This window comes from Heterodontus francisci, chromosome 9, assembly GCF_036365525.1.
Source record: "Heterodontus francisci isolate sHetFra1 chromosome 9, sHetFra1.hap1, whole genome shotgun sequence".
Classification (NCBI taxonomy): Eukaryota; Metazoa; Chordata; class Chondrichthyes; order Heterodontiformes; family Heterodontidae; genus Heterodontus; species Heterodontus francisci.
In genome coordinates this window covers 20,182,302-20,326,480 of record NC_090379.1, presented here as the reverse complement: position 1 = coordinate 20,326,480, position 144,179 = coordinate 20,182,302, and the positions used below count along the sequence as shown (strand labels likewise).

Sequence of the window (144,179 nt, the reverse complement as noted above, 5' to 3'; positions counted from 1 at the left end):
AAGGATGTTGATGCTTTGGAGAGGGTGCAGAGGAGGTTCACCAGGATGTTGCCTGGTATGGAGGGCGCTAGCTATGAAGAGAGGTTGAGTAGATTAGGATAATTTTCATTAGAAAGACGGAGGTTGAGGGGGCACCTGATTGAGGTGTCCAAAATCATGAGAGGTATAGACAGGGTGGATAGCAAGAAGCTTTTTCCCAGAGTGGGGGATTCAATTACTAGGGATCACGAGTTCAAAGTGAGAGGGGAAACGTTTAGGGGGATATGCGTGGAAAGTTCTTGACGCAGAGGGTGGTGGGTGCCTGGAACGCATTGCCAGCGGAGGTGGTAGAAGCGGGCATGATAGCGTCTTTTAAGATGTATCTAGACAGATACATGAATGGGCAGGAAGCAAAGAGATACAGACCCTTAGAAAATAGACGACATGTTTAGATACAGTATCTGGATTGGCGCAGGCTTGGAGGGCCGAAGGGCCTGTTCCTGTGCTGTAATTTTCTTTGTTCTTTGTTCTTTGTAATGCTGTCCTTCCTAGGGGCCTTTCCGCTGGCTAGAGAATCAATGGCATCACTGAGTACCGATTTTGTTGGCTGTACATCCAGCTCATCCATGACTGGCAGAGACTGGGTTGCATTGAGGGTGGTCTCGGTGACAACATTTTCTCTGGAGTACAGCTCAAGGTAGTGTTCCACCCAGTTGTCCATTTGCTTGCGTTGGTCAGTGATTGTGTCCCCTGATTTAGATTTGAGGGGAGCGATCTTCTTGATGGTTGGCCCAAAAGCTCTCTTAATGCCATCATACATTCCTCTGATGTTTCCGGTGTCGAAGGCCAGCTGAAAATGACTGCATAGGTGTTGTCAGTAGTCATTTGCGTAGCACCTGGCTGTTCTTTGTGTAACGCTTCTGGCTGTTTTAAGTGCTACGGATGTTAACTCGCTGGGGGCTTTCTTGTAGTTCAGCAGTGCAATGCGCTTCGCAGCTATGACAGGTTCCAGCTCTTCAAAGTGAGAATGAAACCAGTCTGCATTCTGCTTCACACGTTTGCCATAGGTGGTCATTGCTGAGTCATAGATGGCATCTCTGATGTGGGCCCACTTGGTCTCTTCATCCCCTGTAGGAGTGTTTTGAAGGGCTTTTTCAAGTGAATTTAGAAGCTTATGTAACAGCTGTGGATAAGAAATTCTGCTAGTGTTGATGCGCGTGCAGCCCTTCTGCTTGGAGTGATGCAACTTCTTTGGTTTGAGTCTAACCTTGCTGCACGCCAGGGAGTGGTCGGTGTTGCAGTCCGCACTGTGGAAGCTGCGTGTGATTTGAACACTGTTTAAAGAGGCTCACCTTGTGACGATGAGGTCCAGCTGGTGCCAATGATGTGATCTTGGGTGCCTCCAAGAAACCTGGTGACCGGGTTTAGTATGAAAGAATGAGTTGGTGATGCAGAGGTTATGATAGGTACACAACTCCAGCTGTCTCTGTCCATTCTCATTCATCCTTCCAATGCCATAGCGCCCAAGGCAGGGGGCCATGAGTCATGGTGGGCCCCAACCCTGGCATTGAAGTCCCCCAGCAGGAACAGATGCTCGGTATTGGGGATGCTACTAATGATATTATGGAGTTCCTCGTAAAACTGGTCTTTAACTTCAGGTGGGGAGCAGAGTGTTGGAGCATAGATGCTGAGTAGGTGTACTGGACCAGAGGCGGTGAGCAGTCCGATGGACAGTATGCGTTCCGAGCCATTTGAGGGTGGCTCTATCATGCTGAGCAAAGAATTTCTGATGGCGAAGCCCACTCCATGCTGTCTTGGTTCTTCAGGATCCCTACCCTGCCAGAAGAAGGTGTAGTCTTGCTCTCTTAGAGATCCGCTCGCAGGGAGGCGTGTTTCCTGAAGTGCTGCAATGTCCACATTGAGTCTACTGAGCTTGTTGTTAATGATGGCGGTCCTCCGAGAATCGTTGATTTGTGTAAGGTCTTCCGACAGGCCAGGACACATAGTTCTGACGTTCCAGCTTGCAAAACGGAGGGCTGGTACCTTTTTTCCTTTTTTTGTCGTGCTGTTTGGTGCGGTGTTGCAGTCCACTTTTCAGGCAATGACCCTGAGCTCCAAGCACCCATTGAAGCAGGTGGACTGTGGCGGGACAGAACCTTACTGACCGGGGGCTGCCCGGTTTGAGGCGGGCGGTAACTGTCCAGTGAGGTGCGATGACCTCTCCCACCAACTACGGCAACCCATGGCGCCCAATCTCTACGCCAATTGAGCTGGACTTATAACTCATAACTGCTGCCTTCCATGTTGTTTTGGTCGCTGTGAGGCGACTATGGGGTGACCTCTGCATGGCGCATGCCTGGATGTATGGAGGTTGTGAGTTGCTCAAGCGTCAAAACCCCCCTCGCGGCCTTCCTGGTGGGGTCCAAAGGAGTGCAGAGCACGACATTTGGCACTGGTATGGCTGCAGGAACTGCCGGAAACATGCCAAAGGTGACACATGACCGCCTTCGGGGTTCCGCTTCGGATTTTGTGTTAGGGTTTACTCCCTTAGCCTTGCTCTTTCCTGAGACGCCCTCAAGGCAGTGGGGTTGTTAGGGCCCCTGCTCAGAGATAGGTGGATGCCGGTGGGAGGAGCTGTGGGGAAGGGGGTGCGGGGGGGAGGGGGTGCGAGGGGGAGGGGTGCGGTGGGAAGGTTTGGAGGGAAGGGGATCCAAGGGGGAGCTGGGAATGGGGCTGCAGGGGGGTAGGGGAGGGGGTTCAAGGGAAGGGGTGCGAGGGGAATATGGTGCAAGGGGAGAGCTAGGAAGGGGGTGTGCGGGGTTGGGGGTAAGGGCATGCGAGGGGGGTGAGCTGGGAGGGGGGCACGAGGGGGTAGCTGGGAAGGGGGAGCGGGGGTGTGGGGAGGGGGTAGAGGAAGGGGGAGCAGGTAATAAAACATTTCATCAGCTCCCACCATTGTCCTCTAGTGATCTGAATGCTGGTGGGGTACCTTCATTAATTGGTTAGTAGTCATGCACTTAAGAAACGACCTCATCAGAGTAATCGGGCTCTCGGTGCTCCTATTCGCTTCCATCTGCATCGTCTTTGTCAACAAGTGGATCGCGACCCTGGCGATCAGGCCAGCCCACAGCCTCCATGGCCTCCTCGATATCAGTGTTCCCCGGGCTGACGCTGCGCTCGTGGTCGCATTGTACCTGACTTCGTTCAGGTACTCTGATGCGGCTCGAAGCGCATCTGCAGCGCAATGTCCAGGATTAGACTGGTATTTGACATTTGCACTAGCTCCGGTGTCAGTCTTAATCCTGTGTGTGTCTGCCAACTTTCTTTGGGCACATGTTATTAGTAGTCGCAAAAGCTTCCAGTTGTTTGACTTCTTCAACACAATATGTCAGATTCACAATGTGAAATGCCTGCTCGTCTTCTGGCTGAGTATTGCTCCACTCTGAGCCTTGTCTCAGGTCTATTTCATTGTGGACTTTATTGGTTTGCATTTACGCAGGCCTCTAGCGCTGTCCTTGCTGCTGTTGCCCTGTAACTGTGCCTGTCTTCTGTTTGTTTGTGTCCTATTGTGATTTTTGGCTGCGGCTTTGGAGCCAGATTTCTTGCATAGACGGGCCCAGTGACCTTTTGCACCATCGCCTTGCGCAGATCTTGAAATGCGGGACAACTTCATGGTGAGTGGGACTAACCACACTTACCACACTGCTTGCTTGCTTTTTGTGACCTGGTTATCATGCTGATACTGTCGGCTGCATCTGGTACTTGTAAATGCTGTTGTCCAGCTACATTGGCTTCATATTTACTGCCATCATCTATCAGCGCCTCAATGCTGTGGCCTTTCTTTTTCCCCAAGGGGTCTTTTTGAAATGCTTCAATAGGCGTTGAGATAATGCCCAACTCCATTATTCGCTCCAACAGCTCAGTTTCTGAAAAATTGCATTTTTTCCTTTAGTATGGCATCTACTGATGAACTGATCTATTGGTTCCTGTGACTGTTGCCTGTAGGACATCAACTCCAGGCGATGAATTCTAAAGTTCACTCTTACCCGGATCTGATCTTCTAGCACTTTCCACATCTTTGCAGGATCTTTCTGGTCCTCTTCAGATAAGCCATAGGTACTGGTTCTCCATAACCCCTCATTTCCAACTGCTATCAGTATTTTCACAGCCTACGTCTCTGGTTTTACAACCGCTTGGTCTATGAAGCATAATTGCATTCTTTGTTTAAAAAGTTTGAACTCAACTGGATATCAATGGCCTTCCAGTTCATGCTGGGAAATTTGATATCCATCTTTCTGCTGTTCTTTTGCTTTCTGCTGCATATTTAACTTTGTTCAGCTCTGTGTGTGCCTTTAGCACTGTACTTATGACTATTCTATTTGTGGTTTGAAACCGGTTTGAAAACATGTTCTATTATCTGCACTGTTCCTCATTAAGAAATTCTATTTTATTTAGACTAGCTGCTTTAATGGAGAGTAACAGGTGCTTGACAGTGTTCTGTGTTTTGCTTTCAGCACTTTAGCTTGCATGTTTACACAGTTGTTCGATAGACAGTTCAAGGGTTTTCCCCTTTGCTTTTTTTGCTCGAGTTTATTTATGTTCTTCACACTCGACTGGTTTAATGATTTTTTTTCAGCTTGACTGCCTTAATGGAGACTCTGCAGTGTTCAGGGTTTCCCATGCTTTTTTTTTACTATTGGACTTTGTTTTTTTTAGTTCATGCACTTTTCAGGGTCTTCCCCTTTTTATTCCTCTGGCTCACATGGGGCCTTTAGCAAATTAATTTTTTTTCAACTCTTCAAAGGCTTTTTTTTAACCGGTCGTCGGCACAATGACTCATCCGATAGCTTGCCCCTCAGCCACGCTTCCGTTCTATGATTCTCAGCCTTCTAAGCTTTGTAGCTTTCTTTTACTCTTTTCAGGACTTCGTTTTAAAGTTTCTTCACTTGTTGCTTCAAATTTTCTCTTCTGTTGTCTGTACTGCTTTTAAATTTTGTTTGTTGTTCTACCAGTGGTCTTCAAGCTTATATCTTATCTTTTCACCATAGCTTCCACCATATCATGTATTCTTTGTGTTATCTTAAGCAACACAATGAGGTACGTCGATTCTAGTCCCTTGAAGATCTATAAAAGATTTATTAACAGCTGGTATATACAATACAGAGCAAACTATATACAGAGCCTTTGTCTAGGGTGTTACAGTTGCAGAGTGACTATGACTTATAGTCATGTGACAACATCCTAGTACTTTGCTCATTAGCATACTGAGTTCTTAAATGGACATTACTCTTAAGGCGATCATACAACAACCCACTCCTCCTTCAAACCCCTCCTTAAAACCTCCCTCAAGTTTTGAGTTACTCTTCCAACCCATTTTCTTTCTCTCCCTTTCCTTGGCTTGGACTGCATCTTCTTCATGACTCTGTGAAGCATCTTTGGGATGTTTTCACACATTAAAAATGATATATAAATGCAAGTCATCATTGTTATTACATGTAATATATGCAGAGTCTGCTTTCTAGCTACATAATTTAAAGTTTTGCATCCAGAGCATGAGGAAGTGTCACACTCACAAAATATCTGCCGTGTAGGGTGACACATGTGCAACATTTCCAAATCTTCTGGTCATGAGAAAGCAACAAATTGCTGTGGACTGAACAATAGCAATAAACAAACAGAAAGACACAAATAAATACGAGCAATGTTATAGAGCCAGCAAGCAACAAAGACAATTCAAAATATTTTGGTGCTAAAAATCTTTAACCCTGCACCAAAAGAAACGAATCAGAGCAAGCATTGATGCCTGTCAGGGCAGGAGCGCCTAATTAATTCGGTGCCAAGCACCTGCACCACTATGGGCACACTTTGGGTACTGCCAGAGGATGGGAGATGGCCGAAATGCTACTGGTCAGCAATCATGTTTGCACCCAGCACCTCTTGCAGATATTATTAACATCTGTCCCAGCAACCCACTTTATGAGGCGGAACAGAAAAGCTGCTATTTTGGGGGTGTTGCAGGCCTGAACCCTTGGTGGCTTACATTTGTACTGCTCAGAAGTATTTGTACATGGGTTCATCCCAACATCTCGAGGTCAGAGTCAAGTGAGGGCCCCCACTGGGAACTTCCTCTCTGCCTTACCCTATCGACACCTGGTCAACATTCCATCAGGAAAATCAGACAGGAGGCCAAGAATTCCTTCTCCAACCTCATTTCAAATGCCCCTGACTGGCCTGCTCATACTGCAGACTAAGCTTTGTGTTCCCCATAAAAGTCCTGGAAATGCTGGGACGACATTAAAGGGTCAAATAAAACAGAAAAGGCTGGAAATACTCAGCAGGTATAGCAGCATCTGTGGAGAGAGGAACACTGTTAACATTTCAGGTCAATATATTATTTATATTAAAGGGTCAATGACAGGTAGGCCTCTGCCCTTATTCTTGATCTTTGTACCCACAGAACTGATCACGAAAACACACTTTACTGTTTTAAAAGCAATACTGTGCGTTAAACAAAATCCTGTAATCCAGCTAAAATCTGCTTTTCAATTCCAGCTTTCTTCTGTTAATCTTACTACTTAATAAACTTTACTTGTAATTTTAGACTGAGATGTATGATCAATGTTATTTGCCTGTCCAGTTTAGCAATCAGGAATGTATAGTGAAGAGGCACACTACTTTAAGTCTATACCTAACGGTAAGAAAGGTTAATTGTTTCTGCAGTGCCCCACTATGTCAGGTAACTGTGTGCATAAATTCAGTTTAAGGGGATAATGGCTTTCCCATACACACAGACTCCTGAGTATCTGGAATGAGCTTCAATTGTACAACACAGTATTTACTATAATACGAAGCATAAAGGCTGTTATTCCCTATTATGTCCTTAAGTGATGCATTTTTAATGCAGTACAAGTTAAATGATGATACAAGAGATAGGATTTTCACCATAGGCTTCAGGGCACCACTGTAAGGCTTAAATGGGGGTCAGAAGCCCTCTCTGTGTGGGGAACAGTCATTCATCTGTGATTTTCCCCACATTGGCCAATTAGTGGCCAGAGAGTGGGCTTCCCATCCAATGTGCTCTCAAGCCCTCCAGCTTGGAAGCAGCAGCAAGCTGATTTTTCAGGAGAGAGAGAGTCGCCCCAAAGATGGAGGTGCCCTCTCTCCAATATTTTAAACTTTAAAATAAAAAAAGCCTTTTGCAGTGTCCTGGGGGTTAACTCCTCCACAGGACAGCCTGTGGCTGCAACTGAAGCCAGCCAGGCAGGCAGGAAGGGCACTGCCCCTCCCACCCCTATCCCTCTGCTGCTGGGAGGCCAGCTCCAGGCAGCTTCCCTGTTCCCCGATACCTCCAGGGACGTGGAGGCTGACTAGGGAATTGTCAGCCACCGGCAATAGGCCTTAATAGACCAATAATTAAGTGAATTGGTTACCCAGGCCTCACCACACCCCCAACCAGCAACCTCCACCCCCCCACCCCCCCCCCCCCACCCCCAACCCCCTCCAACAACCTGCCTCTGGGAAAATGGCTTGGCATGGGATGAAGCTGGGGAACCAGCACGCCGGCCAGTGGCGGGAAATTCTGCGCCCGCTTGCCTCCGTGCCCGCCCTCATCAGGTCCTAAAAATTTCAGCCCCAGGTCTTGAACCATACAGTACTAAATACAGTTTCTCAGAACATGGCTGATACCAAGAAAATTGTTTTAATTGTCTGTGATAATGAACCGTGCAGTATGTATAAAATTGGTAATTAATGCAATAACCCAGCTCAGTTAATTTGCCTGATTATTGGTCCTTTTGAGGATTTAAATTTCATTTTCCTTGCGTTTGCTCATTGTTATTAATGTTATCATTGTCTGTATTTCATGACCAAGATGTTTAGCTAAGGAGTTGTCATGTATGAGAACCTAATTTTCACTTAATATTGTTGATTAGTGTCAGTAATAACTTCGCAGTGATGGGTGTACCTGATCGGAACTTCCATTCAGCCACAAAGTATGAGATGGGGGCGGTTGGGGGGAGATTGTCAGCTTTCAGTTTGTCAGCACTCTATCTGTGGTAGCACAGTTGCTTCAAAATCAGAAGGTTATAGCTTCAGGCCCCACTTGAGATTTGAGCATAAACTTTTAAAAAAGCAAAAGCAAGACTTGCATTTATATAGCAACTTTCATGATGTCCCAAACTGCTTTACAGCCAATGAATTACTACTTGCTGTGCTCAAGTCTTTGGAGTGGGAGTTGAACTGACAATATCTGATGTGGAGGCAAGAGTGCTATCCACTGAGCTACAGCTGACAATTAGGCTGGCACTTCAGTGTAGTACTGAGGGAATGCTGCACTGTCCAAAGTGATGTCTTTTAGATGAAGCATTAAACCAAGAGCTCATCTGCTATCTTGGCTGCATGTAAAACATCAATGACACTATTCAAAGAACAAAGAGGTTCTCCTGGTTTCCTGACCAAATGTTTATCCCTCAACCAATATCACTGAAAATGTGTTATCTGGTCATTTATCTCATTGCTGTTTGTGGGACCTTGCTGTCTGCCAATTGCCTGCTGCATTTCCTACATTACAACAGTGACTACACTTCAGAGATAACACACTGACTGTGATGTGCTTTGAGACATCTTGAGATCACGAAAGGCACTATAGAAATGCAAGTTCTTCCTTTTTGTCATGAGTACTGTACATAGAAAAGCGTTGCGGAGAGTTGTACACATTTTGTGGTACCAATGGGTGGGGTTCATCTGATACTTGTATTGTGTATTGCAGCTAGTATGCATTATGATCACAAAGTACTGGATGTGAATAAATTTGGTATCATATGCTGCAAACAGCACTAATATCTTCATAAACCTTAACAGTATTACCACAAATGTACTGAGACAGGAGCCATACAACAGCTGATGTGAGAACACCATACAAAAAGGAGCTGGCCCTTGCCATGCATGCGCCAAAGTGAAGTGACTTGTCAGCTGCTAGTGTGCAGAGTCTACAAGAACAGGCAGTAATCCTGAGCTGTACACAAGCCATACAGAACCTGAAGCTGCCAGACATCAAACTCTCTCCAAGATAATAAACAGTGAGAAACAACAAATGGAATTGATTTCCCCCTAATTTGATACTGTAGCTCCAGCATTTACTTGCTAGTCAGCTACTCATCCATTAGGAACCTAAAGCAAGATCCGCTAAAAACTGCCCTTGCATAAGTAACTTTACACTTAGTCGAAAGGATTAGGCAGTTCTATTCAAGAATCATAAACTCTTATATCATAGAAGGAGACCATTTGGCCCATCCTCACCATGCTGTCTCTTTAAAGAACTATCCAATTAGACCCACTCCTCAGGAATTGCTGAAGATGCAAATGGAAACGTCCGCCTTGTGCAGCTGGAATGCATTTCTGGGGTTTAAGGGGAATCTCTGTGATCCTGGTCTCCCTACGGGGAGCTGCACAGTGGGAGCATGAGTCTGAGAACCGGGGCTACAGTGTTTTTTTTGATTCATTCACGGGATGTGGGCACTTCCGTGAGTATGACTATATCAGGCTGTTGCTGGACTAGTCTGTGGGACAGCTCTCCCAACTTTGGCACAAGCCCCCAGATGTTAGTAAGGAGGACTTTGCAGGGTCGACAGGGCTGGTTTTGCCGTTGTCGTTTCTGGTGCCTAGGTCGATGCCGGGTGGTCCGTCCGGTTTCATTCCTTTTTCTAGACTTTGTAGCGGTTAGGTACAACTGAGTGGCTTGCTAGGCCATTTCAGAGGGCATGTAAGAGTTAACCACATTGCTGTGGGTCTGGAGTCACATGTAGGCCAGACCAGGTAAGGACAGCGGATTTCCTTCCCTAAAGGACATTCGTGAACCAGATGGGTTTTTACAATAATCGACAATGGTTTCATGGCCATCATTAGACTAGTTCTTAATTCCAGATTTTTATTAAGTTCAAATTCCACCTTCTGCTGTGGTGGGATTCGAACCCATGTCCCCAGAGAAATACCCTGGGTCTCTGGGTTACTAGTCCAGTGATAATACCACTACGCCACCTCCTACCCTCTACGCCATCGCCTACCCTGTTAGCTGCACCTCCGAGTAAGATTGCCAACTGTGGTTGGACGTATTCCTGGAGGTTTCATCGTGTGACAACCTCATGCAGTCAAACAGGCTTTTTTATACCAACTCCAATATTTTTACGATTAATAAATAAAACAAAACCACATTATTTTAATGTCCCTATGGTGTTCCTCCCAGTTTGCTTGCAGTAGTATCGAGGAGAATAATCTTCAATTTCTGGAGACTGCATGGCACAACCCTATCTCTGAGCACATCTCTCCACAGGAATCATAGCCCCTTTACTCTAAGTGTGTTAAATGTGAATTAAATGAATTGCTTTGCCGGTTGGGTTCTTTAAGCATACTTTCAATAATCAGCAGCCTCACTGTGTGCTTTCTTTTTAATGGGTGCCTATAACTAATGCACAGCTGACAGCCAGTCACCCTTGCCTTAACATTGTTGGGCTGCTTTACCATGCACTAATTGAGCTCAAGCCTGCAGGCATTAACTACTGGTGCATTACGCCCTGGTGCTTCTTGTCTTGATTGGCACAAGTACATATCTGGCAACAACTTGGACAATGGGAGAAACTCCCCTCTCTCTGTACGAAACAGCATCTTGTGTTTTACTGATTTGTGCTGCATTCTTGACTAGCATTGGAACTCTGCAGCTTCACTGGGCAAGCGTGACTGGTTTTTGCTGGGCCGTTGGCTGACATCAATGAACATAACTGGCTGATTGCTAGCTGAGCCGTGGCAGACCCTGCATATATGTGCATCAGTCACTTTTGGCTGGTGCTGGATCGTTGAATTTACTGGTTCTTGTCGAGCTGTAGGATTCTTTCAGTGGGTGTGCTTCACTAATCCTTGGCTAAGCCATGTCCCAGCCTATTCTACTGTACCAGCAGGGAGGAATGGGATGAGGCTGTGGCTCTAAGCTGGCTTTGTGAAGATAACATTAATTTGCAGTATGTTTATCATAGCTTTGTCCCCCTATTTAAACAACTTTCTTACTGGACTGAGTGGTAATAACAGGCAGTTAAAGCTTTCAAACTAGTACCAAGCCGTACAACAAGGCGCACAGATTCACTTGAGATCATTACTGCTTGGCTTCACTCGAGATTTTAATTTCTAAATCTCCAGGTTTGCCAACATTTGTGATTTTGTTTCTGAAATAATATGTGGATTGACGCAATTGCGTCAGCTTGGCTTAGTAACACGCTTGCCTCTGGTTCAGGCAATTGGAGAATTTGAGCTCATGATGTATGCTGACACTCGCGTATAGGGTGAGGAGGGTACTATATTACTGTCTGTTTGAATGAGGATCGTATATGCCTGTTTCAGGTAGATGTTAAAGATCGCATGAAGATTCAGAGAAAAGCAAAAGATTGCCCTGACCAACATTCCTCCCTCAACTAAAAAATAACAGATTAACTGGTCATTTATCGTATTGTTACTGGGAGGTTGCTGTTGTAGAGTGGTCACCATGTCCACACTGCACCTGTCAAACATGTGAAATGCTTTCAGATGATATGATGAGCCATTGGAATCTTTCTATTGTTTTAATGTGCACAATTTACAGGGATAGAAGGAACAGAGGGAGGATAATTTTTCCCCTACTCCTCTCTACCCCCCGAATTATGTACAATAAAGTGTAAATTACTTTATTACCAGAAATGCTAAGGTTCGTTCCAGTAAAGAGAATGCTCCAGTTTCTATGCTTTATGAAAAAAAAACCCAGTGCAGAACATCATCAGTTAAGTTCCTAACTATTTTTTCCTCTCTTATTTCCCTTATTAAAGTTTGATTTTCCTAGGCATTGTGTGTAGATTGTATCTATGGTGGGTGGCTACTGCCATCTTATTTGCCACGCTCAAGTTATCACGCTCAAAATAGCTTTCTATGACTCTTCAAGCCTTTGTAATGGTTTATCATGTCTCCAGAAGGAAACCAATTTTATCTGCAGCACCTGCGGAAGAGTCTGTCACTCTTGAATTGGCCTTTATAGCCACTCCAGGAGCTACTTCACAAACCACTGACCACCTCCAGGCGCTTACCCATAGTCTCTCGAGACAACGAGGCCAAAGGAGAAGAAGAAATGGAAAGTAAGGCCATTAGGTAGGAATTTGAGCACAATATACTGTCAAAATAGATTAAAATGAGCTAAACACTAACATTCCTTAAAATCTAATTTGTAATTAAGTATTTGGAGAATTTTGTAGATCCATTTTAATTAATGAACTGTTTAATTTCTTTAATCTACTGCATACATGTCAACTGCCAGCATTTCATGCTGACATCAGTATTTTGGGTAGCTAGACGAGCGTCAGTAAGGACTAGGCCCCTCGGTACCACGGCGACCCACATCCTTTAATTGGCCCCGCTTACCATAGGTGAGAATTCTCATGAGAACAGGAATTCCCAGCGGTACAATGCAGCAGCCAGGATCACACCCATTAGCAGCAGCATCAAGGAAGGAGCAGAGCTGAGGGGAAAGAGAAGGGTTGGGTGAGGGAGAGGTTAAATAGGAACAAAAAGGAGAGAGAAGTGATGGAATGGTTCATAATAAAAAACAGAGAACAGGAAAGGATGCCAATAAAGGATACTCGTATGGGAACAAAGTGATGACTATGAAGAAGAGAAGGAAGGGATAGAATGGACCTAGCACATTGGGAGTGTCCAATCCAGTGCAGGAATTTCAGGCTCACAGTAACCAAGGGAATCTTCTCCTTTGTCTTTATAATCTTGCTGATGAACAACAATCTGACAGAATCATCTGACATTTTGTTTATAACACATACAGGAATCACCTAGTAGAAGTACCTCATCACTGCACCACGTACTACTCTGGATGCAATATGAACATTTGACATCACTGAACTGTCACAACAAAAATTCTAGATCCAATCATGGGTTCTGTGGAAATGCACTCACATGTAATGTTGCTCATCAGGATAACCATAAAGGTTATAGACAAAGCTTTCAAAAACCACATGCATTTCTACAATAAGAATTAATCTTTGGTTCTGTACATTTCTCTAAATGTAGAATTGTCTGCTGACCCTCACTGTCATAGTGCAGAAATGGCCACTTGCATGAAGGCTGTGGGTTCTCCTGGAACTTGGGAGAAGAGGAGGAAATGTGAAAGAAAATAAAACAAAAATAATCAACACTCAAATCTTTGTACTACGGACCATTTAATCTATTCATTCAGAATTCAATCTAAGCACAAATAACTAGAAAGCACTGAGCAAAAGCTCAGTTACATAAACTAATTAGATTTCTGAAATGTGTTGCTGACTCTAGGTCAGGTCTAGGGGTAGATTTATAGTATAAACTGTGCTGTTTATTAAAAAAAAACACTGGGTAATTGGAGAGCAGATTGCGTTTGGATGAGGATTCTGAGTTTAACTTGTTATCTAGGGATTGGAAATTCTATTTTATGGAAATGACTGGGTCTTGGGCTGCTCTCCTGGAGCATGAATAAATGGAATGGGATTTGGTTCATTGGGAATCTGCATGGGAATGGAATTCGATACTATGATGGCAAATAGGAATTGATACTCTAATGAATGGGACTGATAGGAAAAGATGATGGTCTGCTAACATTCTGAAAAATCAATTAGTAATTGATTCATTGGAATTCTGAATAGTGCTGCTTAATGAAGTTGATTTTTCCCCATTGGAAGTCAATAGAGCATTAGTGAAACAATAAGTTCAGTCCATTGGATTTCTGCACAGCGCTAGAGAATGGAATTGATTTGACTTGTTGGAAATCTGCATCGTGTTAGTGAATGGAATTGGTTTGATCTGCTGGAAATTTTTACAATGCTAGTGAATTACCTGGGGATGGTAGCTGGAAATAAATGGGAAGTGGCTTTAGTTGATTAACATTATGCATACTTCTGATGTACAACATCATCTTTCCAAATGTCACGCAAGTCTTATTTTATTCTTTCCATGGCATTAATCGGTGTGAAAGTGAAAGTAAGTCAATGCGCAGTGTTATACTGCAGTAAAAGTATATTGACATGAGAAAGATATTGGCACATTCTGTATTGGTCACATGCCCCATGTTCAAATGTTTACATTAACAGCAGGCCTATAAAAACCCTTGCACCACTTTCAATTATTTGAACATTTGAAAGGCTTTTCATTCTCGGCGGGCTGCATATAATCAAACAGAATCTAATTGACAACCGTTTCACTTTGCAGAAAATGGAACTATTTGCATATGTACGCAGACAAGCTGAGCACTAAAATTGGCTCATTAATGAACACTTTGGAGCTTCAGCCCTTGCCCTGTAGCACAGTGTCTCTGTCTCTCCCACCATCTCATAAAATAAGGCCACAATTCTTCCTTTTTCTTCCTGATGCCCTCTTAGTCTATCCTGGTTTCCAATAATATTCTGAGGTTTTTTCTTAACGCATCTGAAATGTAAAAGATGAGTCTGGCCATCCATGTGCCTTGTCATTGTGAAGAAATGTGTAACAACCCTCACATAGTCTAATGGGAGAGTAAAGCCAGAAGATTCGTGCACTATGTTTGTCACAATGAGATCTGAGCACTAGATCACAATAATGTTGAAGAATACAGTTTGCACCATCATCTCATGTGTTTGGAAACAAATGAAATAGGTCTGCCATTTTTGTTTTAGTAAATACGATCACCCTTTAAAATTCAAATCATTATATAGAATTATTACAAGTCTTAAGTTCAACTTTATGATAAAGATGTAAATAAGGAAGAGGTAAACTCTAGGAAAAACAGTGAAACGATGGCAGGAACTTGGCTTTAAATTTTTGAGCATGTTTATCTTCTGAATCAGAAGTGAAGGGACACTGCATGCTGTCTACCAGCTTGAAGGTAAAATTGGTCCTAGGCATTGGCGCAAAATGAGTGATGACAAATCTTTTTTTATTCAATCACGGGATGTGGGCGTCATTGGCAAGGCCAGCGTTTATTGCCCATCCTTGGTTGCCCTTGAGAAAGTGGTGGTGAGCTGCCTTCTTAAACCTCTGTAATCCGTGTGCTGAAGGTACACCACAGTGCTGTTAGGTCGAGAGTTCCAAAATTTTGACCCAGCAACGATGAAGGAACAACGATATATGTCTAAGTCAGGATGGTAAACATAGTGAGTTTGGGAGGTGCTGTCGAAGAAGCCTGGGTGAGTTGCCGCAGTGCATCTTGTAGATGGTACATGCTGCTGCCACTGTGTGCTAGTGATGGAATGAGTGACTGTTTAAGGTAGTGGATGGGGTGCCAATTAAGCAAGTTACTTTGTATTAGATGCTTTTGAGCTTTTTCAGTATTAATGGAGCTGCATCCATCCAGACAAGTGGAGAGTATTTCATCTTGCTCCTGACAGGTACCTTATAGGTGTGGACAGGCTTTGGGGAGTCAGGTGAGTTACACACCACAGAATTCCCAGATTCTGTCTTGTTCTTGTAGTCACAGTATTTATGTGGCTAGTCCAATTAAATTAGTCAGTGGTAACCCACAGGATGTTGATTGTGGGGATTTGACGATGGTAATGCCATTGAATATCAAGGGAAGATGGTTAGAATATCTGTTGTTGGAGATGGTCATTGCCTGGCACTTGTGTGGCGTAAATATTACTTGTTTTACATGATTTTATTACCACTCGACTTTTCTTTTACATTACTTCAATGTTGTAGGGCAGAACAATCTGTTCCCAGCTCTTGCCTATTTTTGCTTACTGGTTCTTGTATCTTCCATAGCAGTACTTACAGTAAGTCACATGACATGTTGTTTTATAATGGAAGGCATGTTGCTCCCCATGTCACAGAGTCATGGAGCTGAATTTTCAGGTCTTGCTGGGGACAGGAATGGAGGCGGGTGGGAGAGAAGAATACTGGTGCCAGCCAGTGTGCTGGTTTCCCGAAGCCATTCCCGGCACCGGCGAGTTTCTCCAGGGTGGGTTGAGGGTATCCCTGAATCCTGCCCCATCCATTAAGAAGGTCAATTAACTTTGTTAAAGAGCTGATTGAGAGCTTGTTAAGGGGCATGCTCTGATTGTGATGGGGGTGCACAGGTGCATTCAATTGCAGACAGACCTGACCTTGCAGGCACACAGGGCAGTGGGTCTTGCCTCCTTCTCTGGATTCCCCCAGGTGCAGGGCATCATCCAAAGAATATAAGAAATAGGACAGGAGTAGACCATATGGCACATCGAGCCTGCTCCGCCATTCAATATGATTATGGCTGATCTTGGGCTTCAACTGTACTTTCCTGCATGCTCTCCATATCCCTTGATTCCCTGAGAGACCAAAAATCAGGCTATCCCAGCCTGAAATATGTTCAACGATGGAGCATCCACAACCCACTGGGTATAGAATTCCAAAGATTCACAACCCTTTCAGTGAAGTAATTTTTTCTCATCTTGGTCCTAACTGATCGACCCCTTATCCTGAGACTGTGCCCCCATGTTATAGATTCCCCAGCCATGAGAAACAACCTTTCAGTGTCTACCTTGTCCAGCCCCTTCAGAATCCTGTATGTTTCAATGCGATCACTCTCATTCTTCTGAACTCCAGAGAATATAGATCAAATTTACTCAGCCTCTCATCATAGAACAACCCTCTCATCCTGGGGATTAATCTAGTGAACCTTCGCTGTACTGCCTCCAATGCTTCATCAATGACCTTCCTTCAATCATAAGGTCAGAAGTAGGGATGTTCGCTGATGATTTCACAATGTTTAGCACCACTCGTGACTCCTCAGATACTGAAGCAGTCCGTTGAGAAATGCAGCAAGACCTGGACAATATCCAGGCTTGGGCTGATAAGTGGCAAGTCACATTCACACCACACAAGTGCCAGGCAATGACCATCTCCAACAAGAGAGAATCTAACCACCACCCCTTGACATTCAATGGCATTACCATAGCTGAATCCCCTATCAACATCCTGGGGGTTACCACTGACCAGAAACTGAACTTGACCAGCTATATAGGTACTGCGGCTACAAGAGCAGGTCAGAGGCTTGGGGATTCTGTGGTGAGTAACTCACCTTCTGACTCCCCAAAGCCTGTCCACATCTACAAGGCACAAGTCGGGAGTGTGATGGAATACTCTGGATGAGTGCAGTTCCAACAACACTCAAGAAGGTTGACACCATCCAGGACAAAGCAGCCCGCTTGATCAGCACCCCATTCACAACCTTAAACGTTCACTCCCTCCACCTCCGATGCACAGTGGCAGCATGTACCATATATAAGATGCACTGCAGCAACTCACCAAGGCTCATTCGACAGCAGCTTCCAAACCCACGACCTTTACCACCTAGAAGGACAAGGGCAGCAGATGCATGAGAACAACACTACTTGCAAGTGCCCTTCCAAGCCACACACCATCCTGACTTGGAACAATATCGCCGTTCCTTCACTGTCGCTGAGTCAAAATCCTGGAACTCCCTCCCTCACAGCACTGTGGGTGGACCTACACTACACGGTAGCAGTTCAAGAAGGCGGCTCACCACCACCTTCTCAAAGACAATTAGATTGGGCAATAAATGCTGGCTTAGCCAGCGATGCCCACATCCCATAAAAGATCAAAAAAAAGTGTATAGCCAACCTAATGTCATCATAACATAAAAGCAAAATACTGCAGATGCTGCAAATCTGAAATAAAAACAAGAAATGCTAAAAATACTCAGCAGGTCTGGCAGCATCTGTGGAGAGAGAAGCAGGGTTAATGTTTCAGGTCTGTGACCCTTCTTCAGAACTAGAATTTTGGAAGATCACAACTAATTAATCTACTATCTTTGCAGCACTTCCTTTAAGACCCTACGATGCAGGCCATCAGGTCCTGGGGACTTGTCAGCCTTTAGCTCTAATAGTTAGCCTAATACCTTTTCCCTGGTGATTGTGATTGTTTTAAGTTCCTCCCTCCCTTCTACCTCTTGTTTTTCAAGTATCTTTGGGATGCTTATTGTGTCTTCTACAGTGAAGACTGATACAAAATACTTGTTCAACGCTTTTGCCATTTCCTTGTTACCCAGTATTAATTCCCCAGACTCACTCTATCGAGGATCAATCCTCACTTGAGTTACTGTTTTGCTTTTTAAATACTTGTGGAAACTCTTAGTATCTATTTTTATATTTCTAGCTAGCTTTCTCTCATACTCTAATTTCTCCCCTTTTTTTGCTCAGGCTGGCTTTTAAAATCTGTCCAATCTTCTGATGATCTACCAATAACCTTTGCAGAATTCTACACTTTTTCTTTCAATTTGATACTATTTTTAACTTCCTTAGTTAGCCACTTGTGAAAATTCACTCTGCTGGCTGAGTTCTATAAACAAAGTAGCAGGAGATTACTGATAGAATATTTAGATATAAAGGGTTTTCATACTTTCTGTGAATACAAACACACATGGACACATCCAATCATACGCGCATAGTCTACTCTATTTCAGTGATTAACTGCACTGCCAATGTGAAATAGAATGGGAAGGTCCAAAACTTTAGCCTGTCAGTTAGCTGAACCCAAATTATGGATGGTGCATTTGTTCTCTGGGTCTGGGAATAAGTGTGTTCATCAGCCCAGGCTCCCGTTCCCCCTGGAAAATGCTCCTCTCTGAATCTCTCATATTGACAGCGACCAGTCAGTTTGTGGCTACTTGGAATAGTCTACGGATACTCAGTGACCCGTGAGAAAGGCCCGAGGAACTGCAACCGCAAGTGCAGAGAATGAACATTAGAAGAAAAACATAAATAAAATTTATAAACAAACCAACTATCACATCACATGAAATACCTACTTGGTAGAACAGTTAAGAGGAAAAGAAAGACTTTGACGGGTGCTGTTTAAGTCTATAAGGCACACTGGGAATTAGAAGCCATACTTGTGTTTTAGTCTGTGTGCAAGTTTTATATTGTACGGAAGTTTATGCTCCACATACAAGAAGTTTATTATATCCAACTACTGTATTTGCTTTTACATGAGCATGAGTATGGGATTATGGGTGATATGCAAATAACAGTCCCTGGGTTATTTTAAAACACAAGTTTAAAGGCTTGGAGAAAGACATTTAAAATTACAATGGACCTCAAAGGTTTTGCTATGGACACATTGCTGACCCCTGCTTAGAGAGTAGAAGCCTCTGCAGTGCTGAGGCTTCCCAATGCAACTCTGTCTTTGGTGTGCTGTCGGATGGGGCGGAGTGCAATGTATCCCCTTACTGAATGCATTTCACTCTCTAATCACCATCACCACAGATGTCCATCTCACTTTGCCCAACTTGCTCTTCATCCGCAACCCTGGGATGTCCATGGCTCCCTCCTCCATGAGAGTGATAACATGTAGGTAGGAAACCCCTCCTCCCATCTGGGTCATCTACTGAGCCCATTTCACTTGCAAGCACAAAAGAGAAAGCGATAAGGCCATCTGCTCCAATTCTGCATATGTCAGTGTTGTCACATCCTCAGCAGCACTATGACTCTGAGCCATTGTGACGAGTCAGTAAGTGCGTGGTCACACATTCCTCCCATGTTCAGAAGCAGCGTGCGCCCTGAGGCTCTTCAGCTGGTGCATCTGCTGGATTGTGAATATTCAGAGGCCTGTGGTGAGGTTTGGGTTGCACTCACCTTGCCAGAGCATATCAGATCATTAACCTCTTCTCAGTAATAGCTGCCATAGTCTGTTAAAATTGGGACCATAATAAGCAGTCCCGTCTCTGTTCCCACCCCAGTCGCCACTAATTGGCCTTCAAATCTGTTGCCATGCCAGTTAAGGGAGCCGTGAAAATTGGGGTCAATGACTATTTCCCCCCGGGGCAGGTTCGTGAGCTGGAAATGATCCCGACTTCCATTTCCAACCCCCAGAAGGAAAATCCTGCACATAGAATCATTTACGGCACCGAAAGAGGCCATTCAGCCCATCATGTCCATGCCAGCTCTCTGTAGAGCAATCCAATCAGTTGCATTCCCCTGCTCAATCCCCGTAGCCCTGCAAGTTTATTTCCCTCGGGCCTCTCCAATTTCCTTTTAAAATCACTGATCATCTCCACTTCGACCAGCCTCGTAGGCAGCAAGATCCAGGTCATTACTGCTCGCTACGTAAAAAAGTTCTTCCTCACCCCGTCCCTGTAACTCTTACAAAAAATCTTTCCTTTAATCTGTGTCCCCTCGACCTTGTACCATCAGCTTTCCTTTGTCTGTTTATCTAAACCTGCATAATCTTCTACACTTGTATCAGATCTCTACTCAACCTCCTTTGCTCCAAGGAGACCAACCTAATCTTGTAGCTAAAATCCCTCATCCCTGGAACCATTCTGGAAAATCTCCTCTGCACCCTCTCAAGGACCCTCATATCTTCATAAAGTGTGATGACCAGAACTGGATGCAATACTCTAGTTGTGGCCTAACCAGAGCTTTATAAAGGTCAGCATAACTTCCTTGCTTTTGTACTCAATACCTCTATTTATGAAGCCCAAGATCTCATGTGCTTTGCTAACTACTCTTTCAATATGTCTTGCCACTTTCAAAGATCTATGTGCATGAATCCCCTCTGTCCTTGCAAACTCTTTAGAACTGTCTCATTTAGTATATATTGTTTCACCCTATCCCTTCTGCCAAAACGCATCACCTCATGTTTCTCTGTACTAAATTCCATCTGCTACTTGTTTCCCAATTCTACTGGGCTATGTCCTGCACTCGATTGGTACCATCCTCACTGTTTGTAACACCTCCAAGTTTGGTATCATCGGCAAATTTTGGAATGCTACCCTGTATTCCAATATCCAAGTCATTTATATATACCAAAAAAAAGTGGTCCTAGCACTGAACCTTGGGGAACACCACTGTCTACCATCCTCCAGTCTGAAAACCAACCATTTACCGCGACTCGCTGTTTTTCTGTCTTTGTGCCAATTTTTTATCCAATTGGACATTGACCCTCCTATTCCATGAGCCTCAATTTTGTTAACTCGCCTTTTATGTGATACTTTATCAAATGCTTTCTTAAAATCCATATAGGCAACATCCATTGCTTCCCCTTCATCAGCCTTCTCTTAGATTAGTCAAGTACCATCTGCTTTTTACAAATCTATGCTGGCTATCCTTAATTAACTCAAACTTCGCCAAGTGTCTGTTAGTTTTTTCCTTGATTATTGTTTTTAACACCTTACCTACCACTGATGTTAAACTGACCAGCCAGCAATTGCTAGGAATATCTCTATTCCCTTTCTTAAATAAGGGTGCCACATTTACCAGTCTCCAATCCTCTGGCACCTCCCCCATTTCTAGGGAAGAGTGGAATATTATGGCAAGTCCTTCCACTATTGCCCCACTTCTTTTAGCAACCTGGGATGCAAGCCATTCGGACCAGGTAACTTATCCACTCTAAGCATAGCCAGCCTTTCCAGTACATCCTGCATATCAATTTTCACCCCATCCATTACCTCTACCATCTCCACTGCCACTGATATTTTTCAGCATCCTGTTCCTTAGTAAACACCAAAGTACTCATTAAGTATTCTAACCTTGTCCTGCACCTCTAAGCATGTATTACCCTCTTTGTCCCTAATAGGCCTCACTCCACCTCTTACTACCAGCTTACTAATTACATGGCGGAAGAAGATTTTTGGGCTCCCTTTTATGTTGACTGCCATTCTATTGACAATTTTATTTTCCGCTTCACTTCCCCTCTCAACTTATTGCATTTGGCCTGGCTCTTACTTGAAGAATTCATCTGACATCATCCACCCTCTTTTTTTGTTTCAATATATTCACTATCACCCTCAGCATCTAAGGAACCCTAGGTTTGGTACCTCTTCCTTTCCCTCTTGTTGGAACGTACCTAGCCTGTACCTGAAATATCACTTCCTTAAAGATCACCCATTGTTCTGCTACAGTTTTCCAGTCAAACTTTAGTTCCATTTAACCCTGGTTAGACCCCTTCTGATCCCATTGAAGTTAGGCCTCTTCCAATTTAGAAGTTCTGCTTTCGATTGTTCCTTGCTCTTCTCGATTACCAATTTAAACATTATGATACGATGATCACTCTTGCCCAAGTTTTCTCCCAGAGACACTTGGTCTACCTCATTCCCCAGCAACAGATCCTAGTTGGACCAAGAACATAGTGGTCAAGGAAGTTCTCCTGAACACATTTCTGAAATTCCTCCCCCTCCTTACCATTTACTCTAACATTATCCTAATTGACATTTGGGTAATTAAAGTTCCCCAAGATCACTACTCTCTAGTTCTTGCACATCTCTATACTTTCCCTGCAGATTTGTTCGTCCATCTCTCTCTTATTATTTGGACACCTACAGAATATCCCCAGTAGCGTGATCATACGCTTTTTGCTTATCAACTCTAATCAAATGGATTCTGTCCTCGACAATTCTTCTGCTAAGATGAATCCGTGCTGAAGTGGCATTCCTTTAAGGCCATGAAGCCTAATTGTTATATGTAAACACAACGTGAAATAACATCTGCAGCCCATCCAACCAGTTCAAAAAACTAATACCCCTCCATCAGTCACTCCCTCAAATAAATAACCAATTCCCCATTAAATTTGCCACAGTTTGCCATCACGCACAATATCTGTCAGAAGTAGTTAAATAAGGTCAACACGCCTTCTGTCTTCTAAGCTTGAGCTTACGTTTCCAGGTTGCAGAGTTCACAGATTAGAAGCTGCCAGCAAATTTCTGACCAGCACAAAATGACAGCCTAGCTTTCACTTTTTTAGACATTTCCTCCAGCCCTATATTCCCCCCTCCCCGCAACCCACCCCCGCCCCCCCCGCCCCCCAACCAGCCACCTCTTAAACACTTCAGTCCTCTGACTCTTGCCTTCTGTGCATCAGTCCTCCAGTACCCCCCACCCCCACCATTAGTGGCAGACATGATCCATTCAGAGATACGAAAGACATTAAGCTCTGGCATGTACCGTTCAATCAAACACATTACAATATTAGACACTCTGATGTCCAAAGATCCTTTCTCTGTATCAGGAACTGAAGTCACAGCACAGTGAGCACTGCAAATTTAAACCAGTACCTGACTATTTCTAGATTAGCCTCCAAAGAAAACAAAACTAAATGAATGCAGTGGTGACATTTTCATGGTTTCGCAGGTGCACTCAAACACTTGGGAATATAAAAAGACTATTAAGCTCTTTGAAACTCAGCAATCTACACCTGCTGCTGTTGTTGCACCAGTCAGCAGTATAATGGCAAAAACAATGGTGTTTCAATGAGTGGAATAAATGTGAACGGAATGGGGATCCTAACTCTATATTCAGAATAGAAATGATACCCAGTATTTACCAGAGAGGAACCAGCAGGCCCTGTTTACATTGTGCTAAGGTGAATAGAAGGTGCCGGTCCCCCACCAGGGCTTGAGCACAAAAATCTAGGCTGACACTCCAGTGCAGTACTGTGGGAGTGCTGCAGTATCAGAGGTGCTGTCTTTCAGGTGAGACGTTAAACCAAGGACCCATCTGCCCTCTCAGGTGGATGTAAAAGATCCCGTGGCAATATTTTGAAGAAGAGAGTTCTCCTCTGTGTCCTGGCCAATATTTATCCCTCAATCAACATCTGTTCATTATCACATTGCTGTTTGTGAGAGCTTGCTGTGCCCAAATTTTCTACATTATAACACTACATTGGCTCGAAAGCACTTTGGGATGTCCTGTAGTCATAAAAGGAGCTATATAAATGCAAGCCAGTCTTTCTTCTTCCTTGCTATTACAATGAGTTGAAGAACCTGTATATATTATGATGTTATAGAAATTATAGTTTTGAAATTCAACAAGGAATTGGCCCAACTCCTTAAATAATGGTGACACCTGGTTCACTCTTTCTGAGAGTTTCTTGTTTTCCTTTTAAGAAGCAGAACCTCATCCATCTGTTATGAGGAAAATTAAGGCAAGATGATGAAGCCAGGGACCCCTGCATGTGATCACTCTGGACCCAGCATATCTTGGGAGGACATAGAACCAATGAGGTGAGGCAAAATGGCCTCTAGAAGGGGAGCTTATGGGCCCTTCAGTGGTGGTCCATGCCAGGCAATTTTTTAAATCATTTTTTTCATGGTTCATTCACAGGATATGGGCGTTGCTGGCAAGGCAAGCATTTATTGCCCACCTCTAATTGCCCTCGAGAAGGTGGTGAAGATACCCCACGGTGCTGTTAAGAAGGGAGTTCCAGAATTTCTGACCCAATAATGATTAAGGAACAGTGATATTTTAGGATGCTGTGTTACTTGGAGGGGAACTTGGAGGTTCCCATGTGTCTGCTGCCCTTTTCTTTCTAGGCAGTAGAGGTCATGTGTTTGGGAGATGCTGTCTAAGGAGCCTTGGCGAGTGGCTGCATTGCAGTTTATAGATGGTACACACTGGAGCCACATTGTGCCACTGGTGGAGGGAATGAATGCTTAAGGTGGTGGATGGGGTGCCAATCAAGCAGCCCTCATAGCAAGTGGCATGTGATATCGAAAGTGCATAAACTCTGGATTTAAAATACAAAATGCCTATCTAATCTTGTCGTGCTCTGCTTGAGTCTTTAGAACATAGAACAGTACAGCACAGTACAGGCCCTTCGGCCCACAATGTTGTGCCGAACCTTTAACCTACTCTAAGATCAAACTAACTACCTACCCTTCATTCTACTATCATCCATGTACCTATCCAAGAGTCGCTTAAATGCCCCTAATGTATCTGCTTCTACTACCACCGCTGGCAGCGCATTCCACGGACCCACCACTCTCTGTGTAAAGAACCTACCTCTGACATCTCCCCCCAAATTTCAGAGAAACCCCTCCTACGACCCAACCAGCTGTACTTTTCTGCTTCTTGAATTGCCCCTAAATGTTTATATTTTTATAATAAATTCAAATTAAAGTAATAAATAAAAATAGACACAACCTACGACTTTACAATTGGAACTGAATTATCTTTGTCTGCCCACGTCCAATTATTCCCCATCCTCTAAACCTGATTCACCTCGAAATTCCAGTTGCCAGTGTGCAATACCCATGGGAGATCAACAAGTTTTATCATAAAATATGCGCCATTCTGGGAGTAAATTTGTCCAAAATGGTAAAAGTTTGCCAACTGATTATATTCAGGACTCTTAGACTCCTGAGTGAGCTAATCCTGATTAATATTCTCCAGGTGTACCACTTCATTCAGTGCTCCTGAGTCTGATCAATAAAAATGAAATAATAAAGCAGTTAAAGTTACATCAATCATCTGAGTCACCTTTACGATTTCCTTTGCAAGGGAATATCCCCATGCATAGTATGGATTTACCCTTCACGTAATGAATTGATCTCCAGCTTTATCAAGCATAGATTTCTCTGTTTAAGATGACGCCTCAGACACAATTTCTCAGACTTTCCTCTTAATTCTGCACCTTCCCCGCCAGCAGGCCCCTGTCTGAGCCGCCCCCTCCCTTCCAACTGGCCTTGACCAAAGGATTGAGCTCACACAAAGGGTATTGGCCCTTTCTTCAAAGCGTGATGGAATGCTCCAGCATTTCCATTTTTTTTTTAAATTTCTCATGGATTCTCCTCTGGAACATTGGAGAGAGAGCCCTCAGGAAATAGTGGTTTAAAACAACCCTATTCTAGAAGATAATATATAAGCATCAGACTGAAAACTTTAAAGTGTAAGTGTGTTTGTAGAAATGCGTACAGTTTGGCTCGAAATTCCAATCGGATCTGCATTACATGGATCCATGCCAGCAAAGCCAACAGGCGGCACTGTTGTCAATGTCACCAATGATGTACCACGAACCAAGAAAAGGGGCAGAATTTTCACTACGTGGACGGGAAATGCAAGTCGGGACCTTTTCCAGGATCTAAACCCATCCTAGGGGGAAACAATAATTGGCCCCTAGTTTCACGCAGGGCGCCTTCTTCCTTATCAGGGAGATAAGTTTGGCGGTCAGTTAGCGACCACGGGGCATGAGTGGAGGTGGGATGTCTCAGGTTCGGGCCTCATTCTGCCCTTTGAGTGCTGTATTTTCATCTTAGAAAAAATTATTTTGTGAGGAATTTGGTATGTCTCAGGAGAGCCAGAGGCCTGGCTGTCTTCCTCATGCTTGGGTGGTTCACCCAATTGTGTTTGGCAGCTTCCCCCCCGCCATCCTCCCCAGAATGCCAGGACCGTGACGACCCCTTACATTGCCCACTCACCCAAACACCAGCTCTCAGCTTCCCACATGCTTCCCAAAGGCCGAGTCCCCCTTTGCGCTGTGCACCCTTTCATGGGGGCCTAGATACTTCCCTGGGGCAGTCATGACTCTCTCTCCACTCTGTGTCTGCCTCCATTCAGCTGGTCTACCTCAGACAGCCCATGCGCCCCCATCAAAATCACAAAATGCCCATTGAAGAGCTCTGAAAGGGAGAGGGATGGAGTCGGTAGCTAGGGAATGGAGTTTGGTGCGGGGACTGAAAACAATGGCTTCAGTCTTCCCAATATTTAATTGGAGGAAATTTCTGCTTATCCAATATTGTATGCTGGATAAGCAGTCTGATAATTTAGCAACAGTGGAGGAGTCGAGAGAGGTCATGGTGAGGTAGAGCTGGGTGTCGTCAGCATACATGTGGAAACTGATGGAAAGGGGATAAAAAGTAACTTGCGTTTATATAATGTCTTTAACAACTTTGGGATATTCAAAGCACTTTGCAGCCAATGAATTACTTTTAAGTATGGTAGCAGACATTTTGCACACAGCAAGCTCCCACAACCAGCAATGAAATAAATAACCAGATCATCTGTTTTGTATTAGGTGTTGGTTGGAGGATAAAATACGTGTCAAGGAGAACTCCCCTGCTCTTCAAATAGTGCCACCAAATCATTTACGTCCACCAGAGAGGGCAGACATGTCGTCAGATTAATATCTAATCCAAAAGACAACATTTCTGACAGTGCAGCACTTCAGTACAATACTAAGTCTCTGAAGTGAAGCTCAAACCCACAACCCTCAGAGTTGAGAGTGCTTCCACTGAGCCACAGCTAACACACAACCAAGGCAACATCTTTAGAAATTTAGAGCATGGAAGGAGGCCTTTCGGCCCATCATGTCCTCAGGCCGACAGGTAACCATCCAGCCTCATCCCACTTTCCGGTTCTCGGTCCATAACCATGTAGGTCACGGCACTTCAAGTGCATATCCAAGTGCTTTTTAAATGTTTAGGAGGGTTTCTGCCTCTACCCAACCTTTCATGTGGTGAGTTCCAGATCCTCACCACCCTTTGGGTGAAAACACTTCCCCTCAAATCCCCTCTCTAAACCTCCACCTCTTACCCTAAATTTATGGTCCCTGATTATGGACCCCCTCAACCAGGGCGGCACAGTGGCCCAGTGGTTAGCACCGCAGCCTCACAGCTCCAGGGACCCGGGTTTGGTTCTGGGTACTGCCTCTGCGGAGTTTGCAAGTTTTCCCTGTGACCGCGTGGGTTTCCTCTGGGTGCTGCGGTTTCCTCCCACTGCCGAAGACTTGCAGGTTGATAGGCGAATTGGCCATTGTAAATTGCCCTTCGTGTAGGTAGGTGGTAGGAGAATTGAGGGAAGGTGGGGATGTGACAGGGGATTAATGTAGGATTAGTATAAAATGGTTGATGGTCGGCACAGACTCAGTGGGCTGAAGGGCCTGTTTCAGTGCTGTATCTCTCTTTGGGGGAGGTGGTGGAAGCAGGTACGATAGCGATGTTTATGAGGCATCTTGACAAATACATGAATAGGATGGGAATAGAGGGATACTGTCCCCAGAAGTGCCGAAGGTTTTAGTTTAGACAGGACTCAAGATCGGCGCAGGCTTGGAGGGCCGAATGGCCTGTTCCTGTGCTGTACTGTTCTTTGTTCAATGGGGAATAGGGCCTTCCTATTCACTCTATCCAGACCCCTCATAATTTTAAACATTTCAATTAGGTCTCCCTCAGCCTCCTCTGTTCCAAAGAAAACAATCCTAGTCTAGCCAATCTTTCCTCATAACATCTATCCTCTAATGTGGTGACCAGAACTGCACACAGTACTCCAGCTGTTGCCTAACTAGTGTTTTATACAGTTCCAGCATAACCACCCAACTCTTATATTCTATTGCTTGTCTAATAAAGGCAAGTATCCCATTTGGCTTCTTGACCACCTTATTTACCTGCCCAGCCACCTTCAGGGATCTGTGGACATGCATTCCAAGGTCCCTCTGTTCCTCTACCCTTCTCAGTGTCCTACCATTTATTGCCTTGTTAGCCCTCCCCAACTGCATTACCTCACACTTCTCCCGATTGAACTCCATTTGCCACTGTTCCGCCCACCTGACTAGTCCATTGATATCTTCCTGCTGTCTACGGCTTTCTTCTTCGTTATCAACACACGGCCAATTTTTGTATCATTTGCAAACTTCTTAACCATTACCCCTTACATTCTCATGCAAATCATCGATATATACCACAGGGATCTAGTACTGAGCCCTGAGAATCCCACTGGAAACAGCCTTCCAGTCACAAAAACGCCCATCGATTTTGGATCCAACTTGCCACTTTGCCTTGGATCCAATGGGCTTTTACTTTTGTGACCAGTCTGCCATGTGTTTGGAGGAGTGGTGGCGTCCTAAATAGAGGAGGAGAGTGTGACTGCAAAGAGGCAAGAGGGTGACTGCAAAGAGGACGATGAATTGAAGGAATACTTGAGGCAGTACGGTCTGGTTGACTGCTGAAAACCAAAATTTCACTTATTCTTCCTTTTTATGGATTATGAAGAAAAGTGTTTAAAATTAATCAAATAAATGATATCATATAAGAATATTCAACACTGTTGGGGAGAGAATTCCCTTAAAATACACAGCCAGTAGGTGCAGGCAGTCAGGACAGCATTTGGGAGGTCGGATGGGGGTAAGAGTGACATTTGCTGTCAACAGCCCTAAACAGTATGGTAGCCAATGGAAATCAGCCAGTCTAAAAAATCCTGAACTGAAGAGACATTGAGATGTAATGACACGCTCCAAAACTCCTATCTGGTTTGTTTCAATGTTTCCTGAATCATACCGATGGTGCAGCCTATATCTGTCAACCTTGATCTATTACAGACATTATGTGATGTGGCTTTGCTTTGGAGGGTTTTGCTACTTGGATTTAAAAACTCTTGTGTGACAAAGAACAGAATATTGCAAGTACAGTAGTCTGGAGGTAGTGGCCCTGGATTAGCAACTCAGAATTCATGAATTCAAATCCTGCCATGGCCATGTTGGATTGTTATAAAAACCCAACAGATCTGTTAATGATCTGCAGTCACATGTTTTGTCCTGGTGTTGACTGTGAGTGTTGATGCTGAAGTATTAGATATGAACCCTCTCACACATAAGGAGTAACTACTGCGATGTTATCACTTTAGGTTTATCAATAATTAATCTGCAGTTAATTACAGGCACTGCTTATTCTAAATCAGATCGATTTCATTCTTGCATGGGTGTCTTCCCTCTCGTGAATTTAGCCAACCCAGGAGAATCGATGCAAATCAAGCAACAAAGTGTAAATGTTAAGAGACAAAAGCACTCCAAATTTAGCAATGCTGCCTTTGAGTCACAGGAACAACTGATTGTTTGCATTTTCTGAATGATACTGGATATAAAAGGGTTAAATTATGAGGACAGGTTGACTAGGCTAGGCTAGTATCCCTGGAGTGTGGAAAATGAAAGGAGTGATCTAATTGAGCTGTTTAAGATGATTACCGATACGGTAGATCGAGCTAAACTATTTCCTTTGCTGTAAGAGTCCACAACAAGGGGTATAACCTTATAATTAGAGCTAAGTCATTCAGGGGTGATGCCAGGAAGCACTTCTTCACACAAAGGTAATGGAAATCTGGAACTCTCTCCCCCAAAAGACTGTTGATGCTGGGGGTCAATTGGAAAATTTCAAAACTGAGATTGATCGATTTTTGTGTGATCAGGGTACTAAGGGTTATGGAAGCAAGATGGCTAAATTTAGTTAAGATGCAGATTAGCCATGATCTAATTGAATGTTGAAACAGACTCAAGGGTCTGAATGGCTTCTTCCTGTCCCTATGTTTAAACATTTTCTCCTTAGTGAGCCCAAGAGGGCCACCGACATGTAACATCAAATACTGAATGAGCTGGAGATTTCCAGCTCCAAAGTGGTCCCAGTGTTTTTCTTTCCATCACCGCAGTTTCCTGAGATGTGGTTGTTTTTATTTCAAACTGAGTCTGCAGAGCCAATCAGCAGCACTGTTGTCAATGATGTACCATGAACCAAGAAAAGGCCATTTGACTTATTAAGCTCATCCTTCCAAACAACCTGGTGTAAGTTCTTTTAGCAGATTAAATGGGAATGCTGGTGTCCTAGCCAGCAGAGGAGGAGCGTGTCTCCTGTCACTTTCTTTGGGTCTTCCTGGTCTGTCTGACTACACTGCAGCTTTAGAACATAAGCAGGCAACTTGCTCTCTTCGGCCTTTGCCTACGTTGCACTTAAATCGGCCTTTATGGAGTGCAAGAGACTCTGATTTACTTCCCCCGCCCTGTGATGAAGTGTGTGACCTCCTCTCACTGCATCGCCACAGTGGCATGACAGTGCAGGAAAGAGCGCAGGCTTAAACGCAAATCATGGTTTATTGTTGCCTAACCTTTTTTTATTCTTTAATGGGATGTGGCATCGCTAGCAAGGCCAGCATTTGTTGCCCATCCCTAATTGCCCAGCTCAGTGGCTTGCTAGGCAATTTCAGAAGGCTGGTAGGAGTCAACCACATTGCTGTGGGTCTAGCGTCACATGTAGGCCAGACCAGGTGAGGACAGCAGATTTCCTTCCCTAAAGGACATTAGTGAACCAGCTGCATTTTTACAAGAATCGATAATGGTTTCATGGTCACCATTAGACGAGCTTTTAATTCCAGATTTATTAATTGAATTCAAATTTCACCATCTGCCATGGTGGGATTCGAACACATGTCCCCAGAGCATTAGCCTGGTCCCCTAGATTACTAGTCCAGTGACATTACCACTACACCACTGCCTCCCCATTACCTAACAATGAAGGGACTTCATTGCCTGGTTTCTGTTGAAACAGCAGTGGTCAAAGATTTGTCTTGTTCAATCAAGCTCAGCAGCTGAAAATTCAATGTATTGACTGATGATGGAGACTGTGGTGGAAAAGCATCATTATTTCCTAAAACTGACATCCTGAGCTGCAAATGAAACACATTTGTTTATTGAATTCTAAGATGTTGGCACAAGGATAAGCAAATATAATTTTCTCTCTTTCTTCTCCGCAGGCCTTGGGCCAGTGACCATCCTCACAGTCTAACAGCTCTTAAGGTCAATCAATCATCCTCATTTCATCGCAAGTCAAGACTCCTACTTGCCCACCCCCCCCAAACCCCTCCCTCCACCCTCCATCACCCACCCTCCCCTAGTCTAAATAATGGAAAACCTGACTGAACTTCAGAATCCTCTGTTGGAGAAAAACATCAAGCATGTCAGAAATGATTACAGTTACCAGGACGATTACAGTGAGCAGCAACACTACAAGGAGAAGATTTTGAGCTACTTTGTGAACAATAATTCTTCAAAGAACAAACCCAAAGCCAACTTCACCCATCAGCTCCTGGATGCCAGCTCCCTGCACCTGGCAGTCGAGGCATTTTACCGCCCAAACTTTATTTTGTACCAGGACGAGGCAAAAGAGAGTGTAAAGGATTACAGGAATGACAGCTGTGAGACAACATTCACGGAGAGGAAGAACTTAACTATTGACTCCCCCGACCATTCAGAATCTAAACTTGCTGAGTACACGGAGAACGATGTTAAAATCCAAACCATCTCGTATGAAGTAGAGGAAGAAGAATTTCATGACTGTGAGGTAGAGTCACTCTCACTTTATTTAAAGTTTTTTTTTACTTCTTTACTATTGGAACTCTCAGCTGTATAGTTTTATATGCTTACAAATGTTTGGCTGTTTTTAGCTTGTACAATGATCTTTGTAATAGAGAGAGATAATAACAGTGGGAGATCGGGAGAACACCCATGGAATTTCAGTGTCCATCTATCCATCCAATAATCTTTTAGTGTCCGCAGTTCATGTCTTATCTTTCTGATTAATCAAGAGCATTTATCGCTGAAATTTCTTTGTGAACGATAGCTTGGTCAAAAGGGCAGTCTTTAAGGAACATATTAATACAATAACAAGATTTCTCATGCTCACTATTACCAACAGAAACATTCTAACAGGACAAAATCACCATGTTTCTCTTGTTGCTAACCCATGGCGACAGAATGAAATCTTTCCCCATGGTGCTAAATTTGTCTATTTAATTGACATTGCACCATTGTGTTTCTTACTTCAATGTGGTGGAGTCTCTGTGTACAGTGAATCAGCCATTTATATAACATATTACATAATCGAGTTGCATGCACACTGTAGCACGGAAACAGGCCATTCAACCGAACTGGTCTATTCTGGTATTTATGCTTCATACAAGCCTCCTCCCACCCCTTTTCATCTAACCCTAGCAGCATACCCTTCAATTCATTTCTTCTTTATCTAGCTTCCCCATAATTGAATATATTCTATTCACCTCAAAAACTCCTCACAGTAGTGTGTTCCACATTCTTATCACTTTCTGGGTAAAGAGATTTCTTCCGAATTCCCTATTGGAACTATTAGTGATTATCTTATATTTATGGCCCCTAGTTTTTGACTGCCTACAAGTGGAGACATCTTCTCTATGTCTACCCTGTCAAAGCCCTTCATCATTTTAAAGATGTCTCTCAAATTACCCCTCAGCCTTCTCTTTTGTAGAGAAAAGAATGCTAACCTGTTCAGCCCTTCATGATACTTTATAACCTCTCAGTTCTGGTATCATATTTGTAAATCTTTTTTGCACCTTCCCTAATGCCTCCAAGTCATTTTTATAATATGGAGAACAGAACAGTGCACAGGACTCCAAGTGTGGTCTAACCAAAGTTCTATACAAGGTTTACCGTGACTTTCTTGCTTTTCAAGTGTATCCCTCCAGAAATAAATCCGAGTGCTTTGTTTGCTTTTTTACAGCCTTATTAACCTGCCTCGCTACTCTTAGTGATTTCTGTGTCTGTATCGTAGATCCCATTTCTCCTCTACCCCATTTAGACACATATTATATATGTAGTATGTGACCTCATGATTCTGCCCACAAAAATGCACCACTTCATACTTATCTATATTGAAATTCATTTGCCAATTGCACACCCATTCTGCAAGTTTACTGATGTTGTTTTATATTTTGTCAAAATCCTCCATTATATTAACCACACACCCACAATTTGGTGTGGTCCGCCAATTTTGGAATTGTACTTCTGATTCCTAGTCTAAATCATGAATGTAAGACATGAACATCAGTGGTTCCAGCACCAATCCCTGTGGGAGACCACTGCTTACCAGTCATTACCTGTGAGTTTAGCTTGTACATCCCTTAGCAGTCCTATCCTTATCCTTGATTCGCTTTCGTTATTGATATGCTTATAGAATGCTTTATTATTTCTTTCATGTTCCTTGATAATTTAATTTCGTAGTTGCACTTTGCTTTCCTAATTGTTTTTTGACTTCTTAGCCTTTTCATGTTCTCATTTGTCATCATTTCCTTTATTTACTAGGCCTTTTTCTTTAGGTTTCAGTTTTACCTTTATCTCTTTACTCATCCATGTTGTTGCATTATTGACTTGTTTGTTCTTGTTTTGTAAAGGAATATATTTTTTCCTGAACTCTATTGATCGCTGTTTTAAACATTTCCCACTGCGGTCCTATCTCATCAATTTTTTTCCAGTTTATCTTTCCTAGTTCCATTCTCTTCCCCTCAAAACTAGCTTTTTCCAATCTATCACTTTGGTCCTTCTCTTACTTATGTCTTTTTCAATCGTTATTTTGAACCTTAATTTTTTATGATCGCTATTGCCTAAATGCACCCCTGTGCTTGCTTCTTTTATCTGCTTTCCCATTACTAGATCCAACAGTGATTCCTCTCTTGTTGGACTTGCCTATTGGGGAAGCAAGAAATCCTGAACACACTGTAAAAACTTCCTTTCCCCACTTCTTGTCAGTTTAGTTGATGGAAATTGAAATCTTCCACAATAGTTACTCAATATTGTTTACTCATTTCTAGGGCCCTACCAAATTCCCAGCCGTGAAAAATGCATCATGGATCATGAACTCTTGGATCCTCCATGAAATCGGCCATTTTGCAAACTTTGCGTGTTTTAGCGATTGACACAAGGCTCACATCTCTGATTGCTGGGCATGTTGCGAACGTCGTGCATTTTAGTGATTGACAGAAAGCTCAACTCACTGACTAGTAGATGAGGGAGGGCTTCCAGTGCAGTTTTGAGAGTAGCAGTCTCAAGTGTTAGCAGACAAGTGAGAAGGCCAGACTGAGCAAATCAAAAACAGCCACAACCATTACTGCAACACATCAAGTGAAAGAATTTGAAAGCCAAATTCTGCATGCCGATGGTGGAATACTGACTTCAGTGAGTAAAGAATGTGATCTGTTTATAGTCAGCTTCTTTCAATAGTTTTTGAGTTAACAATAAATTCCATTTGAAACCAGAAACCTCCCTTGTCATTTTTTTTGTTTTAAATAGATCATTTTCATGGTTTGTTGCGACACGTGAAATTTACGATTTAAATACATGAAATCGTGAAATTTGCGATTCTTAAAATGTCGAGACAGTGAAATTTGTAAAAGTTGACCATGAATTTGGTACTCCCCTACTCATTTGATAGATTTGCCTACAATACTCCTATTAACATAATCGATCCCTTCTTATCCTTTGTCTCAATCCATATGGATTCTGTCGCAATCCTAATGCGAATTATGTCCCTTTAATCTATTGCCATTCTGTTGATACTAATTAGTATGGCAAACACACCAACCTCCCCCCCCCCACCACCCCGACATCCATCATCCTTCCCTCTTCTTTATAATAATATTAGGTTCGTCACAATTCTTAATTGATGAATTATAATTGATATTTATAAAAATGTACTCTAGGAGACTGGATGGTGCAATAGATCAATAAACTGGCCTTTTATTTCTGGACATGTTAGTTCCAATCCAACCCAGGTTAGTGGATTGAAAGTCTCCCTGTTCATCGTGAAACCTAGTTTTGTGCTAGAATAATCAAATTCCGAATGGGTGCATGTCCTGCACACAGAACTGCCTATAAATTGGTACAAAATTTTCAGTCTCACTCCAAAGAAGTAAGAGATTGGTTATCCTTCCAGCTTCAAAAACTGCATCTACCACTCATCCAAACTCCCGTCGCTGGTGATATTGTGCAACATGAAACGTACTACGATAACTTTGCAAACTTTCAGAATGTTGAAGTGGCCTCTCTCTGACCATTCCAAGTATCTGACTGATTGACTGAGCAAATATTTGCTCAATAAGAAACTTTGGCCGAAATTTTTCGTTGTGCGGCAAGTCCCCGCTTCCGCCAGGCTGGGATTATTTTTCTCTCCAGGTCCTTAATTGGTCTTGGGCGGGACTGCCACCTCCTTGAGCCAGGAAGTCACGCCTAATGGAGCTGCCGGCAGCTCTTAGTCCCAGCAGCGTCACTGGGAGCAGTGGCCACTGCTGGGACTGCAGCCAGCCATCGGAAGCAAGGTGAAGGACGGTCCAAAAGAGAGGTACGTTTTTAGGACCCCTCCAGGGACAATTAGCCGGGCCCCAGCAAGGCAAGGGGGGTTAGTTACGGGGGGGCAGGGGGAGTGTTGTGCCTGATCAGGAGGGCCGCCCCTGCCCAAAAGAAGGCTGCCTGGTTTTACCAGATGGGGTTCTTGAGGCTTTTGCCATTCAGCTACTGAGGGTAAAATACTCAGCAGCGGGAGGAGGCCCTTCAGTGCCAATTAATTGGCCACTTAAGGGCCTTGATTGGCCAAGGGCAGGTGAGCCCTTTCTTGCTGCCGCTCCGTGTAAAATTGCAGTGGGGGCAGGAGGGGGTTAGGAACGGCCCGCTTCCCACTCAATTTTATGCGCCCCCGCCCCCCCCCCCCCCCACCCCCATCCCCCCACCACCAGCCCGCTTGTTTATGGGCTGTAAAAGTCCGGCCTTTATTTTCTTAAATGCTTGCTGGTACTTAATCTTTATTGGTGTAAGGGACATTGAGAGATGTTATCTGCCATGGCTCCACCACACAGTCCATATCTGTGATCATGTGACACCTGATCATGTGATATCTGCCTGCACTTTGCAAATGTTATTGTATTGACCTTATAAAAGTTTGGGTCCCTGCAGCTGAGTAACTTTGGTCATAGTTTCACACTGGCAGCTGTTGTGTGAGGTTTCAGGGAACCAACAGTTCATCCGTGAGCAGGTGAAGAAAACACATGGGTGCAGATCCTAAATGTGGTGAGGTGCGAACTCTCTGGCTGGAATTTTACAACAACCTCCCGCTGCCTTAGTGCCCATCGCCTAACCGTGACTGGGGAGATAATAGACAGCCCTAAGGCCAACTGAGGCCCTTAAGTGGCCAATTGATGACCACTTAAGGGCCTCTTCATCACCTGGGAAGTAATACCTGGCAGCATCCTTGTGGGCTGGGGGTGGTCTCTCCTGATTGGACACCCTGTGCCCCATGGAGGGCCCTCCCAGCAGTACCGGCCGCCTCTCTGCAACACCCCCTACCCTCTCAATCAATTCTCCCCAAACACCTTGCCGAGGCCTGGCCAATTGGCCCCGCCAAGCCCTCACCCCACTTATCTGCTTCCGAGGCCAACTTCTATGGTAGCTTTTCTCGCTGGGTGCAGTCCCAGCAGTGGCCACCACTCCCGCTGGCGCTGCTGGGGACTGAAGAGCTGACGGCCTTCTGTTGGCTCGCAGCTTTTGGAAGTGGAGCTTCCTGCCTCAGAGGGGCGGAAGCCAGGAATGCACGCAATTAACTGCCTGAGCCACGCAAAATACGGTCATGGCTTCCAGGGCCGGTGGAGGCGGGCTCGCCTCTGGCTTTCCTGCCGGTGGGCGAGGCCACCGCCTACTTGTGAAATTCCAGCCTACATTTCTCCTGGATTGTGAGCAACAGCGCCAGGCAGTCTTGTCTTCCAGGACAATCCAGGAGGGTTCACAAACCAAAATCCCGATTCCTGTAAATAAATTACTCTAACCGTACAACCTCCTCTTTTATAATGCTGTCGTGAAATGTAAGTATGCTGTGTGCATAAATGTTGCAGTTTTCAGAATGGAGAGGGTGACAGAGTTGAAGAGTGTGCTTGGCTCCCTAGACTGTTCTTTAAAAAGAAGAATGAGTAGTACACAATTATGAACGGTTGATCTTGTGCGGTGGAGAGGATAATGAGGACGTAGTGTCCTGGCCAATATTTAATCCCTCAAACAACATCATTAAAAAAGCAGATGATTTGGTCATTATCTCATTGCTATTTGTACTGTTTCCTACACTACAACAGTGACTACTCTTCAAAAGTACTAATTAACTGTAAAACACTTTGGGACATCCTGAGTTTGTGAAAGATTTTATAGAAATACAAGCTCTTTCTTTCATAGATTTTATTTGGTAATTTTGTTTACCAGGTGCCAAACGTGCTGGCTGTACTTGTGACCGGTTGAATAGGAATTTCCTCATGGCCATCTGGTTGCAGTAATGTTGCTGAGATAGAACTGGAGCACGTTTCTGACCAGGTTACAGTGGAGGGTGCGTTAGGTGGCACCAGATAGCTTTGAGAAGATTCCAGCCTCTTTCTTAAAATGGCAGGCAAGAGGTGGCTGGGAAGCTGACGCACAGCTGCACACAGAGCCTCAAGCCCCACTCCCAGACTCAGTATCTACTCTAGGATGATATTTCAGTGCCACACTGAGCAGACATTGTGTTGGCAAATATGCCACCTTGCAGAGGAGATGTTAAACCAAGGCCCCTTCTGCCTGCCCTGGTGGATGTAAAAAATCCTTAACCAAAACTGCTCATTTATCTTGTATGTTGTTTGTGGGATGTTGTGTATAAAATTGGATGGCACATTTTGCCTACTTAATTGACTACACTTCATTGGCTGTGAAGCAGTTTGAGTCACTCTGAGGATGACAATGCGAGATCTTTCTTTTCCTTCATGCCCAGATAGTTGACTACAGTAGGTTTGGGGTCCAAAGTGCCAATTAGGTCACATTGGGGAAACTGGGTGAGGGCAGAAGAATCATGTATTGTCCACTGGAATTGCCATCAGGCACATATTACACCCATCCAAACATGGGCAGGTGTAATATAACAAGAGACAAATGAGAAAATAATAATATCAAACATATTTTCCACAGCCCCAGCAAAGCTTTTGTCAAGGGTTTCCTGCATGCCCCTGGTGACCAGAATTGCTAAAGGCCGGGGTAGGGCACTGTGGGTGCAAGTTAACTTTAATAGGCTGGGTTTCAGCCCAAACTGGCAGAACAGTGAGCTGACTAATTCAAGCATTTTTTGGGTGTTCTCAAAGAATTGAAGTTCCCTCTATGCAGCTGCAAGATGACTCAATTAAATCTCTTCCTCTGTACCTGAGACACTGGTGCATAAATAATTGTCACATGTACAAGAGGTTCGATGATGAAAAAATACAGACTCAAACATGCAAGAACAACAGGGCAGTAATAGTAGGTGGTTTTAATTACCCCTGTATTAACTGGGATAGTTTTAGTGTGAAAGGAATTGAGGGAGCAGAATTCTTGAGGTGCATTCAGGAGAACCTTTTTACCTAGTGTGTAGCAAGTTCAACAAGTGAGGCTGCAGTTTTGGACTTAGTTTTAAGAAATAAAGATGGGTAGGTGGAAGGAGTGGCAGTGGGAGAGCATTTTGGTGGCAGTGATCATAATTCAGTCAGTTTTAACATAATTATGGAAATGGACAAAGATAGAACAGGAGTTAGAGTTTTCAATTGGGACAAGGCCAATTTTACTGAACTGAGGAGTGATTTAGCAAAAGCAGACTGGAAACAGCTACTTGAAGGTAAATCAGTGTCAGAGCAGTGGGAGGCATTCAAAGGGGAGATTCAAGGGGTTCAGGGTAAACATGTTCCCACAAAGAAAAAGGGTGAGGCGGCCAAATCTAGAACCCCACGGATGTCAAGGCAGAAAAGGAAAGCCTATGCCCAACACCAAGAACTCAATACTACAGAAAACCGAGAAGAGTCTAGAAAGTGGAGGGGTGAAATCAAAAAGGAAACTAGGAAAACAAAGAGAGGGCATGAAAAAATATTGGCAAGCAAAATCAAGGTGAACCCAAAGATGTTTTATCCATACATTAAGAGTAACAGGATAACTCAGGAAAGAGTAGGGCCCATAAAAGACATAAAAGGTAACCTATGTGTAGGGGTGGAAGATGTTGGTCTGGTTCTTATTGAATACTTTGCGTCTGTCTTCACAAAAGAGGGGGACGATGCAGATATTGTAGTTAAGGAGGAAGAGTGCGAAGTATTGGATGTGATAAACATAGGGAGAGAGGAAGTATTAATAGGATTAGCATCCTTGAAAATTGATAAATCACCAGGGCCAGATGAAATGTATCCTAGGCTGTTAAAAGAGGCAAGAGAAGAAATAGCAGAAGGTCTGACCATCATTTTCCGGTCCTCACTGGTTACAGGTGTGGGGCCGAAGGATTGCAGAAATGCTAACGTTGTATCTCTGTTTAAAAAGAGAGTGAAGGACATACTGAATAATTACAGGCCAATCAGTCTAACCTCAGTAGTGGGCAAATTATTGAAATCTATTCTGAGAGACAGGATAAACTGTCACTTAGAAAGGCACAGGTTAATCAAGGATAGTCAGCATGGATTTGTTAAGGGAAGATCTTGTTTGACCAACTTGATCGAATTTTTTGAAGAAATAACAAGGAAGATAGATAAGGGTAGTGCAGTTGAAGTGGTCTACATGGATTTTAGCAAGGCGTTTGACAAGGTCCCACATAGCAGACTGGTTAAAAAAAATAAAATTCCATGGGATCTAGGGAAATGCAGCAAGGTGGATACAAAATCGGCTCAGTGGCAAGAAACAAAGGTAATTGTTGATGGCTGTTTTAGCGATTGGAGGGCTGTTTTCAGTGGCGTTCCGCAGGGCTCAGTACTGGATCCCCTGCTTTTTGTGGTGTATATTAACAATTTGAATGTAAATGTAGGGCATGATCAAGAAGTTTGCAGATGACACAAAGATTGGCCGTGTGGTAGATAGTGAAGAGGATAGCTGTAGGCTGCAGGAAGATATTGATGGTCTGGTCAGATGGGCAGAAAAGCCGACAAATGGAATTCAACTTGGAGACGTGTGAGGTGACGCATTTAGGGAGGTCAAACAAGGTAAAGGAATACACGATTAATGGAAAATACTGAGAAGTGTAGAGGAAGGGATGGACCTTGGAGTGAATGGCCACAGATCCCTGAAGGTAGCAGGACAGATCAATAAGCTGGTTAAGAAGACATATGGAATCCTTTCCTTTATTAACCAAGGTATAGAATACAAGAGCAGGGAGGTTATGCTGGAACTGTATAACTCATTGGTTAGGCCACAACTTGAGTGCTGTATGTTTACAGAAAGGATGTAATTGGACTAGAGAGGGTACAGAGGAGATTCACGAGGATGATGCCAGGACTGGAAAAATGCAGCTGTGAGGAAAGATTGGATAGGCTGATGTTGTTCTCCTTGGAACAGAGAAGGCTGAGGGGAAATCTGATTGAAATGTGAAACTATTTGAGGGGCCTGGATAGCGTGGAGATGAAGGGTCTATTCACCTTAGCAGCGAGGTCAGTGATGAGGGGGCATAGATTTAAAGTGATTGGTAGAAAAATTAGAGGAGAGATGAGGAAATACATTTTCACCCAGAGGGTGGTGATGGTCTGGAAGTCACTGCCTGAAAGGGTAGTTGAGGCAGAGACCCTCAACTTATTCAAAAGGAGTCTGGATATGCACCTCAAGTGCTGTAAACTGCAGGGCTACAGACCAAATGCTGGAAGGTGGGATTAGAATAAGTGGATCATTTTTCGGTCAGCACAGACACGATGGGCCAAGTGGCCTCTTTCTGTGCCTTAAACTTTCTATGATTCGAAGAGTTATAAAAATTGACTTTTTTTTAAAAAGGACCTTTCTTTTAAAAAGTGAATCATGTGCTCCAAATTGGCCCCCGAAGATAAAAGACCAGGCCTTTGTATATTCAAAGTTTCTTACAGGGACATAGGAATACCCCCATCCTGAAACATTCCTGAATTGAATGGGTTCTTCTGAAACAAAGAAGGTGTGAAGTAGCCACATCCTGGGCCACTGTTGGTCACCACAGGGAGGGAGATCCACATCTCCCAATAGAGGCAAAGGTGTGAAACCATTTTTGATCTTAAAGGTAGATCCCTAAACAGAGAGAGAGAGGGAGACACCAAGAATCTTGTTTCCAGCTGGGGGAAATCCAGTAAGCCAGAAGGGACGCACCCTGCTCTAGAATTCTACATCTTTGCCTATACAGCAGTGAATTAGAAATGATCCACTGTCTTCAAATCTGTCGCTGTATGTTTATTTGACAAATAAAAAAGGGGTTAAACCCCAATAACAGAAAACACTTGCTGCTATCAGGTGGGAGTTGAACAGTGGGAACCACCCACACACCTCACCATGTGGCTGTAACATGATCCTGGGAAATGTGGTGGGGTCAGGGGCATTGGATAGAGGTTCTGCACTGTCTAAAGTGTGTCCCAACAAGGCTTTCCTGGTATTTCGAAGTTCTGCTGTCAGATCACCTTTTCCTCCTGCTGCCAAACCCATGCTGTCTGGCGGAAAGTGCCTTTCTTTCTCATTCAGTCAGTGCACTTGGGAGATGTAACATCTTGCCCTTTGTGTGTAGCTTTAGTAAGCAGGACTTTCCTTCCATCTCATAAAGTCATCGAGTCATAGAGTCATTTATGGCACAAAAAGAGTCTTTTCGGCCCATCAAGTCCATGCCAGCTCTCCGTAGAGCAATCCAGTCAGTCCCACTTCCCTGCTGTATCCCTGTAGCCCTGCAAGTTTATTTCCTTCAAGTGCCCATCCAATTTCCTTTCGAAATCATTGATGGTCTTCGCTTCCACCAGTGTCGCAGTCATTGGAATTTATCATGTGCTTCTACTGTACATAATACAAATCCTTTACCTTCTCTTCTCAGCCTTCAGCTAGGTCCTCAAACAGTGGGTTAGTATTGATGCTATCGGGCATCGCCATCTTTGCCACCTTCTTTGCACACTCATCAGAAAGCAGCTGCATTGTTCTCTCAATTCTGTATAGTGTATCCCAGCACGTGTGAGACCTCATTCATTTTTTTGTTTCCCCACCACTGGCATTAAGACATTCATTTCAGTGACCATGCACCTCACAGCTGGATTACTGAGCCTTTTGGACTAATTAAGTAACTCATCAGCTGTTTTGAGAAGAGTTAAAGTATCATCATTGCATGTGTACTGTGCCGGGCTGCTGCTCTCCCATTGCTGCTAATTAAAACACGATTTTTAGGAATGGCACATTTGAGAGCCTTGCATTCCTGCAATTTCATTTCGAGGTTCATTATTTTTTGAGGAAGTGTCTTTTCTCCTGATTTTAGCGAAAGGGTGAATGTCAGCCTCTCCCCTCCAAATTTGCAATGAAGAGGGGATTACCCAAATATGCTCAAAACCCTTACAGGCCTTTTTAATTCTCTTCCTTATACAAAATTACACTAAAGAAATAGTCTTTCAAATGGATTGAGCCAAATGTGAGGGTTACATCTGTGGAATAAAAAACAGATTTAACAAACCATCAAAAGCTCCATCATGTTTTTGTTATGATCTGGAAAGATAAAAAAAAATTACCATATAAATGCTCTTGTTTTCTAAAAAGGCTTCAAGGGCAAAGTAATCTCTTAATCTTGTCTGTCAGTGCATATCAGGAATGTTGACAGCATACAAAGCAGCATCTTTCAAATCTTACTGCTATAAACTTGTTATGAATACAGAACATGACAAGGGCAAATCTAGTACTTCCATGGCATTATCTCCTCTGAGTATGTTTCATTGCCTGTGTCAGATGCGGGACGTAAAAGTCAGCGAGTAAATTGCTCCTGTGGAAAGCTAGGTTGAAGTTCTAGCCTGTTTCAGACTGTAAACTCAGGGATGCAGGCTGCGTTTTGGTCGGAGAGACACAGTCTACAACGAGCCTTCAATTCTATGTTCTTATTTCTTGGCAGACTAAACCTGAATTGGATATCCCAGTCAGTTCCCAAATAGAATTGAACAGTACAGAAAGAGACCATTTGACCCATCGAGTCTGTGCCAGTTCTTTGGAGGAGCTACCGAATTAGTCCCACTCCCCCTGCTCTCCTCCCAGACAAGCAACACCTCAATTTTAAAATTCACATCCTTGTTTTCAAATCCCTCCATGGCTTCGCCCCTCCCTATCTCTGTAATCTCCTCCAGCCCCACAACCCTCCGAGATAGCTGCGCTCCTTTAATTCTAGCCTCTTGACCATTCCCTATTTTAATCACTCGACCAATGGAGGCCATGCCTCCAGGCACCGGTAAAATGCCAGCGGAGGTGGGAAAAGGCCCTTAAGTGGCCACATAAATATCTGAATTGGGCTCTGGGTGGGCGGGTCATTTGCCACCTTTCCTGCTGCTGGCAAGATGGCCCACCTACCTGGAGCCCAATTCTCAGTTCTTTAGGAGTGAGATAAGGAGAAATTACTTCGCTGAAAGGGTTGTGAATCTTTGGAATTCTCTACCCCAGAGGGTTGTGGATGCTCCATTGTTGAATACATTTAAGGTTGGGATTGACAGATTTTTGATCTCTCAGGGAATCAAGGGATATGGGGAGTGGGCAGGAAAATGGAGTTGAAGCCCAAGATCAGCCATGATTGTATTGAATGGTGGAGCAGGCTCGATGGACCATATGGTCTACTCCTGCTCTTATTTCTTGTGTTCTTTAAGATGACGGGCACGTCACCTGCTGCCAGACTTCATGCCTGCCAGCCTGTACCCAAATATCTGGTAGAATCCAGCCCAAGGTGTTAGACTTTGGTTTCTTGCCATCAAGTTAATTAGCAAGACACTGTTAACTATATGAAAAATTGCAAACTTTGGATAAATTTAAAGATGTGACACTATACAATTGGTAGCAGTGAAGAAGAAAGGACTTGTACTTATTTAGCTTCGTTCACATCCTTAGGACACACAAAAGTGCTTTATGACCAAAAAATTAAATTTTCAAGTGTAGTCCTTATTTTATGGGCAAACATGGCTGCCACATTCTCACACAGCAAGATCCCACAAGCAGCAAAAAATGAATGCCAGTCGACCAGTTTTGGTGGTGTTGGTTAAGGAATAAATGTTAGTGATGACACTTCCTTGCTGTTTTTCAAATAATGTCATGAGATCTTTTACATCCAGCTGAGAGCACAGCCAGGAGCCTGGTATAACATCTCCTCTGAAAGATGGTAATTCCCAATAGTGCAACGCTTCCTCAGGTCTTAGAATGGAATTTGAACCCCTGATTTTTCTAACTTAGGGACAAGGTGCCACGAGTGAGCCAAGCTGACACCAAGAGGATTATCTAGAACTGAGCAAATAGCATGCCTAACAGATCAGTGTATCTCTTCCCCTTAGACAAGGGTCACAATACATTTTCTTGCATTCAGGTTGGGTGTCTCATACATCCAACTGACTTGTTAATTAAATTGCTTAATGGTTTCAGGCTAGAGAAGGGAACAGAAGGACACTTGGGAAATATTTATTTTTTGTTTTTCAATATTATCAAGCATTTTCTAAGTGGTTCTAGTATTACATTGTGTATTAAATTCATAAGGTCATATCTTTATTTCCCTGTTCACTAGAAAGTAGCTGATGCAATCACAAAAGCTTAGAGCCAATTTCAAAGCTAAGATTCTGGCTTGTTTCAGTAAAATACAAAATTCTAATAAATTGAACACTGGTTTATGCTTGTATCAACTTTTCACTCTAGTTTTAGTGAATGGAGGAAAACACACCCAGGAGCGTCAACAATGTGACGATAATTTGTCAACAGGGGCTTGCTTCCTCCAAAATGGAGCAAGTGGATTTATTTTATAAAACTTCAAACTTTCCATTTATTGTATCAAATGAAGTACATCATGCCCTTCAACCCAGCCTCCTCTTCACCCAATAGAAGTCGTGTTCCGATTTTGTGTCGAGCTGTACAAGAAAGTGGGCTCGTCTCAAGTTTATTTTCAATTTTTTTCATTAGATCATAAGATCATAAGAACTAGGAGCAGGAGTAGGCCGTCCGGCCCCTCGAGCCTGCTCCACCATTCAATAAGATCATGGCTGATCTTTTCGTGGACTCAGATCCACTTAGCCGTGCTCTCACCGTATCCCTTAATTCCTTTTTTGTTCAAAATGATATCTACCTTAGCTTTAAAAACGTTTACTGAAGTAGCGTCAACTACTTCACTGGGCAAGGAATTCCATAGATTAACAACCCTCTGGGTGAAGAAGTTCCTTCTTAATTCAGTCCTAAATCTGCTCCCTCTAATCTTGAGGCTATGCCCTCTTGTCCTAGCTTCACCTGCCAGTGGAAACATCCTCTCTACTTGTATCTTATCTATTCCCTTCATAATTTTATATGTTTCTATAAGATCCCCCCTCATTCTTCTGAATTCCAATGAATATAATCCCAATCTACTCAGTCTCTCCTCATAAGCCAACCCCCTCAACTCCGGAATCAACCTAGTGAACCTCCTCTGCACCCTCTCCAGTGCCAGTATATCCTTTCTCAAGTAAGGAGACCAAAACTGCACACAGTACTCCAGGTGCGGCCTCACCAGTACCTTATACAGCTGCAACATAACCTCTCTGCTTTTAAACTCAATCCCTTTAGCAATGAAGGACAAAATTCCATTTGCCTTCCTAATTACTTGCTGTACCTGCAGACCAACCTTCTGCGATTCATGCACAAGGACACCCAGGTCCCTCTGCATAGCAGCATGCTGCAACTTTTTACCATTCATGTAATAATCCTTTTTACTGTTACTCCTACCGAAATGAATGACTTCACATTTATTAACATTGTATTCCATCTGCCAGACCTTTGCCCACTCACTCAATGTATCGATGTTCCTCTGCAAAGTTTCACAGTCATCTGCACACTTTGCTCTGCCACTCATCTTAGTGTCATCTGCAAACTTTGACAACATACACGTGGTCCCCAATTCCAAATCATCTATATAAATTGTAAATAATTGCGGTCCCAACACCGATCCCTGAGGCACACTGATTGCCAACCAGAATAGCACTCATTTATCCCCACTCTCTGCTTCCTGTTAGTCAACCAATCCTCTATCCATGCTAATACTTTTACCCCTAACGCCATGCATCCTTATCTTATGCAGCAGCCTCTTGTGCGGCACCTTGTCGAAGGCCTTTTGGAAATCTAGGTACACCACATCCACTGGGTCCCCGTTGTCCACCTTGCTCGTAATGTCATCATAGAATTCCAAATGATTTGTCAAGCATGACCTGCCCTTCATGAACCCATGCTGCGTCTGCCCAATGGGACAATTTCTATCGAGATGCCCTGCTATTTCTTCCTTGCTAATAGACTCAAGCATCTTCCCCACTACAGAGGTTAAGCTAAACGGTCTATAATTCCCCATCTTTTGTCTACCTCCCTTTTTAAACAGTGGCGTGACATCTGCTGTTTTCCAATCTGCTGGGACTACCCCAGAGTCCAGCGAATTTTGGAAAATTACCGCCAGTGCACCTGCTATTTCTCCCGCCATCTCTTTTAGTACCCTGGGATGCATTCCATCAGGGCCAGGAGACTTACCAATCCTTAACTCCATTAGCTTGCCCAACACTACCTCTTCCGTAATAATGATTGTTTCCAGGTCCTCACCTATGTTCGTCTCTTTGTCAATTACTGGCATGTTATTAATGTCCTCCACTGTGAAGACCAATACAAAATACCTGTTCAATGCCTCGGCCATTTCATCATATCCCATTACTAAATTCCCCTTCTCATCCTCTAAAGGACCAACGTTTACTTTAGCCACTCTTTTTTGTTTTATATATTTATAGAAACTTTTGCTATCTGTCTTTATATTCTGTGCTAGTTTTTTCTCATGTTCTATCTTACTTTTCTTTATAGCTCTTTTTGTGGCTTTCTGTTGACCTTTAAAGTTTTCCCAATCTTCTAGTTTCATGCTGTTTTTGGCCACTTTGTATGCCTTCTCTTTCAATTTGATAGCCTCCCTTATTTCCTTAGGCACCCATGGCAGATTACCCCTTTTCTTCCAGTCCTTCCTTTTCACTGGAATATACTTTTGCTGAGCACTTTGAAAAATTGCTTTGAAAGTCCTCCACTGCTCGTCAACTGTCCCACCATAAAATCTTTGTTTCCAGTCTACTTTAGCCAAGTCCTCCCTCATTCTATTGTAGTCCCCCTTGTTCAAGCGCAGGACCCTGGTATTGGATTTTATCTTCGCACTCTCCATCTGTATTCTAAATTCAACCATACACTGGGAGACGGTGATTTCTTTGCCTTGAAAGATGTAGAGGGGAAGGTGAACAGAATGGTACGTCGAGCAGCATAATTGCTGTGAAAATGGACTTTTGACAGTTGGGTGAGATTGAAGGAAGCGTGAAGATCATTGCATAAGGAGTTTTGATTTGACCATTATCTCTGATGCTTTAGGAAAAGCACATTGTGAGACATTTACTGGAATATTACTTGCTCTTTTGGTATGTGAACTATTGAATGATTCACAGGACTACAAGTAATATCCAAAGAATACATCGGTTTTTATTATAACTTAAAACTAGAACAGATATATAGACAGCTACTACACGAGTACATCACACACAGGCTACTCCCACAACTCTCTGGTTATTTGTGACATGACATCAATTCCTCCGGTGACCTTCACTTGCAGCCTCTTCAGGTGCTCCCACAACATTTGCTGTGCTTTTCTTTAAATGTAAACTCAATATATATTGTATACTCACTGTATACAAATCAAAGCTCTAATTATCGAGCAGTCCCACTTCAATTTATCCATTTCTGCTTCACATTTGATCATCTCAGTTGGATTTATTTCTGTTCACTTTGCAACATTAAAAATAGATATGGATGATACATAAAAATAATTAGAATCACTCAGGACTTCATTGAATGATAACACTGTTTTAATTACCCAGGTACTAGGAAGGGCACCAAAGTACCAGTGGTAACTTCCCTGATAAATTCCCCACCCTCCCTGTGAAGGGCCCAGCTTTCCTCTGCTTGGCAGCTCCTCCAATAGTTTATGTGCTGGGAATGGCAACCTATGTGCCGTGAATTGTCAGCACGTGCATTGTTATGGCGATCTGCTATGACAAGAGAAACCTAATCAAGTGAAGTCTCCTTGAACAGTCAAAACATTCAAAAGGGTTTTGGAGCAACAGTGTGCAGCAAGGAGGAAGACTTTGTAACTGCAAAGTGGACATTTTATAGGAGGGTTGATGAGACATGTTCTATAAAATATTGTATGCCAACCATATGAATAAAAGGAACTAAATTACTCTCTTTCTCTCTCCCTCTTCTCCTATGGCTTGTTTTGGAGTGGCAGAAAATTCAGTGTTGGCTTTGGAGCTAGTTTTGAGCAAGTGAGTCAGAAGGAAATAAGCAACAAAAAGTTGCTCAGCGCTGGTCTCGGTGGCGTGCAGACTGAAGACAAGATGGAGAAGCTGCTTGGCTTTCTCTGTGAGGGGAGATAGAGAGTGCATGGCATTCACTGAGGACATGATATCTCTAAGAGGGGGATAGAGGGCTACTCAGGTACTCAGCAAAAAAAGTGACAGTACCCTGGAAAACATCTGATCTTCATTCATGGATAGACTGGAGAAGCTGGAGTTGTTCTCCTTAGAGGAGAAGATTGAGAGATTTGATAGAGATATTCAAAATTATGAGGGGTCTGGACAGAGTAGATAGGGAGAAACTATTCCCATTGGTGGAAGGATCGAGAACCAGAGGGCACAGATTTAAGGTGATTGGTAAAAGAATCAACAATGACATGAGGAAAAATGCCTTTACCCAGTGAGTGGTTGGGATCTGGAATGCACTGCCTGAGAGTGTGCTGGAGGCAGATTCAATCATGGCTTTCAAAAGGAAATTGGATAAGCACCTGAAGGGAAGAAATTTGCAAGGCTACAGGGGAAGGGTGGAACTAGCTGAATTGTTCTTGCAGAGAGCTGGTGTGGACTTGACCGGTTAAATGGCCTCCTTCTGTGCTATAACCATTCTATGGATGGAATTTTACGCCCCCTCCACGGAACAGGGCTAGAGGCTGGGCGGTGGGGGTGGGGGTGCCGTTCCCATCACCTTTACCGCTGCAATTTTATGAGCGGGGGGGAGGTGACAAACAGCCTGCCAACCCCAGGCCTATTAAGGTTCTTAAGTAACCAATTAATTGCCAGTTAAGGGCCTCCTCCTGCCCCAGTGGCAATCGGGCACCTCGCCAGCTGAGGAGGCCGCCCAGTAAAACCTACCGCCTCCTTGTCGACTGGGTGGGGGTGGGGAGGAGGGCCCCCCCCCACCATGGCACAAGCTGCTCCCCTCTCTCCCACCACCACCACCACCCCACCTCGACCAACCTCTCCCCCCCACCCCACCACCTTGCCAGGGCCCAGCCAATTGTCCCCAGTGAGGCCCCGCACACTTACCTCTATTCCGGGACCTCCTCCATTGGTGCTCCTCTCACTGGGTGCAGTCCCAGCAATGGCCATCATTTCCAGGAGTGCTGCCGGCACTGAAGAGCTGCCAGCACTGTTGATTGGCTGGACGTTCTTGGAGGTGGGACTTGCTTCCTCAGAAGAGTGGAATCCTGCCTGAGGCCAATTAAGGGCCTGGACCACGTAAAATCAAGCATCGCTTCCCGCCCAGTAGAGGCGGGCTCGCCCTCGAAATTTTTGTTGGTGGGCTTGGCCTCCATTCTGGCATAAAATTCCGGCCTATGATTCTATGACTCGTCATATGGAAGTTGTTCTACACTGAGGGGAAAGTGGTAGCTGAGAACACTTGAATTGAGAAACCTAAAGCGTTACCATACAGGGAATGTTTGAAGATCTGTAAAAAGTAAAAAGCTTCAGACAATACCAACTTGAGAAGGTTATAGGGAGAAATGAGCAATTTCCTTCTGCTGTCTGATTCCAGAGGAGGCAATAAAGTTAGCAACTGAGCTCATAAAAGGTAAATCTTAACAAGTTCCTTCTTTAAAAACCTTGTTTAAATTTATCTTGGCTCTTTACTTACCGACATTAATGAGAAGCTTTTTATGTTGTCTGATTCAACATGAAGGAGATGCGTGGAGTTCAGTTGGTTGAAGACCTTGAAACAGCCCTTTATCAAACAGCTAACAAGTATATAAAGTACAGAGCCAGAATTCCTGCATAGACGGGCCCAGTATCCTTTTGCACTGCACACTTTGCACATGTCTTGAAATACAGGACAACTTCGCCGTGAGTGGGACCGACCACACTTACCACACAGCTACTTTCCCTTTTCGACCTGGTTATGGTGTCGATACTGTTGGCTGCACCTAGTGCTTATAGGTGCTGTTGTCTGGCTACAATGGCTTTGTATTTCCTGCCATCTTCCAGTTGTGCATCAATGTTGTGACCTTTCTGTTTCCCCAAGAGGTCCTTTTGAAATGCTTCAATGGGTGCTGATATAATCACCAGCTCCATTATTCGGTCCGACAGCTGAGTTTCTGAGAAGACGCTTTCGTTGCCCTTTCTACGCCATCTGCTGATGAACTGGTCTATTGATTCCTGTGGCTGTTGCCTAGAGGACATCAATTCCAGGTGAAATTCACTCTCAGTCGGAGCTGATCTTCCAGCACTTTCCATATTTTGCAGAATCTTTCTAGTCCTGTTCAGATCAGCCTGAGGTATTGATTCTGTGTAATCCCTCATTTCCAATTGCTATCATTATTTTTACAGCCTGTTTTTCCAGTTCTGTAATTACTTGATCTGTAAAGCATAATTGCATTCTCTGTTGAAACAGTTTGAACGGATAGGATATCCAAGGTTTACCAGTTCATATTAGGAAATTTGGTATACATTTTCCTGCTGTTCTTTTACTTTGATACTTGCTTTAAGAACTTGCTTCTGTGCCTCTGTACTGCTTTCCCTTTTTAAAAAAATTCTTCTTCAGACTGGCTGGTTTGATTGACAAGAGAAGCTTGTCTGTTTATCTCGCTTCCAGCACTCCAGTTTGTCTACTCATATAGCTGTTGAGCTGGCGGTTCAAGTGCTTTTTTTTTAACTAGGGTTTGTTTATACAACCATTCAAGAGACAACTCTTCATGCTTAAGTGGTTTTATGAGGTTTTTTAAAACTCTGGCTGAGTTAATGAAAGCTCTTCATGCTGGAGTGATTTAATGGATTCTTTTTATAGTTTAACTGTGAGCTGCGTGAATGGAGGATTCCTGCTCTTTTTGCTGTTGGGCTGCTCGTGTAATGGCGCGGACCTGATGAGCCTGGGGGAGGAATCATGTCTTCCCGGCTTTTTTTCTCCAATTGAGCCTTTGAAAAGAATCAATTTTTTTCAAGCACCTCAAGGCTTGTTTGTTTTTTTTAAAACTGGGATTCTTCTGCTGACAGCGCACTGATTCACCCGATCACAGTGATTGATTTTCAGCCTGTCATTCAGCTCTGTCTCCTACTGCTGGAGGGGAGTGTTTTTTTTTCTTCTTTGCACTGTTTGGGCCAGTGTTTCTTTTGATTTTCTCTCTTTTAGCTGTAGGTAATTTTTAAAGCTGTTTTCCTGTGGTCTTCAATCTTGGATTTTGTCTTCTCACCACAGCTGCCACCATGTAATGAGAAGCTTTTTATGTTATCTGATGCAACATAAATGAGATGCGTGGGGTTCAGTTGATTGAAGATCTCGAAACAGGTTTATTAACAGCTAACAAGTATATACAATGCAGAGCTAACTATTTACAGGACTTGCCTCTTGGTGTTACAGTTACAGAGTGCATCTGGCAAGTAGTCACAAGACTACTTCTTGGTGCTTAGCCCATTAGCATACTATGATCTAAGGGACATCACTCTTAAGGGCAATCACACAATACCGACTGGCAGGACATTATACATTGGCTGACAGCGGAATGCATTGTGCTGTATTTCTCTGCTGCTGATCATACACTACAGCATGTAGATACACAATGCACAGGTAAACAGTGAATCTTCATTATACCAGAGGGAGGACAGCAGGTAAACATAAAACTGTGGAGCATGAACACTGACTGAGAACAATGGGCTGAATAGCCTGTTTCTGTGCTGTAAATCAGGTGTCAGCTCCTGATGTTAAATTGGGGCCCCCTCTGCCCTCTCAGAGAGACATAAAAGATCCCATGACACTGTTTCGAATAAAAGCAGGGGAGTTATCTGCACTGTCCTTTGTCAATATTTTTTCCCTCGATCAATATCACATTGCTGTTTGTGAGAGATTGCAATGTACAATTTGACTGCTTTGTTTCCTATATTACAACAGTGACTCCTCTCCAAAAGAACTTCATTGATTGTAAAGCCTTTAGGACATCCTGTAATCGGGAAAGGCTCTATATAAATGTAAATCTTTCTTTTTAAATTCTATGTATTTCCATTGTTAACAGTTATCAAAAAGAACTATTGTACCTAAAAGAATGACAAAATTGCCCAGGTTTGCCCAGTCCACAAAAAGCAGAACAAATCCAATCCAGCCAATTATTGCCCCATCAGTCTACTCTCAATCATCACAAAAGTGATGGAAGGTGTCATCAACAATGCTATCAAGTGACACTTACTCAGCAACAACCTGATGCTCAGCTTGAGTTCAACAGGACTACACAGTTCCAGAACACATTACAGCCTTGGTCCAAATATGGACAAAATAGCTGAATTCCAGAGGTGTGATGAGATTGACTGCCTTTGACATCAAGGCAGCGTTTGACCTAATGTGACATTAAGAAACCCTAATAAAATTGAAATCAATGGAAATCACTGGCCGGAATCAAACCTAACACAAAGGATGGTGGCTTCTCAGCCCCCAGACATCGCTGCAGGAATTTCTCTGGACAACATCATAGGCCTAACCAACTTCAGCTGCTTCATGAATGACCTTCCCTCCAACATAAGGTCAGAAGTGGGAACAGTGTTCAGATAATGAAGCAGTCTATGCTTTCGTTCAGCAAGACCTGGACAACATTCAAGTGTGAGCTAATAAGTGACCAGCAAATAAGGTCAGAGTAAGGAAAAATGGTAAAAACACAGAATGAAAGGCTCTTTATGTGAATGCATGCAGCATTCATAACAAAACGGGTGAATTGATGGTACAAATATAAATAAATGAATATGATATGATAGCCATTACAGAGACATGGTTGCAAGGTGACCAAGGCTGGGAACTGAATATTCAAGGATATTTGACATTTTGGAAGGATAGGAAGAAAGGAAAAGGAGATGAGATAGTTCTGTTAATAAAGGATGAGATCAGTAGACTATTGAGAAATGATTTTGGCTTGGACGATCAGGATGTAGAACCAGTTTGTGGGGAGATAAGAAATAACAAGGGACATAAGTCACTGGTGGGAGAAGTTTTTAGGCCCACTAACAGTAGCTAAATTGTAGGACAGAATATAAAACAAGAAATAATGGGGGCTTGTAGGAAAGGTACTGCAATAATCGTAAGTGATTTTAATCTTTATATTGATTGGACTAATCAAATTGGCAAAGATAGCCAGGAGGATGAGTTCATAGAGTGTATTAGGGACAGTTTCTTACAACAATATATTCTGGAACCCAGGAGCAGCCTATTTTAGACCTGGTAATGTGTAATGAAACAGGATTAATTAATAACCTCATAGTAAAGGATCCTCTAGGCAACAGTGATCATATGATGAATTTCACACTCAGTTCAAGGGTAAGAAATTTGTGTCTGAAACTAGTGTCTTAAACTTAAATAAAGGCAATTACAAGGATATGAAGACAGAGTTGGCTAAAGTGGACTGGGAAAATAAGTTAAAAGGTAAGATGGTGGAGAAGCAGTGGCAGACATTTAAGGTGATATTTCATAACTCTCAACAAAGATATATTTCATTGAGAAAGAAAGACTCTATGAGAAGGATGCACCATCTGTGGCTAACTAAGGAAGTTAAGGATGGTATCAAATTGAAGGAAAAGGTGTACAATGCTGCAATGATTAGTGGTAGGCCAGAAGATTGGGGAAACCAGCAGAGAATTACTAAAAAAAAAAGGAAAAATTAGCGTATGACAGTAAACTAGCAAGAAATATAAAAACAGACAGTAAAAGCTTCTACAAATATATAAAAAGGAAGAGAGTAGCTAAAGTAAGAATGGTCCCTTAGAGGATGACACTAATGGGAAACAAAAAACTAGCAGAGACTTTGAACAAGTATTTAGTATCTGTCTTCATAGAAAAAGACACAAAAAGCATCCCAAAATCAAGAGGCAAAAGGGAAGGAGGAATTTAAAAAGATCACTATTGCTGAAGATAGAAGTTGTGAGGTTGGGAGATTCTTTCAATGTAAGCTTGGAGAGTAGTGCAGTGTTTTCTGTAGACCATACGTACTACAGCCACTGTATACCAGCAGAGGAAGGAGTGGATATTGAGTCCAGTCACAGAGGCACCGGTCATTTGAATGGCTCTGTTCTGGGTGGTATTGAATCTCTTGAGTGTTGGTGCTGTTGTGCCCAACAGGCGAGTGGCACCCATTCCATTATACTTCTGACTTGAGCCTTGTAGATGGTGGAGATGCTTTGACGGATCAGGAGGTGAGCCACTCACCGCAGAGTGTCCAGCCTCTGTCCTGCTGTTGTAGCCATGGTGTTGATTTGGTTGGTCCAGTTCAACATCTAGTGAATGGCGACCAACCAAAATGTTTGGATGGGACTAGGCAATGGTGAGTGCCATTAAAGTTGGGGGAGGTGCCTGGAATTTCTCTTCTTCAAGGTGGTTATTGCTTACCACTTGTAGAGCTGGATTTTATCAGCCCTCTAGGCACAGGCAGGGAGGTTGGGGGGTGGGAGGGGCGGTGCTGATAAAAAAGCAAGGGAAGGCAGGGGTGGAGTGCCTATCTCCTTCCTGACACCATTCAATTTAGTCAGGGGCAGGGAAATCTGAGGACAGCCTTTCTGTTCAGAGGCCAATTGAGGCCCTTAAGTGGCCAATTAATGGCACTTAAGGGCCTCATCCTGCCACCGCTGGTGTTTTACCAGAGGCTGGTGGGCATCCCATGTGGAGAGGCCGCCCAGTTAAACCAGGTGGCCTTCCTGTGGACTGGTGGAGAGGGTCCCTCCTGCGTGGGCAATCTGTGGCCCATGGAGTGCCTCCAGCAGCAAAGGCCACCCCTGTGCGAACACCTACCCCCTGCCCTGAACAACCCACCCACCCCCACCCCTCGCTGGGGCCTGCCTGACTGGTTCCAGCAAGCCCTCCCCCATTTACCTCTTCTCCAGGGCTCCAGTACTGCTCCTGGTCCCAGGCCTCCTGCAGTCCAAGCAGTGGCCACCACTCCTGGCCATCTGATTGGCCGGCAACACTTGGAGGCGAGATCCCTATCCTTAAAGGGATGGAGACCCCGGCGCTGGACAGTTAATTGACTGTGAGCTGTAAAATGCAGTCGGGGGATCCCCAGAACGGCTGAGGTGGGGTTCCTCTTGCTTTTCTGGCCTGGTGTTGGGGCCCACTCTGGCTGCATAAAATCCAGCCCGCATTGTTTGGATGTTACTTAGCACTTCTCAGCCCAAGACTGAACATTGTCCAAGTTCACGGGATTCTCCATTACTGGAGGAATTATGAATGGCAGTAAACACTGAAATCATCAACAAATAGCTGCACAGCTGACCTTATGACAGAGGGAAGATTATTGATGAAATAACTGAAGATGGCTAGGCCAAGGACATTTCTCTTGAGACACTTCTGTTGCAGCGATGTCCTGGGTCTGTGACGATTGGACTCTGTCAAACACATGCATCATTGGAGGGGTTTCCCTTTGACCCTTCACGTGATCGTATTATTAATCGGGCCCCTTGGTGCCATACTTGGTCAAAAGCTGCTTTAATGCTGAGGGCAGCTTCTTTCACCAATCATCTGGCATTCAGTGCTTCTGTCTATGTCTCGATCAAGGCTGGGATGAGGCCTGGAGATGAGTGGTTCTGGTCAGTGAGCTGGATATTTGTCTGATGATTGGGTGCAGGCTGATAGGGTGATAATTGGGCAGGTTAAATTCATCCTGCCTTTTGTGGGCAGGCCATACAATTTTCCAATGTTTTGCATAGTCGCCAGTCATGGCTAGGGAAGCGGCTATTTCTGGTCAGATTATTTTTGGGTGCTGTGATGGTGGGGTGGGGGAGGAGAATTGTAGATTCCTATGGAGGAAATAACCAAATGGGGCAAATGACTGCCGACATCCATACTTTTCCTTGTGATGTTTGCAAGATTACTGCCGGTGCTTTTTTGTTTCTTTTCAATTCATTTTCTGGATGTGGGTGTCACTGCTGTACATCAGGCTGCAGTAAACCCATGACTTGTCTGTTGGCACTTTCTACAATCTCTCCCAAGCCTATCGATCCTTTCAGCAGCCACGAGGGTCAAATCTTGACATTCTGTCTCCTCATTACAGTAGCTTCCAGTAGCAAGGTGTTGCTATGCCAACAATGCAAGAGTTGTCTAAAGCCTATGGACAGCGATATTTTAGATCATGCGATGCCAGGAGATATGGTGCAAGCTAAAACAGTGCCAGAGAAAACCAAATTAGAGCAAAATGATTTGTTTCACTTGAGAAGTTAGAACCTTAAATCACAGAGTCCAAACTTTTCATTCTAACACTATGTTGAAACTTAACTTGCAACAAGTCCCATTCACCCATCACCCCTGTGCTCTCTGACCTACATTGACTTCTGGTTTGGCAACATCTCAATTGTAAAATTCTCATTGGTGTTTTCAAATCCCTTCATGGCCTCATCCCTCCCTATAACCTCTTCTTGTGATCTCTGTAACCTCTTCCAGCCCTACAAACCTCCAAGATCTCTATGCCGCTCCAACTCTGGCCTCTTGCACATCTCCAATTTTAATTGCTTCACCATTGGCAGTTGTACCTTCAGCTCTATACTTTGGAATTCCCTCCCTAAACTTCTCTGCCTCTCTACCTCTCTCTCCTCCTTTAAGATGCTTCTAAAAACCTACCCCTTTGACCAAGCTTTTGGTCACCTGTACTAATTTTTTTTATTCTTTCATGGGATATGGCGAGGCCAGCATTTGATGCCCATCCCGAATTGCCCTGGAGAAGGTGGTGGTGAGCTGCCTTCTTGAACCACTGCAGTCCATGTGGTATAGGTACACCGAGAGCGCCGTTAGGAAGGGAGTTCCAGGATTTTGATCAAGTGACAGTGAGAAATGGCAATATAGTTCCAAGTAAGGATGGTGTGTGACTTGGGAGGGAAACTTGCAGATTGGATGTTCCTGAACATCTGGTGCCCTTGTCCTTCTAGATGGAAGAGGTTGCCGATTTGGAAGGTGCTGTCGAAGGAGGCATGGTGAGTTGCTGCAGTGCATCTTGTAGATCGTATACACTGCTGTCACTGTACGTCGGTGGTGGAGGGAGTGAACGTTTAGTATCTCTTCGTGTGGCTCAGTGTCAAATTTTATTTGATAACACTCCTCTGAAGCAGCATGAGATGTTGAAGGTTCTATATAAATGCAAGTTGTTATTTATTCTTTAACCTGGTTGCTGAGGTTACTGTGTCACATCTCAGAATATAACAAACTGAGGAGTCAGCTTCAGTAGGATAAAGGCTCTGGCAAGTACAAGCACCATCCCTGTATGTATATGCAGGGGGAGGGGACAGGCACTGATATCTGCACTGAGCCCCTGCACTGAGCACTGAATGAGTGAGTGCATCAGTGCTCAGGAATCAAGGAGTGGTAATGGGAAAAATCCTTTCAGTCTTGATGCTGATAACGTTGGCGTTTAATTGATTGCACTGTAGGTGGTCATGTTTTATTCCAACAAGAGTTTTACATTACATCCAATTTTAGAGAGGCAGCAAGATGAAAAGGTAATGGATGATTACCAAATTAAGATAAAAACAGCAATGATAGGTCTCCACTGTGCTATCATACTACTTACAGTTAAATTCAATCATTTCTGAAGCATGAATATTTAAATTCCATCCCACTTATCTGTGGCTGGAGTGCAGTGTCGGCTACCACCATCACAATCTCGCGATTACATCACACACTTCATTCGACAACTAGCCATTTTATTTCAGTCCTAGATCAATGGAGCTCTGGATTGGATATGACAGCAAATGTCAATGTTCAGCAACATAAACGGGAGAGGTGAAGAGAGATAGGACAGCGCTCAGAATGAGGTGAATTACACACCAGATAATGCCAAACTGGAGTCTTTTACACAGGAAATAATGCACAGAGAGAATAACACACATGCTGCACTGTATTGCATTAGGAACCATTGCATGTGTTAAGTGCAGGATAGCTTCCTGGGTGAAGAAAACAACCCCCAGCATACATTATAGAGAACTACTGATGCTGCATATAAGAACATAAGAAACAGGAAAACAAGTAGGCCATATAGCCCTTTGAACCTGCTCTGCCATTCAACAATATCAGCTCAGCTTCACTTCCCTGTACTATCCCCATATCCCTTAATTACCAAAAATCTACCAACCTCTGTCTTGAATATACTCAATGACTGAGCATCCACAGCTCTCTGTGGTAGAGAATTCCAAAGATCCACAACCCTTTGAATGAAGAAACTTCTCCTCATCTCAGTTCTAAATGGCTGACCCCATCTTCTAGATTCCCCAGCCAGGGAGACATTTTATCAGCATCCACCCTGTCAAGCCCTTTAAGGATTTTCTTACTGCTTCAATGAGATCATCTCTCATTCTTCTAAACGCCAGGAAATATAGGCCTAATCTACTCAATTTTCTTGTAGGACAATTCCCTCATTCCTGAAACCTGTCGAGTGAAGCTTTGTTGCTTGTCCTTCCTTAGATAAGGAGATCAAAACTGCGCACAATACTCCAGATGTGACCTCACTGATGCCCTGTACAATTGTAGTAAGACTTCTTTACTGTTATACTCCAATCCCTTTATAACAAAAGCTAGCATACATTTGTCCTCCTAATTGCTTGCTGTACCTGCATGTTAACTTTCTGTTATTTAGGCACAAAGATACCCAGGTCCCTTGGAATGCAAACATTTCCCAATTTCTCACCATTCAAAAATATTCTACTTTGTTTTTATTTTCCTTGCCAAAGTGGATAACTTTAGACTTCACCACATTGTATTCCATCTCCATGTTTTTGCCCAGTCACCCACCTATTTATATCCCTCCACAGGCTCTTTGCATCCTCTTCACCACTCATTTGCTCACCTAACTTTTTATCATCAGCAAACTTGGATACATGATACTCAGTCCCCTCATTAATATAGATTGTAAATAGCTGACGGCCAAGTACTGATCTTAGTAGTACCCCCACTAGTTACAGCCTGACAACCCAAAAATGTCCCATTTATCCCTACTCTCTGTTTTTAGTCCATTAACCAATCCTCAATCCATGCTAATCTCCCTCGCAGGGATATTTGCTCGTGCTGTTGGGGAGGGTTTAAACTAAATTGTCAGGGGGGTGGGAGCCTGAGAGGGAGCTCAGATTGGAGGGAAGCAAAACTGGTAACTTGTCAGGGGTGTAGAAACCAGGAGCAAGTATCAGAGATGAATACCAAGGAGCACAGAATACTGGGAGCGATAGATAACACGAGAGTAAGGAATAGTAAGTTATTAGTTGGGGTCAGAATATGGGAGAAAGTAATAAAGTCTGATTCAGGGTTAATGTGCATGTATGTGAATATACGGAGTGTGGTTAATAAGGCTGATGAGGTACAGACGCAGATTGCCATGTGGAAATATATTGTTGTGGCTATAACAGAGACCTGGCTCAAAGAAGGAAAGGACTGGGTGTTAAATATTCCTAGATACAAGGTGTTCAGGAAAGATAGGAATGGGAAAAAAGGGGGAGGGGTGGTAGTATTGATTAAGGAGAACATTGCAGTGTTGGAGAAAAAGGATGTCCCAGAGGGGTTGAGGACAGGATCAATTTGGCTAGAGCTAAAGAATAAAAAAGGTGCAGTTACATTGCTCGGTGTTGTCTATAGGCCACCACCTGGTGGGAAGGACATGGAGGAATAAATTTGCAAGGAAATTACAGAGAGGTGCAAAAATTAGGAGCATAGATTACAAGGCCAAGGATGTTATGTTGAACTTGTATAAGACACTAGTTCGGCCTCAGCTGGTGTATTGCGACAAGTTCTGGACACCATACTTTAGGAAATGCATGAGGGCATTGGAGAGTATACAGAAAAGATTCACAAGAATGGTTGAAGGGATGAGAAATTTCAATTATGAAAATAGATTGGAGAAGTTAGGACTGTTTTCCTTGGAGGAGAAAAGGCTGAGACGTGCTTTGATAGAGATATTCAAAATTATGAAGGGTCTGGTAGATAGAGTAGATAGTCAGAGTAGATAGGGAAAAACTGTTCCCACTCGTGAAAGGATCGAGAACAAGAGGGCACAGATTTAAAGTATTTGGTTAGAGAAACAAAAGTGGCATGAGGGATAACTTTTTCAGGCCGTGAGTGGTTAAGGTCTGGAATATGCTGCCTGAGAACGTGGTGGAGGCAGGTTCAATTGAAGCATTCAAAAGGGAATTAGATAGTTATATGAAAGGGAAGAATGTGCAGGGTTACGGGGAGAAAGCAGGGGAATGGCACTAAGTGAATTGCTCTTTCAGAGAGCCAGTACAGACACGATGGACTGAATGGCCTCCTTCTGCACTGTAACGATTCTGTGATTCTATTACCCACAATCGCATGAGTCCTAACTTTGTGTAATAATATCTTGTGTGGCACCTTACTGAATGATTTTTGTAAATCCAAATACACTACATCTACTTATCCATCTTACTAGTTACATCCTCAAAAAACTAACAGATTTGTCAAACATGATTTCCCATTCATGTTGACTCTGTTTAATCACATCGTAGTTTTTTAAGTGCCCTGTTTTCATGTCCCTAATAATAGATTCTAACATTTTGCTTACTACTGATTTTAGGCTAACTGGCCTATGGTTCCCCATTTTCTCTCTTCCTCCGTTCTTATATTTGCTACCTTCCAATCCTTGGGAACTGTACTAGAATCAAAAGAATTCTGGCAGATTGAAACCAATACATCCATTATCTCTGCAGCTACCTTTTTTAGAACACAAGGCTGCAGGTCATCAGGTCCAGGGGATTTGTCACCACTTAGACCTATTAATTTCTCCAGTACTATTTCTTTACTTATACTCATTTATTTAAGTTCCTCATTCTTGCTAGACGATGACTTTGGGAATGTTTTTTGTGTCTTCTACCATGAAAACAGATACAAAGTATTTGTTTAATGTCTCTGTCTTGTCCTTATTCCCCATGATAATTTCACCTGTGTCTGCCTATTTACTTTCTATTCCTATTTACATACCTATAGAAACATTTGCAATCTGTTTTATTTCTCTTGCTAGTCTACTCTCATTTTCTCTTTTCTTTTTGCTTATTAATTTCTTGGTTATCCTTTGATAATTCCTTGGAATTCTAAAATCCTCCCAATGCTCAGGCTTACTACTCCTTTTGGCAACATTATAAGCCTTGTCCTTTGATCGAATACTATCCTTAACTCGCTGTTGGTCAAGGTTGGACTACTTTTTCTAAGGGGGCTTTGTGCCTTAAAGGAATGTATATTTGTTGCAACTTATGTGTTAATTCTTTAAATGCTAACCATTGCTTGTCTACCATCATATTTTTTAATGTAGTTTGCCAATCTACCTTAGCCATATGTACACAGCTTTGTTTAGATTTAAGACCCTATTTTCAGACTTAACTAAATGACTTTCAAACTTGATATAAAATTCTAACATATTATGGACCCTCTTCCTCTGAGGCCCCTTTACTACATGGTGATTAATTAACCTTTTCTCATTGCACAATACTAGATACAAAATAGCCTGTTCCTTAGTTGGAGCCTCAACATACCAATCTAGAAAACTATCTTGTATACATTCTATGAACGTGTCCTCCACGCTATTGCTGCAAATTTGGTTTTCTCAGTCTATAAGAAGATTAAAGTCCCCAATTGTATTACCCTTATTACATGTGTTTCTAATTTCCTGATTTATACTCTACCTTACACTACATCAACTGTTAGGGGAGCCTATAAATAACTCCCGCCAATGTTTTTGAGCTAAGATCCTTTCTTTCTACTATCTTTATCCCATCTTTTATGATCAGGGCTGCACACCTCTTCTAAAAGTTAAGTATCCTGGAAGATTTAGTTCCCAACATTAGTCACTTTGCAACCACATCTCTGTAATGGCAACTAGACCAAACCTATTGATTTCTATCTATGCTATTAATTCATCCAATTTGTTATGAATTCAGCTTTGATTTCTTTCTAATTTTCCCTGATGTCACCTGAGTCACTAATGCCCTATTACCTTTGTTCCTCTCACTGTCCCTTCCTGAGTCTGTTTATTTTTACCCAAAATGTTACTCTGCTCTAGAGCCTTCACATTTCCCTTGCTGCTTTTTAATTTACCCTTTCCTGACTCCTCCCACCCCACCCTTTTATTAGTTTAAAGCTCTCTCTACTGCCCTAGTTATTCAATCCCCCAGGACACTGGTCTCAGTCCAGTTTAAGTGAAGCCCATCCTGATGGAACAGCTCCATCTTTCCCCAGTACTGCTGCCAGTCTCCCATGGAGCAAAACCCCAGCCTCCCACACCACTCCTTCAGCCACGCATTTAACCTTCTAATCCCTTTGCCAATTGACATGTGGCTCAGGTAACATTCCAGAAATTATCAGGTAGCAATTGTACCTGATAAGGCTCAAGGCTCCTCCATCACTACGCCCTGGCTCCCCATACCTGCCTGACTCGCAGTCACATCCTCCTGTCCCTGAGCTTTCACCAACTCTAAAGTTCTACTTAACCTAAGGGACATGACTGTCTTCTGGACAAAATGTTCACGTAACTTTCCCCACTCATTGATGTCCCGCAATGTCTGCAGCTCAGACTCTAATTCAACAATTCTGACCCGACGTTTCGTGAGCTGCGGACACTTAGCTTAGATATAGTTGTCCGGGATCACAATGCTCTCCACAAGCTCCCACATACTGTAGCTACAACACACCACCTGCCCTGCCATGTCTATCAAAACTTATTTATTTGATTAGTTAATTTTTTAATTGAATTGATTAGTTTAGTTTTATTAATTGGTTTATCGAGTTTAAGTTACTAATTTTGTAAAGTAATAGTAAGTTACAGTTTTCTAACTTAGAGACAAAAGAAAAACACCAGCTGCTGGAGATAACAAAAATAAAAAGCAGCACCTCCTTCCTCTTCGCACCAAATTCCTGACATTGGTACTATGTTAATGAAGCACACTCTCACGGCCACTCTGCTCCACACACTGCGCAGTAGCAATTACTGTTTACTTATTTGGAGCATCTGACTCACATCCAAGTTACAATGTTATCGTTGCTAATTCAGCTTCCTGCTACAGTAATTAACACCTATTCAGGCAGCCACTTTCAGCAGATTGACAGTTAACCAGTTTACTGTTTCTTTTCCCTTTTTGAACTCAAATTCTAAATGTTGAACTAAATTTCAGCTTGAGAAATACTTAACAGAAATTCCCAATTGCACCAAATTACCGACTTTAACAGTGTTAATGAAGCACTCTTTCACAACTACACAGTGCTCCACACAGAGGGTGTATAAAGCCATTATATAAATGAGAAGCTGGATATATTATTGGAACTCAGTAACTCAGATGGGGAGAAAAGCAAACCCTGGCTGTGTAATTGGATGAATAGAGTACCCTGGCTATGTGATTGGGGGGAATAATCCCCCACTAACAACATCCCAGGGGTTACCATTGACCAGACACTGAACTGGAGTTGCCATAAAAATACCATGGCTACAAGAGCAGGTCAGAGGCTAGGAATCCTGCAGTGTGTAACTCACCTCCTGACTCCCCAAAGTCGGTCCACCATCTACAAGGCACAAGTCAGGAGTGTGATTAAATACTCTCCACTTGCCTGGATGAGTGCAGCTCCAACAACACTCAAGAAGCTCGACATCCAGGACAAAGCAGCCCGCTTGATTGGCACCTCATCCACAATCATTCACTCCCTCTACCACTGATACACAGTGGCAGTAGTGTGTACCATCTACAAGATGCACTGCAGCAATGCACCAAGGCTCCTTAGACAGCACCTTCCAAACCTGCAACCTCCAACACCTAGAAAGACAAGGGCAGCAGTTGCATGGGAACACCACCCCCTCCAAGCCACACACCATCCTGACTTGGAACTATATTGCCATTCCTTCACTGTCGCTGGGTCAAAATCCTGGAACTCCCTTCCTAACCGCACTGTGGGTGTTCCTACCCCACATGGACTGCAGCGGTTCAAGAAGGCAGCTGACCACCACCTTCTCAAGGGCAATTAGGGATGGGCAATAAATGCTGGCCTAGCCAGTGAAGCCCACATCCCATGAACGAATAAAAAAATAGTGGACCCTGGCTATGTGATTGGATGGATAGTGGACCCTGGCTGTGTGATTGGATGGATAGTGGATCCTGGCTGTGTGATTGGGTGAATAGTGGACCCTGGCTGTGTGATTGGGTGAATAGTAGACCCTGGCTATGTGATTGGATGGATAGTGGATCCTGGCTGTGTGATTGGGTGAATAGTGGACCCTGGCTGTGTGATTGGATGGATAGTGGACCCTGGCTGTGTGATTGGATGGATAGTGGATCCTGGCTGTGTGATTGGGTGAATAGTGGACCCTGGCTGTGTGATTGGATGGATAGTGGACCCTGGCTGTGTGATTGGATGGATAGTGGATCCTGGCTGTGTGATTGGATGGATAGTGGATCCTGGCTGTGTGATTGGGTGAATAGTGGACCCTGGCTGTGTGATTGGGTGAATAGTGGACCCTGGCTGTGTGATTGGGTGAATAGTGGACCCTGGCGATGTGATTGGATGGATAGTGGATCCTGGCTGTGTGATTGGGTGAATAGTGGACCCTGGCTGTGTGATTGGGTGAATAGTGGACCCTGGCTATGTGATTGGGTGAATAGTGGATCCTGGCTGTGTGATTGGGTGAATAGTGGACCCTGGCTATGTGATTGGATGGATAGTGGATTCTGGCTATGTGATTGGGTGAATAGTGGATCCTGGCTGTGTGATTGGGTGAATAGTGGACCCTGGCTATGTGATTGGATGGATAGTGGATCCTGGCTGTGTGATCGGGTGAATAGTGGACCCTGGCTATGTGATTGGATGGATAGTGGATTCTGGCTATGTGATTGGGGGAATAGAGGATGCTGGCTATGTGACTGTGGGGAATAGCAGATGCTGGATATGTGATTGGGTGAATAGAGAACCCTGGATATAGGATAGGGATGAAGGAGGGGAGGTGAAATAAAGGACCCTGTATGCAAAAGCAGGTATCACTGATCCTCAGGATGAATTTCCTCCTCTTTGGTGTAATATCACAGTACTAATGGGGTCCGGGGTGGAAACTGGAACTGGACCTGATTACCTTGTGTCTCTACCTGTTGTTTTGCCTTTTAAAATTTCCATTCCATTTGTTGATGGGCACTCGGTATGTGTCACAACAACATGGGCACATGCAAATTGGGGAAATCCTACACCAAGCATTCCCTGATGTCCAGCATTGCTAAGGGCTTCAGAGACTTCTAAATTATAAAAGACCAGGCTGTCCCAGAACAGAAACTGGCCTATTCAGAAAAGACTAGAAATTTTCTTCTGTTTGAGAAGGGGCCAGGGTTGCATCATGAAATGAGCACACCATAGGTCTGCCCTCAAAGGCAGCCTGGACGATATTCAAACTGGCTGAATTTTAATTTTTGAGCAAATTCAGGATCACTATTTGTAATCTCTGAGGAAATTCAGAATTGCTATAATCCTCAAGGAAATTCAGGATCAATGTATACATAATTCTTGAGGAAATTCAGGATTGATGTATAGGTAATGGGGGGGGGGCACAAGAGAACCTTTCTAGAATGGTGGCAATCGTGGACTCTGTTCATATGATGGGGGAATAGCAGACCCTTTGTGTGGCATTAAGAATTGCAGAGCTAATCCAAAAGAGGCAGAGCATTTTGAAAACAGACATTATTCCACTGAACATGAGGAAGCTAAGTATCGTCTTGTTACACTATTGCTTCAATCATTTCTGCACTCCTGTACTTGAGCCACTTTGAAGAAACGTTTAAAATGAAACCTTTCCCATCGGCAATGTGCTGCTGGCGACGTGACAGTCAAAAGAAATTGACAGGCGTTGAGTTCCGAAATCCAACTGTTGGACAAGGTCCTTTGATTACAACTATCTGGTGCATAGGTTAATGTGAGGTGACCTTACTGTCATCTGCTTCAGTCAGTCATTCAGTTCAACCTCAACATAAAGCTTATATTTGCAGTGATCCATTAGCACTTAATTTGATGAATTTGCTAAATCCTGCACCCCTACAGTATGACGGGAGTTAACCTTATGAATAATCAGGATACTGGAGCTGGTTAATGTGACATTATTAATCTATTCACTGCTTCCAGCAGCAATAAATTTTAATTGAGATTGTTTTACTCATCAAGGTGAGGGATGCCAATGCTGGTGAATGAAACACTTTTCCACTATTCTTAGCATCAAACACTCCTAGGCCAGGCAGAATATACATGAGATCCAAAGAATAGCCCTTGTTCAATGTACCTAAACTCAACCTTACTGCACCAATATTCAGTTTTAATTTTCCTCATGCAGCCTTTCTCCTTGAAATTACTGATGCCACATTCTAGGGAATCCAATGATCTTTGAACTGAGAATATCTCACACCTTCCATCCAGCAGAAAGATGGAAGGCGTTTAATCAATTTGGCCTAGATTCAAAACTAGCTTGCTGAAAAGAGCAACAGGGATAATTCAGAGAATTAAAGCTCCAGATCATAGAAAGGGATACTCGTGCTGGCATTGTGATGTGCGTATAGGCCTCCCCTTACATAAAGGAGGCATCCCAAGCTTGACTATTGCCCAGGAAATAAATGATTAACTTGAATTTAGCCCGAACTTCCAACTTAACTGCTTCAGTTTGCTTTGAAAAAGTATGGTTAATATGTGAGCTCATGTGCAATTGAACAGACTTTCACTGGAGAAAATTAAATTGAAGGGGTAGGATGCATGTCCTTAAATTGTTGGAGGTGAAATAATGTAGATGAAATGGGGTTATATACAACATGAGCACAAAGTATATGAGCTGTAACCTGATACCAGACTAGCAATTGGAGACTTGAAATTATAACAGGAACAACAACATGCAAAAATATTGTTTTTTTGCATAATAAAATGTCCCACAGCACTTTACAGAAGTGTTACAGAACAAAATTTGATAGCGATCCACAAGAGAAGATATTAGACCAAGTGACCAAATGCTTCATCAAAGAGGTAGTTTTTAAGCAGAGTCTTATAGGAGGAAAGAAAGAGCAGCTGAAGGCATGGCAGTTAAAATTGGGAATGCTCAAGAGGCCAGAATTGTAGGTCTAGAGAAGGTTACAGAGATAGGGAGGGCTGAGGCCATGGAGGGATTTGAAAACAAGGATTAGAAATTTAAAATCGAGGGGTTTCTTCATTGGGAGCCAATGTAGATGAGTGAACACAGGAGAGATGGGTGGACGGAACTTTGTGTGAGTTAGGACTTGGGCAACATTGAATTATCTCAAATTTGCAGAGGGTAGTATGTGAGAGGTTGGTCAGTAGTGCATTAAAATAAGCAAACAGAGGGAACAAAAGCATGGATGAGGTTTTCTGCAGCAGATGAGCTGGGGCAGGGGCAGAGTCAGACAATGCCCCTCCCTATTTCTGTAACCTCCTCCAGCCCCACAACCCTCCAAGATATCTGCATTCCTCTAATTCTGGCCTCTTGAGCATTCCTGATTTTAATTGCTCCACCTTTGGTGACTGCGCCTTCAGTTGCCCAGATGCTAATCTCTGGAATTCCCTCCCTTCACCTCTCTGCCTGTCTTCATCACTTTCTTCCTTTAAGACACTCCTTAAAACTACCTCTTTGACAAAACTCTAAGCCAGCTGTCCTAATATTTCCTTATGTGACTCGGTGTCATATCATGTTTTATAGTGCTCCTGTGAAGCACCTTGGAATTTTTATTATGTTAAAGATGCTATATTTTGTTGTTATTGTCAAGTTGTTATTGCTGTTATGGAGGCGGAAAGAGTGGTCTTAGTGACGCTGCAGATGTGTAATAGGAAGCTCAGCTCAGAGTCAAATATAACACAAAGATTGGAAACAGTCTGGTTCAGCCTCAGACAATTACCAGGGAGAGGGATGGAGTTGGTGGAAGGGGAATGGAGTTTATGAAGCGTGCCTCAGTCAATGGCTTCTGACTTCCCAATGTTTAGTTGGAGGAGATTTCTGCTTATCCAGTACTCGGTTAAGCAGTCTGACAATTTAGAGACAGTGAAGGGGTCTAGAGAGCTGGAGGTGAGTGAGAACTGGGTATCATCAGCATACATGTAGAAACTGTGTTTTTGGATAGGTCACTGAGGGGCAGCATGTAGATGATAAATAGGAGGCAGCCAAGGATAGATACTTGAGTTACATCACAGGAAATGGTATAGGAGTGGGAAGAGAAGCCATTTCTGGTGATTCTTTGGCTATGACTGAATAGATAAGAACAAAACCAGGCAAGTGCAGGACCACCAGCCAGATGATAGTGGAAAGGCACTGGAGCAGAATTTCACGGTCAACTGTGTCAAAGGCTGAAGACAGGACGAGGAGAGATAGTTTACTTTTGTCACAGTCACATAGGATGTCATTTGTGTCTTTGGTAAAAAGTATTTCGATACTATGATGGGGGCAGAGACCTGACTGAGAGGATTCAAATATGGAGATGGGCGTGGATTTGGGAGGCAACAACACGTTAGAGGACTTTGGAGAGGAAAGGGAGATTGGAGATGAGGCAGTAGTTTTCAAGGAAAGAGGGCTGAAGGGTTGGCTTTTTGAGTAAGGGGCGATGATGGTAGATTTGAAGGAGGGGGATAGTACCTGATGAGAGAGAACAGTTAATAACATCAGCAAATATGGAAGCAGGAAGGGAAGTTGAAGGGTCAACGGTATAGTAGGAATCGGATCCGCTTATATATTTATTTATTATCTATATAGTTATTTATAGATATGTCTATGTTTATATTTATTTATAAAATATATTTAATTCTACAATATACATTGTATATTATATATAAAATACATAGGCCATTACATCAGTGATCATCTACAATAAGCAAGTGAATGTACATTCTGCAGGGAGATGCGGAGGGGAGCAATGATAGCTGATCCACTGGAGAGTTCACAGGATCAGAGCTGAGGGGGATGGGAAGGAGGTTGGCAAGATTAGCCCCCAGCAGGGATGCAGGGCAGGGAGTGAGGTTGAGGCAATTGGAGTTGCTGCTTGTTGAGAGGCAGCAACGAGTGCCTCGATGGGACTTGCTGAGGAGGCCAGAAGAGGCACAGAGGGAAGGGGTAGGATTATTTAAGGGAGAGTCAAGCCTGTGATGGTGGCAGAAGAGTAGAAAAGACGACGAATACTAAAGAATTAGAGTTTGGGGTGGTGGATTACCTGGGGGCAGAGAAAAGAAAGAAAGCATGATAGTGGGGAGGGGTAAAGAGAAAAAGGGGAGAAGAGAGGAAATGGAAGTGTTAGGCTCAGATCTGGAGCAGCAGCCAAAATACACGTGGATAGACTTGGGGAAACTAAGCTATGTAGGTGACAAGGTTACAAGTTAGATTAAGGTAGCTAAACTTCAAAATACACGGGGAGTAGAGAGGAGCTAACACATGGGTAAAAAAACTAGATCTAAACTCAAAGGTCTGTAAAGTTGATGTAGGGAAACGGTGACACATTGATGACCAGCTGCTGAGAGAGGTGAGTTAGAATTGGCAATTTGACGCGCAGAATCAAGAGGCATGAATTTTCAAAAAAAAATATTTTCTATGTGTATATTAAAAATAACAATTGCTGGAGCTAAAAATTCCGCTGTGCCTGTCGATGCATTATTGGGGAATCACTGTGGATAAACCTGACAGTTGAAATAACAAGGCATCATAATCTCCAACTGTGAAAACAATAGTTCAAAGCCATTGTTGGAAACACCAGTTTGAATAAATAATTACGGAATATATCAGGAATATATATTGGCAAATGCACAGTTAATGTATTGGTATGCCATTCCTCTGTCCATGCAACTGTTAACCTGTTGACCTAAGAGGAAGTAAATATGTGAAATAGATCCCCCAAAAAAAGCTAGCGACCTTTTTGTTAAATAGCTGTCTTAATGTCTATTGAAAGCAGCACTAAAGATTAATTGGATAACTGTGGGTATAAATATATTGGCATAAGTTAAATATTCCTAATTGGGAAGGTGGCCTTTTGAAAGAGCTGACCAATTTGGTCCCACATGCCAGCTTTTTCCTCATTAGCCTGCAAATTAGTTCCCTTCAAATACATGTGCAGTTGCCTCTTGATAGTTCCTGTGAAATCTGAATCTACCACCCTTTCAGGTTGTGCATTCCGGATCAGAATAACCCTCTGTGTGAAAAGCTTACTCCTCACTTCCCTCTAGTTCTTTTCTTGGTGGCAAGAATGATACCAGACTGCCACTGTGCAACATAAATAACCCGGGAAATAGGTTGTGTCGGAGCAGGTTCAGATGATTGAGTCATAGCCCCATCCCACCAGAAGCTCCATGCCAAAGAGAATATCTTGGCATTTGTGTCAACTACCCTTCATTTCTATGCCTGTCTCTTCTTAGTTCCCTTCATTCAGCCTTGATAAAAGCTGCTCATGGGCTCCGATGACCTTTTGAATTGTAGAGGCATAGAATCATTTACGGAACAGCAGGAGGCCATTTGGCCCATCGAGTCCATGCCGGCTCTCCATGGAGCTATGCAGTCAGTCCCAGTCCCTGGCTCAATTCCCGTGGCCCTGCATGTCTATTTGTCTCAGGTGGCTATCCAACTTCTTCTTGGAGTCATTGATCATCTCCGCTTCCACCACCCTTGTGGGCACTGAGTTCCAAGTCCTTACCACCTGCTGTGTAAAAAAGTGCATCCTCATATTCCCCTTGCATATCTGAATCCCCTAGTTCTTGTACCATTAGTTAATGGAAACAGTTTTTCCTTGTCTAACTCATCTAAGGCTATGATAATCTAGTACACTTGAATTAAATCTCCTCTCAATCTCCTTTGTTCTAAGGAGAACGAACCCAGTTTTTCCAACCTAACCTTGTAACTAAAATCCCCCATCCCTGGAACCATTCTGGTAAATCTCCACTGCACCCTCTGAAGGACCTTTCCATCTTTCCAAAGGCTTTCAGAATTTTAGTTCCCTTATTCAGATACTCCTTTAAATTCCCCCATCCCTTCAAGTTTGACGTTACCAACAATCTACTGCTCCAACCACTAGATTGCTGCCTGCATACCTTTAAATGTGCATCTTGAACTTTGATAAGGAGCTGATCTCAGAAAATGGTGGAGGTTTTATTTGCTTATTCTGTCTCTTTATTCACACATTCTCCACCTGCTTTTGCTGCCACATTTTTGGTATCTCACTCATAGAATCACAGAATCTTGTATCACAAAAGGAGGCCTTTCAGCCCATCATGCCTGTGCTGGCTCTTTGAAAGAGCTACTCAATTAGTCCCACACCCTCGCTCTTCCCCTACAGCCCTGCAATTTTTTTTCTTTTCAAGTATGTGTGCAATTCCCTTTTGAAAGTTATTATTGAATCTGCCTCTCCCGTCCTGTCAGCAGTGAATTCCAGATCATAACAATTTGCCATGAAAAAAAAACCTCTTTGTCTGATTTTCTGTACACGCACAACTCGCCACCCACAGGAGAGAGCAACATTGCTATACGTGATGAGTTTTATTTTATTTAGAGACACAGCACTGAAACAGGCCCTTTGGCCCACCGAGTCTGTGCCGACCATCAACCACCCATTTATACTAATCCTACACTAATCCCACATTCCTACCACATCTCCACCTTCCCCTACGCTAGGGGCAATTTACAATGGCCAATTTACCTACCAACCTGCAAGTTTTCGGCTGTGGGAGGAAACCGGACCACCTGGCGAAAACCCACGCAGACACAGGGAGAACTTGCAAACTCCGCACAGACAGTACCCAGAATTGAACCCGGGTCGCTGGAGCTGTGAGGCTGCGGTGCTAAACACTGCACCGCCCCTAAAAGACTTAAGAGATTCACAGAAATAATTGGGTAGTGAGAGATAAAATATGAGAAAGGAACTCTTTTTCTGTGATGTGCACACACACACAAACAAAGACAGACATGTAAACATACACATACACAGACACACAAATGCATAAGCAGGCACAGACAGACAGACAAGACACACACACACACAAATACAGACAGACACAAATGCACACAAACACACACAGTCACAGACCCGCACAAACACACACACAGCCACACTCTCTCTCCCTCTCTCTCTCACACACACATACATGCACACACAAACACACAGAGCTCTACAGACATTTCCCTAAGACCATGACCTATATTTTCTTCCCTGCTAGCATTTCTCTTCATTGTGTGATCTGATGAGATTACTGGGAATCTTTCCTAATGAATTTGGTAATTCAGTCTTTATCTACTTGTGTACCATTAATGAAAATCCTTGTTGAGCTGCCGCTGACAGACTCAATCATTCTCTTTCTGCTCCTCCCCAGAGTGACTGCTCAAGTGACAGTGATAGCGAGGACAACTTCATTATGATCCCTCCACGTGACCACCTTGGTCTGGCCATCTTCTCCATGCTGTGCTGTTTCTGGCCTCTGGGTATTGCTGCTTTCTACTTCTCCCAAGGGGTAAGACTTGTGTGTCTTCATTTTTTCTCATGAATCACGAGCACGATGCTGTGTGTGTGCACGCGTGCCTGTATGTGTGTGTGTGAGCGCACCTGTATATGTGCACGCATGCCTGTATGTGTGTGTGTGAGCGCACCTGGATATGTGCACACATGCCTGTATGTGTGTGTGGGTGTGCACCTGTATGTGTGTGTGCGTGTGTCTGTGTCTATGTGTCTGTATGCATATGTGTCTGTCTGTGTGTGATGGGTGTGTGTGCCTGTGTTGAAGTGAGCAAGTTGCGACAGATATCTTGTTTGAGTATATTGGTGGGGAGGGCTGGGAAAACGGAGGAGCTGGAAAAGGAGAAGCCGGGGAAAGGGAGGAGCCGGGGAAAGGGAGGAGCCTTGGAAAGGGACAGGTATCATTCCAATTCCTCACCTACATACTGATTCCACACGGTGTCAGCTGCTGCTCAATGGGTAGCACTATTGGCTGGGATTTACATTCCAGGGTCAGGACCCCGATGTCGCGGTCACTTCTGCATCCGGACCCTGCGCTGCATTGGCAATGCTTTTGTGTTGCGATTATGAGGTGCAAAGAAGGTAATTGGCCTAGAATCGTATTCTCCACCCAATTAGCAGTGGAGGACGTGGACAGGAGGTGCGATTTAGGCAGCGGCGGGCCCGATTTAAAGGGCAGGTGACAGCCATTGCTGGGTTGCTGTTCGCCCAAGATGGAGGAAGGTGAAGAGCAAATGGCATTGAGAAGGAGGCCCCCCCCCCACACCCCACCCCCACCCCATTCCAGGGCAGCCCCCGTTTTTCTGGTCTCACTGGAAGTGCTGCAGGCGGCAGTGACTGAGAGAAGAAACATCCTGTTCCCTGCCAGTGCAACAGCAAGCCTGCAAGGCTCACCAAGAGGGCCTGGCTGGAGGTAGTGCACGAGGTCAGCAGCAGAGGAGTGGTGAGGAGGAACTGGGTGCAGTGTCGGAAGTGTTTCACTGACCTTCTCAGGTCTGGAAAGGTGAGTCTAAAGACAGAGCCAGATGGCATGCCTCCTGGTCACCAGTCACCAGCGTGGAAAAGTCAGGGGCATCCTGAGAGCACATCGAGTTCTCCTGACCTTGGGATGTGTGTTCAGGTGTGCTCAGCAGCCTTGATGACCCATAAGCATAGGTCAGACTCCTGGTGCTGCTGGACAGGAGGCTGGAGCGCAGACTGCAGCAGCGTATGTGATTAAAAAGCAGTGAGTGGTCACGGCAAATGTGAAGAGGAATGCAGACTGGTTTCAATCTCATACTGAAGAGCTGGAACCTGTCATAACCGCTAAGCGCATTGCACTGCTGAACTACAAGAATGCCCCCAGCGAGTTAACATCTGTAGCACTTAAAGCAGCCAGAAGCACTGCACAAAGAACAGCCAGGCGCTGCGCAAATGACTACTGACAACACCTATGCAGTCATATTCAGCTGGCCTCAGACACCGGAAACATCAGAGGAATGTATGATGGCATTGAGAGAGCTTTTGGGCCAACCATCAAGAAGATCGCCCCCGTCAAATCTAAATCAGGGGACACAATCACTGACCAACGCAAACAAATGGACCGCTGGGTTGAGCACTACCTAGAACTGTACTCCAGGGAGAATGTTGTCACTGAGACTGCCCTCAATGCAGCCCAGCCTCTACCAGTCATGGATGAGCTGGACGTACAGCCAATAAAATCGGAACTGAGTGATGCCATTGATTCTCTAGCCAGCGGAAAAGCCCCTGGGAAGGACGGCATTACCCCTGAAATAATCAAGAGTGCCAAGCCTGCTATACTTTCAGCACTACATGAACTGCTTTGCCTGTGCTGGGACGAGGGAGCAGTACCTCAAGACATGCGTGATGCCAATATCATCACCCTCTATAAAAACAAAGGTGACCGCGGTGACTGCAACAACTACCGTGGAATCTCCCTGCTCAGCATAGTGGGGAAAGTCTTTGCTCGAGTCGCTTTAAACAGGCTCCAGAAGCTGGCTGAGCGTGTCTACCCTGAGGCACAATGTGGCTTTCGTGCAGAGAGATCGACCGTTGACATGCTGTTCTCCCTTCGTCAGATACAGGAGAAATGCCGCAAACAACAGATGCCCCTCTACATTGCTTTCATTGATCTCACCAAAGCCTTTGACCTTGTCAGCAGACGTGGTCTCTTCAGACTACTAGAAAAGATTGGATGTTCACCAAAGCTACTAAGTATCATCACCTCATTCCATGACAATATGAAAGGCACAATTCAACATAGCGGCATCTCATCAGACCCCTTTCCTATCCTGAGTGGTGTGAAACAGGGCTGTGTTCTCACACCCACACTTTTTGGGATTTTTTTCTCCCTGCTGCTCTCACATGCGTTCAAGTCTTCAGAAGAAGGAATTTTCCTCCACACAAGATCAGGGGGCAGGTTGTTCAACCTTGCCCGTCTAAGAGCGAAGACCAAAGTACGGAAAGTCCTCATCAGGGAACTCCTCTTTGCTGACGATGCTACTTTAACATCTCACACTGAAGAGTGTCTGCAGAGTCTCATCGACAGGTTTGCGGCTGCCTGCAATGAATTTGGCCTGACCATCAGTCTCAAGAAAACGTACATAAAGGGACAGGACGTCAGAAATGCTCCATCCATCAATATTGGCGACCATGCTCTGGAAGTGGTTCAAGAGTTCACCTACCTAGGCTCAACTATCACCAGTAACCTGGCCCTCGATGCAGAAATCAACAAGCGCATGGGAAAGACTTCCACTGCTATGTCCAGACTGGCCAAGAGAGTGTTGGAAAATGGCGCACTGACACGGAACACAAAAGTCTGAGTGTATCAAGCCTGTGTCCTCAGTACCTTGCTCTATGGCAGCGAGGCCTGGACAACATATGTCAGCCAAAGGCGACGTCTCAATTCATTCCATCGTCACTGCCTCCGGAGAATACTTGGCATCAGGTGGCAGGACCGTATCTCCAACACAGAAGTCCTCGAGATGGCCAACATCCCCAGCTTATACACACTACTGAGTCAGCGGCGCTTGAGATGGCTTGGCCATGTGAGCCGCATGGAAGATGGCAGGATCCTCAAAGACACATTGTACAGCGAGCTCGTCACTGGTATCAGACCCACCGGCTGTCCATGTCTCCGCTTTAAAGACGTCTGCAATTGCGACATGAAGTCCTGTGACATTGATCACAAGTCGTGGGAGTCAGTTGCCAGCGTTCGCCAGAGCTGGCGGGCAGCCATAAAGGCAGGTCTAAAGTGTGGCGAGTCGAAAAGACATAGCAGTTGGAAGGAAAAAAGACAGAAGCGCAAGGGGAGAGCCAACTGTGTAACAGCCCCGACAAACACATTTTTCTGCAGCACCTGTGGAAGAGCCTGTCACTCTAGAATTGGCCTTTATAGCCACTCCAGGCGCTGCTCCACAAACCACTGACTGCCTCCAGGCGCTTACCCATTGTCTCTCGAGATAAGGAGGCCAAAGAGAGTGGTGAGTGAGAGCGGCACTGTGCTAACAGCATCTTTCTTCACCTTGCAGGCCAAGTGGGAGTTGAACGCCCGGGAGAACGAGCGGGCACGCCTGGACAATAGGGTGTCACAGCTCACTTCACTGGCATACTTTGAGGAGCTGGCCCTTGATGTGGCGGGAATGTCGAGCCACAGGGATGCTTGGGACAGAGAAATAGGGGTCCACCATAGGCAGGGTGGAAACATCTCAACGTCTCCAGGTTCAGCGTCTGCATGACAATGCTCCCGTGCAACGAGCTGTCAAAGCATGAACTGTCATCGCACTACTTTAAACAGCTTGAGCATCTGTGGACTATCCCAATCTCTCATCACCATCTTCTCTTATGTCTCCCACAGTGCCAGCTGCAGAGGGCCAGGAGCCCACACAACGCCAACAAGATCCCGAGGAGTCAGAAGAGGAAGACACCTCAGAGCCTGCACCATCACATCTTTCTTGCTCACCCTCCATCAGCGCAGATACTTGCACCTTGGTGGCTCATCCCATGTTATTAGAGAGGGTGGCACAGGGTGAAGCGCACCACATCAGAGCAGGAGGATACAGGGGAGGCGGAGTCGGCCGTGGCAATTCCCCTCCGAGGATGGAGGTCAGGCACAGTCCTGCTCAGCAGGATGGAGATGCAGAGCCTCGGGAGTCACGAAACAGGCAGCTCTACCTGGAGAACCAGCGTGAGATGTGTGCTCACATGTGGGAGTTACCTGAGGCGCTGTGGAGTCATGGGATGAGAATGGAGGTGTCCATTCATCTCTTGTGCTCCACAATGGCTCACTGCTTTGAGTGCATGAGCTCCTCCTTTGAGAGAATGGCCAACCTCATGGAGAGCCATGTGCAGCATCACTCTGAGTGGATGCAGGAACAGCGCACTGACATGCACGGGGATGCATGCCACAGTCTGTAGAATTGATACAAATGGTGCAATGATGCCTGTTGCACCCCAGCTGGTGGTCACCTCAAGTGACCAAAGGTGCCATGAAAGGGCTAAGGAAGCAACAGATGCCTCTCAGGGGGCACCATCATCATCATCTGCCCCCATGGCCCCTCTGACGGGCGATGCATCTGTACAGTCATGCCCTGTGACAGAGGCTGCCCCCGCAGCACTACCGGTGCAGCAGCCTTTGAAGGTGCCCCCCTTCCAACCCAGCACCTCCATGACAAGGCCAACCGCCACAGGCATCTCAGACCCAGACAGGGACTGGCAAGTAGTCTGCCTTCACCTCGTCCTCAGTTACAGGGGGAACAACGTGTAGGAGTGGCCATCAGTGGAGACCACCACATAGATAATGAGGATTTCTGATGTAAATAATAATAAAATGTTATGAGATAAAGCACTGGGAAAGTTGTTGCACTAAGGCTGACATGTGTGTTTCCATTTCACGTTGGCGAGATGCAGCAGAATGGGAGTGAGGGCTGGCAGAGTGTTGGAGTGAGCTGGTGAAGGTTGTGTAAGGTGGAGAGTCTGGAGCCTTCCTGCCTCTCCTTCCTCAGCCCTTCGACTCCTGTTGCCGAGGTGTTTGCCTGTGGTTCAGCACACACTGCTTCTCATCGCTGATTGGAGAAAGCTCGGAGAAGCTTGATCCTGTTCCCACTAATATACTTCCTTCATTGGCAATGGAATGTGGAGTCTTGTTGAACACCCCTCCCCCACCCCATCATAAGCCCTTGTTCGCAGAAGGACCCGTCCTCTCAACCCTCCCTGCACTGCCCCCCCCCCCCACATCCTGACATCCCCCAAATGCCCTTGTCGAGAATGCAGAGATGTGAAAGATAATTCTTCGCATTGAGCATAACTGGTTGCCTGAGAAGGGCCTTCTCAGATCTTTCCCTTTTCAATGGTGCCTCTTGCCTCTGTCCCACCATTCCAGTTCGCTCTCCACTGTGTCACCGCCTCCTCCTCCTCCATGTTGCCGTTCTGACAGTTCGTCAAACCCACACCTTCGAAACCAAATACAAAACTGGCCCTTCAACGAGCTGGCAACAAGCTCGTTAATGGTTTAAGTGCATCGAGCAGGTGGGCTGCCTCTTCCCGCTCCCGACACTAACATTTGAATGTGCCCATTCCATGGCGGGAACCTGGCACACCGAACCCACTGACTGCCTGCCCCCTTTCCCACCCTCACAAACTAATAAAACTCCCGCCCATTGGCTCGGAGTAAGAAGGTTGTAGATTCAAGTCCCACTCCAGAGGTATGAATACATCATCTAGGCTGACACTTCAGTGCAATACTGAGGGAGTGCTGCAGTGTCAAAGGTGCCATTCTTTGCATTAAACTGAGGCAATACCCTCTTGGTGGATTTAGAAGATCCTATGACACTATTTGAAAGAAGACCCTGGTGTCCTGGCCAATATTTATCCCTCAAGCACCACATTGAAAAATAAAGATTGTCAGGTTATTAGCATTATTGCGGGAGCTTGCTGTGCAAACATTGTCAGCCACCTTTCCTAAATTACAACAATATTTACACTTGAAGAAATATTTCATTGGCTGTAAAATGCTTTGGAATGTCCTGAGGTCATGAAAGGTGCTATATAAATGCAAGTCCTTGTTCTTTGTCCTTATGTGAAGTAGGACTGTGAATATTGACATTGAGTCACATATATTGAGAGGCAGTGCACTGTGGTATATGTAGTGAGTATGGTAGTGTAGTGGTTTTGTTAATGGACTTGTAATGCAGACGCTGTGAGTTCAACTCTCACTGCAGCATCATGAGAATAATTAAAAAGTAATAATGAAGTGAACTAGGAAAGAGTGGAGTCCTGAGTTTACAGCCATTGTTTTTAATAAAGAATTGATTGCAGTGGAGCAGTCAGGGGAGGGAAAAAAACACAAGTAAAAGGAAATAGCCACAAGAGGGAAGAGGAGCAGATTTCCAAATAAGGCATGAAAATTACAGTGAACATTCAACAAAAACAGCTGACAGTGAAATTACTTCGACAGTTTCATAGTCTGTCAAATCAGAGGAGAAATATTAAAGTTACCTAGCAGAGGACAGCAGAAACAGTAGTGACTGACAGCAAGGAAAGCAGAAGGAACAAACAGAAATATTGGGAGTAGCAAGTAGGAAGGAGAAAGCGAGAGGCAGGTGCCTGGTGTATACAAATGTTCATCGTTGCTGCAGGAAACTGGCCCTTGAGGTGGTTCTTATTAACATGTGCCAGCCTCTCCCCACCCCCATTCCCAGCATTGGCAGCCAGGCTCTGGGATTCCCTGTCTAAACTCCTCTACCTCCCCTCCTCCTTACAACCCATCCTAATAGCTCCTCTTCTAGCCCCATACCCACTTTCGGCTCACACCTCTATGAAATTCTTAGGGTTTCCTCTTTACATTAAAGGCAGCATATAAATTCAAATTATTATGAAATGTAGTGATCGGGAGGCTAGGAATTGGAACGAGCTCTCCCAAGAGCTCATCATATTCCTTCGTGACTAACTTGAGTTATTGAGCACAGGCAGTCTCAAGTGTACCATGAGGCATTCGACAAATGGCACCAGTACTCCTGGGTTGGGGGGAAAGAATTCTGGAAGGGTTTCTGCTCTAGCTCAGTGAGATACAGAGGGATCTAGATTTCCTAGTGCATGAATCACAAAAGTTTGTTTGTAGGTACAACAAGTGTCATGCAGGCCCCCCACCTGCCAAGAATGAGGCACATATTTCACCACATGGACATTAAATTTTAAAATTGTTGCTGGAAGAAAAGAAGGCCTATTGCAAGGGGTTGCCAAGCCCCTGACTGGAAAGACATTTGCACAGTACCAGACAGTGCTTGGAAAGGACAAAGGGGGCCACTCCCTGCTCCATTTTAATCCACAATGGACTTTTGATTCCCAGACGTGGAGAAGCGAGCATTCCAGGTTAACTACTAAGACAGCCAAATACACAAACAGACATGCTCAAACCAATTTAGCCACATGACTAACTGTCGACTGGAGTTTTTTGAATTTGAACCGGTCACAGAGGATTTGGACTCAGAAAGCTGCTCCAGGACCGAAAAGACCTCTCTCCTGTCTGCTCCCATCTCTTTCTCATGAAACTGAAAACCTATTGAAGACACATGAACCCCCAAGTGAGAAATGTCTCCTACAGTGAACAAGGTTTAAGAAGAATACTGGGCCCCAATGAAAAGCAAGCCTACCTACAAAAGGACTACAGTGAGCTTGAAGCACAGTAACAAGAAACTCTTCTGGTATTGCCTGAAACCTCTCTACTTTATTTTTTCTTCTGCTGTTTTCTGTTTCTATTTGCATGTGCATATCGTATATGCATGCTAGCATGGGGCATTGACCGAATTAGAGTTTACGTTTCAATAAATTTCACTTTTCTTCTTGAAACCTAAGAAGGCCTGTTTGTGCTCATGTCTTTGCCCTATAATTGGAAAGCGGTGAACAGGGATTCACCAAGGGGGAGCTCAAAACACAGTGTGTTAAAAACAAAACCCTGTTACAACAAGACCAGGTGAAGGCTGAAGGAGACCCCTAGACACCCTTCTCCCCTGGTCGTAACAGAAATTTGGGTGCTAGCATCTGGAATTTTACCCACAGACAAACAAGAGAAATTGGAAGTGGGAAGCCAAGTTGTTCCCAATCAAAAAAAAGAGCAAGGTTTTAAGACAGGTTATCTTGTGGTTGTGTGTGCTTGAATACTAACATGTCTGCAACTGAAGCTAGTAACTATCCAAGCCAGGGTGAACTAACTTGGAATAAGTTAAAAGCACTGTCTATGGAGGAGCTGAGAAAAGTGGCTGAGCAGTGTGCGATCACTGTACGTGGCAAGGCTAGGAAGTCTGACTCCTAAGGCTAGTGGCCCACCATTTTTCCCTTGAATCCGAGGAATCAGAGGCAGGTTTAGAAATAGACTCCGATAGGGTATTGTTAGCAAAGATACATTTGGAACAGAGGAAACTTGAATTAGAGGAAAGAGAAAGAGAGAGCCTTCCAAATGGAACGTGAAGAGAAAGAAAGGTAGGAGAGAGAGAGAGAGAGAAAGAATATTCCAGAAAGAATTCGAAGAAAGAGAGTTGAAGTGGCTTGAGTTAGCTAGAGGGCAACAGAGTAACCCCAGTGAAAGCATGGCCAATATAGAGGAGCACAATTCAGGGCTGGGTACAAGATTGCTAAAACTTGCTCAATTAATTCCAAATTCAATGAGGAATGTGTGGAAGCATTTTTTGTGTCTATTGAGAAACTGGCAAGGCAGCTAAAATGGCCAGCTGAGACCTGGTCTCTTTTAATATAAAGCAAGCTAACTGGAAAAGCCCATGAGATTTATTCCTTGTTGCCAGATGAGAGTTCATCAAATTATGTACTGACCAAAAATGCTATCCTCGGAGCATATGAATTAGTACCCGAAGTTTACCAGCAAAAGTTTAGAATCCTCAAAAAGCAAGCCAATCAAACCTATCTGGAGTTTGAAAGAAGTAAGCAGCTGGCTTTTGGCCAGTGGCTGAGGGGTCTTAAAATATAGCTCAGCTGTGAGACTCCCAGAGAAGTAATCCTGTTAGAGGAATTTAAAAACACTCTTCCATTCTCAATAAAGACCCATGTAGAGGAACAGCGGGTTCAGGGAGCCCGGCAAGCAGCCATTCTGACTGATGAGTTGCTTTAATTTATGTCGGTTTCCCAGAGGAGAACCTTTCCTAATCACCCCCACAAATCCGAAAAGGACAAAGGGTGGGAAGGTGATCTCCGCCCAGGCAGCCCTGGGAAAAAAAGGAAAGCAGGAGACACAGGGGGCCCTCCTCCAACCAAAAAGGAAGGTGCTGTGAGCAAGAGTGAGACCCGGAGACCTGTGTGCTTCCATTGTAATAAAGCAGGGCATTTAAAAGCTGACTGCTGGAAACTAAAGCGGAAACGGGTAGGTTTAATCAAGGCACACCCACTCAGTGAAGACGGGAACCTGATGCAAAGCACAGCAGAACAAGCTGTGGCTTTAACTGCAGTAAGCATGCAACCCAGGAAGCTTACTATGGCCAGTGCAGGAAAAGTTAATCGGATTCCTGAAGATTATCAGGGTTTTGTGTTTGAAGGGGAAGTAACACCATACCCCTCAAGTGGGGCCAGCAAGCCCATAGTGATTCTCAGGGACACAGGGGCCACTACTGGGAAAAGGCCTCACCTTTCCCCCAGAGAGTGCAGCGAACACCAGAATGATGGTGAATGGTATTGGAGGGCAGTATATGCTTGTACATGTACACCGGGTGCACCTGAGGTGCGACCCTAGTTTTGGGACCGGTGACTGTAGGGATTGTCTCTAGTTTGCCTGTGGACGGGGTTGACCTGCTCCTAGGTAATGATCTGGTGGGGGTGAAGGGGAGCAAGAGGTCAGAGAGACAGAGCTTTGGCAGGAGACGGTCCCCTGCAGTTTCTCTGAATGTGCAGTGAATCAGGCCATGATCAAACCAGCTCCCCCCAGAGGAGACTGCATTGTAACTGCAGGCTGATGACCATGAGGACTGCCTGTCCAAGACTTTCTTTGGAAAGTTAGGACACCCAGGGAATGAATTCAATAGATTCTCCCTGGCTGAGACTCAGTGAGCCGACCCAGTATTGCACAGTTAGCACAGGCTGCTCAGTCTGAAAGTGAAGCAGAGGGAGTCCCTGATTGCTACTATTTAAAGAATGAGGTACTGATGAAGAAATGGTGTTCTGCTCACAGAGCTGAGGGCAAGGAGTGGACAGTAGTTCACCAGTTAGTGGTGCCACAGAGGTACTGGGGAGAAATATTAAGAAGGGCCCATAAGACTATAGCAGCTGTACATGCCGGTATACAAAAGATCAAAGCCCGCATAAGACAGCAGTTTGACTGACCAAAGCTCCACAAAGTTGTGGTGGAGTACTGCAGGAGTAGCCACATGCACCAGGTTGAGGAGAAACCCCAACCTACAATGAAACCTGCACCCCTAAGTGTTAGGAGATGAACTGTAAGGGACTCCCGCCGAGAACAATAGGGGACAGGCAGGCACATGGCTGGCAAAATTTTAGAAAGAGAAGGGGAAAAAGTGACCAAGAGGGCAGGTTAAAGGAAGTCCGGGAAGAATGCCAGATGAAAACCTCTACTTTCTGGTCAGCCAACCCCAAAAAATGTGAAAAGTTAGACTCTACATCCTCCTATATGAATGCAGACTCTAAAAGCACCCCAGCAGAGTTGCTAACAGCATTTACAGGAACCTGCAGAGACAAAGAGAGACCTCTAGGGGGCACAGAAACCGTGAGGGTGATGCCTCACTTAGTCGAAGTGCCACAGGAGAGGGCAGTCAGGTCTGCACACATACCTGCATAAAGTGTCCCATAGAAAAAAGGGGAGATTAACAAAGAATCCTCCCCCACATTCAGAGGAGAAGGGAGACACCCATCCCCTGAAGTAAAAAGCCTTTGCCTGACTCAGCAAAGCACTGAAAGAGAGTTCAGGATAGACCCGCCCACTACTAACTGTCCTGAAAAAAAATTAAGCTAGGATCAAGACCCTAGGTAGTCACGGCAATGGGAAAACTGAAGAAAAACTTCCCCAAAGAACCACATGTTTACTGAGATGCCAAAAAGGGGAAATTAAAGCTGCTCTAGCACCCAGAAAAGACAATTGTTATCAGCTTTAAGAGTTATGAATGAATGAAAATGAATGAGAGAAATGCATGGTTTTTCTTTCTGTATCTTACATTTCTCTCAAACCTTTTAATGAAAAGCGACATTTTTTAAAAAATTGCATTTCATCCCCCTGTGTGTGGTGGTGTCATGCAGGACCCCACCTGCCAAGAATGAGGCACATATTTCTCCACATGGATATTAAATGTTAAAATTGTTGCTGGGAAGTAAAGAAGGCCTATTACAAGGGTTGCCAAGCCTCTGACTGGAAAGGCATTTGCATAGTAACAGACAGTGCTTGGAAAGGACAAAGGGGGCCACTCCCTGCTCCAATTTAATCCACAATGGACTTCGATTACCAGACATTGAAGGTGGAGAGGCCAGCATTCCAGGTCATCTACTAAGACAGCTGAATACACAAACTGACATGGTCAAACCAGTTTAGTCATATGACTAACTGGCTGTTGGAGTTTTTTGAATTTGAACCTGCCATAGAGAATTTGAACTCAGAAAGCTGTTTGCTCCTGTACCGAAAAGACCTCTCTCCTGTCTGCTCCCATCTCTTTCTCATGGAACTGAAAACCCATTGAAGACACATGAACCCCAAAAGAGAAAAGTCTCCTACAGTGAATAAGGTTTAAGAAGAATACTGGGCCCCAAAGAAAAACAAGACTACCTACAAAAGGACTACGGTGAGCTTGAAGCACAGTAAAAAGAAACTCCTCTGATACTGCCTCAAACCACTTACCTTCAGGAGTGGAGAGCAGTCGGACCTGTGTGGGAAGGCCTAGAACCGGGAGCGGATAAATTCAGCATGAGACTGGGGGCCTTCACTTACCTTCAGGAGTGGAGAGCAGTTGGACCTCTTCAGGAGTTGCTGCGTGCTGACTGAGTTTGAGTTTGAAAAAAAATTCGAACAGTGACATCACAGGAAAGCTGCAAGGTGACTGGTTGGTGAGTAACTGCTGTTAGGGAGTATCTGTAAATAGCTGGGTTAGTAACTAAAGTAAAGAGAAAGGTAAGGTCTATAGTTTTTTATATAGTAAGTAGTTTTATTAGGGAATCACAGTCCCTAGTGTAAATAATCTCTAATGTTTGAGTACTTTAAGGGAGTAAATTAAGGGTAAGTCATGGCAGGGCAGCTCGGCAGCATGGAGTGCTCCTCCTGTGCAAGGTGGGGAGTCAGGGACACTTCCAGTGTCCAGGGAGAACAAGTGCGCAGGAAGTGTCTCCAGGTGCAGCTACTCGAAATCCGCATTTTGGATCTGGAGTGTCCGCTGGGGCTGAGATCATTGTGGATACATGTACAGGGAGGTAGTCACACCGCAGGTAAAGACTGCTCAGGCAGAAAGGGAATGGGTGACCGTCAGGCAGAGTAGAAGAACTAGGCAGGTAGTGCAGGAGTCCCCTGGGTCCATTGCCCTCTCTAACAGATTTTCTGTTTTGGAAACTGTTGGGGGAGATAGCTTCTCAGGGGAATGCAGTAAGAGCCAAGTCTGTGGCACCGTGGATGGCTCAGATGCACAGGAGGGAAGGAAAAAGAGTGGGAGAGCTATAGTGATAGGGGATTCTATCATCAGGGGTACAGATAGGCGTTTCTGTGGCCGCAAATGTGACTCCAGGATGGTATGTTGCCTCCCTGGTGCTTGGGTCAAGGATGTCACAGAGGGGCTGCAGGACATTCTGAAGGGGGAGGGTGAACAGTCAGAGGTCGTGGTTCACATTGGTACCAACGAGATAGGTAGAAAGAGGGATGAAGTCCTGCAACAAGAATTTAGGGAGCTAGGTAGCAGATTAAAAAGCAAGACCTCAAAGGCTGTAATCTCTGGATTACTTCCAGTGGCACGTGCGAGTGAGTATAGGAATAGGAGGATAGAGCACAGATAATGCGTGGCTGAAGAGATGGTGCAGGAGGGAGGGCTTTAGTTTCCTGGATCACTGGGTCTGTTTCTGGCAAAGGTGGGACCTGTACAAGTTGGACGGGTTGCACCTGAACTGGAACAGGACCAACACCATGCAGGGAGGTTTGCTAGTGCTATTGGAGGGGGGGGGGGGGGGGGGGTGGGGTGCGGGTTAAACTAATATGGCAGGCGGATGGGATACAGAGTGGAGGTACAGTAGGGGGTGATGCACAGTCAAATATAGAAGAGAAATTAAGTCAGTCTGGAAGGCCAAGCAAATATAGACCTGTTAAGACACAAGCGATTAGTGCAAGGCTGGATTGCATCTATTTTAATGCAAGGAGTCTTACGAGTAAATCAGATGAATTGAGGGTGTTGATTAGCACATGGGAATATGATATTATTGCTAACACAAAGATATGGTTGAGGGAAGGGCAGGACTAGCAGCTTAATATTCCAGGATATAGAATCCTCAAGCGTGGCAGAGAGGGGAGGAAAAGAGGAGGTGGCATTGCACTATTGATCAAGGAGTCAATGACTGCATTAACCATCTTAGAAGGTTCCTCAAATGAGGCCATATGGGTAGAACTTAAAAACAAAAAGGGGGCAATCACTTGGCTGGGTGTGTACTGCAGGCCTCCAAACAGTCAGGGAGGGATTGGGGGGCAGATAGGAAGGCAAATCTCAGAGAGGTGTAAAAATAATAGGGTAATAATAATTGGGGATTTCAACTTCCCCAATATTAACTGGGATAGTCTTAGTGCAAAGGGCTTAAAGGGGGCAGAATTCTTAAGGTGCATCCAGGAGAGCTTTTTGAGCCAGCATGTGGAGAGTCCTACAAGAGAGGGGGCGGTACTGGACCTAATCTTAGGGAATGAAGCCGGACAAGTGGTAGAAGTGTCAGTGGGAGAGCATTTCGGGGATAGTGACCATAGCTCTATGATTTAAGGTAGTTCTGGAAAAGGACAAAGATGGACCGGAAATAAAGGTACTGAATTGGGGGAAGGCTGATTTCAATATGATAAAACAGGATCTGGCCAAAGTGGACTGGGCGCAGCTACTTGTAGGAAAGTCTAGATCAGACCAGTGGGAGTCATTCAAAAATGAAATAGTGAGAGTTCAGGGCCAACATGTTCCCGTAAAGGTGGAGGGTAGGACCAGTAAGTCCAGGGAACCCTGGATGTCAAGGGATATAGAGGATTGGATAAGGAAAAAAAGGAGGCTTATGGCAGATCCTGAGCGCTGAAAACAGCGGAGGCCCTAGAGGAGTATTGCAGGTGCAGGGAGGTACTTAAAAAAAGTAATTAGGAGAGCGAAGAGGGGGCATGGAAAAACACTGGTGGGCAAGATAAAGGAAAATCCCAAGGCGTTTTATAAGTATACTAAGGGCAAGAGGATAACCAGGGAAAGAGAAAGGCCCATTAGGGACCAAAGTGGCAATCTGTGTGTGGAGCCAGAGGATGTAGGTGAGGTTTTAAATGATTACTTTTCATCTGTGTTCACTATGGAGAAGGATGATGTAGGTGTAGAGATCAGGGCGGGGGATTGTGATATACTTGAACATATTAGCATTGAAAGCAAGTATTAGCTGTTTTAGCGGGCTTAAAAGTGGATAAATCCCCAGGCCCAGATGAGATTAGTTTAGAGATACAGCACTGAAACAGGCCCTTCGGCCCACCGAGTCTGTGCCAACAATCAACCACCCATTTATACTAATCCTACACTAATCCCGTATTCCTATCACATCCCCACCTGTCCCTATATATTTCCCTACCACCTACCTATACTGGGGGCAATTTATAATGGCCAATTAACCTATCAACCTAGATGTATCCCACACTGCTATGTGAGTCAAGGGAGGAGATTGCAGGGCCTCTGACACAAATTTTCAAATTCTCGCTGGCCACAGGAGAGGTACCAGAGGACTGGAGAACAACGAATGTGATCTCGTTATTCAAGAAGGGTAGTAGGGATAAACCAGGTAATTACAGGCCAGTGAGTCTAACATCAGTAGTTGGGAAACTATTGGAAAAATTTTTGAGGGACAGGATTAATTTCCATTTGGAGAGGCAGGGATTAATCAAGTATAGTCAGCATGGTTTTGTCAGGGGGAGATCATGTCTAACCAATTTGATTGAATTTTTCAAGGAGGTGACTAGGTGTGTAGATGAGGGTAAAGCGGTTGATGTAGTCTACATGGACTTCAGTGAGGCTTTTGATAAGGTCCCACATGGGAGATTGGTCAAGAAGAGCCCACGGGATCCAAGGCAATTTGGCAAATTGGATAGGAAGAAACTTTTTCCCTTAGTGGAGGTGTCAATAACCAGGGGCCATAGATTTAAGGTAAGGGGCAGGAGGTTTCGATGGGATTTGAGGAAACGTTTATTCACCCAGAGGGTGGTTGGAATCTGGAACACACTGCCTGAAGGGGTGGTAGAGGCAGGAACCCTCACAACATTTAAGATGTATTTAGGTGAGCACTTGAAATGCCATAGCATAAAAGACTACGGGCCAAGTGCTAGGAAATACGATTAGAATAGATAGGCTTGATGGCTGGCACGGACACGAAGGGCCAAAGGGCCTGTTTCTGTGCTGTATAACTCTATGACTATGACTCTCTTTTTTCTTCTGCCCTTTTCTGTTTCTTATTGCATGTGCATATCGCTTATGCATGCTAGCGTTGGGCACGGCGTGTAACTGTAGGAATTAATTGAATTAGAGTTTAAGTTTATGTTTTAATAAATTTCACGTTCCTTTTTTAAACCTAAGAAGGCCTGTTTGTGCTCATTTCTTTGCCTTATAATTGGAAAGCAGTGAATAAGGATTCACCAAGGGGGAGCTCAAAACACAGTGTGTTAAAAACAAAACCCTGTTACAAGAAGACCAGGTGAAGGCTGAAAGAGACCCCTAGACATCTTTCTCACCTGGTCGTAACACAAGTAATTAGGAAAGCTAATAGAATGTTATCATTTATTGCGAGGGTAATTGAATACAAAAGTAGGGAGGTTATGCTTCAGGTGTACAGGGCATTGGTGAGACCACATCTCGAGTACTGTGTACAGTATTGGTCTCCTTATTTAAGGAAGGATGTAAATGCATTGGAAGCAGCTCAGAGAAGGTTTACTAGACTAATACCTGGAACGGGTGGGCTGTCTTATGAGGATAGGTTGGACAGGCTAGGCTTGTATCCGCTGGAGCTTAGAAGGGTAAGAGGCGACTTGATTGAAACATATAAGATCCTGAGGGTTCTTGACAGGGTGGATGTGGAAAGAATGTTTTCTCTTGTGGGAGAATCTAGAACTAGGGGTCACTGTTTAAAAATAAGGGGTCACCCATTTAAGACAGAAATGAGGAGAATTTTTTTCTCTCAGAGGGTTGTGAGTCTTTGGAACTCTCTTCCTCAAAAGGCGGTGGAAGCGCACTCTTTGAATATTTTTAAGGCATTGGTAGATAAATTCTTGATAAGCAAGGGGGTGAAAGGTTATTGGTGGTAGGCGGGAATATGGAGTTGAGGTTGCAATCAGATCAGCCATAATCTTATTGAATGGCAGAGCAGGCTCGAGGGGCCAAGTGGCCTACTCCTGCTCCTAAATCATATGTCCGTATGTACGTACCCAGCAACTCCTGCTGTAAGTTCTATAGCTAAGGGCAGGATTGGACTGGCCATGAGGTTCTCCCTCTTCACTGTGTTTAAATAGCCAGCCAACACTTGCCAACTAGGCTTATGCATGAATAATGGATACTCAGCAAGCTATTGGTGGGTACTAGGTGCCTGTAGAGTCTTGACTCCTAGAATTATAGAATCTTACAACACAGAAGGAGGACATTCGGCCTATTATGGCTGTGCCAGCTCTTTGTAAAAACTATGCAATCGTCCCATTTCCCTGCACTTTTTTTTAATAAGTCCTGCAATTTTTTTTCTTTTTTGGGTTTTTATCCAAGTTTCTATTGAATCTGCTTCCATCAGCCTTTCAGGTCGTGCATTCCAGATCACAACAGTAAAATTATACCATTTAGTTTATATTGCCTTTCCTCTTTCTTGCTCTCAAAATGCATCATTTCACACTTCTCTGCATTAAATGTTCTCGCATGTGTCTGCTCATTTCATTAGTCTGTCGATAGCCCCCTGAAGTTGCTACTAACCTCCTCACTGTTTACTACATTTCCAAGTTTCTTGTGGGGGAGGAGGGAAATAGGCAAGACATATATATAATAAAAGCAAAATACTGCAGATGCTGGAAATCTGAAATAAAAACAAGAAATGCCGGAAATCTGAAATAAAAACAAGAAATGCCAGAAATACTCAGCAGGTCTGGCAGCATCTGTGGAGAGAGAAGCAGAGTTAACGTTTCAGGTCAGTGACCCTTCTTCAGAACTGGCAAATATTAGAAATGTAAAAGATTTTAAGCAAGTAAAGAAATATACATACATTTTTTAAAATAGAAATTCAAATTAAAACTGTAACAGAAACAGTTGACTGCAGAAGACAGATGACTAGCCTGGGGGCAGATAGGCGATGGTGAATAATAGTAGGTTTCATCTTAAAACTGTAAAAATACTTGGCTGTGCTAAATATTAAATATTCATTAACCAGGGTAATTGTGAAATATATTTTTAAATGTTTGCATGTACAGATTTGTGTTCTGTATGAATAACTGGCTGAATTGTCAAAGCTGTGTTTTAGAGTCATATTTCATTTCTGTCCATTTGTTAAATGAGATTAATAAGTTTATTGCAACACACAATCTAATGTCTATTAAATGTAGTAATGTTCTTCCAGCAAAAGGTATTAAATGAATAGCTGAGTAATTTCATAAATGAAAATATGTGTCTGTATGATCTCATAACATAGGAAAGCAATTTATGGTGCAATCTTAAATCCTAACAATAAGGGCTCTGAGGCCCCATCCCCCGTTACCTGTACAGCAGTAAATAGGAAATGCTGCCCTCACGACCTCTGTGTACAACAGTTACAATGAATTAGCACTGGGTCAGCTTTTCCCTGATATGGGAAGTTCCACATGACATAACCATTTGATTAAATGTCATTTACGGATGCATTTGACTTTTCTCACATCAGAAAATTCCAACTGCAAAATAGCAGTTTTGGATAAGGAAATAATGTGGAAATTTCAGTGATTTCCACAATCACCGGCTTTACTCGGGATTGAAATTACTAGAGGGAAAAGTGCAGCACTGATGATCAACTGCAGATCAATTATAAAGCTTCCCATTCTGAATGCCAGTCAGTGTATATGTGGAATACAACATGTCAGTTTAAGTAATGGTGGTGGTTAGCGTTAAGTTGATTGATGGCCGCAGGTTTTATAGCCTAATTACCTTCAAGAGCAAATGTTGCTGTGCTGTCTCTGGCAGCTTTTCCTAAGGATATTCACCTTGCCTCAGGGAATCAATAGACTGAGGAGAACCCCCTTGCACTTGGTTTATTAGAATGAGCAGGTTTGCTGAACTCCATACCCTTTTCTCATTCCACACGTCTTAAGTTTGTATTAGTGCTGTGTTACACCTTATAGATTTGCTGAATATTTTGGTTTAGAGGGAAACTGTTACCAACAGGATCCTATTTAAAGGGGAACTGAATGGTACAGTAGTCTTGCACCTGAGGACATTAATGACTTGAAATGTCTGTAAGAGGCCTGTGTGAAATGAATTTGGACTATCTCTGCACAATTCCAGTGTTAATTGGCATACAGTGGAAAAAATGCTCCTAATTTACATGAGTTGCCAATTTCACTCAGAGAGGCTGGTGTGTCCATTTTCAGACAGGTACAGTAACGGGTTCATTTAAGGCAAGAACATAAGAAGTAAGAGGGGGAGTAGCCCACTTGACCCCACTCCGCCATTCAATAAGATCATGGCTTCCCACACTACCCCATATCCCTTGATTTCCTTAGGAAGGGGCTGAGGTATATGCTGGGGCATCTTTGATCTGCATCTGGCCACTTGACCTGGGACTTATTGATGATGACACTGGGGACGGGGACGGGGGAGTAGGGCTGTTGGTGGAAATCATTGACCCTCCCAGTGCAATCCCTGCAGAACTTTGCGAGTCTGAGCACTGGATCTGTTTTGGGAGTTCCTGTGCATCCAGGAAAAGGGAGGACTATCTCCCCACTCCTTAGAAGGCCAGTGATCGGGAGGGAACGGAGCAGAGGCAAGTACTTGATATGTTTGGATTCGTCACAAATACAAACAGAAAATATTGGAAATAATCCGCAGTTCTGGCAGCATCTACGGAGAGAGAAATAGAGTTAACAGGCAAGATTTTTGGGCCCCCCAAGGTCCAGAACAGAGGTGGATGGTGTTAAAGAACTCATTACAGATGGGGCCTGAAAATACAGGCACCGGCCGGCTTGCTGGTTTCCTGTCCCCTTTCCTGGTGTCGGCCATTTTGGCCGAGGTGGGTTCAGGACCAGCAGGGCTGCCCGCCCCAATGAGGCAAGCAGCTAATTAGGCTCATTAAGAGCCTTGTTAAGATTAGGTAATGGAGGCCAACTGCGATTTTCCAGTCAGCCTCCAGTTTTCTGAAGTGATGGGGGCAGTTCAACTGCCTGGAGGTAGGCACCCCATGGCAGGGTAGGGGGCCAGCACTTCAGGCACTCCTACACCTGGGTGCAGGTGCAGCCAAAGGCCGCCCTGTAGCGGGATATCCCCCAACCACAGTGGTGACCTGTTTGCTTTCTCTACTTTTAAATTCAATTGTTTTAGAAGTTGTTGAGAGGGCAACTTCATGTTGAAACATCCTCCCAGTTACTTACTATTCATTGCAACCAGCTGTTCCTTTGAAGCTGGAAGGTCTCTGATTGGCCCTCCAGCTTCGAGAGCCTGCCTGCACGCCACCCTTAATTGGACAGGAAACCTGACTCCGTGCCCCGGTCAAAATTCCAATGAGTGACTGTTCTCCACCCAGGGACATGTCCGGGACCCGGAAACAGTCCCGGCACCTGTTTCTTGCTCCCAAAGTGAAAATTCAGCCAACATTTCACGTTTTGATGAAAGGTCACAGAGCTGAAACGATAACTCTGTTTCTTTATCCACAGATGCTTCCAGATCATATCAATGCAGTTGTTTATAACCAGGCTCACTGTATAGTTTTGCAGCTCCCTCAGTGAATCAGTGTTTAGGAATATCATGGTGGAGTACTAAACTGTAAAAATCGCGGAGTACTCAAATTCAATCTCTGACCTCCATTGGCATTCCTCAACTAGTCAGGGAAAAACAAAACTGGTGCGAGTGACTTTTTTTCTTAGTTTCCTGGGATGTGGGCGTCACTGGCAAGGCCAGCATTTGTTGCCCATCCCTAATTGCCCTTGAGAAGGTGGTGGTCAGCTGCCTTCTTGAACCACTGAAGTCCATCTGGTGTAGGTATACCCACAGTGCTGTTAGGAAGGGAGTTCCAGGATTTTGATCCAGCCACAGTGCAGGAACAGCGATATAGTTCCACGTCAGGATGGTGTGTGGATTGGAGGGGAACTTGCTGGTGCTGGAGTTCCCATGCACCTGCTGCCCTTGTCCTTCTGGGTGGTAGAGGTCACGATTTTGGAAGGTGCTGTTGAAGGAAACTTGGCGGGTTGCTGCAGTGTATCTTGTATATGGTACATACTGCTGCCACTGTGCGTCGGTGGTGGAGGGAGTGAATGTTTGTGGATGGGGTGCCAATCAAGCGGGCTGCTTTTTCCTGGATGGTGTCGAGCTTCTTGAGAGTTGTTGGAGCTGCACCCATCCAGGCAATTGGAGAGTATTCCATCACACTCCTGACTTGTGCTTTGTTGATTCTTTGAGAAGTCAGAAGATGAGTTACTCGTTGCAGAATTCCCAGCCTCTGACCTGCTCTTGCATTTATGTGGCTGGTCCAGTTAAGTTTCTGGTCAATGGTAACCTCCAGGATGTTGGTAGTGGGAAATTCAGTGATGGTAATGCTGTTGAATGTCAAGGGGAGATGGTTAGATTATTTCTTATTGGGGATGGTCATGGCCTGGCACTTGTGTGGCGCGAATGTTTCTTGCCACTGATCAGCCCAAGCCTGAATGTTATCCAGGTCTTTCTGCATGTGGGCACAGACTGTTTCAGCATGCCACCTGTGGATATGCAAGTGAAAGGACTTTGGGTGAGGAAGTTGCTATCCTGGGTCTAACCACAATTGAATATCTCACTGTACAGGCCCACATATAACAAGTGTTGGGTCTATCTGCATTAGTGAAACCATACCTTAGCATAAGTCACTACTACCATAATGGGAAGGGGGAACAAAGGACAAAGTTGGAAAAAAGGAAAGAAAGATGGTTGATTTGGTTGCTCCCTAATTGAAGATGGATTGTAGCCCCTCGAGCCTGTTCCACCATTCGATGAGATCATGACTGATCTGTGATCTAACTCCATATACCTGCATTTGCACCAGAAGTGAGATTTCTGAATTTAAAAAAAAGTTTGTCAGGAAATGCTATTTTTAAATTAGGGCTGTGCTAGATCAGGAGTGTAATGGATTAATGGGACAGGGTCTCCCAGTAAAAAGCATGTGGCAAACTTTATTTTATTCAGGTAGAACCCAGAAGAGTCATTGCAACAGTCTTCACACAATCAGCTTACAAGCAAATGGCACGGCAATGTGCTTAAGCTAAGTTTGCAATAATGCCCCCTCTGTTTTTAAACACAACGGAATAAAACAAAAAGGCTATATCCCTTTTAAAAAATCTTTTAAAGAAAATGATCGTACCAGAATGATGATTTGTGCTGCTGTGACTGAATCAGGAAACATTATCAAACAAAATACAAGACTGAAAAAAGGTGATTGATGTGCATTAAGCTCAAAATATTCTGCATGCTGACAATGCTGAGAGCTCTGAAAAGTGGGATAATTGGGGGAAATGCTATGCCTGCCTCGTGATTACGTTTTTTTATAGCATCTTTGCAATTAAAGGCCGGTGCCAATACAAATAAGCTCTGCTTGGGGATGGGCAGTTAATGTACTGACCTTCATTTCTGGCAGCTGGGGCTATTGGTGGCAAACATTGTAAATGAAATTAATTTTGGGTACTCCTGATCCAGTTCCAAGTCCACTGAACACAAATCATGTTAAGTTGGCAATTTTGCCGAGAGACCCATGCTGTGGAAAATGGAACTGTCACACTGAGGTAGCAGGGAATGCTTTTCTGAAGGAAAGGTTAAGGCATGTTGCTGCGCAGAATAGAGAGAGCTTTGATCTATATCTAATTCTGATCTAACTCTAACTTGGAAATAGTTGATGGGGCAAAGAAGATGGGGCTGACTGCGGCTGTTGCTGGAGGAGAAAAAAAATCCATTGTGCACCTCACGGAGTACAAATAAAAAACACCTATTAGTATTCCAGTGCTGCAAAATAATATTCAAAGCTTTCTCATGCTTGGTACCATGTGTCAGAATCAACTGTTCCTAGGTCCAGTACATGATGGGGAGGATGTTGAATAAATTTGTTTCTCCTCTGCTCCCAGCGATGCAGAACCACCCTGGTGCAATGTTATTGTAGGCGCTGTAGACTTATTTTCTGCTGATTAAAATGATTTATTTCTTCAGTCGAAACCTTGTACAAGTGTGGTGTTCCGTGTGTTTCAGAGATGGGTGGCTACGTGACAGGATTAATATCTGGCCTGGAACCAGTGAAACCAGTAAATGGGAAAATTATTATAAATAATAAAAACAGAAAGTGCTGGAAATACTCAGCAGGTGGAGCAGCATCTGTGGAGAGAGAAGCAGAGTTAATGTTTCATCAGTTCTGCTGAGTATTTCCAGCACTTTCTGTTTTTATTCCAGATTTCCAGCATCTGCAGTATGTTGCTTTTATTTTAATGGTAAATTATTGTTTTTCAAGGTCGTTTTCAGTGATTTGAAATTCACAGGTGATGGATTAGATGCTCTTATTAAAAAGCTTATATTTTGTAAGAAACCCATTTTCAACTGTATGAATAAAACTACCCTTAAATATATCAATGGATTTTTTTTAATGCAAGGATAAAAATCAATTACCTTCTATTATGCTGTTTAATTGCGCTGGTTCATAGAAGCTTTTGCATTTGTGATGATGCAAATGAATTTGAGCAGAAACTTGAACCATAACTTCACTTCTGCAAACCAGTGCAATTTTTGCCCAGATTGCTGATTGAACTCAAAGCAGAAACTCTACCCAGGCATATCTTGCACCTGCATTCACTTCCAGCCGCAAAACTTTATTTCTGTTGTTATGTTTTGTCATTTTCTGTCAACTATTACCAAATTGCTACATCTTCTTTTATGATGGAAACTTCCTATGAAAGCATGTCACATTGTAATTACCCTTGCTCACCAGTGACAGTGCTGTGGCAGTTCATATTTTCATCTCCCAGTTCCTGAGCCTGGACTACAGAGAAACTGTTATGTTCTAACCAAAATGAAAAGTAAAAACTTCAGCATAATTACAATCTCGACAGATTGCTAACATAGAATGTTGATGGTTTACGGAATGCAAAAATTAGAACTTTGGCTACTTTTCTGCTTCCCAATTTGCCATAAGTTTGATAATTTAATAATGTTAAATCAAAATACTATGTGAAAATGGCAGAATATGAGTTTAAAATAGGGCCTGAATTATGTAATCTAGTGTAACCTAGTCTGATTATTCCCCTCCCTCTCACCCCACTTCAACAGAATACTACAATAAATTGACTCTACGGCCTAGAACTTTGATTGGCACCTTCCATTTTTTATTGGAATAAGAATTTAAATTTACTGATGACACAAAGATAGGCAGGAAAGTAATAAAAACAAGAAATGCTAGAAATACTCAGCAGGTCTGGCAGCATCTGTGGAGAAAGAAGCAGAGTTAACGTTTTTAGGTCAGTGACCCTTCATCATTATGTTTACTCTCTCCACAGATGCTGCCAGATCTGCTGAGTATTTCCAGCATTTCTGGTTTTTATTTCAGAATTCCAGCATCTGCAGTATTTTGCTTTGATATATAGGTAGGAAAGTAAATTGTGAAGAAGACAGAAGAGGCTACATAGGGATATAGATAGGTTAAGTGAGTGGGCTAAAATCTGGCAAATGGAGTATAATGTGGGAAAATGTGAAATTGTCTACTTTGACAGGAAGAATAAAAAAGAATCATATTATCTAAATGGTGAGAGATTGCAGAGCTCTGAGATTCAGAGGGATCTGGGTGTCCTAGTGCATGAATCACAAAAGGTTAGTATGCAGGTATAGCAAGTAATTAAGAAAGCTAATAGAATGTTATCATTTATTGCGAGGAGAATTGAATACAAAAGTAGGGAGGTTATGCATTGGTGAGACTACATCTGGAGTACTGTTTAGAGTATTGGGCTCCTTATTTAAGGAAGGATGTAAACACGTTAGAAGCAGTTCAGAGAAGGTTTACTAGACTAATACCTGGAATGAGCAGGTTGTCTTATGAGGAAAGGTTGGACAGGCTAGGTTTGTATCCACTGGAGTTTAGAAGAGTAAGAGGCAACTTGATTGAAACATATAAGATTGAGGGTTCTTGACAGGGTGGATGTGGAAAGGATCTTTCCCCTTGTGGGACAATCTAGAACTAGAGGTCACTGTTTAACAATAAGGGATTGTCCATTTAAGACAACGATGAGGAGAAATTTTTTTCTCTCAGAAGGTCGTGAATTTTTGGAATTCTCTTCCTCAAAAGGCGGTGGAAGCAGAGTCTTTAAATATTTTTAAGGTAGAGGTTATTGGGAGTAGGTGGGAATCGAGGTTACAGTCAGTTCAGTCATGATCTTATTGAATGGCGGAGCAGGCTTGAGGGGCTGAGTGGCCTACTCCTGCTCCTAATTCATATGCTCGTATGATGTCTTGTGAGACTAAGAGTCATTGTAGGTCAGCAAGGATGGGTGATGGCTGAGTGGGATGGTGCAGGATACAATATGGGCAGCAAAGTTTAAGCTGAGTTGAAAATATTGGGGGTCGAGAGTGGCCAGGAGAGCATTGGAATAGTTGTGGTTAGAGGTGATGCAGGCTTGGACGAGTGTTTCAACAGTTGGTGGACTGAGGTAGTAATGGAGGTGGAAGATGTTACAGAGGTCGAAGTAGATAGAGAGGCTGTGTTTTACAAGTTCAGATCAGAGTTGAATAGATTCCAAAATTGATTGGTTCAGCCTGAGACAGTGCCAGGGAGAGGTATGGAATTAGTAGTAAGTGGACGACATTTGTGGTGAGGCTAAAAATTATAGCTCCAGTCACCTCAATGGTTGACTACAGGCAATTGCAGCTCATGTATAACCTTTCTGTCCTTATAAACAGTGGATCCATTGACCCAGTATGAAGGGTATCACAGGACATCGGTTTGTACAATAAATAACTTTAGATAATAAAACAATTACTGAGGCATTACATAGATTAATATTCAATATAAATATCATTCAATGCATCACAATGGGATTGACTGCATTCACAGTTCATTATTGAGGTATTTCTTTACCAGTGCCCATAATTTCATAAGCGTAGGTCAGTTTGGAAAGTAGATGTAATGGGAGATTTCAGCTCATTACTGCAGTCTAATCATCTCGATCAGTTTTGCAATTTACAAGCTTTCAAGAACTTGCAACTCTCCACTGTAAGATGAAAAGACCGATGTTATACTGCAGTGGTTCAACAAGAGTATTCAGTGAGATAAACTCAGTGCAGTTCAAAGAAGTGAGCTCCATCAATAGGATTGATCAATTTTTCTAAAGGGAGGATTTTTTTCCTTCTTTCTCAGTATTCAGTCCACTGTTTTTCTATAATGATCCCCCACCCCACCCCCCCCCCCCCCCCCACCACCAGGCACCTGAACCTGAGAACTATCAGTGAGAAATCTGCTCTGAGATCTACTCCTGCCACTCTGACATGTGCTGGGGGCACGTGTGCCCAGCGTGACCCTCTGCCTGACTTTGCCTGGAGTTCCACAATTCCTGACTTTGCCTGGAGTTCCACAATTTCTTTTAATTACCTTTGTTGGGCAGGGAGACATTCTACAGAACATCTCCTCGATGAGTTGAATAAGTTGATATTTAGGACTGATATCAGGCTTTTTACTCAAAGAGTGTTGAGCACCTGAGATGGACTTCTGGGTCTAGTAGTAACAACAAAACCTTGGAGACCTTTAAGAGGTTTTGGATGTTGTTCTGGAACTTCAGGTTTTTCTGGTGGATCAAATGGTCTTCCTCATCTGTATTTATCTTGTGGTAGTTGTTGCATGGTCCATGGAAGGGACAGATCCTTCTCATTCCCTGTTCTCTAATATACCTACATGAATCACGATTGCTGATATTTATGTACAGAACAGAACCTGGCTACAATGCAGATACGAACAAAGGATTGTGATTACCTTAAAGCAGGGAGAATGCATTATGTCCCATCAGTTTCTCTCTAACCCATCTACCCCACTGCAGGCTGGCCCACTGCCAGTCAACTCCTGTGTCCTTAGAACCGATTACACTTGTTCTTGCTGTGCACAAATGTGTTTGGCTACATAATAAGGGTCATTGCATTTCAAAGCAATTTGTTATATGTGAAGTGTTTTAAGATGCTCTGAAAGACATAAGATATCGTATAAATGTCAGTCTTCTTTCATTCCTCTTGTCCCTGTATATTGGAAATTGTGTTAATTTTCATATTCTAGTGACTAGTTCACTGGATTTCTGTGTGATGGTGGGAATTTTTTTAAGTTCCTACTTGTTCACCAAAGCTCAGTGCTATTTATCAGCATTTTCCCACAAGTTCTGAAATTCATTCAATAAACTAGTCAATGGAAAATGGCCATTTCCACCCATGTGGTGCTAACAGGTCACGTAATCTGATTGAACAGTCAAGTTCTGTGTGCAGCAGATATTCATTTTTAGATTTTCTCAAAAGAAATGTCCAAGTCCCTGGAAAGCATCAAAATTAGTCAATAACGCATAGGTGAACTGAAATATTAATGTTCAGCTAATTTACAGGAATGAGTTTTGTAAACTTGATGGAGATGTGTGACTGTGACAATGGGATCGAAAAGCATGTATGAAAAGAGCAATCCTATTACAAACCCATGATCAAACCATTAGAATATCCAACTTGGACTAGGATTTGCCCTCTAGCTACTGACCAGGCAATTTTATATCTACACTCACTGGTGGGTTTTATAACATTCTTCAACCCTCTGCTCTAGGGCCTGAAGCTTTCTTCTATAATGTTTCCTCTATCTCCGGAATCATGACTGCAGTTTTCATTCTCTTTTGTTTTTCTGCTTGAGGCAAAATACAATAACTGAAATGAATTTTGTCAGCGTCAGTCTGCAGTGGTTTTGTTCATCCAGTCCAACTTTATTAAACCTTCCTGCAAAGTAGAAAGGTTTGTTGTGGTGATAGAAGGGTACACTTAACTTGTGGATAAATGTCGCACCCGCAGGAAATGAAAGAATCACTTGTTTATGGGGTCAATCTCTCTAATATATGTTATAAGAAGTTGTAGGTTTTCACCTACATGGGCAGTTTGAAAGCTATGCCATATTTTCAAGGGATTCCTGTCTTCAAAAAAACAACTCCTCCAGTCATTTTTATTTTGAGTGGAAAACTCACCCCATGGGCTGTATTTTATTTTCCAGCCACTGGGAGCGGCAGCGGGCGAAAAAAAGGGCTGCAATCTACTGCGCTCGGCCACCCCTCCCCATCACGTGGTGCAGGTGGGCTCCACGGCGCCGGCAATGGCGTCAGCTGCCACTGCACAGTCACTGGCGCGATTTCTAAAGGGCAGCCAGACCTGCCGCTAAATTTAAATATTTTTAAACCATACCCGCCAGTACACCACAATAAAAAATATCACCCCCTCCCCCCATTACACTTACAGATAATAGTTGCCCTCTCCCCCAAAAAAGACTTAGATGCAAGTCTTGACCTTCCCTCACCCCCTCAAACAGTTCAAAGTGCAGAAGTCACCCCTTCCCCTCCCCCTTCCCCTACACTATCAGTGCTGTTTGGACCCCATACCCCAGACCACTACACCAAAAGTCCTAAGTTGGCACATGAGTGCCGGCCACAACTAGGAAGATTCCGGGCAGCAGGTAAGATCACTGAAAATTTTACTTAAATGTAGTGACAAGAGATTGAGAAGTTTGAGAATACCATTTGTGACATAAGGGCTATTTTGGGGCTGTGTGATGGATACCTGTCTAAAGAGATTCAAGCAGGAGAAAGGACATGAAAGATAATCAGTTCAAGGAGAGGGAGATTGGACGATGAGTAGCAGTTTGCAAGAAGAGCAAGGTGTGAAGGGTTTTTTTTTGAAGAGGGGATTTGAAAGGGAGGAGGATAGTACATAAGGCGAGGGAACGATTTGCAGTGTCAGGTAGCAATGGGCAGAGAATAGAAAATTAGGTGTCAGTGGTTTGATGAGAATACAGTCAAAAGCAATGGTCGTATGGATGAGATGAGCTTAGAGACAGCATAAGCGGAGGTGGGAGAGAAAGTCAGGAGAAAGACAGGTTTAGGGCTAGGGAAGGGGGGGGGTGTGGTTTGGCTTGGTGTGGGCAAGATGAAGGAGGGGAGGCAGCAGAGGCAGCTGAATCGATTGTCTCCATTTTAGTGGCAAAGACGTCTATGAGCTCCTCGTACCTCCAAAAGCAAGCACAAGTGGAGAGAGCAGGAGAGATGGGTTAAAGGAGATGGTTGGTAACAGAGAAAAGAAGCTGGCGTTATCTTTAAATTCCAGGATAATCCTGGAGAAGTGGAAAGTTTAGGCAGAATGTGAATGAGACCCAATAGCACTAGATGTGCGCCAGTCACATTTAATAAATCTTGACTAAACCAGCTGTGTGCTAGATATGCTGAAATCTCATCTCCTTGAACTTGAGGAAGCAAAGATGGGGGTCCTAATGTGGAAGGAACGGGTTGGGAGAGAGCAAAGATTTTACTAAGGACAAGAGCAACAAAGATGGGGGTGAGCATCTACTTGAGCAAATTCTTGTTTCGCAGGGTTATTGTGACAAATGGAAGGCCAAAAGCTAAGTAGTTGAGAGTATGAAAGTGCAGTTGTAAATAGCTTGGAGGAAAGTTTTTTCCAGGGACAGATGCTGTTAGATGGAGTTGGTGAGGAATACAAAGGAGTGGTTGGAGATGTTTTTGTCAATGATCGAGATCATGAGCGTAGAGAAGCTATAAGAAATAGCATGGTTGAGGGGACATCAGGAATATGAGCAGAAAAGTTTATATGGAGGAAGAGGTGTAGAGAGGACAGGAGGGGAACAAATTCTGAGGAGTCACAGGGTTTTTTTATTCTTTCAAGGCCGGCATTTGTTGCCCCTCCCTAACTGCCCTTGAGAAGCTGGTGGTGAGCTGCCGCCTTTAACTGCTGCAGTCCTTGGGGTGTAGGTACACAAACAGTGCTGTTAGGAAGGGAGTTCCAGGATTTTGACCCAGTGACAGTGAAGGAATGGCAATATAGTTGCAAGTCAGGATGGTGTGTGACTTGCAGGGGAACTTGCAGGTGATGGTGTTCCCATGTATCTGCTGCCCTTGTCCTTCCAGGTGGCAGAGGTCGCAGGTTTGGAAGGTGCTGTTGAAGGAGCCTTGGTGATTTGCTGCAGTGCATCTTGTATTATGGTACACATTGTTACCACTGTGTGTCGGTGGTGACGGGAGTGAATGTTGAAGGTGGTAAATGGGGTGCCAGTCAAGCGGGCTACTTTTTCCTGGATGGTGTCGAGCTTCTGGAGCATTGCTGGAGCTGCACTCATCCAGGCAAGTGGAGAGTATTCTATCGTATTCCTGACTTGTGCCTTGTCAATGGTGGACAGGCATTAGGGAGTCAGGAGGTGAGTTACTTATCTCAGAATTCCCAGCCTCTGATCTGCTCTTGTAGCCACAGTATTTATGTGGCTGGTCCAGTTCAGTTTCAGGTCAATTGTAACCCCCAGGATGTTGATGGTTACCTGCAAATATGTGTGCTTTAATTTTTACTAATAATCTCATATGTGAAACCTAATCAAATGCCTTCTAGAAGTCTATATTAAACAAAGTCCATATCTACCTCCTCAAAAATTGGAACTGGATTAGTTGGACATGATCTACCCATCAATTGATCAGCTCATGTTTACTCCAGTGCTCAATCATTCTGTCTCTGATAGATTTCAGTAACTTCTCCACAACTGATGCTAAACTGACAGGTCTGTAGTTACCTACTTCCTCTCTCCCTTAAATATTTGCAACTTCCCAATCCAAAGGCACAATTCCTGAATCTGGAGAGTTTGGGAAAATTCTGACTGCAAGTTCCCACCTGGTCTTGGTGACCTGTCTAATTTAAGTCCCATTATTTTCTCTGTTATGACTTTTTCCACATATTAAAGTCACTACCAACTCTTTGCCTCTAAAGAAAAGTTTTAACCTCCTTACATCTAAATTCTCCCAAAATTTACATTCTACTGTGAAGCATGAAACCTTCAGGAAACCAACTCTGGTGTAAAATAAAGGCAGATTCAGCAATAAAAATAATTTAATGAGGGATTGCATGCCATTGTGAAAAAAGGGTCATAAATTAGCCCATTGGCATGCAACCCCTCGTGCCTGCTCTCTAACCCCTGGGGAAATGTGTGTTGTTTAATCAGCTGGTACCATCAACAATAAACATAATTGCAGACAAGTGCCACGGAAAGCATGAAGTAAATTTGTCACAATGACATTAGGGCCCATTGAGTCTGCTCTCAATCCCTCAGGGAAACGTTTGTACTTTAATCAGTAAGAACTCCCCATAAAAACATTTCCAGACCAGTGGCAGACAAGCAGAGACCAATTAATATCGCCTAGTTTGCCCTGTGGAACTGCTCTTTAACCTTCAGTGAAATGTTTATTGCCTACTCTGCAAGTGATGAGGGCCATAAACCTATTTAATCAGAATAGTCTAATGTGATGCCTCATTTCATAGGGGCCTTAGGGAGAGCAGAGCGTGATGCTGAGCAATGTTGGCTAAGCCAATGAAGCTATCTCCTGCTCTTAATAAGCAGTCCGATGGGGTCTCAAACCATCATGTTAAGCAGACGACGTTCTCAGTTCAGGATCAACATCTGCAAAATTCATCTCAATTGTTAGGGACATGTCATAAATGTAAGGACGAATCATTGAGGAGGGAATTCGGAGAGCATGCGAAGTTCATGATTTTTCACTTTCATCCCCCATTACCCCCCAATTTTCTGTGTAGAAGACCTTCTCCGCTGAACTGTGTACTGATACCAACCGGCAGACCAGATATAGGTATCTGCTGGGATCCCACCTCTACATTAAGACCTATTGAATTTCTGGGAGATCTCCTTGTACACCAATACTTATTGAACTGACATGAGAGCACCTGTACACTAATACCTGTTGAACTGCTGAGAGCCCTTTACTTCACACATCAATCCACCATCTAGAGAAAGCCATGGTGAGACATAAAGGTGAGCAGATCTCCCAACTGTGCTGAATGCACTATCCTATATGAATTTACCAACCATGGGCACACTGCCTGTAATTTACTGTCATTAGGCAAGGTTTCCTGCTGCTGGTATATACTCAAATCATTACTCCCCTAGTGTAAACACAGCCCATATCCAACACATGAACTTGACCTGACAATGAAAGGGAGCAAAGTGAAACTCCTTGTAGTACAGAACTTAATTCCAGAGTCAAGTTATGCCTGAACTCTGGACATACACTGTACAACTTTAGTGCCAGTGCAAAGTGGAAGATACCAGTCTTGTGGTGTCCCCTAAATGTTTCACTGATGAACACAAATTTAGAAATAAATGAAGGGGTTGACATAGCTTGAATTTTCCGATTGGTGTTAATCCATCATAGAGCCATAGAGTTATAAAGCACAGAAACAGGCCCTTCGGCCCATTGTGTCCAAGTCGGCCATCAAGCACCTAACTATTCTAATCCCATTTTCCAGCACTTGGCCCGTAGCCTTGTATGCTATGGCATTTCAAGTGCTCCTAAATACTTCTTAAATGTTGTGAGGGTTCCTGCCTCTACCACCCCCTTCAAGGCAGTGTGTTCCAGATTCCAACCACACTCTGGGTGAGAACATTTTTCCTCAAATCCCCTCTAAACCTCCTGCCCCTTACCTTAAATCTATGGCCCCTGGTTAATAACACCTCCACTAAGGGAAAAAGTTTCTTTCTATCTACCCTATCTATGTCCCTCATAATTTTGTATACCTCAATCAGGTCCCCCCTCAGCCTTCTCTGCTATAAGGGAAATAACCCTAGCCTATCCAATCTCTCTTCATAGCTGAAATGCTCCATCCCAGGCAACATCCCAGGTGAATCTCCTCCGCACCCTCTCTAGTGCAATCACATCCTTCCTATAGTGTGGCAACCAGAACTGTATACAGTACTCCAGCTGTGGCCTATAGCGTTTTATAAAGCTCCATCATAACTTCCCTGCTCTTATATTCTATGTCTCGGCTAATAAAGGCAAGTACCCCATATGCCTTCCTAACCACCTTATCTACTTGTGCTGCTGCCTTCAGTAATCTATGGACAAGTACACCAAGGTCCCTCTGACCCTCTGTACTTCCCAGAATCCTACCATCCATTATATATTCCCTTGCCTTGTTAATCCTCCCAAAATGCAGCACCTCGCTTCTCATGATTAAATTCCATTTGCCACTGCTCTGCCCATCTTACCAGCCCATCTATATCATCCTGTAATCTAAGGCTTTCCTCCTCACTTTCTACAACACCATCAATTTTTGTGTCATCTGCGAACTTACTGATCATACCTCCTATATTCACATGTAAATCATTAATGTACACTACAAACAGCAAGGGTCTTAGCACCAATCCCTGCGGTACACCGCTGGTCACAGGTTTCTAATTGCAAAAACAACCCTCGACCATCACCGTCTGCCTCCTGCCACGAAGCCAATTTTGGGTCCAATTTGGATCCAATTTGCCCTGGATCCCGTGGGCTCTTACTTTCCTAACCAATCTCCCATGCAGGAGCTTAACAAAACCCTTACTGCAGTCATGTAGACTACATCAACTCCCTTACCCTCATCGACACATCTAGTCACCTCCTCGAAAAATTCAATCAAGTTTGTTAGACATGATCTCCCCCTGACAAAGCCATGCTGACTATCCCTGATTAATCCCTGCCTCTCCAAGTGGAGATTAATCCTGTCCCTCAGAATTTTTTCAAATAGTTTCCCTACCACTGATGTTAGATTCACTGGCCTGTAATTACCTGGTTTATCCCTACTACCCTTCTTGAATAACGGCACCACATTCGCTGTCCTCCAATCCTCTGGTACCTCTCCTGTGACCAGAGAGGATTTGAAAATTTGTGTCAGAGCCCCTGCTATCTCCTCCCTTGCCTCACATAACAGCCTGGGATGCATCTCATCTGGGCCTGGGGATTTATCCACTTTTAAGCCCGCTAAAACCGTTAGTACCTTCTCCTGCTCAATGCTAATATGCTCGAGTATATCACAGTCCCCCTCCCTGATCTCTATACCTACATCGTCCTTCTCCATAGTGAACACAGATGAAAAGTAATCATTTAAAACCTCACCTATGTCCTCCAGCTCCAGACACAGATTGCCACTTTGGTCCCTAATTGGCCCTCCTCTTTCCCTGGTTATCCTCTTGCCCTTAATATACTTATAAAATGCCTTGGTATTTTCCTTTATCTTGTCCGCCAGTGTTTTTTCATGCCCCCTCTCCGCTCTCCTAATTACTTTTTTTGAGTACCCCCCTACACTTTCTATACTCCTGTTCTTGAACAGGTTAGCATGGCTGTTAAAATAACATTGATTCAAAAATATACTCTTTCACGAGCAAGACTTCCTGACAATCTCTGTGGAGGACCTGAAACCTATTCTCAGTCCAATTAAAGCTTTATCTTTTCATTTCTCTTCATTTTGTTATTCTATCTAAGCAATTCAATCGAAGTATAACAGGTAAGGCAGATGAACTTAGAGCTTGGATTAGTACTTGGAACTATGATGTTGTTGCTATTACAGAGACTTAGTTGAGGGAAGGGCAGGATTGGCAGCTAAATGTTCCAGGCTTTAGAAGCTTCAGGCGGGATAGAGGGGGATGTGAAAGGGGTGGGGGAGTTGCATTACTGGTTAAGGAGAATATCACAGCTGTACTGCGGGAGGACACCTCAGAGGGGACATGCAGCGAGGCAATATGGGTGGAGCTCAGGAATAGGAAGGGTGCAGTCACGATGTTGGGGGTTTACTACAGGCCTCCCAACAGCCAGCGGGAGGTAGAGGAGCAACTATGTAGACAGATTTTGGAAAGACGTAAAGGTAACAGGGTTGTAGTGGTGGGTGATTTTAACTTCCCCAATATTGACTGGGACTCACTTAGTGCTAGGGGCTTGGATGAGGCAGAATTTGTGAGGAGCATCCAGGAGGGCTTCTTGAAACAATATGTAGATAGTCCAACTAGGGATGGGGCCATTCTGGACCTGGTATTGGGGAATGAGCCCGGTCAAGGACAGAGATGGGAATCTATGCGTGGAGCCAGAGGAAATGGGCGAGGTGCTAAATGAGTACTTTGCATCAGTATTCACCAAGGAGAAGGACTTGGTGGATGATGAGCCTAGGGAAGGGAGTGCAGATAGTCTTAGTCATCTCATTGTCAAAAAGGAGGAGGTGTTGGGTGTCTTGCAAAGCATTAAGGTAGATAAGTTCCCAGGGCCTGATGGGATCTACCCTAGAATACTGAGGGAGGCAAGGGAAGAAATTGCTGGGGCCTTGACAGAAATCAATCATTGGCTACAGGTGAGGTCCCAGAGGACTGGAGAACATCCAATGTTGTTCCTTTGTTTAAGAAGGGTGGAAAGGATAATCCAGGAAATTATAGGCCAGTGAGCCTTACGTCAGTGGTAGGGAAACTATTAGAGAGGATTCTTCGCGACAGGATTTACTCCCATTTGGAAACAAACAAACTTATTAGCGAGAGACAGCATGGTTTTGTAAAGGGGAGGTCGTGTCTTACTAATTTGATTGAGTTTTTTGAGGAAGTGACGAAGATGATTGATGAGGGAAGGGCGGTGGATGTTATCTATATGGACTTTAGTAAAGCCTTTGACAAGGTCCCGCATGGCAGACTGGTGCAAAAGGTGAAGTCACATGGGATCAGAGGTGAGCTGGCAAGATGGATACAGAACTGGCTCGGTCACACAAGACAGAGGGTAACAGTGGATGGGTGTTTTTCTGAATGGAGGGATATGACTAGTGGTGTTCCGCAGGGATCAGTGCTGGGACCTTTGCTCTTTGTAGTATACATAAATGATTTGGAGGAAAATGTAGCTGGTCTGATTAGTAAGTTTGCGGACGACACAAAGGTTGGTGGAGTTGCGGATAATGATGAGGATTGTCAGAGGATACAGCAGGATATAGATCGGTTGGAGACTTGGGCGGAGAAATGGCAGATGGAGTTTAATCCGGACAAATGTGAGGTAATGCATTTTGGAAGGTATAATGCAGGTGGGAGGTATACAGTAAATGGCAGAACCCTTAGGAGTATTGACAGGCAGAGAGATCTGGGCGTACAGGTCCACAGGTCACTGAAAGTGGCAATGCAGGTGGATCAGGTAGTCAAGAAGGCATTCAGCATGCTTGCCTTCATCGGTCGGGGCATAGAGTATAAAAATTGGCAAGTCATGTTGCAGCTGTACAGAACCTTAGTTAGGCCACACTTAGAATATTGCGTGCAATTCTGGTCGCCACACTACCAGAAGGATGTGGAGGCTTTGGAGAGGGTACAGAGGAGGTTTACCAGGATGTTGCCTGGTCTGGAGGGCATTAGCTATGAGGAGAGGTTGGAAAAACTCGGATTGTTTTCACTGGAACAACGGAGGTGGAGGGGCGACATGATAGAGGTTTACAAAGTTATGAGCGGCATGGACAGAGTGGATAGTCAGAAGCTTTTTCCCAGGGTGGAAGAGTCAGTTACTAGGGGACATAGGTTTAAGGTGCGAGGGACAAAGTTTCGAGGGGATGTGCAAGGCAAGTTTTTTACACAGAGGGTGGTGAGTGCCTGGAACTTGCTGCCAGGGGAGGTGGTGGAAGCAGATACGATAGCGACGTTTAAGAGACATCTTGAGAAATATATGAATAGGAAGGGAATAGAGGGATATGGGCCCTGGAAGTGCAGAAGGTGTTAGTTTCGGCAGGCATCAAGATCAGCGCAGGCTTGGAGGGCCGAATGGCCTGTTCCTGTGCTGTACTGTTCTTTGTTCTTTGTTCAATTGCTGGGTAGGTTTTTCACTATGATGAATAATTCTGATGATGTAGAAACCGGTAAAGGTAAATTTGTCAGTACTTTAACAGACATTGATTCTTGGAAAGTTTTCCTCCCCTGGAAGCTTCTTCCATCTGCTGGGTGCAGATGCAATGCCCACATCAGGCAGTTGGTTGGATGCGTTAGGCACCTGGCATCTATCAGAATTTTATAATACTTTCTCATGCAGGTACAAATTGTTTCCAGATGCAGCATTATCAGGAGTATTGAAGTATGGCGCTCTGAACCTTTTTCAAAGGAGTCCATGAAGTTTTCAAATGAAGAATTCTGTACTCATTTGTTTTTAAAACAGCTACACTCTGCCACATTTTCCGTGGAATTAATCCACTACGAGAATTTCCGCTATTTCATCTGTCACCTATTGTTGGGGGGAGCATTTTTTAAAGCTTGTTTCATGATTTGTACCCAAGGGTTTGGTGAGCTAGATTCATCATTTCCTGATGACACTATGGCCCGTAGAGAAAGAACACAAGAGCAACAAGGAGAGGGAAATCCACCCCTTAAATCTCATTTTGATTCTGAATACACAGTGTCACAGGCTCCCTCAGTACAACACCAACCTCACCATAATGATGACGTTTTCATCAAAAATGTAATATTTTCTTTCACATTTATAATCAACCTTTGTCTAATTCCTCCTGCACCCCTGTCAGGCCCCATTCACAGGAAGGATCTCCATGCTGTCATTACTTTCCCAGCAGCTGGTGCAACATCTTGGCGAAATAACCTTTTACCATTCCTTCACTTAGAGCAAGCAGTTCCATCAGAGATGCTTTCTTGGAATATTCTGCCCATATTTCAAACTATTCACACTTCTTCCTGGCAGTTTCCTTGGTGATAAATGATGACTAATAGGTCTGGAGCTCCATTTGTTTCTTTTGCTCAACCAACAGTTCCTGTCTTAACTAAAACCACTCACTTGAATGTAAAAGATGGGCTGTTATGTGCCATTAATATCATTCATGACTGGCTGCAGAAAACTCATTAGGTGGATAACTCACTTCATTTGCAACAGATGTGACTCTGTGAAGACTGGCCCATGGAGACCCTTCAATCTTCAGAAATGTAAGCAGATAATTAAAACAAAATCCTACACGAAGGCACGTGTTTCAAGGGAGATAAACTAATAGAAGATTACAATAACATTTACATCCAGCCGCAGGAGTTGTAAAGCCTTGAGGAATTCTTTGATTTTTCATTGTGCTGTCTCAGTGTCTGTCGTTTTTCATGGACTAATGCTTTGATATTTCAGGGTCTCCCTTCAAATAACAAGCTGTTGCCCAAGGGAAAGTAATTTGGTTTCGGGAACTGCTCTCAAAGGAAAAGTCTCCTGGTTCTTATCTTCCCATGTACTTAGCTTAATTTTGTTTTACAGCTATCAAGAGAAATGGTCAGTATTTAACCTTGGCTGACATGATGTATCCTCCATAAATAGACTGTGACTCTCACAGTCAATACTGTGTAGTGGTCAATCTATAGACCTCTGTGCCCATGGGAACATCCAGTTTGAAGGCCATTTGAAACATAATTATTATAGAATAGTAGCAAGGCCAAAAAGCCATAGCAGAAATCCAGTCTCATCTGGATGAAAAGGTGATGGGGGAGCAGTGTAATTGATTTTGATCCACTCATTTCACCCGTTTCCCATCTATTTTAGCCTGAATTGCAACAGCAACTACACTTCAAAAGTATGTCATTGCCGTGAAGCATTTGGGAAGTCCTGAGGTCGTGAACTGTGTTAGTTTGCTCTTTTTTTCTCTTTTTGTTCTCCTTTCTTTCGTTCCCATCATTCCCCCCCTTTCCATTCTTTCCCTTCCTTCCTTTCCTTATTTTTCTTCATTTTTCCGTTCTTTCTTTCTTCCCCTTATTTTTTCCCCTTCTTTCTTTGCTTTCCTTTTTTTCTTTTCTATCATTCGTTCATTCTTTCTTTTCCTTCTTTCTTTCAATCTTCTTTTTCTTTCCCTTCATTCTAAACTTTCTGCCGGCTGATATGCTCTGTATTCAACTAGATAATGCAAAGTATTCCAATGAATCTTTGAATCTTTTCTTTCTCTCCCCAGCCCCCACCCCCTTTCCCCTTCCTCTTCCTCCTCACTTCTGGAAACAAAAAATAACACATAGCAGCTCAACCAGGAACAGACTAAAACTTTAACGTGTGTGGCTGTAAGATCTGAATGTCTCCTGTCAGTCAAATGCAACTCACAATTTAATATGAAGGGGCACATAATGCAGTTTTTGTCCCTGACACCACCCCGCCACCCCCACTATTTTCACCCTCTCACAGTGGGATACAGGTTCAAGGACATCCATGATGCTCTGGTACCTCACCCAGGTGAATTCTATTTTTTCATTTATGCATAGGAACTGACGTCTGTCTGTGAGGGATACCAACGCCAGGCCCTGTCCTATCTTTGATTGGTCTCCACAGATACACACATAGTCACCGGGCAGCAATTGAGTGATTTTCTGCTTCGACGCCCTAGGGAAATTGAGGACAATTATGAAGACACCCCACCCCTACTTCCACATTGTGTCAATTAATTCAGCACAAATCAGAATCAAACTGCCCGTTCTGTTGAGGTAAACTTTGTTCAGTGCATTTACACACCTCGTACATTTAGGAAATTTATGTTTTTCTTCTAATTATGAATTATTCAAAATTAGACATTCACATTAGAAAAAGTGTGTTGTGCTGTGCGAGGGCATTGAGCTAACAGGTTGGGAATACTTGACAATCATAAATATTCTCATAGAGTGAAAAAGTCAAAATGAGTGGGAGGCTGAAAGTTCAAGACTCCCTCTGTCCAAACGTTTGCAACTATTTCCTGGTTGACAAAATTAACTCTTTTACTGTACTTTTCTTGCCGACTGTTTAAATGTTCATAAAGTCAAGAGGCAATGTTGCTTAAGAATAGAACAATTACCTGTTCTTTGTTTGCAATTGATGATGTCAAGCACTCGCAGAACAGCTAGCATGGCTCCAGCCTAGAACAACCCTATATTTTTTCAGTAGCTGTAAGACAGGACCTGCTCAGATACACAGCATTTCACACTAATGGCAAAACACTTTGAGAGGTCCTGAGGTTGTGAAAGGTGCTATCGAAATACAATCTCTTTCTTTTTTTCTTAACGTAATTAGCTTTAAAAGGCAATGGCTGTTCTGTGTGGAACTACAGTCATCTGGCACCAGTAATATTCCACTAAAGCAATGAGGCCATTGACCTGTTAATGTGTGATATTGAGTGGCAGAGAACACCGGGAAAACTCTGTTCTTTTAAAAAGTGTCAGAAGATTCAATGACCACCTGAAACCACTGCAACTTGTTTGAACAGCTCATGGGAATAGGGAAACCTTTGGCAATGCTGTACTCCCTCAGTGTTGCACAAGAATGTCAACCTAGAATTATGAGTTTTAGCACACAACTGCTTGATCCAGATCTGAGAATGGGAGCTACTGGCCCAAGGTAACACAGTTTAATATTTTAAAAAGCAAGCTGAATCAATTAAAATCTACAGTGAATTCTTAACAGGACATTCCTGTTAAAAAGGATGAAGAAATAAAGAGGTCATTTGTGCATTTGCACTTCCCTTAACTGTTACAATTTGATGTGATGCTGACTGCATCTGTTGGTGCAGTATAGGGCTGGATTTAGAGTGGCCCCCATGTGGTGGGATTGGAGGCCGGGCGGTGGGGGGTGTGTGCAGGGAGTATCGTGACAGGTGGCATGGGGGTGGTGAGGGGAAAGGCCTGTCGCCTCCCTGTCACCAAGCGATCGTCCCAGGGGCAGGATAGGCTGACGGACTGCCTTTCCACCCAGACACCAATTGAGGCCCTTAAGTCGCCTATTAACAGCCAATTAAGGGCCTCTTCCCACCGCCGCTGGGATCTTACTTGCAATTTGTGGCCCAATGAGGACCCCCACCAGGAACCAACTCACCCCCTGGGACCCTCCTCCCCCTGGACTGCAAGACCAACCCTCACCCGCCAGGGCCTTCCAGACTGGCCCCGGCGACCCCGCCTCACCTACCTCTTGTCCAGGGATCCACCGCTGGGACTCTACAGTACGAGCAGTGCCACTGCTCCCAGTGGTGCTACCAATACTGCTGGGCTGTCAGCCCTCTGATTGGCCAGCAGCTCATGGAGGCAGGATTCCCGTCTTTAAAGGGACAGGGATCTGCCTCCTGAAACTTTGATTTTAAAAGACTGGAGGATCGCTCCAGGGGGATGTGAAAAGGCAGAGGCGGGGTTCCCCCTGCCTTTTCGGCCCAGTGTCAGGAGCCCCACCTCCAGCACAAAATCCAGCCCCATTAGTTTAAATTGGGTTGAGACCTAGGATTGAATATTAATCCTATAAGGGTCAGGTTACCAATGACATAAGGGATCAACTCTCACTGAGAGTCTGTAACAACATCTCAGAGGTTTGTTTTGAATTGCCCAAAGTGAAACTTGTGTGACTTGTTGATCGAATACTTCTTCAGAGTTTCATCTGTGCAGGAGTTGTATTACAGTCTTTAGCTCTCTGTAGGGTAATGTAGTAATGGCAGAAACACACAACAGGTCTCAGTGAGAACAGAAAGGCTTCAGATGTGGATCCTTTCACATTGAAGGTTTTTCACCCAAAACGTTAACTATCCAATTCTCTCCACAGATGCTGACTGATTTGCTGAATGCTTCCAGCATTTTCTCGTTTTGTTTCAATTTTCAGCATCTGCAATAGTTCACTTTTTAGTGGTAGTGATGAGTCATTGGTAGAATAAATAAACCAGCCAAAGTTCATTGACTTGGTCTTGTTATATTTCAACCAGCCCAAAACCATCAAACCCACTACCTGAACAAAGCACATAAACACCCTCACTCCCCAATTCTCTCTGATTATAATCTAAAATAAAGCATAATCCCTTTGTCTAAGCAGCTAAGTCTAACACATGCAGGCCCTAAAACTAGCTCACTTACAAAAAATGATGCCCCTGCCACAAAGTTTGCCGACTTGTATCTAGAATTCATTGATAGTAAGTTCCAGTTCCAATATCACTAATGACTTCCCGTTTCAGATTCCTTTTCTAATGTCACCTCCACCCAGCCTTTTCTTTAATCACCTTTGTCCCAATTATTGCTGCAGATTTCTCATGATGTACTATTGCCATGGTTTCCCCAACCGATGCACCACGTTGACTGACTAATACTTGAAGACTTTCAACAATCATGGAATCACACAGCACAGAAGGAGGCCATTTGGCCCATCATGAAACCTGTGCTGGCTCTTTGAAAGAGAACTCATGCTTAGTCCCACATTCCAACTTTTTGTCAGTAACGCTGCAAGTTCCACAACCACAAGTGCCTTTCCAACTCCCTCTTTAATATGATTTGTGGAATCAGCTTCCACCACCTTTTCACGTACGGCGTTCTAAATCCTGACAACTCTGAGTGTAAACATTTCTCCTATCTCCCCTCTAGATCTTTTGCCAATGATTTTAAATCTATGACCTCTGGTTATTGACCTACTCACCAGCGGGAAGAGGTTTTCTCTCTCTACTCTAGCAAAATCTCTCACCACCTTGCAAACCTCTATTAGGTCACCTCTTAACCTTTTCTGTTCCAAGGAGAACAGTCCTAACTTTTCCAACTTTCCTCATAACTGAAGTCCCACATCCCTGGTAATATCTTGGTAAACCTCTTCTACATCTTTTCTAAGGCCTTTCCTGAAGTGTGTTGCCCAGAATTGCCCATAATACTCCATCTGAGGTTTAACCAGTGATTTTATACGGTTCTAGCATGATCTCTTTACTTTTATATTCTATTTCCCTATTAATAAACCCAAGTAACCTGTATGCTTTTACCAGATTATCTACTTTCCCTCCTATCTTTAAGGATTTGTGCATATATGAAATCTAAGGTCTCTCTGTTCATCTACAGTTTTCAAAATCGAGGCATTTATAGTAGACCGTCTTTCCATATTAGTCCTCCCAAAGTGCATCACTTCACACTTTACAATAGGTTCTTCTGATCTGCTCATTTCAGACACTTGAGATTTTCCTATTATTCACTGTAGGATTTCCTGGTGAAAACCTAGATTGGGAACGTTATGAGACGCACATTGCTGAAGGGGAGCCTCCCATGGGAATACACCATGCACTGCCCACCATTTTCCAATCATCCACCAATAGCATGGACTCGCAAAATTACCCCTCATAACACATTATTTTCCTTTATAGATGCTGCAAGATTTATTGACTAATTCTGTAGACTTCGCTGTAGAATGGACATGACAGACTTGTCAGTTACAAATGATCAGGGTTTTCTATGATAGACCATATCATAAGGTCCTTGACAGACTGTTATGAAAGTACTGAGTCCTGATAGTAGGTTTGTTTGAAGTGCTGAGATATTATCTTTCAACATCACTGCAATATTCTCAAATCTATCCTCAATGGACCTATTGACTGCATGGAGAAACTCAACCTCTCATTTTTTTTTTCCAATCATCTGTGTTAGTGAGGAGAATGTTTCCGAACTTTGTCTTAAAGTGTCAGGATTGAATAGTTGAGTCTGAAGCTTGGTTCCAATCTAATCAGGGGTGGATGGAGCACATCCATACTCAGCCCTCACCATCACTCATTACTGCTATTGTTACAGGACACCTGTGGCTTAGCATGTTAGAACATCAAAGGGCAGCAAAAAGTTTGCATGGATGTTCACGCCCATGCTCTGTCACATAGGCCGGAATTTTTCATTGGGCGGGAGGCCCCGTCCACTGACTGAAAAGTCGGTGGCGAGCCCACCTCTGCCGAGCCTGGGGAGCCAGACTGGGATTTTTCGTTCCCCAGGCCTTTAATTGGTCTTGGGCGGGACTCCTCCTCAAGGCAGGACGTCCCGCCAATTGGAGCTGCCAGCCAATCGGCGGGCCAGCAGCTCTTAGTCCCAGCAGCGTCACCAGGAGCAGTGGCCGCTGCTGAGACTGCACCCAGCCATCGCAAGAAGATGAAGGATTGACCTGGAAAAAAGGTAAGTCTTTAGGGCCTCGCCGGGGACAATCAGTCGGGCCCTGGCGAGGCAAGGGGGTTCAGTTAGGAGGATGGGGAGAGTGTTGCGCTTTGGGGGCGGTTGGGGTTTCAGGGGCAGCCCTCTGTGGAGCATAGAATGTGAAATCAGGAGGGCCCCCCCCAGCCCGCAAAAAGGCTGCCTGTAAAATCCCCGTGGCAGCGCGTGGAGACCTTTAAGTGCCAGTCAATTGGCCACTTAAGGGCCTTGATTGGCCTGGGGCTGGCAGGCCATTTCTCGCCACCGCCACCCCACGTAAATTGGCAACTAGGGTGGGAGCAGTCGGGAACGGCCCCCACCCCACCTCACCCCGCTGCCTGCCACCAACCGGCTTGCTTGGGGACGTGAAAAATTTCAGCTGTAGTCTCAGCTATGCCATGTGCTGAGGTACTCGGCAGAGATCAGACCTGTAGGTAATATCATCCTGGGCTGCTATTGTGCATCTTCAATGACCATTTTCAGAGTCCCATTGGCAGGTAGCTAAGAATAGGTTTTCCACCTCGCTTCCTAGCTGAAAAGGGGAGAAATTACCTTTAAAAGAAAACCTTACTAAACTAGTCAAGATGGGCCGAACGATTCTAGTCAACAACCTTCAGTCTGGTCAACTCTGACTTTCTATGTTCAGGTATTTGAGGATGTGTTTGTGTGTTTGCATAATAACTGCAGGGAATCCCCATAACAGCATTGAGGAAGAGCATTGAATAAATGTCTCAGCAGTCAGCTCAGCTGGACTTTTCCAGTAAGTACAGTAATAAATTCCACTTGCTGGAGTCTTTTTTCTCTTTGAACTGGGTAATTGTTTATTTGATCAAAGAATGGGTTGAGTCAACTTCAATATATTTCAATATGCAATGAGCTGATAGCTCTCTTGTAGACTTCACTGTTGTTTGACATAGTATACATTGTGACAGATAGTGTGAAAATCATTAATAATCTCAATCTCAATATTGTAATGGTCCGAGTTACTGTAGCAGAGTAAATGAACCTACTTAGGTAAAGTTTATCTGTGAGATACTTAATTTCTTTTCAAACTACTTTGTTGTGTTTTTATATTGCTGCCATGTTTATATTGACAGGAGATGGTTATGTCTTATTGCATGTAACCCGGCAGCAGAATGCCCTGTCAATGCTTTATAAGGGAGGGGAGTTATCATGAAAGTCCCCAGGTTAGTGCTGGCCTTTTTCCTTTCTGATTTGTAAATTAGATAAACTGGAATTGTGTGAAAAGGTTAGAAGTTAGAATGACTGCTTCTGCTGCTGCCAATATGAGCAAGAGAGATGAAAAAAAAGACTGCAAGTAGTGACCCCACAAGTCCCAGCCAGAATGGAGATGATTGGGTAATTACCCATCAATCAAGGCTGGATACCGCACTGCTGTAAGGGATTGAGATTGTTTTTGTGCACATAATTTGTATTATGTAACTATCCTCCACTCACTGTAATTTGTTTTATGTTAATCTCCTCTACCCACTGCATTTTGCTGGAGAGTTAATCTTCCTTTTGCCAGGATATTTTGCTATAGTTTCAGTCATGAGTTCTGTTTGCTGTAGTTCAGAGTAACTCTTTAAATAGACTGCTGTAATGTGTAGAGGCTGTTTAAATAGACTCTGCTGTAAAATAACCTCTGCTGTAAGTCTTGCCTTAAGTTCTACCCCACCTCCAACTCATTGGCTGACACCGTGGTGTCAATGCTCCCTCTGCAAAAAAAGAGGTGCTCAATGCTGGAAAAGTGTACTTGCTCCAATATGTCTGCAGTCCAAGAGAAATTGCACCCCTGGCAAAAGGTTTCTTCCCAAGCTGGGTGAAAAGTTACAGTGGCAGAGCAGGAGTAGCTCTGGAGACCTTTGTCTTCACATTCTGATTCCACAAACTTTTCTAATCACAAAGCAAACTGATGCCGTGCTCTAAGGGTTCCTGCAGCTATGATGCAGCATAGGATTTGTAATATGCAGTGACAGTGGAGGTTAGCTGTGGCCTAAAGCGTCTTCACTGTCTTGTAGGCATGCAGCAATGCTGACCTCTGAGTATTGTGCCATGGAAATGTTTCCTTGAAAATACCTCATGGAGCATTACCTCAACTTCAACGGTCGCCAAACAGGCTCTGGTATGGGCTGCTCTATAATGCACCTTTATTTTTGCTTAGTACTTCTTAACCCTCATGAACCTCAGCTTAGGCAGTGGCACCTTCAAGGGTTGAGAGCTCCCCACACCTATCCAAATCTTCACCTGGAGATGCACAAAGTGTTGATAATTGAGTGCAGATAGCATAGTGTTGGGATAGCAACTTCCATTTTCCTGTGTCTTACTTGAAAATGGGACGGTGCCATTGGAAGTGGGGAGTGTAGTGGGGGCAACTTGGCAAGTCCCCTGCCACACTTAGATGGCCAAGATCCGCCTGACACAAATTTTCATTATATCAGCAAACAGCACACCTGTCTGTTTCAGGCGGGAGGTGGTCCCAGTATATAACTTGGAATCCTACGCTGTTGTTGCTGCAGTTCCTACATAAATGGCAACTACTTATCTAATAATGGGAGGAAATTGTTAAGTGCACAGAAGTATGGTGGCTGAAGAACATTTTTCCCTCTGCCTATTCTTTGGTACCTCGTTCTTTGGAGGCTGTTGGGGAGATGTTTTTGGAATCGTAGTTGTGTGAGCTGGGTCAGACAAGTCCTGTCAAAGACACAGGAAAGAGTAACTTGAATTGGGAATTGGCAGTGTGAGGTTGAAGTGGCTATGTCAATGGCAGTTTGAAACAGCTGTGATAATGGCTGTGTGAAGTTGGAATGACTGCATGAATGGTAATGTGATGGAATGTTTGTGCCAAGGATCGTGTGAGATATCATTAACAATGTTTGACTATCGTTCATCCTTCAAATGTCTATTTTTTCCGAACTGATTAACACATACTCACTGTGGACAAGCCTATTAAAACCTTCATGATTAAAATTACTAATTTTGGTGGTAACAAATGACTTCATCATTTACAGACAAGCAAGGCAATTGCGAAAGGAGACTATCAGCGTGCAACCTCAGCATCACGAAGAGCCCTATTCCTAGCAGCACTCTCCATCACCATTGGAACAGGAGTTTATGTTGGGGTCATTGTGGCCCTCATTGCTTACTTGTCAAAACCAGGACATGTATAGTGTTGAACTCCAGACTGCTCAATGTCAAGATCTTTGAAAGATGGTTCTTCAGCTGTTTGATTATCCAATTTTATTGCCCTGTTAATTGAGTAAATTGTGTGTATTATTCATTGTATGGCCATTTTGGATCTAGAGAATGTGTGCTGCCTGGTAATGAGGAGATTTAAGATGCTTGCTTCACACCTCTGCACTGGGAGATTTGAGTGATAACAGTAGCCAAAACTCAAGTCCACCAGTGTCTCCTCAGTTCTTGACCAGGCAACCATGAGAGATGCCTCGGCAGAAGCAGAGCACTTTACTGTGGGAGGGAGGAAAAGCCAGTAGTTCCATCTCGCCCTGATGGCATTGGGGAAGGTGGTGCGGGGAATAATTGTGGTCTCACCTACCCTGTCCTGATGGCTTAAAGGAAACAGGAAGAGCAGAACTAAGAGCTAAGTGGAAGGAAAAGAAAGGGGGAGGGGGGTTGATGGTGGGGGTGGGGGGGAGCAACTCTGTACAAATGTAAATAACTGGTCTAGGGCAAGAGTAGATAAGCCAATGATATGAAAATAGGCCATTTGCTGTTGCTAAGCAAACTATGCCCTGGGTCATTCTCTCTCAGTAAGCCAATTATGCCATAATTAGCTGTTCAATGTTAATGTAGCTGTGTCATAAAGGCTACCTCTTTGATTATGCTCGGTCCATTATAAACGTTGTGTGAAATTTTAAAAAAGCCTGGATCCCACTATAAATCTACAATCATACTGTTTTATTTTGTGAAAGTCAAAAATCTCCTGAAAATTAAATGTGACTTTTAAAACAGAAATCCGATTCCTTCTAAAACTAATATCACATCTTGACTATTATCAGCCTATGTATCAGACATTCAGACATGACAAGCACAGATACAAAAGCATTGTGATCTTCTGGGTCTAACGAATAAGGAATATCTGTTTCATCATTCATCATTCCCTCCCAACATCAGTTGGGTTTATCCTGGTGGACATAATTATTTCCCCTCCTCTCGTAATCAAGCACTAACATGCCACCAGAGTCAACGGATTCCTTGAAATCAGAGGCTCAGTTTTTTTTTCAGGGTAAGTGAATTAATGAAAAAAATGTGCTGTTTAATTGGGTTACATTGGTTCGCTCTTGACATTTATCATACATCGACGTCAACTTTATCAAGACAGCCTGATATTCAGCAATATGTCAATAGATACAAGACTGCATACCTACGAGAGAGTTAACAAGGATTGCACCAACTGAAGGATTCAAATGGGCTTGTAAGTCACAAATATATTTCATTCTTTCTATCAGCAATGTTTCACAGGGAGGCATTCTACACAATGGGAGTGCTAAGGAATAGTTCATTTAACTACATGAAAGGGAATATAAATAGTGCTTTTTAGTCCAAATGAAGAAATTATATAATGGAATTGCACAGGAATGACAATGTACTTAACTCTTGGTTAGCTGAGGAATTTTTTATAAAGCTAATGGCATGTTTAATTAAATTAAATACGTTTAAGTATCTAATAAGAATGAGGGCACCTCAACTTCTTAATTGGCAAAACACTCAAAAGGAAACTGATTCAGACAAATTACAGACTAAGGCAAATACTTAGATAATCACTAATGAAATTGGTCACATTCAGGCAAGTATTGATAGGGACTTGTTCCAAAACAGTGCCTGGCGATTGGAGAAGGCAAACTTTTTCACCCATTTATGAAGAGGGGTATAAAGATAATTCTGTAAATGACAGGCCAGTGAGTCTGACATATGTAACAGATAAAATATTAGGGAGCATCCTGCAGAAGGGAATATGGAAGCACCCAGAGAAATATGGAAAAGTAAGAGGGAGCCAATATGAGTTGGTGGGACATCTTGTCTGATGGATCTGTTTGATCTTGTTCATGGAGGTTATGTGCCTGGTGGACAAGAAATGCTCCATTGACACAGAACAATACATTTTACACTTTCCTGACCCCAACAGCACCTCAGTCAAGAATTCACACCCACTCAACCAGTCTTTTCAGTCCCTTTTCATTAATATATTGATTTTACCAAAGCTTCTGATATGGGACAGAACACAGGAATGGTCCAAAAGGGAAGAAGGTACAGAATAGACTGGGTGGGAGGTGGGGGTTAAGGGTGGAATGGATTGGCTCAACCCAGAGGATGTTTGCATGGGGCTGCATGAGAATGGAAGAAAGTGGGTCCTTAGCCAGGGGCATGAGAGCTCATTATCATCACCATTACTGTTTCCATTCTAAATGATTGATTCAGAAGTGGAACAGAAACAAGGCCGCCTGAGCTTCTTAGCGATACTAAACTGAAGGTAATAACAGGGTAATGGGGGGATCCAGATAGATTGGGAATTAAACTGACAAGTGGCAGATGTTTTAAATGTGGACAAATGCAAGGTGGTAAGACTGGGAGTTGGGAATAAGGAGACATTAAAAAGGATGATAATTAACTACTTTACACAAAGGGAGAATGGAGAAATACTGGGGCTGAGGTGGGAAAAGATAATTAGAGAGGGAAGAGGCTCATGTGGAGTGTAAACACTGGTATAGACCAGTTGGACCACACAACCTGTAACTGCACTATAGATTCCATGGGATCTGAGGGGTGCTGGTCAATAGCTCAATAAAGCTATTGGTGCAATGTGCAGCAAACAAAACCTTGGGACATACAGTTAAAGTGTTGGAACAAAGGGAGTCATTGTGAGCTTCACTGACCACTAGTCCAGCTCAATGGGAGTAACGCATACATTTTTGTCACCATGTAACAGTGGAGACATCCTCACTCTGGAGAGGTTACAGAATAAGATAATCAAACCCTTAACGAAGATTGTTAGTGCTGAAGAAAATGCAAATCAAAAGGTACATTAAAAAACTGGTGGTTGGTCTCTCTAGTATTTTCCTCGCTGGTTTCTACTGGGCCTGGTTGGGTCGAAATTTCTGTGCACCCCAAACATGGTCTCCTGCATCAGAGGCAGCATGGCTGGTGGGAGGAGATTGCCAGGCTGGAGGTTTTCCTCACCCCTGCTCTAGAAGAGCAGCAGTACCTCAAGTAACACATATGTGGGCTTCCCCCTCTGGCGGATGCATAGGATTTTGCAAATAGAGTGACCTTCTCCTGTCCTGGTCATATCAGTGTCAGAGGTCACTGGTAGGTCCAGCCGAGCACTTATGCCAGAATCAACAGCATGCAGACACCATTTAATTGCACAGTGAATGCAGCAAAAAGCTGCCCACACAGATCCAATGAAGGAAGATAGTGTCAGCAGATTCAAAATTGAGCATGAAAGGTTTTTTATAGCTAAGTATGCATTTGAGGAATATAAGAGAAGAAATATTGTGTCATATTTTTTGAACTTTGGGACTGCTAGGTGGAACACAATTTTTGTTGCTTTAATAATAACCAAGAATTCTGTATAATGGGAGTGAATGGGAATGGCACATTCAATTGAATGAAGAATTCCAATACTTGCATTTATAGAATCATAGAAAGTTTAAGGCACAGAAAGAGTCCACTTGGCCCATTGTGTCTGTGCTGGCTGAAAAACGATTCACTTATTCTAATCCCACCTTCCAGCATTTGGTCCGTAGCCCTGCAGCTTACGGCACTTGAGGTGCATATCCAGACTCCTTCTGAATGAGTTGAGGGATGTTGCCTTAACTACCCTTTCAGGCAGTGAGTTCCAGACCCCCACCACTGGGTGGAAAAAGTTTTTCCTCATCTCCCCTCTAATTTTTCTACCAATCACTTTAAATCTATGCCCCCTCGTCACTGACCTCTCTGTTAAGGTGAATAGACCCTTCACCTCCATTCTATCCAGGCCCCTCAAAATTTTGTACATTTCAATCAGATCTCCCCTCAGCCTTCTCTGTTCCAAGGAGAACAACCCCAGCCTATCCAATCTTTCCTCACAGCTGCATTGTTCCAGTCCTGGCAACATCCTCGTAAATCTCCTCTGTACCCTCCCTCGTTCAATTACATCCTTTCTGTAATGAGGTGACCAGAACTGCACACAGTACTCAAGTTGTGGCCTAAACAATGAGTTATACAGTTCCGGCATAACCTCCCTGCTCTTATATTCTACACCTCGGCTAATAAAGGAAAGGATTCCGTATGCCTTCTGAACACCTTATCAACCTGTCCTGCTACCTTCAGGGATCTGTAGACATTCACTCAAAGGTCCCTTACTTCCTCTACAGTTCTCAATATTTTCCCACTAATTGTGTATTCCTTTGCCTTGTTTAACCTCCCCAAATGCATCACCTCACACTTCTCAAGGTTGAATTCCATTTGCATTTCCATTTATATAGCACATCTCACATGAATACTCCCTTAAGCACTTTATACATTAAGAATTACCTTTTTAAGTACAATCATTGGTGTTATGTCTGCAAATACTGCAGTCGTTCTGCAGCTGCCACATTCCAGAGTCATTCTGTGTTTTTGATATAAAAGCTTAATTTTACCATCCTGTGGCATTATATCTTATTGTTCGAGCATGTATACCAGTGCATTGTTTGAGCATGATTTGTTCCATTTCGTTTTAAAGGGTCATTTCCAAGGAAGCAATTGCATTGAATTATTTTTACATAGAAATTAGCACATGGAAAGAGGCCTTTCAGCAAAACCAGTCCATGTTGCTGTTTCTGCACATGACACAAGGACTTAGCCTCATTCTTTATTCCCTTTCCCTTCAAGCTCCTACATAACCTATTCTTAAGTGTTGACATGATCTCTTCAATCACTAAGTCTGGTTTTGCATTGGATGGTGGTGTTGGTTGAAGGATTAATGTTGGGCAAGATACCAGGAGAAATCCCTCTTCTTTGATTAGTGCCATGGGATCTTTAACATTCACCTGAGTCAGCAGACCTGAACAAGCAGACAGTGCCTCATCTTCACTGGTTGCTGCAAGAACACAGCACTCTCTCCGTATTTCTCTGGAGTGTAAGCTTTACACACTCAAGTCACAATCTTATAAACACACCAGGGAGAGGGCTACAAACTGGCACAATGGGATTGTTTGAGTGTCAGCTGTGCCCCAGTTAGCAGCATGCTCACTTCTGCATCATTTTTGATGCAGCACTAAGGGAGAGCTGCACTGTCAGAGGTTCGGCCTTTCAGGTGGGACATTGAGCCAAGGCCCCGTCTGCCCTCTCAGGATGTAAAAGATCCCATGGCACTATTGCAAAGAAGAGTGGGGAAAGTTCTCCCCAGTGTCCTGGACAATATTTATCCCTCAATCAACATCACCAAAATGATTATTGGGTCATTATCACATTATTTGTGGGAGCTTGCTGTGCGCAAATTAATGGCTGTGTATGATAGATTGCAACAGTGACCTCAAAAATATTTCATTGACTGTAAAGCACTTTGGAATGTCCAGTGTTTGTGAAAGGCAATACATAAATGCAAGTCTTTTTTTTTAATGTGATGTATTATGAAGTCCAGACAGTCTAATTAGTTTTACATTGCATGAAATGGCACCAAATCAATAAAAGCACCAATGTAACCTTCCCCCTCCCACATGCTTGGGCTAAATTACTACTTACCAACTATTTCAGAGCAAGTTACTTTTCATGAAACTGGCCCAACCTCCAGTATTCCATTCATCTCTATGGAGTGCCTTTATTCTCCACTTTTCCTACTCATTCCTCAACTTGGTTTACACGCTCTCTCACCCACCCTCCCACCCTCCTGACTTACCTATTGGTTCAGTGACGGGTGTCAGAATATATTTCAGCAGCCTATATGCCACGAAGCCTTGTAAATCCCCAATGAGAAAGCTAGTATCTTTGTGTACTATTTTTGGGTTCATGCTTAGCATAGCAGCAGTTTGCTATTTCCCATGTGTGTTCTGATTGACTCTGGACAACCAATTGATGTAAGACACATTCCTTGCAGTCTATTCCGCCCTTCTATACCAAATTTCCTCAAATCACCTCTTGGTTTTCTTGTCAGTTGTGTATTTGTACAATATCTATTAAACATTGTAATTTGTATACTTATTAAACACTGTAACGTAATTTATAAAATCAACTGTTGTATAATGTGGAGTATTTTGTATATTTTGCGTTCAGGATGGTTATATTTGTAATTTCCAACATCTTTTTGCTTTTTACCATGAGGCGTGATCAGTGGGAGCTTTGCGAGTTTTCTGAGGTAAAGCCCAAAAATATGATTAGATTATGGATAGTAGATTCTGACTGATTGAGAAGCAATGTTACAATCCATAATAAACACTCAATCTGCTTCAGGTCTGCAAACGTTTTTTTTTCCTTGCATTCAAGCAGCTTTTTTTTTTAAGGGCAGTTCAGAACAATCGCCAGCTGTGCATGGGAGTGATAACTTTATAACTTGGTCACTCTGCAGCCACAGAGGAGCTGAGAGACACTACACAAAGAGGAGCAGTGTGTTGAAACAGTCTTCACCCCTGTGTGTCGTGCTGCTGCAATGCATGTCTGTCAAGGGATAGAAAGAATAAAAGGTCAGAATTGAACTAGCCATAAGCATGGAAGAAACGTCCTATCTCTCCCGCTCTCCCTCCCATTCTCTGCTCACACCATTGCCACATCTGTACTTGCTTGTTCTGTACACCCTTCTTCTGTAGTTACAAAAAAAACATATGTTGGAAACAGTAAGAGCAGAGGCCATTGGCTGAATTTTCCTTTTGGGAGCGGAGTACTGGCAGAATAGGTCTTCTACTCACCCTGAGACTGACCCATTTTCCTGGGTCAGGGGTTATCCATGATGCATAATGAGCCTCCTGTGGGATTCCTGCCACTTGCCCAGTTGTATGAGGACTGCTGCTGCAGCAATAGAATAGGCAGTTAAATGGACTGAAGAACCCAGAAGATCAGGAAATCTAAAGCCTAGTAGGCCCCGGCAGAGATTGAAGCTTACACAAGTCGGTAAGTGGGGGGAGAGGAGATGCTCTCTTGTGGGGAGGGGGTGGCATGGTGGTAATGTCACTGGATTAGTAATCCAGAGCCCAGGCTAATGCTCTGGTTTGAATCCCACCATGGCAGAATAAATGTGGAATTTTAAAAAAATTGCTAGTCTAATGGTGACCATGAAATATTGTCAATTTTTGTAAAAATCCATCTGGTTCACTAATGTCCTTTAGGGAAGGAAGGAAATCTGCCATCTTTACCTGGTCTGGCCTATATGTGACTCTAAACTCACAGCAATGTGGTCTTCTGAAATGTCCTAGCAAGCCACTCAGTTCAAGGGCAATTAGGGATGGACAACAAATGCAGACCTAGTCGGCAACACCCACATCCCACAAATGAAATTTTAAAAAAATGCTACATGGTCCTTCCCTCAGTTTGGGGAACTTGGGCCATTATCACCACTTCCCAAGGACTACACTCATTCTACTGGCTCCAGGAAAGAGAGGAAATTGCAGGAAAATCCACTGGGGCTATGAGCTTCCTCCCCACCATAGATTTGCAGCTGCAGGGTGAGGAAAGAGCAGCCAGTGGAAGGGTCAGCAGGGCCAAGGGGAAGGGGAGCTCAGGTCAGGGCAGTGAGGTCACAGCAAGCCTCCTGGCCAAAAGTGTTTTCTCATTCTCTATCACGACAGCGTTGTGGCGGAAAACATAGCCCCGTGTCAGCCATGTGCCCAGCCTACCAGGCAATTTGTGTGAGCCCATGTACATGTAGCGTGAGTGTAGTTTGTGTTGGCTTGATGATCTTAGCTTGCAAGCATGATAAGTATGGGGAGAATTTTATGCTCTCCCCTGCGGCGTGTTTAGAGGCGGGAGAGCATGTAATTGGGTGGAATGGTGGCGGGACCGGACTCCGCCACCTTCCCGTCTCCACCAAAATTTAGTCTGGGCCGGGATGGCCTGTAAATGGCCTTCCCACCACGCCACCAACTGAGGTCATTAAGTGGAGGTTTAATACCCAATTAAGAGCCTCATCCCGCCACCACAATTAGCTGAGCGGTGGGCAGCCCTGTCACCGCATGGGGAGCACGGCAAGAAAAGCCATGCTCTGGTGGGGTTGGAGGGGGTGGTGGTGGTCCCTTGTTCAAAAGCCCATTGAGAACCACCCCCCATCCTTGCTGATGAGTTCCCTATACCTCCCCCCCCCTTCCCCGTGACCCCCACCCCACGAGACCCTCCGCCCTGTCCTACCTGTGACCTGGGTCTAGCACCTCTCCTAGGCCTCGGATGGTGCTCCACTGACAGCAGTCACCATCTCAACAGTGGCGCTGTTCAGTTAAAGAGCTGCCAGCTTCCAATTGGCTGGCAGTTCTCAGAGGGCGGGACTTCCACCACTGGGGTCCTTGATCCTGTGGAAGGCCCACCCCGCTGTCCAGTTAAGTGCCTAATTGGCACTTGATTCAGCAGGCCTTCCACAGAAGGGGCGATGCAGGGTTCTCGCCGCCTCTTTTGCTGGAGGTCAAGACTCCCGTTACCAGAATAAAATCCCGGCCTATGTTTCTGTGCCAGCTGCTGTACTTTTCTCTCATTCAGGATACAAAAGGCTAAAAAACAAGCCAAGCACTGTTGTTATTTTCTACCTTTTTGAAGAATTTAATCTGACCGACAAACATGACCGTTATTACCAGAAAGAAAATCGAATCTTCGCATACAATCTATTGCTGAATGCAATTCGGGACAAAGAATTGATTGAGCTCTTAAAAGTCTTGAAACGAAAGACTTACATTTATATAGCGCCTTTCACAACCACCAGATGTCTTAAAGCACTTTACAGTCAATGACGTACTTTTTGTAATGTAGGAAATGCAGCAGCCAATTTGTGCACAGCAAGCTCCCACAAACAGCAATGTGATGACCAGATAATCTGTTTCTGTGATGTTGATTGGGGGGGGGGGGATAAATATTGGCCAGGACAACACCCATGCTGTTCTTCAAAAGAGCCCCATGGGACCTTTTACAGCCACCTGAGAGCCTCAGTTTAACATGTCAACCCAACGATGGCACCTCTGACAATGCAGCATTCCCTCAGTACTGCACTGGGAAGTCAGCCTTGATTCTTGTGCTCAAGCCCTGCAGTGGAACTCAAACCCAGAACTTCGTGATTCAGAGACGACAGTGCTACCAAGTGGGCCATGGCTGACTTGGGAAATAATGAAGTTTGCTTTCCTATACCATCTTGTCCCATTGAGTAGTTTTCCTGAAAACCCTTGTAGACTGGACTGTTTTTATATGGATGTCTCTCCAAATTCTGCTTTTTGATTATCATTCCTTTCAACGGGTGTTTTAAACATCAAAGAATCTCTTATCAGCCTGCAGGCCTTGCTTCCTTTATCTCCGCAACTTTTTAGTTACTTCAGATTTTATCTCTTGCTGAGGCACACATTTCTCTCTTGAAGCTTTCTGGACAATAAGCCAAGACCATCATGCATCCTGGTTTCAGTCAAGCTGACTGTTCCGTCTTCTTTACTGAGAAATTAAGGGCTTCAAGTCCATGACTTTTGTCTTCTTGGAAACCAGTATCAACAGTCTGAAATTCTTCACAATAAAGTGCAGACTGCAGCAGCCTGCACGTGTAGATGCATTTCCAAGCACAGGCATTTCATCGCAAGGTTTTTTTCCCAAATGTGTCAGAATGCCTAACTTGATGATTTTCCAAAGTCCTGAAAATTTCTCTCTCATATGGGGACAAGACCTATCCAATTGTGACACACCATTCATGTTCTCAACTATGTCTGGCAAGGCATTACACACATTAGCCCATACTGAACTTTGAAGAGAATCACTAATCTTTAAAATAACTGGTGGAGTAAGATCTCCTAAGCTTTGTGGCATTTGTGTGTGTGGAAAGTCCCAGCCACATCAATGTGCAGGGCACCTTTAAGATGTGAGTAGCAGCTCTTTAAGAACTGCTCCTGCTGGATGTCCCATGCCAATAGCCTGCTCTAAGAATCTGCGCTGCAAGTGTCACAAAAATTGCAAAATGAGCTGACCTTGTGAAATGACACATGGCCAGCTTCCTCTGTTACAGGGGCTGTAAACAGCAAGTGTTCTCCCACCCCCCACCCCTCAGCTTGCAACATATAGATCTATAGAAGACAGCATGGCCAGGAATCACACTCTACCTACAGAGCAGCAGTGTGCTGGGAGAGGCAAATACAGAGAGGTAGTCAAAGAGAGGCAGTGAACTGGGAGTGACAGTCACAGAGAGGCAGTGAACTGGGAGTGGCAGTCACAGAGAGGCAGTGAACTGGGAGTGACAGTCACAGAGAGGCAGTGAACTGGGAGTGGCAGGCACAGAGAAGCTGTGAACTGGGAGTGACAGTCACAGAGAGGCAGTGAACTGGGAGTGGCAGTCACAGAGAGGCAGTGAACTGGGAGTGACAGTCACAGAGAGGCAGTGAACTGGGAGTGGCAGGCACAGAGAAGCTGTGAACTGGGAGTGACAGTCACAGAGAGGCAGTGAACTGGGAGTGACAGTCACAGAGAGGCAGTGAACTGGGAGTGGCAGTCACAGAGAGGCAGTGAACTGGGAGTGACAGTCACAGAGAGGCAGTGAACTGGGAGTGGCAGGCACAGAGAAGCTGTGAACTGGGAGTGACAGTCACAGAGAGGCAGTGAACTGGGAGTGACAGTCAAAGAGAGGCAGGGTACTGGGAGTGACAGTCACAGAGAGGCAGTGAACTGGGAGTGGCAGTCACAGAGAGGCAGTGAACTGGGAGTGACAGTCACAGAGAGGCAGTGAACTGGGAGTGGCAGTCACAGAGAGGCAGTGAACTGGGAGTGACAGTCACAGAGAGGCAGTGAACTGGGAGTGACAGTCACAGAGAGGCAGTGAACTGGAAGTGGCAGGCACAGAGAAGCTGTGAACTAGGAGTGACAGTCACAGATAGGCAGTCACAGAGAAACTGTGAACTGGGAGTGACAGTCACAGATAGGTAGTCACAGAGAAACTGTGAACTGGGAGTGACAGTCACAGATAGGCAGTCACAGAGAAACTGTGAACTGGGAGTGGCAGTCACAGAGAGGCAGTCACAGAGAGGCAAACTGGGAGTGAGTCACAGACAGGCAGTCACAGAGAGGCAGTGTATTGGGAGTGACAGTCACAGAGAGGAAGTCACAGAGAGGCAGTGAACTGTGAGTGACAGTCATAGAGAGGCAGTCACTGAGAGGCAGTGTACTGGGAATGACAGTCACAGAGAGGCATTGTGCTGGGAGAGGCAGTGTGCTGGGAGAGGCAGTGTACTGGGAGAGGCAGTGTGCTGGGAGAGGCAGTATACTGGGAGAGGCAGTGTACAAGGAGAGGCAGTGTGCTGGGAGAGGTAGTGTACAAGGAGAAGCAGTGTGCTGGGAGAGGTAGTGTGCTGGGAGAGGCAGTGTGCTGGGAGAGGCAATGAACAAGGAGAGGCAGTGTACAAGGAGAGGCAGTGTGCTGGGAGAGGTAGTGTGCTGGGAGAGGCTGTCTGTTAGGAGAGGCAGTGTACTGGGAGAGGCAGTGTGTTAGGAGAGGCAGTGTACTGGGAGAGGCAATGTACTGGGAGAGGCAGTGTATTGGGAAAAGCAGTGTGCTGGGAGAGGCAGTGTACTGGGAGAGGCAGTATTGGGAAAAGCAGTGTACTGGGAGAGGCAGTGTACTGGGAGAGGCAGTGTGCTGGGAGAGGCAGTGTACTGGGAGAGGCAGTGTATTGGGAAAAGCAGTGTGCTGGGAGAGGCAGTGTGCTGTGAGAGGCAGTGAACTGGGAGAAGCAGTGTGCTGGGAGAGGCAGTGTACTGGGAGAAGCAGTGTACTGGGTGAAGCAGTGTACTGGGAGAGGCAGTGTGCTGGGAGAGGCAGTGTACTGGGAGAGGAAGTGTGCTGGGAGAAGCAGTGTACTGGGAGAGGCATTGTACTGGGAGAAGCAGTGTACTGGGAGAGGCAGTGTGCTGGAAGAGGCATTGTGCAGGGAGAGGCAGTGAGTTGGGAGAGGCAGTGTGCGGGGAGAGGCAGTGTGCTGGGAGAGGCAGTGTACTGGGAGAGGCAGTGTGCTGGGAGAGGCAGTGTACTGGGAGAAGCAGTGTGCTAGGAGAGGCAGAGTGCTGGGAGAGGCAGTGTACTGGGAGAGGCAGTGTGCTGGGAGAGGCAGTGTGCTGGGAGAGGCAGTGTACTGGGAGAAACAGTGTGCTGGGAGAAGCAGTGTGCTGGGAGAGGCAGTGTACTGGGAGAGGCAGTGTACAAGGAGAGGCAGTGTGCTGGGAGAGGTAGTGTGCTGGGAGAGACAGTATACTGGGAGAGGCAGTTAACAAGGAGAGGCAGTGTACAAGGAGAGGCAGTGTGCTGGGAGAGGTAGTGTGCTGGGAGAGGCTGTCTGTTAGGAGAGGCAGTGTACTGGGAGAGGCAGTGTGTTAGGAGAGGCAGTGTACTGGGAGAGGCAATGTACTGGGAGAGGCAGTGTATTGGGAAAAGCAGTGTGCTGGGAGAGGCAGTGTACTGGGAGAGGCAGTATTGGGAAAAGCAGTGTACTGGGAGAGGCAGTGTACTGGGAGAGGCAGTGTGCTGGGAGAGGCAGTGTACTGGGAGAGGCAGTGTATTGGGAAAAGCAGTGTGCTGGGAGAGGCAGTGTGCTGTGAGAGGCAGTGAACTGGGAGAAGCAGTGTGCTGGGAGAGGCAGTGTACTGGGAGAAGCAGTGTACTGGGAGAAGCAGTGTACTGGGAGAGGCAGTGTGCTGGGAGAGGCAGTGTACTGGGAGAGGCAATGTACTGGGAGAGGCAGTGTATTGGGAAAAGCAGTGTGCTGGGGGAGGCAGTGTACTGGGAGAGGCAGTATTGGGAAAAGCAGTGTACTGGGAGAGGCAGTGTACTGGGAGAGGCAGTGTGCTGGGAGAGGCAGTGTGCTGGGAGAGGCAGTGTACTGGGAGAGGCAGTGTATTGGGAAAAGCAGTGTGCTGGGAGAGGCAGTGTGCTGTGAGAGGCAGTGAACTGGGAGAAGCAGTGTGCTGGGAGAGGCAGTGTACTGGGAGAAGCAGTGTACTGGGAGAAGCAGTGTACTGGGAGAGGCAGTGTGCTGGGAGAGGCAGTGTACTGGGAGAGGAAGTGTGCTGGGAGAAGCAGTGTACTGGGAGAGGCATTGTACTGGGAGAAGCAGTGTACTGGGAGAGGCAGTGTGCTGGAACAGGCATTGTGCTGGGAGAGGCAGTGAGTTGGGAGAGGCAGTGTGCTGGGAGAGGCAGTGTGCTGGGAGAGGCAGTGTACTGGGAGAGGCAGTGTGCGAGAGGCAGTGTACTGGGAGAAGCAGTGTGCTGGGAGAGGCAGTGTGCTGGGAGAGGCAGTGTACTGGGAGAGGCAGTGTGCTGGGAGAGGCAGTGTACTGGGAGAGGCAGTGTATTGGGAAAAGCAGTGTGCTGGGAGAAGCAGTGTGCTGGGAGAAGCAGTGTGCTGGGAGAGGCAGTGTACTGGGAGAGGCAGTGTACTGGGAGAAGCAGTGTACTGGGAGAGGCAGTGTGCTGGGAGAGGCAGTGTACTGGGAGAAGCAGTGTGCTGGGAGAGGCAGTGTGCTGGGAGAGGCAGTGTACTGGGAGAGGCAGTGTACTGGGAGAAGCAGTGTGCTGGGAGAGGCAGTGTGCTGGGAGAGGCAGTGTGCTGGGAGAGGCAATGTACTGGGAGAGGCAGTGTACTGGGAGAAGCAGTGTACTGGGAGAGGCAGTGTGCTGGGAGAGGCAGTGTACTGGGAGAAGCAGTGTACTGGGAGAGGCAGTGTGCTGGGAGAGGCAGTGTGCTGGGAGAGACAGTGTACTGGGAGAAGCAGTGTACTGGGAGAGGCAGTGTACTGGGAGAGGCAGTGTACTGGGAGAAGCAGTGTACTGGGAGAAGCAGTGTGCCGGGAGAGGCAGTGTACTGGGAGAGGCAGTGTGCTGGGAGAGGCAATGTGCTGGGAGAGGCAGTGTACTGGGAGAGGAAGTGTGCTGGGAGAAGCAGTGTACTGAGAGAAGCAGTGTGCTGGGAGAGGCAGTGTGCTGGGAGAGGCAGTGTACTGGGAGAGGAAGTGTGCTGGGAGAAGCAGTGTACTGGGAGAGGCAGTGTGCTGGGAGAGGTAACTGTCCAATGCTGCTCTGTGATTAGCTTCTTTTAAGCTTGCTGCAGCAGTGTGCTGCTGCTTTAGACTTGCTCAAATCGCTTCAGATGGGGAGCAGTCTCCTACACGAGAATTATCACTGTTTGTTTCTTCACTGAATCATGTCGGGGAAAAGCTGCTTTTCCATATGGCACAATATGCATCAACATGGGGAAATGGCTGGAGATTACAAAATCGCATGACTCCTAGCTGTGTGAGCTGCATTAATAGTCTGTCAGGGAGAAATTCATATGTCATGGTTTATAGTCATGCACAATTAGAGTTTTCACAGAGATACTTCATCACAAAACGTTATTCTTTTCCTGTTAAATTTGAATATGTGAATGATACATATATGGAAAAGGTTCACGCCACAGAACCTTCCTTTGCTGCCATTGCTACTAATTTTTAAAATGCTTAATTTGACAAAGGCCTTTTGCTACCCAATAACATGCCAATATTATCTGTCTATGTATGAATGCAGGCAAGTACATTTTCAAATTAACCAGCTGCAAAACTGCACCGGCCTTCTTATCAGGATGGGGGGGTGGAGGTTGTAGATGGAAGGTCAGGGGTTGCATGGGATTGGAGGTACGGACACAGGGCAGGCACCCTGGGAAGGTGTGGAGGTTCCACCTCCCTGGGTTGGAGTGGTGACATCAGTTTGGAGCAGATGTGACATCAGGATGGCCAGACGGTGCTCCCACTGGGATCATGAACCAACATGCGTGTGACCTGTGTCGTTTCCATTGGAGTTCCAGCCCAGCCCAGCATGGCGGATAATTCCATGGGCTGGATTTAGTTCTCCCCCAGGCATCGGGGTCCATGTTGGGGTGGGGGGGGCCAATGGAAGAGGGCCGACACGCACCCTGACGCTGGGAGGGCCCAGCCCGATATTGCCGGTGGCGGCGAGGTCTCGTGGCAGCCCCCCACCACCCCAACCCCCGCCCCGCCGCTCAGTGACGGGACCTCCATTTGCATATTTATATAAATTAAAATTAATGAATTAATAATGATACATCATTGCCTGAGTTCCCGCTCCAAACTTCGGCCCAGTGGCCGGCACTCCTGGGCCTTCAGGTCCCCGTCAAGGGGAGAAGAGACGGCACACCTGTGGGGAGGGGGGAGGAAGTAAGTTTCTCAGTGCTGGAGGGGGGGAAACGGGGTCAAAGTCACATCATTTTTAGGGGATGGTGGGAAAGGTTGGAGGTTAAGGTTTACGCAGTGTGTGGGAGGGGGCAGTGGGGAAGGTCAGATTGTACAGGTAAGTGTTTTGGGGGAAAAGGGAAAATTAATAATTTTGTGGTTATTGGGGGATGGGAGAGGGGCATAATAAATGTATTTAATTTTTTTTTATTAGCTTTGTCTTTAAATATTTAAATTTCCAAGTAGGACTGACAGCCCTTTAAAAATGGTGTCAGCGCCTGCGCACAGGCAGTTGATGCCATTGTCTGGGATGGTTAGCCCGCCCCCTACACGTGATCGGGCGGGGTGGCCCGCACCAGCCATTCAAATGAGCCGCCGCACGGACGATTGCGGCAGCTCCGTGACATGTGACCAGCATGGGCGGGCCGCCGTTTCTCCACCCCCCCCCCCTCCCCACTCACCCCCCCACCAACCTTGGCAGCAGGCATAGAAGATCCAGTCCTATAATTTTCATTGTTGGTGTATTGGGACATTTTCAATCCCCTTCCAACAGTCATCCACAAGGAGAATACCAGAACTGAGAGGATATACTAATCAGGAAAGGCTAAACATGCTGAGGCTCTGTTTTCGACAAGTTTCGACAAAGAGAAGGTTAATTTATGTCTTTAAAATTAAGAAGGGGTTGGATGAGATAGATGTAAAGAAAATATGGGTTGTCCAAAACTGGAGGTCAGAAATATAAGATAGTCACTAATAAATACAATAGGGAATTCAGGAGAAAATTCTATACCCAGAGAGTTGTTAGATATTAAATGTACCACCATGAGGAGTAGTTGAAGCAAATAGAATAGATGCATTGAAATGGAAGCAAGATATGCACATTAGGGAGAAATGAATAGAAGAATATACTGATAGGGTTGGTTGAAGATGGGTGGGAGGAAGCTCCTGTGGAGCAGAAACACCAGCACAGACCAGTTTGGCCAAATGGCCTGTTTCTACGCTGTAGACCCAATGTAATATATTGATCTGAAAATTTTAATCCTTGTTTTCAAATCCTTCTGTGGCTTCATCCCCTCCCTATCTCTCTAATCTCCTCCAGCCCCACAACCCTCTGAAATCTCTCACTCCTCCATTCTAGCCTCTTGTGCATCCCTGATTTTAATTAATCCACCATTGTCAGCTGTATGTTCAGCAGTCTGGGCCCTAATCTCTTGAATTCTCTCCCTAAGCCCGAGCCTTTACTATTGTGGGTGTACCTACACCACACGGACTGCAACAGTTCATGAAGGCGGCTTCACCAGCATCTTCTCAAGGACAATTAGGGATGGGCAATAAATGCTGGCCTTGCCAGTGACATCCACACCCCATGAACTAAAGAAAAATAACATCAAATTCAAAAGACTGCACCAGCTTTCCAAGGGTTTCACAATAGTGACTGAAAATGACAGCGGAAAGACAGCTGCCATCTGTTCCGTCTAATTTATTGTGTGTCAAGGCCTTTTATAATAGATAGTGATTTTATGAAGAGCTGAAACATTTCAACAGCCGATGCTGTTATATTGGGCTTTATTGATTTATTAAGTTAAAGCCCAGTAAAGTATAGCAACATTATATACAGTAGAAATCTCTACAATTCCTACTTACCCCTTTTTATCCAGCACAAAGTAGCTCTCTGGGGAAAAGGGTGAGCAACATATAAACAGGATGTGTTTTTTAAAAAAAAACTTGTTCTCAAGGTGTGGAGATTTCTGACAAGGCCAGCATTTATTGCCCATCACTTGGTTCCCTGAAAATGTTGGTGGTGGGCCTTCTTACTGATCTGCTGGCTTGCGAGATCACTTCAGAGGACAGTTAAGGTTTGGGATGAAGTCACTGAGAGGACAGACTGGGCAAGGATGGCAGATTTCGTTCTATAAAAGACATTAGTAAACCAGGTGTAAGTTGCGACAATCTGACACTGTTTTTGAAACCTGAATTCCAATTCTCAAACTGCCCTGGTACAATTTGAATTCATTCCCTGGATTAATTAATCCAGTAAAATAGCCACTACACAACCTACCTTCACTCCCACTGAAACGCACTTATACATAGAGTTGTTGTGATGTCTTTTTTCTAATCTCTTCCCTCCCCAAACAGTAAAAATTTTGCCGAACATTTTTTTTATGGAGAAGGTAGTTCCCTTAAGAAGCTTGTGTCGACCGAATGAAAGCAAAGCAATGGACATCAAAAGTAAAGTGCATGGTAACGAATGTTAATGCATGCTTACAATCATCAGCTGTAGAAGTCAATGGATGGATGTTATATAAAGAGCATCAAAAAGCTTTTCATGAAGTTAAGTATATTGTTTTTTTTCACCGGGATGCAGAGATACTGTTGTCACTAAGCAGTGGAAGAAAGCTGCCTTCATCTTGATACAGCTCTCACATTACAGAATACAGGATTAGCTGGAGAGATGTAAAGAACAAATACTGCAACTGCTGGAAATTGGAGCTAAAAACAAGGAACGTTCAAAAGCACACAGCAGCTCTGTCAGCTTCATACAGAAAAAAGGCAGGTTAATGTTGCAGTGAGAGAGTGAAACTTCTACAGAGAGATTTATCTAAAGCGCCTAAACCCACTACTGTTCCCCCTTGCAGTGACGTTTAGGGAACATTGCAGGAATTGGGACTATCTCGTCCTCCTTTAACTAATGAAATATAACAGGAGCATGGGGCAATAGCTTTGCCTTGCTCTGTTTTCCATGCCTCCCAATCTATCATCACCAGAATTTCCAGATTGTGAGAAGTCCTGATAATATCCCTTATGTTCACTGCACATCATTTTTCTCAGTATCAGCTTCCTCACTTCTCTCTTCCCCTGTCCTGATTCAAGCGCCCTCTAATTTTCAACATAGATGTGTGTGGCCTCAGAATTCAGATGTCTGTAGCCTTTTCCCTATTTCTGTGACCAATGCCCAATTTTGACCTTAGTACAATGCTGTTGACTCCAGTTTCTGTCAGCAGATTGATTTTACAGTTGCACAGATGCATCATTTGCAATTTGTCATTTAACATCATTGTCCACCTGACATTACACCAGCCAGGTGAACAATTTGATATGTTTGTTCTATACCCCTATTTAGTTTAAGTTAAATTTTCAAGATCATTGTAGTCTTTGTGATCTAGGTTTACACTGGGTGCATTTACACTGCATGTAAAGTCGGTGCGACGTAGTTTCTGCTTTGCACCAGTCGCAAAATTGTTTAGTGTAAATTTGGGCTTAAGGCTTGATCTGACTCCTTCTGGAAATCTTGCTCCACTTCACCTGAGTTACAGCAGAATCTGGATTTAGGCTGTAATCATTTCATAACTGTAGTAGCAGGGTGAAATGAAACAACTTGGAACCAATGCTACAATTGTAGTCTGAATGCTGCCTTTATTCATAGTGTTTATCATCAATACATATCCCATGGTTGTCTGATTTACCTGCTCCACTATCCCCTCTAATCTCTCGCTTGTATCTGCAATCAGTACTGTATTATCAGCATGCCTTAGGTTATATAATTTGCCACTAATTTGAATCTTAAGTTGTCCTGACTCACTCAGAATGAATTCAGAGCGTATGTTCATAGAATTGATGCTTTAGCCTTGCCTCACTCCTTTTTTTCTGATTGCCTGTTTTGTTAACCCATTATCAACCCTTGCTTTTGCTGATTGTTTCGAGTGAAGATTCCTGCTAAGATCTATGATGCCAGTGTGTGTGCGGTGCCACTCTCATGGCTCACTTCAGTCCTGTAACTAGTCGTGCCAAAGATCCTTTGGACAACTTGGGAATCCACTTTATCTCCACAAAAGTCAGCAGGTCCCGTTAACAAAAAGAACTGTCTTCACCTATTTTATTTTCTGGACCTCCATTTTCTTTTGCTCTTTCTAGGACATGCAGTAACTACAGGAAGACTTGCTGCTGAATCTCTGCCAACTTTGCTCTGAACCAGCTGCTGGGAAGTAGCCTGGTGATGATTTTCCTCTGATACTTCCCTCCTCTATCTGGCACTGTGCCTATTCTCCACACGGAGCTTTTCCATATCAGCTGAGTTTGAGAGCCATTTAAGGTGCAAACCCATTCGATTCTCACGCAGTGCTGCTGTGCCATTGTGCGGATGCTCTTATATATGAAATCTTAAAACTTTGTTTCCTATGTCTGGTTAATGGCCTATGTCCTCTAGGAGTCTATCAGAAAGGGCTTTAAGCTGACCATGCTTAGGAGCACATCACTAGGCATAAATGAAGTCACCTGACCATTCTAAAGTTAAAGTTTCTGCATCCATTGCCTGACTTATTCTGTATTCAAAGATGCCAGGAGAAGATAAGGTTGTAAGGCTTTAGCAAGAGAGCAGGAGTGCAAACTCATGTCCAAGCCCTTTATAGCAGTGGTCAGTCCTGCACAACTTGCTGAGTGGATTCTGTGGTAATTGGTACAGTTAGAATTGCCAAACCTCCAGGAGCACCCTGGAGCCTCCAGGAATTAAAGATTAATCTCCAAGACTCTGTTGCAAGCAACCCTGAGTAAAAAATCATAGAGCCATTAAAAAACTCATGCTTTTTATTTTTAAAAAGTCATTGGTTACTTTTGTTTAATTTGTTATAAAAACATCGGACATTGGGGAAAAGACTGACTGACAGTCGAGAATCAACCAATTGGGTAACATAGACTTTATTCACTTTCCAATTACACAGGGAGGTGGGGCATCGTGAGTACCAGTGTATTCAGCAACAATCAGGAATAAAAACAAGAAATGCTGGAAATACTCAGCAGGTCTGGCAGCATCTGTGGGGAGAGAAGCAGAGTTAACGTTTTAGGTCAGTGACCCTTCTTCAGAACTGGCAAATATTAGAAATGTCAAAGGTTATAAGCAAGTAAAGTGGGGGTGGGACAAGAGATAACAAAGGAGGTGTAGATGGGACAAGGTCACAGAATAGCTGACCGAAGGGACATGGAGCAAAGGCAAACAATATGGTAATTGTGTGTTGAAAGACAAAGCATTAGTACAGATAGGGTGTTAATGGACTGAAAATTGAACAGCCGCAAGTACAAACATGAAAAAATAAGTGGATAAGCAAACTGAACAAACAAAGATGAAATAAAATAAAATAAAAAAAACACACAAAAATAAATAAATAAATATATAAAAAAGAAAAAATAACTAAAAATAAAAGTAAAATGGGGGGCCTGTCATGCTCTGAAATTATTGAACTCAATGTTCAGTCCGGCAGGCTGTAGTTTGCCTAATTGGTAAATGAGATGCTGTTCCTCGAGCTTGCGTTGATGTTCACTGGAACACTGCAGCAATCCCAGGACAGAGATGTGAGCATGAGAGCTGGGGGGAGTGTTGAAATGGCAAGCAACTGGCAGCTTGGGGTCCTGTGTGCGGACTGAGCGGAGGTGTTCCGCAAAACTGTCACCCAGTCTGCGTTTGGTCTCCCCAATGTCGAGGAGACCACATTGTGAGCAGCGAAAACAGTGTTCTACATTGAAAGAAGTACAAGTAAATCGCTGCTTCACCTGAAATGACAGGAATATGGAAGTGGAGCAATGGGACACACAGGGATCATGTGATAAAACCTCCAGGAATACATCCAAGCAGAGTTGGCAACTAGAGATACACAGTCTCTCATCAGAAACACACACAAATGAAACTAACTTGAATGGACACCAGCAAAAGATCTTTCAGCAGTCAAGCAAGCAGCATGAAGAAAGATTGCAATCAGAGGTCTCATCTGCGCTGCCTTTGGACTGAAAGAACCCCACTGTTTTGCCAGATGGGAGTGCACTTCAATGATTGTTTTACATTGCAGCCTGTCAGAGACAACCTCACTTCACATCTCTGAATACATTTTTTCATATTCAACCTGTTTTCTCTGCAGGGGTGGTGGGGAGGAGGAGGAGATTAATCTCCCGCTTGACAAGGTAAGAGTTCGACAGAGCAGAACATCTTGCTTTGCCCTAGCCAGTGACAGACACTGTCATCAATCACTCTATGGGCAGGCTTACCCATGGGCTATGTTTAGCTCACTCACTCTATGCTACCTTGACAATATGCTTCAAACACAACCTCCAATCGCCTCACTCTGCACCATTGTAACATCTCCATTCCCACAGCATATGGCCTTGTGGCCTTGTGGCAAGAATGCCTAGTTGGTACCAATTAGCACAAAATTATGGGCAGTTTCCATGCTAAGGATTTGCCTCCTTGGGGCCCTTGGCTTAATAAAACTTGTCAGAAAGAAGAGACATTAATCCCTTGTGTCAGAAGTAGGTTCTGACTCAGATTTATACAAAGTAAATGGACAGTGTTCGAAACCACTGTCCTACATCTTTGCGATCCTGGTAAAGAATACATTAGTGTATGAAACAGTGCCATATATCTGAAGGAAGCCATATATCTGAACCCATACAGCTGCAGATCATATGAGTAATATCTACTGAGCATACTTAACATTGCTTATTAGAATACATTACATTTACTATAGAACAGATAAGCATTGCACCCCTATAACACAGATACTGTAATACAGATGAGCCGTGAACCTCCATGCTACAAACACTGTGGTACAGATGAGCATTGAGCCCCTATAACACAGATACTGTAGTACTGTTTAGCCCTGAACCCCTATGTTGCAGATATTTAAGGATCCTCAAAATCAATATCTATTGTCAAGTTAGAAACCTGCTTTAAACTTGCCCTGAGTCAGGTAACTGACTGCTGGTACAGTAAGGGTCAGGTATACTTTGAAAATCTTTTCCTATCATTGAGGATAACTCCAGATGTTCGAGGAAAACTGTCTCTCCCTATTGCCATACCCCTGCGTCATGCAGTATTGAGAGAATCAGAATGGACGATATTATCGAGTCTCTGATGCGATATTTTTGAGTTTAATAATGACCCAACATTGTTCCAGCAGAGTTGTGTACCTTTTCCCTCCTTGAGTCTGATGAGTTTATTTTTTTTATCATGCTCAAGTAAAGACAGCTGTGGTAATTTAATTTCATCTCTTAACAGCAGGGTAGAATTAAATGAAAGTTTCTTTGTAAGTAAAGTGTATCCAATGAATTCACTTAATAATTAAAACTGCTTAGGGCCTTGAAGTTTTAATCCTCTGAAAATATGTAATCTACTTCATCATTTGGAGTGATTGCTTTTTTACATAAATTACTGCTGTTATTGAATTAATTAATACTTTATAAAAATCAGCTATAAATCCGTTGCGTTGTGCTCCTGAAATATTCATGTTAACTTTTTTATATGTAATAAGTTATAATTATGCTCAGCAACGGGCCTGATTTTAACTTTGTGCAAGTGAATTGGTTTTGAAGGAGTTAATCTCATCCCCATTGTCTTTAAAGATGGAGTCTTGCCACCTGGAATATTTTAAGGAATAAACATTCACAAGAAGTCACCATCACCTTCCACTTCCATTTTTCTCTGTCTCTTGAAGCTGTTTTTAAATAAATTTGACGTACCTAATTTCTCACTGTCGGCATGACCGCTCTGAGTTTGCACTTAAGAGTTGTGAAGAACTATAGACTTTCCATAATCTCCAACCAGTCCAAAACTCTGTTACACATATCCTGCCCTGCACTAAATCTTGCTCATCCGTCATTCTTGTCCTTACTGATAAACATTCAATTCAAATTCCTTTTTCCTCTCAGAGGGTCGTGAGTCTTTGGAATTCTCTTCCTCAAAAGGCGGTGGAAGCAGAGTCTTTGAATATTTTTGCGGCAGAGGTAGATAGATTCTTGATAAGCAAGGGGGTGGAAGGTTATTGGGGATAGGTGGAAATGTGGAGTTTCTGCCTGGCCATGCTCCATCCTTTTTCTTCAATCTTCCTCTGTCTCTATTCCCTCCCAAACACTCATATCCTTTGAGTTGAGCCTTCTGTGTGTCCCCTTACTGCCTTTGTCCCACCATTGGTGGAAAATCCATCAGCTCAATGCTACACTTTGGAAGTCCCTTCCTGAACCTTTCAGACTCTCTCTCCACCTTTAAGAACCTTTTTTATGAGCATACGAACATATGAATTAGGAGCAGGAGTAGGCCACTCGGCCCCTCGAGCCTGCTCTGTCATTCAATAAGTTCATGGCTGAACTGATTACTCCACATTTCCACCTACCCCCAATAACCTTCCACCCCCTTGCTTATCAAGAATCTATCTACCTCTGCCTTAAAAATATTCAAAGACTCTGCTTCCACCGCCTTTTGAGGAAGAGAATTCCAAAGGCTCACGACCCTCTGAGAGAAAAAATTTCTCCTCATCTTTGTCTTAAATGGGCAACCTCTTATTTTTAAACAGTGACCCCTAGTTCTAGATTCTCCCACAAGGGGAAACATCCTTTCCACATCCACCCTATCAAGACCCCTCAGAATCTTACATGTTTCAATCAAGTCATCTCCTACTCTTCTAAACTCCAGCGGATTCAAGCCTGGCCTGTCCAATCTTTCCTCGTAAGACAGCCCAACCATTCCAGGTATTAGTCTAGAAAACCTTCTCTGAACTGCCTCCAATGTTTTCAAACCCACTTCTTTTCTCAAGTTACCTGCCACCCTACCAAACCTTTTCCTTCACTGCTTTGTTTCCTCTATTCCTATTTCTATTCGTGAAGCACCTTAAGACATTATTTATGCCAAAGATACTATATAAAAGCATGTTGTCAGTGGTGCTGGTGTATTGTGCGTAACCTCTCCTTGTCTGCGTCTGCTAAGTAATTGCCTGTGGAAGAAGTACGTGTCTGGCTAGTGAGGTTCATTTGGGTTTTTAGATTCCCGGTACCTCCTGGTGCTGAATCCTCAGATGGTCTTGCATACCGTCTACCACAGCTGCTTGCTTTCTGGTGCATATAAAAGCCATTTTTTGCTGGTCTTTGTTCCTGGGGAACGCTCAGTTCCTTGGGTGCAAAGGTCAGGGAAAAAATATGCAGAGGCTCTGTTCACCAGTTCTCTACCATTATAATGCTGCTCTGAGGTTTCTGGATAGGGAGGGGCAGAGATTGACCTGCATCTACAGCATATATATACCATGTAAATGAGATGGGAGGGGTGTTGCTGGACTGCTCCTCCATCGTCCAACTAAAATGTTACTGGATGACCAGTGCAGAGGCTCCTCCAAAGAAAAGTTGGTCTTCCTTTCTCTCTCGCTGTATTTCTGTGTTTTTCTCTGCATTTGTGTTTTTTTTAAATTCATTCATGGGATGTGGGCGTCGCTGGCTAGGCCAGCATTTATTGCCCATCCCTAATTGCCCTTGAGAAGGTGTTGGTGAGCTGCCTTCTTGAACCGCTGCAGTCCCTGTTTCTCTTTCTGTGTCTTTGTGTTTCTCTCCCTCCCTCTTTCTCACTATATCTTTGTGTTTCTCTCCGTCTTTGTGTTTCTCACTATCTTCATCTCTCTCTCTGTTTCTCTACCTTTATGTTTCTTTCTGTCTTTAT

General features: G+C 44.2%; 1 protein-coding gene across 1 annotated transcript; it reads left to right on the top strand.

Moving 5' to 3' along the window:
* The first annotated feature begins 31,423 nt into the window (after positions 1-31,423).
* On the top strand, positions 31,424-119,533 carry syndig1l (synapse differentiation inducing 1-like). The gene is made up of 3 exons (XM_068038259.1): positions 31,424-31,861; positions 72,913-73,050; positions 119,375-119,533. The coding sequence occupies exons 1-3, from the start codon at positions 31,424-31,426 to the stop codon at positions 119,531-119,533; spliced, it is 735 nt and encodes a 244-aa protein (XP_067894360.1).
* Positions 119,534-144,179: the final 24,646 nt, after the last annotated feature.

Excerpts from the sequence above, each read along its gene's own strand:
- syndig1l (XM_068038259.1), top strand. The coding sequence starts at position 31,424 with ATGGAAAACCTGACTGAACTTCAGAATCCTCTGTTGGAGAAAAACATC. Across the intron at positions 31,862-72,912 it reads AAGAATTTCATGACTGTGAG|AGTGACTGCTCAAGTGACAG; the intron begins GTAGAGTCACTC and ends GCTCCTCCCCAG. Across the intron at positions 73,051-119,374 it reads CTTTCTACTTCTCCCAAGGG|ACAAGCAAGGCAATTGCGAA; the intron begins GTAAGACTTGTG and ends CATCATTTACAG.